Source organism: Vanellus vanellus (genome assembly GCF_965231255.1).
Source record: "Vanellus vanellus genome assembly, chromosome: 1".
Lineage (NCBI taxonomy): Eukaryota > Metazoa > Chordata > Aves > Charadriiformes > Charadriidae > Vanellus > Vanellus vanellus.
The window spans coordinates 205,324,670-205,468,848 of NC_138905.1; the positions used below are offsets into that span (position 1 = coordinate 205,324,670).

Sequence of the window (144,179 nt, forward strand, 5' to 3'; positions counted from 1 at the left end):
TGCTTTACTTTTTCCATAATTTTCTCCCTTGTGAGAGTGAAATTAATCTCAACTGATTGTAATTGTCCAAAATGTACGTGTCTAGTATAAGGCAGTGGTCCCAACTTGCCTTACGGTGGAAAGAGAGACCAGAGCTTCTCAATAGCAGTCTACCCTAAAGCATTGTTCAAGATAGGCGAGATGAATTAAATTTGTCCATAATGTATTTCTGTCCACCGACTACACAGGAAACTAGACAATTATCTTGAAAAGGGGTGCTTAAAGTTTAAACGATTGAAGTTTTAAATTGTTTAAATGGTTGAAATTAGGCAGGATTAATTCCACCCTAAAAGCTCATTTTTCTTTTTTATATTAGCTAGTGGTTTATGAAATCAACTTCTTTTTTTTTTCTCTCTTAAGTCCCTTTGTATTAGATCTCTCTCCTTCATATTGTTATATCATTGTTCTATTTATTACTATCCAAGTAGATGCTATTTACCCATAATTTTAGATTACTGTTGATAATAATAAAATAGCAGTAATCCTGATATTAACACATATATTAATCTATCCATGTTCATACTGGCTCTCCCCTTGTTCTCTGCTTTGACTAAATAACTTTTTTGTTTGTTAACAAATCTGAATTATTTGTGTGCAAGTAGATTTGAGTGGTTTAATACAGCTCAGCTGTACTCCAGGGCTGTAGCTATGGTCTCTGTCAGAATTACAGAAGAGGTCAGATCAATAGGAAAGTATTGTAAGTATTCAAAAATCACAATCAAGGCTCAGAAAATCAACCAGTTCCTATTTAAATTGAAGAGATTAATAAATACATGTTTTAAGATCTATTTGCCTCATGATTTTTAAGTCTTTGAGAATTACAATCCAATGACTTTTCTCTACAGCCTTAAGGAAAATGTGAAATATTCATAAATGCCAAAAAGAAAAAGAGAGAAAGAGAGATAAAGTCAGTGGAGATGCTACAGAATGGCATGACTACTAAAGCTAAAACTTTAAATCTCATTTTATGTTAAAACACTGAGTGATGGAAACAGTTTTTGAGAATATTGTTACTTCTTAGTTTTTCCAAGCATCTTTTGTGAATGATAATGTTGTCAAATAATCCTCTACATATTTCCCTGAGTTCTTAAAATCTCCACTAATCTCATTTTGATTGGTTTATGGCATACTACTTTTCAGAGCGCCTTAGTCCAGCAGCTTTCTCCACAAATAATCCTGTTTTGAGTCCTATTCTGAAGTAAATCTATTGTGTTGAGATGGAGGTCTACTTGTCTGCTGGGGAGTTTGACACTTTGACACCCGCTCTAAAAATCCCATTGAGGTTCAGGGCTTCATGCAATTTTCATACATGCCTCAATGTGTTAAGCCTTTTCAGAATGCTGGAAGCACGAACGTATCCAGGCTGGGTAATGAAGGAAGCCTTACTGAATTCCCTTTAAGTGTCCGTCTTAATCTAGGTGATTGCTAAGGAAAGAAATCCTCAAGAATAACAAAAAATTGTTCGAAAAATGAGATACAATCATGGATTCTCTACGAATGTAAGGAAAAAAATAACCTGACAGGTAGGTTAATAGGCATATATCTGTTCAGACACACACGGAGGGATGGATCAGCCTGGCAGCCTCCCTACACTCTTGAAGAGGTCTCTCATTAGAGACGTTAGTTATTATTATTATTATCTATTTGTGCTACATAGCATTAGAAGCCTCCTGCTGAGACTTCAGTACCATTGTGGTAGACATGAGCACCTAGCATGAGATTGACGCTGACTTCAACACATTTCCAGCCTCAGTGGTCAGAGGAGAGAAAATAATTGCATTTATCCTGGTGTGGGCAGGGAGCGGAGCCACCCAAAGATGAAACAACTCGCTCTGCAATTTGGCAAGGGTATCTGCGGTGGAGTCACTGCTTAAGAGTGAAATTAACTTCATGAAGTTAGGAGTGAAATTAAATTAGGAGTGAACTGCCACGAGGACAGTCCCTCTTTCAAACTGCATCATGAGCCCAAAGTTTAAAGTTCCTTTTTCTTTTCTTTGGGCTATTCAGTCCTCCACAGGGATATATGTGGGTTAGACCTCAGAGAGATGTCCCAGTGATGGTGGGGGATGGTGAATTGTGTGACAGCAAAGACGAGGGGTAGTGATAATTTGGTAGCTACAGTAGTGTCTGAGTATGATCAGGTGCGAATTAGGGCTTGTCCCACCAAGAAAGTGGCAGGACAATTAGCCCAGCTGATGTGCATCTATACTGATGCATGCAGCATGGGAAATAAACAGGAGGAGCTGGAGGCCATTGTACAGCAAGGAAACTGTGATACAGTTGCCATCACAGAAACGTGGTGGGAGGACACACACAAGTGGAGTGCTGTAATCGATGGCTACCAACTTTTCAGAAGGGATAGGCAAGGAAGGAGAGGTGGTGGGGTGGCCCTCTATGTTAGGGGCAGTTTTGAATGTCTGGAACTTAACAGTGTGGATGACAGTGTTGAATGTGTATGGATAAGAATTAAGGGGAAGGCCAATAAGGCAGACATCATGATGGGAGTTTGTTATAGACCTCCTAATCAGGATGTAGAAACCGATGAAGTATTCTATAAGCAGCTGGCAGAGGTCTCACGATCATCTGCCCTTATTCTTGTGGGGGACTTCAACTTCCCAGATGTCTGCTGGAAATACTATGCAGCAGAGAGGGAACAGTCATGGAGGTTCCTGGAGTGTGTGGAAGACAACTTCCTAACACAGCTGGTGAAGGAACCAACTAGGGGAAGTGCCCTACTGGACCTACTGTTTGTTAACAGAGAAGGTCTTGTGGGGGATGTAAAGGTTAGAGGTTGCCTTGGGCAGAGTGATCATGAATTGATAGAATTTTCAATTTTTGATCAAGTAAGGCGGTGAGCCAGCAGAACTGCCACCTTGGATTTCCGAAGGGCAGACTTTAGCCTGTTTAGGAGCATGGTTGAGAGTGTCCCTTGGGAGGCAGTGTTGAAGAGCAAAGGTGCCCAGGAAGGTTGGGCATACTTCAAGCAGGTGCTCTTAAAAGCGCAGGAGAAGGCCATCCCCTTGTCTCAAAAAACGAGCAGACGGGGAAGACGACCAGCCTGGCTAAATAGAGAGCTTTGGCTGGACCTCAGGAAAAAAAGGAAAGTTTACATTCTCTGGAAAAGGGGGTTGGCAACTTATGAGGACTATCAAGATATAACAAAGCTATGTAGGGGGAAAATGAGAAAGGCCAAAGCTCAATCAGAACTCAGCTTGGCCACTGCAGTTAAAGACAATAAGAAGAGATTCTTTGAGTATATCAATAGAAAAAGGAAGACTAGGGAAAATGTAGGCCCACTGGTGAATGAGACAGGTGCCCTAGTGGTGGAAGAAACAGAGAAGGCAGAGTTACTGAATGCCTTCTTTTCTTCGGTCTTCACTGCTAAAGCAAGACCTTCTCTGTTAACAAACAGTAGGTCCAGTAGGGCACTTCCCCTAGTTGGTTCCTTCACCAGCTGTGTTAGGAAGTTGTCTTCCACACACTCCAGGAACCTCCATGACTGTTCCCTCTCTGCTGCATAGTATTTCCAGCAGACATCTGGGAAGCTGAAGTCCCCCACAGGAATAAGGGCAGATGATCGTGAGACCTCTGCCAGCTGCTTATAGAATGCTTCATCGGCTTCTACATCCTGATTAGGAGGTCTATAACAAGCTCCCATCACGATGTCTGCCTCATGAATCGCATACTCTGAAAGCAAAGGGGAAGGTCTGGAGAGAGGAAGATTTTCCCTCTGTTGAGGAGGACCAGGTCAGAGACCACTTGGCCAAGCTGGACATTCATAAGTCCATGGGCCCTGATGGCATGCATCCGCGAGTGCTGAGAACTGGCGGATGTTATTGCTAGACCACTCTCCATCGTCTTTGAACGGTCATGGAGAACAGGAGAGGTGCCTGAGGACTGGAGGAAGGCTGACATCACTCCGATCTTCAAAAAAGGCAAGAAGGGGGACCCAGGGAACTACAGACCAGTTAGTCTCACCTCTGTCCCTGGGAAGGTAATGGAGTGACTCATTCTGGATGTCATCTCCAAACACGTTGAGGAACAGGAAGTTATTGGAAGTGGTCAACATGGATCTACCAAAGGTAAATCATGCTTGACCAATCTGATAGCTTTCTATGATGTTATAACTGGTTGGCTGGATGAGGGGAGAGTCGTGGATGTTATCTACCTTGACTTTAGCAAGGCTTTTGACACTGTCTCCCATGACATCCTCATTAGGAAGCTGAGGAAGTATGGGCTAGATGAGGTGACAGTGAGGTGGATTGAGAGTTGGCTGTGGGACAGAACTCAGAGGGTTGTGATCAGCGGCACAGAGTCTAGTTGGAGGCCTGTAACCAGTGGTGTCCCCCAGGGGTCAATACTCGGTTCAATTTTGTTTAATATATTCATTAATGACCTGGATGAGGGGACAGAGTGTATCCTCAGCAAGTTTGCTGATGATACCAAACTGGGTGGGGTGGCTGACACCCCAGAGGGCCGTGCTGCTATCCAGCGTGACCTGGACAGGCTGGAGAGCTGGGCAGAGAAGAACCTAATGAGGTTCAACAAAAGCAAGTGCAAGGTCCTGCACCTGGGGAGGAAGAATGCTAGGCACCAGTAGAGGTTAGGGGCAGACCTGCTGGGAAGTAGCTCAGAGGAGAAGGATCTGGGGGTCCTAGTAGACAGTAAATTATCCATGAGCAAGCAATGTGCCCTTGTTGCCAAAAAGGCCAATGGAATCCTGGGCTGCATAGGGAAGAGTGTGGCCAGTAGGTCGAGGGAGGTCATTCTCCCCCCCTACTCTGCACTGGTGAGGCCACAACTGGAATACTGTGTCCAGTTTTGGGCTCCCCAGTTCAAGAGGGACAGGGAACTGCTGGAGCGAGTCCAGCGAAGGGCAACTAAGATGATTAAGGGACTGGAGCATCTGCCTTATGAGGAAAGGCTGAGAGAGCTGGGACTCTTTAGCCTGGAGAAGAGAAGGCTGAGGGGAGACCTTATTCATGCTTACAAGTATCTAAAGGGTGGGTTGAAGGAGGATGGAGCCAGGCTCTTTTCAATGGTTCCAAGTAACAGGACGAGGGGTAACGGGCACAAGTTAGTACACAGGAAGTTCCGTTCAAATACATAGAAACACTTCTTTACGGTGAGGGTGACAGAGCACTGGCACAGGCTGCCCAGGGAGGGTGTGGAGTCCCCTTCTCTGGAGATTTTCAAGACCCGCCTGGATGCAGTCCTGAGTAATGTGCTGTAGGCAATCCTGCTTTGGCAGGGGAGTTGGACTAGATGATCTCTAGAGGTCCCTTCCAACTCTGAAAATTCTGTGATTCTGTGAGATAAATCTGGGTATCAAACAAAGGACAAATGCTGTAAGCAGGGTATGATGCTTCATGGAGGAGTCACGCTAAAGCAACTGTACAGCTTCTGAGAGCCAAACCATTTTGGGTATTCTTTCATAATGTTGTAGTTGTGCTGTGTTGTAGTTGTGTTGTAGTTGTGTTGTTGGATTCTCAAAGACTCTCCAATAACAGAGATAATTTCCATGGATTTTCTTTAAATTCTGAGCTGAATATCAGAGGTACGCGGTGTATGCAGCAACAGTGCCTGGAATAGATGTCTCAAAGTTTCAGCTCATGGAAAAACCTAATTGTCTCTCCTATTGGCATTTCACTTATATTTGTCTCTTCTTTTAGCCTGTTGTCAGAGACTTCTTGAGAAAAGGAATGCTTCCCAAAGAAAGACAAATGAGGTAAGTTACCAAATTAGTTCATTTCAGATGCTTTTGTTCAAGTGACAGCTCAAAAGGACAGCAGGCTAAATGACTCAGAAGCGTGAGAAGAATTTGAGTATGGTTTATTATCTTGACACCCATTATATAATCTTTGTTTTGTGCTGTACTTCAGAAACTGCCTCATTAAATAAATTTCCAAACATTTCATTATTTTTTTACTTAAATCTATTTTTAAGCAATTTCTTTTTCAACTTGTGAAGATTCATTTTTTGACAGACATCTGAGGACAGTTCACAAGATTTTTATACACATCTTCATCATATGCTGCGCACCCAGCCAAGGCACCAGTTTCAGTGTTGCTGTTTTTATAGTTTTTGTCAACTTTTGGCCCCTAACTTTTTTTTTAGATTCGAGCTCTGCTGGCAGGTTCGTATGCATTGGACTCTCTTGCATCTTTGTCTTTTGATTCGGGTTATCCCAGGTCTGGCAATGGGCATAATTTTTTGTTTCCCTTTTCTTTCCCTGCCAAGGTCAGCTTCTGGGAGCCGTGCTGGCGGAGCCGAGCAGCAGCATGCGATTTCCCTGTGCCTCTGCAGGCTGTAGGGGGTGCAGGCAGAAAATCCCATCAGAGCTGCCTGTGAGTGACAGACCCAGATCTGAGACTCTTGACTTCTTTCATCTGTGCTGCTTGAACTGAATCAGATTGGGCATCAACGTTATCCACAATTAAACAAGAAGCTGAGCTTAATTAAGAGCACAAATGGAGACCGCAGTGGTGGCCTAGTGTAAAAAGATGTAGAGCGTTCCACTACAAATCTTGACAATAGGCACAGAGACCAAAAAGTTAAATATCCTAATGGTCTATACCTTTAACTGGATAAAAGCCTATTCTATGCTTTGTATAAATGTTTCCTTTCCAGCCTAATTTATTTCATTATTTTTAAAAAGTTCATGGGAAAGAAAATTAGAGCATATGCAATGGTATGATTGGTGCTTCACGATTAATCAGGTAAGCATGTTTTTGCTTATCTTACATAAGAACGGCTACAGTGGGTCAAACCATCTGCTTTCCAGTAGTGGTCAAAAAGCCTGGGCCACTGTATGGGAGCAGGACAAACGTACAGGGTATTTTTCTGATGCAGCTCAGACACTTCCTGAGCTGGGAGTAGTTTCTATGAAATTGGCAAGTCTTGGTATATTTCTCTTCTGTGAACTTTTCCAGCCTCTCCTTGACTCATGGTGAAGAGGTCTCCCTCTCAGCTGCAACACCACCTGCAAGAAAATCTCTTGTTTGTTTTGAGTCTAATTTCTGGCAGCCTTGTTCCGTGTACTTACTGCCATAATAAGGTGTCTTAGGGAGCTACAGCGGGAAAAACTCTGGTAAGAGAATGCAGCACTTCACAGGAGGCTGCAAGTGTTTTGTAAAGTCCGGTCCCAAGTGACAGCAAGTGAGAGCTCCATCTCTTCATAAAAATGTATGAAGAACATGAAAGTGCAACTGTGCTAAGTGAGGGAAAGGAGGTTTACCTCCTGTGATCAGAACTAATATGGTTAAATATAACTCTAACAACCTCTTCCGCTCTTTCTGCCAGGTTCAGCATGTCTCTGGTCTCATAGTTTGGGAAACCAGATACTGCAAGGAATGTTACATTTAAATAAATATTTTAATACCTCCAATAATGCTGCAGCCATGCCATAACCAGAAAAGATTAATTTTAATAATTTAATAGTAAAGATCAGAGTGTTGCCTCTGCAAGGAGTATTACATGTGGACTCAACTAGGGAAAAGGACAGGGAAAGGGGCTGAGGACAGTGGGTCTGTAGCCATCTCTCTGCTGCTCCATGTTCCATAGGTAACCCCTCCCTCTGTAAGCCCCTCTGCAGCCTCCCTCCATCGAGGGACTCAGCCAGCTGGATCACCAGGCTGAACTGCCTGGTCATCAGTGTCATAAGGTTTTGGGTCAACAGGAGATGGCAAAGCAGTGCCACTGAGGACCGAGCCCAGGAGATGCAGGGGCCAATCCTTCCCCTCCTGCCCCACCAGCAAAGGATCTGGAGTGCTTTGTAGAGTGGTGAGTGTCACCTTAGATCCTAGCTATCTTTTGTGTTTGTTAGCCAATAAATGATTGCTTCATACTTTTAGGTGTGCATATCCTTTTTGCACAGACTCCTTACACAGAGCAAAAGATGTTCAACTTGACTCAGAAGAAGGGTAGTGATACCTGTTATGTGTCAGGTATTTTCATCTCAAGCTTTTCTTATTTTATCAAAACTTGAGTTATGCTCATTGCTTGGTAACTTGCAAATGTTATTAAAAGACCACTGCAGTCTGATCCAATGAGAGAAGTCAGAAAGTGAGATGAAGGCGTAGGTAACCCAGCTTTTCTCCTTGACCACCAAGTACCTGAATATTTAGTCTATTTGCATTCTGCTTGTCCTTACTTTTCTCACAATGTACCTTCCACAGGTAAATCTAAGCTTTCCCAGAAGTAAGGATGGATGTTGTTGCTGTTCTTAGATCCAAAAACACAGTGGTTTTCCTCCAACGCAAAAGATTTTTCTGCAGAGTTGAGTCAACTTCTGCTTTAACTCTCAAAATCCACAAGCCAGCCTCCAAGCCAGCCATTTTAGCTGCAGCTCAGAGGATCACCACAGAACTGACAAATAATCTATGGATTTATCCTGTTTTACATCTTTTTCTTTTAGTTTGACAATCTCAAATATTATTTAAAATGAATCTTTACCCTTATATTCTTCTGTATGCACAATTAAAAAAATGCAAAAAAGATTGAAGACCTAAAATAGGGAAAGCTTTTTCATACTCTTGTTTTTCATTAGAACAGTGTTTCTTTATAGAACTACAGACAACTACTTTTGCAAGAGAATTTAGCCCCTGGCACTCCGGGTAGTAGGGCATTCTCTTCTGGGTTATATCCCATCCTCTGCATTGAAGAACTGCAATGGTGTGAACATGCTGAGGCCCAGCATGTGCAGTCCGCAAAAGGTGAGGTTGTCTGCAAAAGGTTGAGTCAGAGGTTGAGTCTACAAATGTTCTGCCATGGTGAGGTTCAGCATGTGCAGTCTGCAAAAAGCTCCAGTCGTGACATCTTGCACTGCATATGAGATGGTTAGTCCAACAAGCAGAATGAAGGATTTAATGCTTAAATATCGCTTTGATGGACAAAAACCCCCAGAAGTGCTAGGTATCAGGCTTTGGCAAGATATTTATACCAGCAAAATGTAGTACCTAATCTCAAACTCAGTTCTCCAAACATCTACTTAAAAAAATATCTGCCCAAACTCTTGAGTCTCTTCTAGTTTATTAATTTTATGCAATGTCTTCTGACAAACTCAGTTTTTAGGAGTCATTTTAAAGTGTTGCAATGCATAAGGCACTGACGAAAACTCCAGTAGTCATGCTTACTTACTGTGTTGGAAAGAAATTGGTTTCTCTTTCTTTTTTTTTTTAAACTTCACATTTTCTGTTGCGGGGAGACGACCAACATGAATGAAAACCTAACGGTAGGCGAACAGATGTGAGGAATTCAGTTTTTAATGTACTGCATCAGAGACTGAGAGAAATACAGATCCCTTTGGGGATCCTTGGTAGGCAAATCATTAGTCTAGTCCTGCAGGCTTACATGATTAGCTAAGCATAATTGCAGATAACTAGATTTTTCTAAAGGCTAAGAACAATACTAGTGTGTTAACAACACATTGAAACAGCTCATTCCGTATTGGCCACTATTAAATTGCAGCAGTGTTTCACTTCCCTTATTACTGTAGTAACACATTTTCTGGAAGAGTTCTTTAAAGGTGGTGATTAAAGAGAAGGAAAGGCAAGTCAAAAGGGAAACTGAAAGTTTCTCTAGTAATTCAGTTTTTTTACCAGGTAGCGATATTGGAGGACACAGTGCTTCCTAGTAGCGAACAGTTATGAACTGCATGGCAATTAAAAATAAATGCTGAGAAATTCAAAGGTGACTAAGGATTTTGGACAGCTGATTTCCTAAAAAATTACTGGCATTTATATGGACGGAGATTCAAAAATCTGCACCACAGAGTTTATTGTCCAGGTGGCTCCTCAGATGGTTTGTGATCAGAAACGGAAAGAAATTGCAAAGAGATCTGAGGGAGGCATTACTAATAATGTTTTGCGGAGATGTTGGAAAACAGTAATTGGAGTACTAGTTACTAAAAGGACAGATTGTTTAGTGTGACACTCTGTAGAAGAGAGACCTGCTCTGAATTCACTACTGTGAAGCACAGCTTTCTGACAAACCATTGTGTTGGTGGTGAAGACTGCACCAGTAGCCTTGGGGAGCTGCCCGGGGAAAGGCCGCCCTGGGTCTGGAAAACTGCACCTTACTTATAGCTTTAATTTATCTAATTTCAGTTTCCAGTCACCAAATCTTGTCATGCTTCATTCACTAGATTCAAGACCTCTTGTCACAAGCCAAAGAAAAATGGAAATGACCTCCTCCTTCCAGAGCTTTCTGAAGCCACTCAGCACGTGCTGCTCCTCCAGCTCTGACCTCTCAGGGATGCATCTTGCTGTCCTTCTCCCCATCCCAGGCATTTATGGTTCCTTCTGCCCGTTACCGTGGTCCCCACAGTAGGTCTGGTGTAGGTGCTGGTCCTCTGCTGTCACAGAGCCAGCTAACCAGACACCTAAGGCGAAGGACCACAGTTTAGGACAAAAGTTTAAACATGAAGAGTATACATTTCTGTTCTGTTAATCCTCAGTTTTAGGGCTATTTCCCCTCCCCTAATACAGGCCAGTCCCTCGCTGCCATTATCAGGGCTTTGAGAGGAAATTTTCATCAGCCCATCCAAACTAGTCAAGGCAAACATGTTACTGCGGTTTCTTTTCTGACTAGCTCTTTGCATCACCTCTAAGTTAGCTTATTTAAGGCAGAAAACTTCTTTAACTGCTCCATGGCGACAGGATCCAATCTGTCCATGGAGATGTATGTAACCCCTATTTGGCCTATAGAACAGCTTCTGAGTTACATTTAATACTTATCTACTTGATATTATGGAATTGATTATTCCCTGGGTTTCTACCTTTTGGCATGCCATTACCAGAGCTTTTACCTGTGTCTTTCAATTCCCATTCTCTTTGTTTCCTTCTCCTTGGTATGAAATGAATCAGAAAAGGATGTACTCCACCTCGGAGAAGAGTATTTCATGCAGCTTAACAGGACAGTAAGAACTACCGCTGTCCCAAAAGGAAGGCATGGATGAATCAAAAGTGGGGATGAGCTGGAGGAAACAATAACTGGCAGGCATACTGAACAGGATGCTCTGGGAAAACATCAGATTCAAAATATGAGTTTGTACCTCTCTAGAAAAGTCCAAAAGCATTGCCATGTAAAGGCATTCAATGACACCCAGCTCTCAATGACAATCCTGCTTTATAGCACCAGCTAGCTCTCCAGGAACATGAGGAACTCACTGATTTACCCCTAATGTCTGAGTGACCCATGAAGTTAATGCACGTTTGCCTAAAAGCATCCAGAACTAAGGTGAACAAAATCCTCCCTTATATAAATTCCACGTGAGTCTCCAGGGAGGATAGAGAATTTAGACGCATTAACTTCATAGCACTGCACTGCTTTTAACTCAAATCAGTGGCGTACTAACTCCCTTTTTCATAATAACCTAGTGCTTAGTGCTCTGGCATCCTCTTCTACTGCAGCAGGGTGACAGCTCAGCACAGAGGAGGCAGACTGACTGCACCCATAGAGAGCTCACCCAGCTAGGAAGGAGCAAACCTGAACAATTTTGTTCTCAGGACTGTGACTTTCTCTTTGCTAGTAATGCACACACATTTCCTAGAAAACAAGATCTCACATCTTGGACCATCTCTATCTTGGGTGAGTACCTTCATTTGGAGATGGCATTTGCCATTGACTTTGGTTTGGAGGGCTTCTTTGGCTCTGTAGCAGCCTGAATTTCCCACACAGTCAGCAGAGACAGGGAGCTGTTTAGGTAATTGGTCTAAATTGCTTTTTAAACCTTTCAGAGATGTCTGCAGTAATTAGATGGGACACTTACCCTTTCTCCAGACTCTCACATTTAGATATTGCAATTCTTAATTCCGTGCTTCTGACTTAGTCTGGATCTGACACTTTTTGCAATGCAACTGAAAAACTTTTATTATCAAATGCAAAGCCAATTCTATTGGCTGAATCTTCTTGGTGGGAAAAAAAAAAAAAACAAAACCAAAAACAAACAAACAAACCAAAACCAAAACAAACCCAAAAGAGTTTCTTTACTGATCTAAGTGTCAGGACTAAACTCAGTTTGATGTCTTCTGGAGACAAGTTCCATTGTGGGGTCCCACCAAGTGAGATCGTGCTGCTTTCTGATAAATGGAATCTGTGTTTTCTTAGTTGTCCTCTCTCATCCTGGAGGACTGTGTGGAGAGAGCCTCAGAGATGACTCACATCCACTCTGCAGTCAGGAGCAGAGTACTAAGGGACAAGACAATGCATTTATGAAAGTTTCATAATGAAAGTTCAATATCTCTTGTTCTGTTGCCATTGGCTTTACTGGTCCAGGAGGAAAATTTCTACATGCTGTTCTCTTTGTCTAGGAGAGTTCTAATTCTGGACAGCATCCAGCCGTATTTGAGCACTCTACTGACCAGGTTTGAATGCAAAAGCATGACTAAGCTGAGTCCTATATTGGGACCTTCGTGGCATTAAGTTAAATTGAAAATCTGTGCAGTGGAGCTCTAAAATGTATTTTCATTTTGCACTTTTCTTCTTCAAAGTGCTTTCAAAATATTAATTAATTAATCCCACAGTGATTCTGACACTCAAACTTTTCCTACAATAATGATAAAAACTTTCTGCAAATGTTAATGTGCCACCGAACTTTGAAAATGTAGAGCCTGTACTGGAAAAGGGATGTATTCTGTCAAAAAAAGCTCTGTCTGAAGCATAAAGAGTAAAGAATGAAAGATCATGCATAATAATATGGTTCAAAGATACTTAAGGGTCAGATGTAAATTTTAAAACTTTCCTCTTCTGAGGAGAAAAGTGTTCCCCCTTTGAAATGTTTTTATCAAGCCTTTCTTAGGACTTTCTATGACCCAGCCCTTCCATTTTGTCTCATTGTGTTGAATATGATCCAACTCCAAAAATGAGTGTTCATTATACTGACTCAGTGTTAGTGAAATCCTTTTGTAGCAAGAAAATACAAACTAAACCAACATAAGCAGCTCTCCCTTTTCAGATCAAGTGTAATCAAAATGCTAATATCCTCAGTTAACTACTGGAAGTTGTCTTAATCTTTATTCTTCAAAGGGGGTACAGTCTGGCGGAGCACTGAGGACCCAGCTGGAGCCGGGACAGGTACTCGGCAGGACACTGTTCTGCTCTCACGAAACTGGTTTGTCAGTGACTCCAGAAGGAGCACAATACCAATGGGCATTTGCCAGCTGCTGGGTATTTAGGGTCAGAAAGGAATTTAACACATCCCAGGTGGTGATGAACAGATACCACCAGCTTTTGTTTTCACCCAGAAGTATTGGTGCTGGGCAGAACCTCACTCTGTACCACAGATGCCTTCTCCTTGATGGACAAAACCCAGACACGATGACCAAAAAAAATATTAATGCTTTAACAGAAGACTTGAAACTACCAAAGCGACCAACCAAAAATAAAAACAATGTATAATTAGAACAAGGACTGTTCTCCAAACAAGCTGAACACCCTGGGGAAGCAGGAGGGCTTTCAGAAGTTTGTTAAGGACTTTGTTTATGGAAGGTACTGCACACCCTGTACTGTGGGCCTATGTCAGTCCCTGCAAACAAAGATTTCAGACTACTAAGTAGTATTAAAAAAAATATATAATGCAAGGCAGAGCATTACAGTAAGTACTTAGTGATCTTGCTCTGACATCCTCTGGTGGAAATCAGGAGTAATCCCACTCAGCTCCTGATTTCATCCTGTAATATTCCCAGTGGAATTATAAATGGAGCAATACTATAAACAGTGTAAAACTAGAGCAAGACCCTGAACTGGACCTTGTCTCTGTACAATGAGTGCCAACATAAGTCCTTGGTCCTTGAGCTTTTCTTCCTCCTTACGTAGCCAAACTGAATGTACTCAGGTGAAAGCCAGCCAAAAAGCTTTGCCATGCACATCTGCAGAAACAGAAGCTGAGTACTGGACAGTCCTAATGATCCTACTCCTTCAAGGAAAACTCCTGAAACTCAATGAAAACTCCCAATGTGTACTTGGGTCTCCCCTCCACCTCTGCCCAGTGTCTTCCCAACAGCACTATGTCTCTGCACCTAATTTCTTGTGCAGGATTATATGTGGCCTGAGGCAGCAGCCCTCCCCTGCGGCAAGGATTAATTGAGCTCTCAGCTGAATGAGACTGGGAAACTAACGACTTGGGCTTGGTGTAAAGCAACCAGCATTGGTGAGCTGCTTTTTTTACTTGCCATAAATCTTTCATAGTAAAGACAAGAAATCTTTAAAAAAGTGGATGGCTGAGATCACTGAGTTTTACAGCTCTTCACAGAGAATTTTGTAGTGAGGACCCTGTCTGAGGAATACTTCCCAGCTACTTCCTTCCCTCCCTGGCAAGCATGGCCAGCTGGCTGCATAAGAGCTTGCAGATCTCTGCAGGGCTCAGTCCTGCCTGGAAGGCTTCCATTTAAATATTCACTTTTTGTTCAGCATGATTAACAACCATTGCAATTATTTACAACTTACATACTAAATTTCCAATGACCTTGTGCTGCCTTGAGATCATTAGCTTTAATGAAGGCAGAAACAGGTGATAAGGTCAAAGAGTCAGTCCTCTATTGACGCTTTTAAGTTCAGCAAAGAGATTTGGGGACTAAATTTGCCTTTCCCGTCCAGTATAGGGACATCTGCTCCAGGTTCAGGTACAGTTTTGCAGTCTTCAAAGACCAACTCCTGCTTTTGGGGCTATTCTGCAGTGGCTCAGAAGGAGTCTGAGCACAACCGAGAGATGTTAACTCTTACAACTGACTCAAGTTGTTCCAGAAACAAAACTGTCAAAACTGGATTCTCAGCTGACAAGTTCACCCTGTGGAAGGCTCTGAGTGGTTTTCAACTGACTTAAGAGAAGTGAATGAACAATCGGTGTATGGTCTCAATCCCTTAAGGGTGGCTACACTGCTTTCACAAAAAGAGAAACTAAGCAGCCTTCAGTATTAAGGTAATTTAAGAGAAAAGAATTACCTTCCCTGCCATAAAGTAAAAAGCATATCCATGGTACAGGGGTACATTTCTCACATAGGTAAGAAATAATCTCCTCCTGCTGTTGACCTTACTTACTGAAGAAAATTTTGCAGCTGGTGAACAACAGAAGATAATTTCTTAGGGATAAAAAAGGGTCTTCTCTTAATAGTCTTACTGAAATTCTGCTATGGCAAATTCCTGGAGACACGGAGACAAGGCAGCACAGCTCAGTCTAGAAGACAGACCAACACGTGAGTTAGAGCAAATGATGCAATGGTCTCCCTAACAGAGCTGTATGAATTATTTGTTGTCATTCCTTTTGCTTAATTTAGACAGTTTTTCTCTTTGCTGAATGGTTCTGAGCAGATGGTGTCTTCAACTTTTTTTCAGATTTATTTCTATTTATTGTACTTATTGAATGTACTGGATTCATGAGAACTGTGAAGAACTGCAGTGAATTTGAAATATGTGCCACATGATCAGTGATCCAGATCATGTGGACTTGTTATTTTGCCCTAAAAAACAGTAACTCAGTCAATGAAAACTCATGTTAAAAAAAAACAAACACCAAAATAACAACAAAAAACAATGCTATATTTTTAGTATCTTTGGAGAACTGGCAGGTAATGCCAATACAAAAAAAAAAAAGCTGCAGACTAGATGTAAGTCCAAGGGGCAATGAGTCATTCTACAGATGACCTTTACAGTAATCTTCTTGTTGGAAAGAGCCAAGGCTGCAACTATGCCATCCAGAGGTGAGGAAAAGGGTTTAGCTAAGGTGTACAGTCGAGGAGAAGGGCTGCTGAGCTTCATCCAGCCCTTGGACTTAACACCCCACTGCTCCTCCAAAGGGGCACCAGCAATAGGGCCAGGAAGAGTTGGAGTGTGTCTGAAGTGACTACATGGCTCTGGGGGCGATGGTCAAAACCATGGGTCCCAGGTGGTTTTCTCCTTGGTCCTGCCAGTGAGGGGCAAGGGCTTGGGGAGAAGGTGATAGATCCTGCAGGTCCACAGTGAATTCCACAGCTGGTATTGTTGATAGGGATTGTTTTGTTGACAGGGTTGTTAAAACCACAGGACCCTCTTTGAGGATGTAGGATAAGAAGGTAGACATGGGACCCACCTAACGATGGCCTTCTCTGTCATAAAATGGCTGAGTCTCTGTATGAAAGGAGAGCAGTGGCTCCCACAATATCCTTGTATCCATGTGAGGACATCATGGTCTGGCAGGGTGGACAAGCAGATGGGTAAAAACCTGTTTTCACAGTTGGAGAGCACTGGTTATTAGGTTGTACTCGATCTGGAGGTCAAGAACATGGGGAGTAACACAGAGATCTGTCCTGGTAACTGGCCTATTTAACATCCCTATCAATGACCTAAAGGAGGAGACAGAATGCCCCCCTCAGCAAGTTTGCAGGTAGCACCAAACTTGGGGCGCAGCTGGGATCCAGTACCATGCTGCAGGGGATGCTCTTCTGACTCAAACTCTGCTGATGAACTATTCCCCTGCCCATTCTGCTGGGTTGCATGTTTGCATCTGTGTAGTTATAGACGGAGGATGTTTCTAGAAGACTACTCTTGCTTCCTTTGTTTTCAATTTTCAGGAACAAAGGGACATCAAGACGATTTAAGTTTTAAAGCCTTTATTTGTGTTAGCTAACTTTCCTCCTCCTAGTAGCTTTGAGTATTGCGCATGGGGAAGGTGAAAATGACAACTTTTTCCACATCTGGAAACTGAAGAGAAAGATGACAAACTGTCATTTCCAAAAAGCTTTTGCTTTTGTTCTTGATGCCCTGAAGGAAAAAATGCCTCCTCCTGAAACCAGCGGAACTGCTTTCGCTAGAAGTTCTTCCATATAGCCCTTCAACTCCCTTGGACTCACTTGGGCTTCTTTTGCCCTAAGGTTCTTTTTGTTCTTTGGGGTTGAGGGCTGGGGAGGGGGGGAGTTGGTTTTGAGTTTTTTTTCTTACTTTCTCTCTCTTCTCTTTTTTGCCTTCTTAATTTTCTTTTTATTTCATGTTTTGATTTATGCATGTTGAGATGCAAGACGCTTCTGGGAATGCCTGTTGCTATTCAGATGCCTGGAGGAAAAACCTTTTGTAGGGAGTTGCTGAAGTTACTACAAAAATAATTTTAATATTATGTTCTTCTGCTTTACAACTTTAATCATCTCTGACCCACTTAGAGGCATTATCCTGATCAAGAAGGTTTGTCTATTGCTTGGGCTACAATTGAGTTGAATTCTATTTTTTTCTTTTCGGAGATTCAAGGACTCGAGAGATGTGGGAAGAGCAATTGCCAGTGAAAAATGAGACAAAAAAGTTGTTGAGAACCTCAGCCTTCTCCATGTCAATTGTTACCAGATCCCCTGTCTTATTTATCAGGAGGGGTACAATTTCTTTTCACAGAATCACAGAATTTTCAGAGTTGGAAGGGACCTCTAGAGATCATCTAGTCCAACTCCCCTGCTAAAGCAGGATTGCCTACAGCACATTACTCAGGACTGCATCCAGGCGGGTCTTGAAAATCTCCAGAGAAGGGGACTCCACAACCTCCCTGGGCAGCCCGTGCCACTGCTCTGTCACCCTCACCGTAAAGAAGTTTTTCTGTGTATTTGAACGGAACTTCCTGTGTTCTAACTTGTGCCCATTACCCCTCGTCCTGTCACTGGGAACCACAGAAAAGAGCCTGGCTCCATCCTCCTTCAACCCACCCTTTAGATACTTGTAAGCATGAATAAGGTCTCCCCTCAGCCTTCTCTTCTCCAAGCTAAAGAGACCCAGCTCTCTCAGCCTTTCCTCATAAGGCAGATGATTTTCCTTTTCTGAATTTGTACAGTCTTTGATGTCTTCCATTTCTGACTAATATACCTGAAGAAGCCCTTATAATTCTTCACTTCCCTTGCTAAATTTAGCTCCAGCTGTGCCTTAGCTTTCCTGATCATTCCTGTTTCTTTTTTGCAAAGAAAACCACCGTGACAGCCTTTGCATGTTTCTCAAAGCAAGGATCATTGCCCGCCTGTTTGCAAAGGGACTCCAGACTGTTCCAGAGAGACAGGGAGGAGGAAGACGAACCTCCTCTGTGCTAAGATGGTCAAGGTGCTGGGCTGTAAAACAGCTACTTCAGGAGGGAGTTTGCAGCGACCACACAGCCTGTGGGACCCACCAGGGGCTCCCGTTACATCCTTGGGTGGCTCAAATTCAGCAGAGCCATGAAAAAGTCCTTGGAGGTCTGCCACATGATGCTACCAGAAGAAAGGGCACAGAGCAGTCTTATTTTCTGCCACACACACATCATGTCATGATGCAGAGGGGAATGCAATGCAGAGCTGGAGATAGTGCCATGTTTGCTTTAGAAATTAGGATCTATGAGAAGTTATTCTCAAATTTCCCTCTGTCATTGCCAAAATGCTTACAGTGTTCAATACATGGAGGAAGGAGAATTCTTTGTGTTATTGCTTAGGGAAGATGCCCTTAAATTTCATTATAACCAGCCTCTGCAGTGCAGAATACCTTATTATTATGTGGCTCTCAAAGCAGATGTTCCTGGGAAAATGACAAATGTCAAATTAGAAGTACAAATGGCAGCCACTGTGGACAGTATGGTCGGATCCTCTCAAGCCAGCCCTTTGGGGTTGGCCTTGCAGGGGCCTGCAAGCCTCTGCAACAAGGTTCTAAGCAGTACACGGGAGAGCGTGCAGCTGGCAGAATAGCTTGCACCATGCTGCTTTATAGGCCCCAGGGGGAAACCAAGGGGACTATTTAAGCACAGCGCAGTGACCACCCCATGGCAAGCGTATGCATCGCAGCTCACCGTGGCAGGTCAGAGCAGCTTCTGAAGGTATGCCAGCAGATTAGAGCAGACAATATCCAAATTTACCTCAGGAGGCCACGTTTGCAACCTAGCACTCTGTACTGAGCTTTTTGCTATCAGAGAATCTGGCTTTGATGACTGCTTGGGCCTAGCTACTTACTAAAACTGCTGGTTTAGCATTCAGACTTCCAAAAAAGTAAGTCAGGGCTGTGGTTCCTTGTGTTCCTCTACCTTCCTTGCAATGTTTGATGTTTTTAAGATTGCATGGATGTGGGACCATGATTATGCCAGGTGCCTTTCTCTGGCTAGATCTCTAACCACTCTGAGGTGGTGCAAGTGCCATGGGGTTCCCTTTGTCCATCAGTGCTAAGGAACTGCATGTGTGTTTGTACTTCAGACTCCCACCGTCTGGCTTGGAGCAGAGTGAGTCAGAGGCCTTCCAGGTTTTCTCTGATTGTGTCAGCTACCCTTCTTAGGGTCACCAAAAATGGGGGAAGTATTCATTCCTGTGCAAAAAAAAAGGCAGTGCACTTTAACACACTCCAGAGGAGGGAAATGCGCACAAATAATAATTCATTTAATTATCTGATCAAACTTGTGAAACCACCCAGAGACTGACTTGATAGTAATGGTGGTTTTTTCCCCATCATTTGATTTTTGTGAGCATGGATTGTCTTTTTGGCATGCCCAGTGGAGTCAAAATGTAACAGTCCTAGTCATGAGATCTGACAATGTTATGTGACGTGCTGCTATTAAGTTACTGCCAGAGTGAGAAGTGATTTTTTTAATATAAAGATTGCCTCGTGGTGTTACAAGTCTTCACAGGCTCTCCCCAAAGCATGATTTGTAAGCAACTATCTGTTCTGTGTAAGAAAAATTCTTACAGCCTACAGGGTGTTTTGTTCTCCTAAAGGAAACATACTGCTTCTTCCTGCAAAACTTAGTCTTCTGATCTTGAGTTTATTCTAAATAAGAAATCATTCTCTACCTAGGAAAAGCCTGATTCTCTATCTTGGAAAAGCCTGATCAATTTTAATTCTAAGAGCTGAAAATCAACATTAGTTAAAACTGCAGTGTATAGGTCAAAGCAATGTATGTTTTAATAATAAACAAACTCAAATGGTTGAATTAAGCAGCTGTATCTATCTAATCTGCTTTGATCTTCAAATTGGTTCTCTTGCTGCTTTTCTAGTACAGTACACTAATACATTAGTGGACTCTTTGATCTGGCAGTTAAAAGCATAACAATGTAAAATGGCTTGAAATTGACGTAAATAAAATCCAAATTGGAATACAGTGAACATTTTTAATAGTGAATGTCGTACCTTTTGATCAGATTATCACTCATAAAATATATAAAATTATTGAATTACAGAGAGAAAACGATGCAATTTATTTTTTAAAATGTAAATTCCCTGCTAGCTTTTCCTGTCCAGAACAGATCACATTCCTGAAAAATGTCTTAAATGCGTTAAATCAGTGGCCACATGAGAAAACAGTAGATCCATCACTGCTAAGAAGCAATGAGCTTATTATTCATGTACTACTCAGCATGTCTGTGCAGACATGTCCCTGTTACCGAGTTGCCCCTAAAATGAAGCTGCCATTGCCAGAAGAGTTCACCAGACCTACCCTTTTCTGTTGTCTTTCCTGAGTGTGCCTCAGAGGCAGAAAGGGAGTCACCTGTGTAGAGTCAGACGGTCTTTCCATGCCGTGTCCCCACCTTGGCGAGCTGGAGACGGGGTCCGTCCAACCAGGGCCACAGCTGAAGTGGTACAAGGCAGATCAGGAAACGTCAATAAGCAACTGTACAGTCAAATGCAAATGGGGTGGAATGGGATGGAAGAGGAGAGGAGAGGAGAGGAGAGGAGTGGAGAGGAGAGGAGAGGAGAGGAGAGGAGAGGAGAGGAGAGGAGAGGAGAGGAGAGGAGAGGAGAGGAGAGGAGAGGAGAGGAGAGGAGAGGAGAGGAGAGGAGAGGAGAGGAGAGGAGAGGAGAGGAGAAGAATTTCAGTTGGAAGAGACCTACAGTGATCATCTAGTCCAACTGCCTGACCAATTCGGGGCTGATCAAAAGTCAAAGCATGTTGTTAAGGGCATTGGCCAAATGCCTCTTAAACATTGACTGGCTTGGGGATTTAACCACCTTTAAAGAGCCTGTTCCAATGTTTGACAACCCTCTTGATAAAGAGGTGCTTCCTAATGCCCAGTCTGAACCTCTTCTGGCTGCAGCTTTGAACCATTCCCACACTTCCTATCACTGGATACAAGGGAGAAGAGATCAGCACCTCCCTCTCCACTTCCCCTCCTCAGGAAGCCATAGAGAGCAATGTGGTCGTCCCTCCGTCTCCTTTTCTCCAAAATAGACAAACCAAAAGTCAGCTCAAGTGTGTGAACTCCAAAAAATGTTCAGACTTAGGAAGTTTGGAACTTTTCTGGCTTTTGTAATGACTAGAAGTGTGTACCAACAGGAAGTCCTTAGGGTTGGACATACTATTAAGTCCCGATCTCATTAGAATCCATCTTCAGAAGTTCTACAAGACTGAACAGTTACAGATAAAGAATTGCAAAATTCTGTCTTCTAGGGAGCCCAGGTATTGAGCAAACACGTTCCCCTTGTCAAGTCCATCAGCATCTCCCTGTGTGCTTATTCATTCTGAGGAACTGCCATCACTCCTAACAGTAGTTTGCTTTCTGTCTTCTTTATTCAGAGCTCTTTATCCATTTCTGCAAGACACAGTGGCTACACACGTGAAGGCTGGTTGCAAGCTGATTGCAAACTGTCCAGTTTATAAACTGTTCAGCTGGTCCTGCTGAAGGGTCTTCATGTGGGATTGTAGGACTGTTGAATCTTTTTCTTGTTCCTCATGAGGAATATATTTCTCACCAACCTGACTCCAGGCTATCTATGCTCAGTCTCTTACACCACAGGGATTATTTCAAAGACTGTGAAACTACAAATGTGTTGGACAGATTTGTATGCAATGGCAGATGAATGATAGCCTGGATCTTCCTTAGTGAGTTAATGCGTTACAGCCCTGTGATGAATACACATGCTTAACATCAGCAACTGTTAAGGCAGAAATATTTTCATGTGTTAAACAGAGTGAAACTTAACTGCACACCAATCAGCTCTCTGTGATAAATGACGTGAGATCAACAGAGTTCTGCAGCTGAGTTGCAGATTGGAGAAGTATGTGAGTATGTGCAACCCAGGTTAAACTAGCTAGTCAATACAAAAATGCATTACCAGCTTTAATTTTGGCATGTGTTCCTAAAAGACCAACATTTGAGCTAGCTTCACACCAAAGGGGACTAGATGCAGCTCACACTTTGGAATGATATTTAAATTCTTGCACTGATTGCGATTAGAAAGTTATTGAGAGTCATTTTGTTGGACTCATTAGATGATACTGTTTCCTGCAGTATTCAACCAACCTTTTCATGTCAGAATTTTAAGTAGAGACAAGTCAGAGATTGACTGTGCTGGCAGACTAAGGCATCTGTTGTCTGTATTGATGATCTATGAGTAAAAGAGCAGTGGCTAATCAAAGTGTAGGAAGTTAATGTGAACAGCAGCACAGACAGCACTAAGATGCTCTTGACTTACCTTCTTTTACCAGCTTTTTGTTGTGTATAGCCAAAATAACTTGTTATGAATAGACAGCTCTGCAGCACTGGTTTTATAAAATCCTGGACACTTTAAACAAAACACCAGTGAGACAAAGCAGATTTGTACATGCTGTAAGATTGAGATGTATATGTAGCCTTTGGTAAACAGTACAAGTAATCAACAGAATTTGTTTATAGTTGTTATTTCTTCACCGAAATCTAGCTAGACTGGTTATCAAAGTGATCTCCACCTCTCATATCTGCTGGAGGGTGACTTGCTCCAATATTCAAAGCCTCCCAACAGAGGGGATATGAGAAAATAATTTGACTCATTGCATATGCTTGATAGCATAGTGAGCACAGCCTGGCAAGGGTCCTTGAGAGTTTCCAAGCCACTGAAAGTTTGTAATCACTGTTAATCCAGGTCTTCCCCTGGGTTATCCAAAGGTAAGCAGTGTCAGAGTCCTGGCTGCACTGGGAGGTTCTGCAACTCCTTCCCCACTCCCATGGGTTTGGCTGCCTGTGTTCCAAGCCTGCTCTGATACAGTGCAGCTGTAACTTTGGATCAGACTTGCAGAAGAGCTGTAAGACTTTGGGTCCTCACCTCTTCACTTGGGACCTATATTAATTAACTCACTCCTTGACTGAGCTTTGTTACAGGGATGTCTGCACCCAGTGTTGTACCACACTTCTCCTCATCCACCTTGATGACATGACTTCCTGTCTTGGACATGGTCATACCTTGTCACTCCAGACTTGTCTGGCAATCACTGGGATGTGGCTGACCCTGGTTATGGACATGGGACCTGCTCTGCTCTTCCTATTTAGGTATCATGGGACACTGCACCTTGCCAGTGAGGTGACTGGCCTGCTGCCCTGGCTTTCACCCTCAGCTCCCGACTCAACATCTTCCATAGAGCAGCACACTTCTGCTGCTCTCTGACAAGCAGATGGTCCAAACATTTTCAAAGCCTGCAGTGGATTTTTGATTTCAAATATGTAAAGCATTCAGAAATTAAAATTTCTATAGTCTTTGCATTTTCCATTCAACAACTGAAAAATGAGCATTACTGCATATGCTGCAGGTTTATCAAACTCTTTATCAGTTTGATGCAAAGATTTGCATTGAATCAAGTATTGTCTGAATTGGGTCTGACAGGCAGATGCACGTTTTCCTCATGACTGTCCTATATACCAAAACTGCTGAATTTTGAAATCAATATTGCATTATTGTGACAATACGGCTAGTAGCTTGTTTCCTAGCTTTTTTACCTGTTGGCTGCACATGAAGTCCATTTTAAGCTAATACCTCTCTGTTGGAATTTAAACTTGTTATTTTGGGACCTGCCAATTTAAGACATACCCAAATTGTACTGTCCAAAGGTTTCTTGGCCCCCAAACGACACCATGACACCCAAGGCTGCCTGTGTGTGGGACTGTATTGCTCGGAGGAATGGCAATTCTGAGCAGTTTTGACAAACGGGAACTAATCATTGAAATCCAGCTGTTGAAGAGCACAACTCATCATCAGGAGGTCAAACTTATTTGGCATTTTCAAAACTTACTGTGTGCAGTGTTAAATATTTCAAGAGTTTTTTGCAGTACTCTTCTGAATTGGAGCTGGTGTGAATGTCTACTGACACTCTGTGGATGTGTTTAATCCATATTTGGGAAGTCTTGGATAGAACAGGATAATAGATCTTTAGATTTAAAAATTATAAACAAGCCCAGTCTTTTTCTGCTATTACTAGTTTTACCTGCACATTGTAAGAGGGAAACTCTAATGCAAATATCATTTACAAAGTTTTTTTGGATCAGAGGTAGGAAATAACTATTGCCCCAAATGTGTTATTTCTGAGTAATATGATTTCAGAAGTACAGTTTAAATATTTAATGAGTAAAAGTGAATAATAAACATCTATGTCAAAGCACAAAATGTATGTCTTCATATAAAGGTTTGAAAAAAAACTGAACTGCTAGAGCAAAAAGAATGTACATTGCTTTTCCAAGCCAAGAGCAAAATGAAATTTGAAAGCAGAAAAAAAATATTATATTTGACTGACAGAATATGGTAAACAACAAGGTCAACTAAACTGCCTGTGGTGTATAAGCATGCCTATTAGAGGCTCACAGGGATCACAACAAAACCCAACACTATTGAGTGTTTTTAATCCATAATCTCAAAGCAGGTATCAAATATCTACTGGAGACAACAGGCAGATGAAATCATACAGACCAATGAAAAGATGAGGTATGAACAATAATGGTGATTAAAAAAGCGCCTGGGAAGGGGGTGACTTTTCCATCATTTGATGCCCTTGGTTGAAAATATTCATTTATCTTCAAATGAAGACTTTGATGTCTTTGGGGGAAATATGCTATAGCCAAAAGGTCATACTTTACTCAAATATAATTTATCTTGCTCAAGGTGAAGGTAAGTGGATAAAACTAAAGGAAACACCCAGAGATTTACAGGAGGTTAAATCTCTTTTGCAATTTAACTTTATTGAAAACTGTCAGAATGAGTTGAAAACTCTGAATTTAATGTGCTAGTGATACTTCCAAAGTTCTTCATTTTTATCTGATACAAGTAGCTTGAAACATCAAGCCTGGCACCTTCTAACCCAGATTGTCAAGCAGCATTTGGTTACTTCAGCCCTTTGTACACTGACAGCAAAATCTAGACAGAGGGAAGAAGATGGTCTTCTGAGTTCCTGAATCTGGGTGTACACCATAGTTCCACCATGGGGGAGACCCTGATGTGTGATTCATAATCTCCTGTTTTTATCCCCAAGCCCTTGTTTCTACAGAAAAGAAACCTTTGGGTGCTGAGCAACGGGAGAGGCACTGTGTTTCACAGGTCCCCAGTCTAGGCAACCAGGGGAGCAGAGTGTTGTGTGTACCACAGCCCTCACTGGTATGTAAATCTGAAGAGTGACTACGATTGACAAAGTACTTACAATCTTCACTTCACTGTGTACCTAACTGAGTCTCATGCTTGTTCTTTTATTGAGTAATAACGAGACAGCAAGCTCTTCCACTGATATTGCTACTTTCTCTGACAGTTCATCTTCTCTTAAAACACAATTTTTTGTTTTATTCTAGACTGCAATGTAGTCTGTGTTGGAAATTGCCTTGCACTTTGCCACATCAAAGGACTTTCATTGATGAACTTGCAAGATCACAATTTGAGTTGTGCAATAGTAGAGATCAATGGATCAGTGCTGGAATGGGTGAACAACATTGCCTTCGTCTTTTCCTTGCACATACTATTTAAATGAAGAAATTATTTATCTTTTTAAAAATACATTTTTGAGCTCTTTCTCCTGGCTTCTTTTCCCTTGAATTGGAAAGTGCAGGGCTCGAGTAGGAATGGAGCAATTCTCAAATATGTGAAACGTATTTTCCATATGACTGAAGGGCTGAAGACAACAAAGCATGGTTTGGACACTTGGAGAGATGAACTCTCCAATTCACGTATTCTGATTTAACAGAACCATGAATACATTACAGTTTAAAGCCTGATAATTTGCATATAGTAATAATCAAAAGAATATTAGGAATATGTATTGTGTACATTGTCCAGATACTTCTGACTTCTAACTTCTGCTCAGTGATTCTTTTACCAATGGCTTTCCACTTTGGAAGCAAACAAGAATTTTCCTCTACCTATGTCAAGCTTTATTTCAGTTTGACTTTAAAACATCGCTTTTCCAGGCTTATCTCTTCCATACTCTTTCATACTGTAAAACTCACGGTGGTGCAAAACATGCTGCCGGGAAGATTTCCATTTGAGACAATGTTGAACCTGGTGAGAATCCCTGTGTACCCTGGAGCAGGGTAGGGACTGGGACACTCTTTCTTATCAGAGGAGAATTACAACTTTAACCCGATGTTCTCCAAGGATAATTGCTTCAGATTGCCATTTCTTATAATCTTTGTAATGCATTGACTTAATGTAAATGCTGAAAACATGTTTGTACTTGGTTATATGATGAAAATAAGAGCATTTTTGCTGTCATTTTGATACAAACCCAAGAAAAACAGACACTCAAATCACATTTTAATTGGAAAATGGATGGTTAAGTGTCAGACTCCTTTGAAAAAGCCCTTTCTTCATATGCCTTACTGGTGTTGTCATATTAGATTTTTTTCCTGTAAGGAAAACAGATTGCTTGCTTCTTTATGGGAAATTACTGTGCCGATGCACTCAGAGCATCACTTAATGCTGGTATAACCTAGTCAGCTGCACTGTATTATCTAAATTTTCATTTCTGTATAAATTCATTGAGTGACTGGACTGCTGTGGTTTTAGAGTATCTGCCTACCTCATGTCTATTTACTACATACAGAGGCTGCCCTTTAATTTTCAGATGTGTTTTTCTGGAGTTGGTAGTGTTCTGAAGCTTTTGTAGTTAATATTCTAACAGTGCAGTTTGTATTAGCTGAGCAGAATGGTCTTGCATTGCTCCCATGAGCAGCTGACATTTTCAACGAAAAATATACTTCTGCACATCCAAGCAGGTATTTCCCAGAGTACTCATCATTGACAGTACTGATGTGTAAAGGTGTTTTACTAAGAGAGGGTTCCTATTTCAAGCACTGGACTTAAAGCAGAAATGTACAGAAGAAAATCTGAAACTCATCATGCTGGAATTGGCCTCTAGATGATTACAATGGTTCCTCCTTAAAGTTAAGGGCATATTTGTGAAAATTCCTGTTAAATATTATTTTTCAGTGATCATTTATTGTGTTTTATATCTGATTTATTTATGCACACAACCCTGAGACAACAAATTGGAAGCCAGAAAACACTATTAAAAAATATTTTCAAAAGTGCTAAAACAAAGTGTCATTGCTGAAATGTTTTATTTGCAAATTTCAAAACAAAAAGTGCTTTTCCAAAGCAAAACCAAAATTTCTTTCAAAGCTGAATTACATCAAAATTGACTAAACCTTTCAGTCTCGCTGAAGTGGCACTTGCCAAGGAGAACTGTTTAACCATAAAACCCTTGACAGCCTCTGGCCTTGAGGTAGAGCTGGAGCGACCTGCAGAGCAATGGTCCATGCTGGCCCTGCCTGGGCAGGACATCAGGATGCTCGTGGCTGGGGTACATCAGGGAGGCAATCTGCCTTCACTCCTCGCTGCGGCATGTTTGCAGGGGCTCTGCTCAGCTTCGTATGAGCTGTGCCTTTAATGAAATACTCTCTCCTTTATTTTTGTGGTCTGCTTCTCCTAACTTGCTGCTCCCACAGTCCCTTAACATATAATTGTGTTCAGGGAACTGAGGTAACCAGATCTTTCTGAGGCTATTTTCCATGCTAAACGAAAAAACCAACGTGTAAAAACTGCTAATAAACAGCACCTCCCTCAGGAGGGAAAGTATTACCTCAGTATTATCCCATTTTCTGCTTATGCAAAGAGTGAGAACCTCAAGGTCAAACAAACCAAGGCCTCCCTCGAGGCAAAGCTAATGCCAGGCCGGCTGTGCACACCAAGCTGCTGGCCCAAAGGTTATGCATTACAGGCTTTGACTGTCAATATTTTAATATTGCTGGTTTTCCTTTCTATTTACCGTTCTCCTGCACTGCATCATTTTTATAACAGGATTTTAAAAAGTCCTTTCTCCTCCTGTTACCTGAAATTTTCAAAACAGTAGCTACTGTTTGTAGGTGAAGAAGGCGGCTATATCTAAGTACTTATATATGCACAAAAAAAAAGCTGGATTGAAGGAACTATCTCCTGAGGCTAAAGCACTCGAGTTGAGCACTCAAGAATGAGGAAGAACAGGACTATCTGTGCAGTTTTAACTTATCCTACTACCATTCTTATACAAAACCGAAGTGCTGAAGTAAGTGAAGTTATTGTATCTCATAAGACTTGTAATTTATTCTCCTTTTTCTCCTTTTAAACTGACTGAACCACATTTCTGATAATTTGTAGACAAATACTCCATGCTGCAGTGTTCCTTCACCAAGGAAGGGTGTGATGATAGGCTGCTACAGAAAATGGTAAGCAGGGAAAAAAAAGTTATTAAGAAAGTAAAACAACATGGTTTTTATGAGGGACTTGAAAAACAAAGCTTCGACTGAAACATAGTCTTAAAAGAAACCTGTCATCCAGGCTGCTATGCGATACTCTGACAAAAGCAAATTCAAGTTGGCAGTTCCATTCCAAACTTCACTTTTAATTTTTAATCTATTACACTCAAAAGGACCTGTGAATGTATTTGCATTAGGAAAGGCATATTCAGAGGATTTAAAACCATCTTTCTTCACAGGAAGGGAGAAAAGACTTGGGATTGAGGGGAAAGGGATTTTCTTTCTCCTCCATCCTCCTTTTATGTAAGAACAGCACCAGGTCTCTGAGGGCAGAGGAGGGAGGTGTGTCTGCATCTCCTGGCTGCCTGCTGTGCCCTAAAAGGGAGGTAGCTGGGAGAGGAACAGAAGTAGAAGGAGGATTCCTGTAAGCACCTCAAAACTGCTACCAGAATTCTGTTGTTATTTAAATGAGAAAGTGTAGAATTTTTGCAATTTTGCCATAGAGCTCCCTTGTGAGGCTGTGCCTCTGGAGACGGGCCTGAGGGTGAACACCTCTTCTAGGGTACCCACAATGAAGGTGAGAATTCAGACCAAACACACATGAATTTTTTCCCCTTCCTGCAGACTAGAACGGCCTCCATCCCAGTTCAAAATAAAAATTTGAGTTTCAGAGAAAATGTCGGTTAAAGAAGGGACTGTATGAATATCCTGCCTTTGTGAGAGAAAACTGAAATGCTTTGCATCATGCTGTAGAACTGAAACGCCACCATCAAACGCGTACCAGTTGTTTGAGAGGTTTTACTCCTGAGGCTGATACAAACGCTTCACATGCTGTACTACAGATAGAAGAGTAAGTTAGAAAATCCCTCACTGGGCTAGCATCTTTGAATAAATGTTCACTTTTCTGCAGAGTTCAACTCAGTTGCAATTATATTTTTTATTCTCCTTCCATGCGAGCAGCATATAATCTAGTCACAGGATCAGATCAAGTTATGAAGCATGGGTTTCAGTCAGTGCCCAGTTTACTCAAAGAATTTCACATCCAAAATTTGAACAGCTGATTTTGCTCTAATTCTCTGAGCAAATGTTTCATACTGCAAATGTCTGTGTTTATGTCAGAGGTGTTTACAATTCTGTACACGGAGAGGACCTACATCAACAGGTGCAGGTGCAGATAACTGCTTTGAAGGATCAGGACAATCTATTCCCTGCTCATCTTGAAAATCCACAGCAAAATCTGCCCGACTTCTTCTGTTCTGAAAACTGAAAAATAAACACTGTGGAAGATATGAGAAAAATGTTAAGATAAGCACAGAGCATTAATTATAGTCCATAATGATATCCTAAAGCAAATTCTGAGATGTTTAAATTAGATTCGCTGAAGCGGATTACTTAGAATTCAGGGGTTTATCCCTTCTGCAAATTTTGCATGAGAATCATCTGTTTCTAGAATCATATTTTGTAGTGATACTTCAAGTATTGTTTAACTGATCATAGATTCAAAGAATCATAGAACAGTTTGGGTTGGAAGGGACCTTTAAAGGTCATCTAGTTCCAAACCCCCTGCCATGGGCAGGGACACCTTCCACTAGACCAGGTTACTCAAAGCCCCATCTAACATGGCCTTAAACACCTCCAGGGATGGGGCACCCACAACTTCCCTGGGCAATTTGTTCCAGTCTCTCATCACCTTCATAGTGAAAAATTTCTTCCTAATATCTAAACTAAATCTACCTTCTTTCTATCACTACATTCCCTGATAAACAAACCCTCCCCATCTTTCTTGTAGGCCCCCTTTAAGTACTAGAAGGCCGCTATAATGTCTCCCTGAAGTCTTCTCTTCTCCAGGCTGAACAACCCCAGCTCTCTCAGCCTGTCCTCATAGGGCAGGTGCTCCAGTGCTCTGATCATCTTTGTGGCCCTCCTCTGGACCTGCTCCAATAAGTCCATGTCTTTCTTATGCTGACGGCCCCAGACCTGAGCACAGTACCTCAGTGCAGAACCTTGTTGGCCTTGTTGAACTTCATGAGGTTCTCAAGGGTCCAAGACTGTCAAGATCCCTCTGGATAGCATTCCTTCCGTCTAGAGCATTCACCACACCAATTAGCTTGTTGTCATCTGCAAACTTGCTGAAGGTGCACTCAGTCCCACTGTCCATGCGGCCAACAAAGATGCTAAATAATACTGATGCCAGTACGTACCACCCAGAGGGACCCCACTCATCACTGGTCTCCACCCAGACATTGACCACAACTCTTCAAGTGCAACCATCCAGCCAATTCCTTATCCGCTGAGTGGTCCACTCATCAAATCCATTTGTCTCCATTTTAGAGACAAGGATGATGTGTGGGACAGTATCAAATGCTTTGCACAAAGCAAAGCTTGTCTGACGTGCTGAGCTTCACCTCACATGTCCGTGGTGGAGCTTGTCCCCCAGACTCCCTCTGTTAGTCCATGGAGACAAGCAGGCACTTTAAGCTGGCAATTCATCTCCATATATTAAACACTTTTATTAATCTGATAAGAATCATGCCCTAGAAGAGCCCATGTTTCCCCAGATAAAAGAGGTGCAGAAAGCTCAATCTGTTGCAGATATCAGCACCTGCGGACATGCATCCCTTGTCACTTATCCCTTTGGCCAAGCGTGCAAATCAGTCAAAAAAGGCAACAGTTGTACCTACCTTCAAAAGAGGCCAAAAGGACAATATAGGGAACTACAGGTCGCTCAGCCTCGCTTTAAAACTTCTTCCCTGGGCACACTGTAGAGTGAAGCCTCCTGTAGCGCATTTCTGGGCACAAACAGAAGCTGACTGGGAACAGTTAGCACAGATTTACTCAGGATAAACCCTGCCTGATCGGCCTGATGGCCTTTTGTAATAAACTGATGGGATTATATAAGAGAAGAGCAGCAGGGAGTGGTAAAATAAAGTGCCTTGACTTTAGCAAGACTTTTAACACCATTTGCCACAGTATTCTTGTATTCAAGATCTGGCTTGGAAACAACTGTATGGGTAAAAGACTGGTAGACTGGTGCAAAGAGAGCACCACAGGGGTCTATGCTGGGACCTACCTGCTTAACATCTTTATCAGAGGCTGGAGAAGGTGACTGAGTGCACTCTCACATTTGAAGATACAGGAGAGCTGGGGAAGGACTTTTTACTAGGGCATGTGTAGTGATAGGACGAGGAGGAATGGCTTTAAACTGGAAGAGGGCAGGTTTAGATTAAACATTAGGAAGAAATTTTTCACTTTGAGGGTGGTAAGGCACTGGAACAGGTTGCCCAGAGAGGTTGTTGAGGCCCCATCCTTGGAGGTGATTAAGGCCAGGCTGGATGTGGCCTTGGGCAACCTGGTCTAGTGGGAGGTGTCCCTGCCTATGGCAGGGGGGTTGGAACTCGATGATCTTCAAGGTCCCTTCCAACCTAAACTATTCTATGATTCTAAGATGACGTAAAACTGGGGGGAGCCTTAAAGAAAAGGCTGCCACCCAGAGACACTGGGTCAGGCTGGAGGAATGGGCCATGAGATTCCACAAGGAGAAATGCTGAGTCCTGCCCCTAGGAAGGAAAGATCCCTGCAACAACCCAGGCTGGGACTGACTGCCCAGGGAGGACCTCTGTGGCAGAGGCCCTAGGGCTCCTGTTGGGTGCAGGACATGAGCCAGCAGCAACTCCCGGCTGTGAAGATGGCCATCAGCAGCCTGTGCTGTATGAAGGGGGGCACAGTTAAATGTAGTGAGGAGTGAGGGTGAGGGATGTGAGGAGAAACAAGAAGGCCTTCTCAAGCTGCATCATCAATAAAAGGAAGATGAGGGGAAATGTTTACCAGCTGCTGAGAATATAGGAAAGGCTGAGATATTCAGACTTCTTCACCTCCATCTTTAATGGTACAATATGCCATCGGGAACCCCAGACCCCTGAGAGCCATGGGAAAGTCTGGACCAAGGACCACTTACCCTTAGTAGGGGAGAATCTAGTTAGGGAACATTTAAACAAACTGGACATACACAAGTTCATGGGACCTGATGGGATGCACCCACAAGGGTTGAGGGACCTGGTCTGTGTCATTCAAGGCCACTCTTGATTATCTTGCAGGGCTTGTGGTGATTGGGAGAGGTTCCTGAGGACTGGAGGAAAGCAAATGTCACTCTTACCTTAAAGAAGGGCAAGAAGGAGGACTTGGGGAACTACAGACTTGTCAACCTCACCTTAATCTCTGGGAATGTGATGGAAAAAATCCTCCTGAAAACCACTTCCAGACACAATGAAGGACATGATGGTGACTGGGAGTAGGCAACATGGAGTTACAAAGGAGAAATCCTGCCTAATTAACCTGATAGCCTTCTGCAGTGAAAAGACAGGCTCAGTAGAGGAGGGAAGTGGATGTTGTTTATCTCAGTTTCAGCAAGGCTTTCAAAACTGTGTCCCATAACATCCTCATAGACAAACAGATGAAGTTGTACTCGATAAATGGACCATGAGGCAGATTGTGAAAACTGGCTGAAAGAGCTGTGGTCAACAGCACAAAGTCTAGCTGGGGGCCAGTTACCAGTTGTGTGCCACAGGGGTCAATACTGGGGCAAACACTATTAAACATCTTCATTAATGACCTGGCTGATGGCACACTGTACCCTTATCAAGTGTACAGATGATACAAAATCAGGAAGAGTGGCTGATGCACCAGATGAGTGTGCTGCCATTCAAAGGCACCTGGCCAGGCTGGAGAAATTGGCCAACAAAGACCTCATGAAGCTCAACAAAGGGAAATGGCAAGCAGAAAACTGAGTTGTCTCACTTAAATTGCATAGTACGTTTCTACTTCTGGCAGGACCTCATGTATACACATCTGTGGCTAGATTAGATGGTTGAACAGTATGGATCCAGGATTGCTTCTGCAGGTCGTCTGCATTTCACTGACATCTGACTTACACACAAAACCCCTCGTGTTTCACATTCATTTGTGACTGGGCAATAATGCTTATGAACTGGAGTGTTTTTTCAAACTTTGACAAAAAGGTATTTAACTGTTTTATTATCCTATAGGTGACTGATTACCTGATAGCAAAAAAATATGTGCAATTATTTTCCTCAGATAAACAGAATTTATCTCCTTAATATCAAAGATAATCTTGTTCTGTGTCATTAGTCATTGTGAGCTCCTCCTAAGTCAAATACCACATCAGCATACTGCTTCAGTGAATGAGGAGATGCTTTGGCTGCTGCTATGGGAATTAACTGAGATGTCAGTTTTCATTCACTTTCAGGGCAATAACCCTGAAACTGTTTCATGTTTAGCTTTAAATAGATTTTCTCAGATTTTACTGGAAACTGTAAATGTTTTACTAAACAGAATGTGATATAGTTATTGCATGAAACAATGAAAAACAGGACATTTGGCATTTCCGTAAAAAAAATAAAATATTAAAAGGCCACAAATGCTACTAAGAGAATGATGTTGTCTTCACTCATTTTAACAGCAGAGTCCTGCTGCCTTCCTTTTGAGGTGCATTTCCTTCTATTTTTCACAAATCCATTCATGTTTCACAAAATGAAGTATGCAATCAAGCACAATTTGCTGCTAAGCATCAAGCAGGAATTCACAGGACCGCTGCGAGATCAGCTCTTCGACTTCGACCTCTTCCCCAGGAACACAGGCACCTGACCTCCTGTGACACCAAATGGAATTTTCCTGTCATAATCTGAAAAACGTTGTGTGCATTCACATTTCATTAACAGTACAGGGGGTTGGGATAACCAAAGCCCAAGGGCAACAAAGCTGTGAGATTTGGCTGCCGGTGGCATTAGCAGCACCACAGAGGATGCTGAAGCACAACACCCAGCCTGCGCAGAGGGCACAGCTCACACTGTCCGCACCGTGAGCACCCTGATAGAGCAGGCAAAGGGGCAGCCAAGGAAATGAAAAGGAGGGAAAAGTCACTGTTAAAGACAGTGAACGTTAGAAGGAAACCCTCTCCCCATTCTCAGCTCTCTGTAACTGCACTGAGGTACTCTGGAGAGGGGAAGGGGGGAAATGAGATTTGTCTCAGGATTAGTTGACAGAGAAAATGAAAGCAAGCTTAATGCAGTGGAAAAAAAATATCGTAGTCTGGGTCTGTGAGCATGGTAATAATTTGCTTGTGGTGCTGGTTTAAACAACAGAGAAGCATGTCAGTGAGGCTTGACTGCAACACTATCCTGCCTAAGTAGGCAGCTCCACAGGGAAAATCCAAGCCCTTGTCCCTGTTTTCCCATACAATGATTCACAGCTTCTTTAACTTCCTATACTTACAGTTTCAGATCTGCGACTCCTTTCCCAGGCAGTGACCGGGGCTCCTCTCACCTCAGCAGGCAAGGGATGAGTTGCTCAGTACCACAGAGCAGGAGCCTGGGCACTAGCGCTGCACGTAGAGGCATCAACACACAAAGGGTTCATCTTTCTTTATTTGTCCCCTTGGAAACTTTATAGTGAGCCCATGCATTTGCTGTGCTGATATTGCTATCAGCCACTGCTAATGTATCAGAAAAAAACATCGTTCCCATTCCTCTGCTCTTTTCCACTTTCTGTCTTTGGCTTGATGCTTGGATTGTAAGTGTTTCTGCAAACAGGTGGTCTTTTTGGTCTATATGTGTATGGCATTTAATTACAGAACCACAGAATCACAGAATGGTCAGGGTTGGAAAGGACGTCTCGAGATCATCTAGTTCAACCCCCCTGCCAGAGCAGGGTCACCTACAGCAGGTTGCACAGGACGGTGGGTTTTGAATGTCTCCAGAGTGGGAGACTCCACAGCCTCTCTGGGCAGCCTGTGCCAGTGCTCTGCCACCCTCAAAGTAAAGAAGTTCCTCCTCATGTTAAGATGGAACTTCCTATGTTCAAGTTTGTGCCCGTTACCTCTTGTCCTATCACTGAGCACCACTGAAAAAAGACTGTTCCCATCCTCCTGTCAGTCTCCCTTTAAGTATTTATAAGCATTAATAAGATCCCCTCTCAGTTTTCTCTTCTCCAGACTAAAAAGACCCAAGTCCCTCAGCCTTTCCTCATAAGAAGGATTTTCCAGTCCCCTAATCATCTTTGTAGCCCTTTGCTGGATCCTCTCCAGCAGTTCCCTGTCCTTCTTGAACCGGGGAGCCCAGAACTGAATTATAAACAACTTGATATTAATTAGTATGAGCAACTTTTTCATGAAAAGTTGCAAAAGCTTTGTAACCTGGCTGCTGCGTGTGGGTCACTTGTTCATTTTCAGATTGTCACTGAACTCAAGCAACAGCAAGACTGCATCCGCTGACTTGTCTTTTAGGCACCGTCTCCCTGCTGACAACCGTTCTTCTCCAGATGGCAAAATTCACACCCAAGTGCACAGCTTTTCATACTGGGGATTTATTTTGGATATGTCATTGTATTTCTTTTCTACAATTTTGAAATGGCACACAGAGCTAACTAGCAGCCTGCCCGATTTCAGAACTGGCAGAAAGTGCTGCAGAATTGCCGTGTTGATTCAAGTGGCAAAGCCAGTCATTTGTCATACTGCAAGTTGGAGAAGTTGTTTATAACTCAGCAAATTCACTTGGTTTCCATCTTAGGTAATCTTTTCCGTAAGATTTCACACTTGATTTTTTTTTTTTTTTTTTTTACTTCCCTTATTGTAATATCTTTTTGGAGTGACCTTTGCTTGCTCAGTAGAGGGAAAGTAATTATTTCTGAGCAATGTACAAATCTCTGGATTGTCTTGATCCTTCTTTTTGGCTTCTATTGCTGGCACTCTCAAATGTTAATTGTTTTTTTAGCACTTGTTAGAAGTTGTCAATAATGTTCAAGAAATGGAAAATTCAGGCTGCATACAGTAATTGTTACATTTTTGATGGCACAGGTTATAGCTAACAGCTTCCAAATAACCATCAAGAAATAATTTTTTTACAAACTCTATCTTAACAGCCCTTATTAACTTCTGCAATTTCATCTAAAAATGCTGAATTGGAGTAGTCTACTAAAAAATTCCTCCAGTTTTGTCAGAAAGAAATAGTCACCCCTTATCTATTTTGTACATTCATAGATGTTTTTTATTTCAATAGGTTTAGCTCTATAAGGATTGAACTGACAAAAGCAATGAGCAGCTCGGGTCTGGGAAATTGAAGTAATTATATATGATGGTTTAAAAGTGAATGGAAAGCAGCTAAGTAAGATTTTTATGAAATAGTATCTCCATAGCAACACTTGGTCATTGGGTTTAATAGTGACTTACAACAGTTTTAGCTTTTTAGACAAGCAGTTTGCAGGCAATGTTAGTAATTACTAGTCTTCCTATTGCCCTTCTCCTGGCAAGTGCTAGGCTAAAGATAAATCAAGTTCCTGTTCTGCTTTCCTCCCACTTTTAGACAGACTTCTGAAATACTCCTAGGTTACAGAAATAAAGAAGAAAAATATTATAATTTCTCTGCAGAAGACGGAAGGCTTCTCAGTTGTGGACACTTCAGAAGAGAAGGAACTATTCCTGCCTCCTGCAGGGTGTCTCCACTGGGGACAGACTGCAAAATAAACACCTGCTCCCTATAGCAGCACCAGCGCTGCATTCATGCTTAGCTGGATGTAAGTTGGCATTTCCACTGAAGTCAGTACGCACTTTCCAAAGCAATTGTCATTGACATCAATGGAATTACTCACATTTGCAAAGTAATTCTCTGAGCTGTCACCAATGCAGCATTGCGCAAAGCAAAAGCGATAGATTGCCTCTTAAAATACCAGAGACAATATAGTAACCTTATGTCCATTGCTCAAATTATTTTTGAGGTTTTTTGATAATGTATAACATGACATGATAGAATTTTATGTACTGCAACACTTTTATTCAAAATTAATTTTGAAGTAACCATTTTCCTAATTTGTCGCTGATGTTAAGGCTTTTACATATTCAAAATGCTGTGCAAGCTCTTATTGATTAATTGCTCAGAAGAGAAGACACTACCATCTTTAGGTAAGTCACTATTAAATTTTTTTAACTGGGAGGTTGGATGAAGACTGCTGAAGCCGAAAACATCAGTGTTCAACTTTTGTTCTGAGTAAAACCAAAAAAGCAGCTAAATGTCTCCAAGAAATGAGAGGAGCCTTTGCCCAAAACACACTTTGCATGTTAATGTGGACAGAAACTGAGCTGCATGAAGATGGCAGGGTAACCTGGGAGGTGGTCTCACTCTGAGGCTGACTAACAGCTGAAAGCAAAGGAGAGTGTGTGGGATTTTGGGTGGTGTGGGGGCGTGGAGGGTGGGAAATACTCAGGGGAAACTCCCAGATGTCGCTTGACCCCTGTGGAAACAGGACTTGGTGCATCTCTTTGGAAAACTAATGGAGTTGTATGAAAGAAGGCCTTGCATATTCATTCAGCTCCAATTAACAATAACTCAGGCCGCACAACTTAACCTCTTCTACTGTATTTAGGAGGAAAGCAGACAGAAAGTTACAGCTACTGTTATCATGCTGCACACCAAAGATTATAGCATTTAAAGCCCAACCCAGCACTTAGGCTCACCAGTGCTGACCACCAATAGACTCCATCTAATGACGTGTCCTTCCCTAAAGAATTCCACATATTCAGCCCTGCTGAACATAAGGGCACGTCACTTACATTACAAACACATGGCTAAAACCTTCCTCCTGTCTGGGATTTGTACCACAAGGCCAAGAGAAACCAAATCCGCCGCCAGAAAAGTACGGTCTAGTTCTGGCATACAAGTAAGAACACTGAAAGGACAGGTTTAGTCCCCCAGCTTGAGTTGTAGTTGGCCGCGTCCCACAGGCTGCAGTGCCAACCAGAGGCACAGCTGTCGCCACCCACTCCTGGGCTCAGCGGGGTGCATGGCCTCTCTTCCCTGTGAGGTGCAGCTCCTGCTCCCCGGAGTTCTGGACCACTTTGTGTCGCCCACATGGGGAGCAGGGCACCAACCTCAGCCCACATAAACTGTGCGGCTTCAGCCTGAGCCGTGGTCTACACAGGTATTTCTTTCATAACACGCAAAAATGTAAGCGATGTGGTAAGAGGCAGGGGTATCTCACCACTGCTTTGTGCTGAAATAAATGCTGGCTTTAAAAACAGGCCTTTTTTTCCTGGGAGCCTACACAAGATAAATGAAGAAGCAGTTACGGCTGTGATTGAGCCTGTTCCCTGCAGGGGAGTTGAAGGTGCTCAGGAGGAATATCGTCAACTGAAGACAGATGCACGCTCCCAGGGAGCTGGAGAAGACGCTGCTGTGCTATAGAGAAGTGGGAGCCACATCTGAGATCAGGTTCCTCTGTGGAGTGAGATCATTTCAGCCTGCCTTTACCCCACATGCAGTTATAGAATCATTTTGGTTAGAAGAGACCTTTAAGCTCAAGTGCAACCATCAACCTAATACTGCCAAAACCACCACTAAACTATGTCCCTCAGCGTTACATCTACATGTCTTTTAAATACCTCCAGGGATGGCGACTCAACCACTTCCCTGTGCAGTCTGTTCCAATGTTTGATAACCCTTTCAGTGAAGAAATTTTTCCTAATATCCAATCTGAACCCTCCCTGGCGCAACTTGAGGCCATTTCCTCTTGTCCTATCATGTCACTTGGGAGAAAAGACTAGCTCCTGTCCTCTGCCACACAACCTCCACCCTACTCTGTACCAGTACTGGCATTGGGGCCATGATGGTCAGGCAAGTCCAGGGAACCGAACTAGATGAAATCTGGGTTCTCAGAAGTCCATAGACTTCTTCTCTAGAGGACGCCTGCTGAACGTACGCTTTCTGTTTAACTTCATCTTGTGTTGTCAAACAATATCTTTTAGGGGTAGCATCTCATTGTACTTCTGTTCTTTTGAATTATTTCAAACATAACCATTTGCTTGCTGAATTGTGTTACTGAAAAGAGGACAGTTGCGTAAGCATATGAATCATGAATATGCCGAAGAAGGTCTTTCTTATAAAGCAAAGAGAAACAAAATGGTTGAACATTTATTGATTCAGCTTTATTAATTATTTCACAACATATCAAAGTACTGGGCCTGTTCTAAACACCAAATACGGACAACATTTACTGAAAACTTCACCAGGTTTTTTAAACAAACATTTTTCATTAAAAAAAAACAAACTTATCTGTTTCTTGCATTGATTAAAGTTTTATTTTAGAAAATTGTAAGTATTTTATCAGAAAGTTTATCAAAGCTTTTTCCATGACCAACTATGTGAAACAAAATGACAAGCATTTATATAAACAGCAATGTTCTCATTTGCATTTAGATAAACATTATAATCACAGCTTAAGTAGTAGCAGTTCTCAGAATTCTTAAATGTCTTCTAGTAATAAAAGCAACGCTCCACTTAGCTTAAATAGTTATTTCATATGCATCATTAGATTTGCAATAGACATCCTGTACTTCTACACTCACATCAAGGCCCGCCTTGAAAATGTCAGGCTGGGTATGGATTTTGAATGGGATCGTTATTTCAGGAATATTGGGCCAAACTATAAGCTGCTTTTAGCCTGCAAAGTTCTTTTCACTTTAGGATTAATCTGATTTGGGCCTGCTAATGGTCTGGCCCCCGGCATTTATTTATTTGGAAAAGAAAAATAAAACCAGTGAGGTTTACAACAAGCCCCCCAGATCAGGTGAACAGCCCTAAAGCACAAAGCAGAATGTATGATTGCACCACAAAACTGTGAATATTAAATGATACCTGACGGCAAGGAGAGAATGAAAATATAAAGCATTTAAATTGATGCTTTGACAGTTTTTAGCTGCTATTATTTAACTAAAACTATGGAGATTTTTTTTAAGGAGTGAAATGAGTAGCGTCAGAAGTTTGTCAGCTTATAGCCACAGCGCAGAAATCTACAACCGTCATCTCAATGGTTCAGCAAGCTCAAGGTAACAGCTCAGCTCATGAGCGTTCCTCTCTGGGCTGACGGAAATAGGCTAGAAGATTTTTGAACAACTCAACTTGTACAAAAGCTCTGGCTTGAATGTAAATTCAACACAGAGTTAAATACAGCACACAACATACTATCCAGAGCTCCCAAGAGTGAAAGGGTATGGCCCCTGCTCTCCTTAGGCTTAGCTCCAGATCCTCTGGAAACCAGAACCCAGGGCAGATCCCAGTATTCCCACTGGCAGCCTCTGAGCCTGACCAACCTTAGCGGCAGAGAGAGGTCAGCCCATACAGCTGTCTGCTTATCCAGGGTAAATCAGTCCTCATTTACATCCATCAAAATTTGCAAGGTCTCTGGCAATAGTACTACAATTGTGTTCTCCTGCAATAAATTTAAATAATAACTACATTATAGAAATAATTTAAGAGTTAATATACATTGGCATTTAGCATCATTTTAAAGGCTGTCCAGCCCAGGCTGAGCTATATGAACAGTTCTTCCTATTCCTGTCATACCCTGTCAGTCATTTAAAATTCTACGATTCCATGAAATTCAAGAGTAAAATACGTGATATTGAAGTACCAAAAGTTAGAGAAGATAATTGGTCTGTTCAAACTTAAAGGACAATTTTTATAGTAAAAAAATCATGGATAAAAAAATAAATTAAAAAGTAATCAGAAGCCAAGTATATGGAATAAAGAAGAGAAATTGGGAAAAGCTTTTCTCCAGAAAGCATTCTCAAATGCTATTTGAACTCCTCTAACCTTTTGTATTATATCTGACAAGAAGGTAGAGGATAAGCCTATGTGACTCCAAAACAAAAATTGGAGCAGAAGCTTGGGTTCAGTTTTAAAATTGTTTCTCCTTTTTGCAGCTGAGACAAGTCACAGAGAGCATTAAAAAAAAAAAAGGCTTATGAGTGAACTCTGGTTTCTGATTCTTTGCTGGAGCTTTCCTGTGCCTGTAATCAAACAGGAGAAAGTCTCGTTTGCTCCCACATAACACTGCAGCTCACACACTTGGGTCTGACTCTTTCCTGGCCCATCTGTCAATCAGACACTGTTGTACGAAAGACTACAGGACAACTTTAGGCACCACTTACAAACACTCTCCTGTTTATTCCACATCATTCTGCCTGGTCTGTCTAATTCTCTCCTTTCCTGCAGTCAGGTAGAATCACAGAATCATAGAATTGTTTAGGTTGGAAGATCATTTTTTTAAATCATTGAGTCCAACCATCAACCTAACGCTGCCAAAACCACCACTAAACCATGTCCCTAAGTGCCACATCTACCTGTCTTTTAAATACCTCCAGGGATGATGATTAAACCACTTCCCTGGGCAGCCTGTTCTAATGCTTGACAACCCTTTCTGTGAAGAAATTTTTCCTAATATCCATCCTAAACCTCCCCTGGCACAACTTGAGGTCATTTCTTCTCGTCCTATCACTTGTTACTAGTGAGGTCGACCCCCGCCTCTCTACAACCTCCTTTCAGTTAGTTGTAGAGAGTAGTAAGGTCTCCCCTCAGCTTCCTTTTCCCCAGGCTAAACAATCCCAGTTCCCTCAGCCGCTCCTCATAAGACTTGTGCTCCAGAACCCTCACCAGTTTTGCTGCCCTTCTCTGGGCATGCTGCAGCACCTCAATGTCTTTCTTGTAGTGAGGGGTCCAAAACTGAACACAGTATTCGAGGTTTGGCCTCACCAGTGTCAAGTACAGGAGGACAATCACTTAGTGCTGCTGGCCTCACTATTCCTGATACAGGCCAGGATGCTGTTGGCCTTCTTGGCCATCGGAGCACACTGCTGGCTCACATTCAGGCAGCTGTTGACCAACACCCCCAGGTCCTTTTCTGCTGGACAGCTTTCCAGCCACTGTTCCCCAAGCCTGTGGTGCTGCATGGGGTTGTTGTGACACAAGTGCAGGACCCAGCACTTGGCCTTGTTGAACATAAGACCCAAGGCTAGTTTCTTAGTCCTACCTACTCCTAAGCCACAGGATAACCTGGATGCTGATCCTTTAAATGTAGGACAGTAAGGCATTTGCAGAAATGCCTTATATTTGCAACATCAATTGCCAACACAAGCTCTTGATCCCATGTGCATATCAAGTTTTCCAGACAGTCCCGTATGCCTCGCTGTAGCACTGCTTAGTGATCATCCAAAACCCATCTGCCTTTAGGTACAGGCAGGTGAGCCAGCTAACAGACAAGCAGGGGTAGACAAGGCTTTTGTGTGGTTCCATCTGAATCCAGTGAATCCCCAGACCCAGTGAGAGCTAGGATGGCCACGCTGCTGTATATCCTGCTCAGCCCTCACCCAGTCACTGCCCATGTCCCACCCTGAATCAGAGGGAGACCGTCTGAAGGTCGAGAAGTGTTTTTATATTAGACATATAGAAGAATAAAGGGAGAGAAACAGCAGGTAATCATATTTCCTTCATCTCACCTTCCCCACATGGCAATGATGTATTTTCTAGCAGAGCTAGTGCATTACAATTATTTTGGTTTCATCCTCTTTGCAGCAAAATTCAATTTTTCCTCCATCACTGGAGATGCCTGGAGCCATGGCAAGAAGTCTGAGGTCTGTTTCTCACTGGTTACCACCGCATAACATTGGTCTCTGCATAACACAGCAGCCAGCTTGCACCAGAGCCAGGTAAAGGCAGAGCTTATTATATCTTCCTTCTCCAGTCAAACAAAACATTAAGAATTACAAAAATTAACCATAACACAAAATTAACATAGTACAGAATTTTAAAAACATATCATCATCCCAATAACTAAAAGAATTAATGAGATTCAGTGGGTGCCCAGCATGCCCTGGGATGTTCTGTCTTGCCTCTCCTGCTCCGATCTGTCAAACAGGTGCAGGCACATAAGGTCTAGGGTCTCTGCCTGTTGGGCCTGTTTAAGACCCACAGAACTCAGTAGTAATGAAACACCTCAGAGGTATCCTAGATTGCTTCATGCCCATTCCCATGACTATAACCCTTTTCATTGCGTTTGGCTGCCATGCAGATCTTGCCCATCCAATGGAAGAGAAATAGAAAACTGGTGATATGCCAAGAGACTGGTTTTTGAAGTTAGAAATAATCTTTGATTACAGCTTTGTTCATCGTCCAATGCAAGTCAACTGCCAGAAGGCCATTATCCAGATATATGATCCCCTATCACAGATGACAAAATGAGTGATTTGGACCTAATAAATCTGTTAGATAAGGACAGAAGAGAAGCAACAGCTCAGTTTATATTTTTTGGAGAAAAATACTCTCATGGGAAAATAATACAAAACTTATTCTTTACCACAGAAAACAATAAAATCATAAGTGTTTTCCTTTTTTTGCATAATTAAGCTAGTCATAGTTTTCATTCCTGTGGTGTATAACATAAATTATTTGCAAGCAGTTACAATAAAAAACAATCTTTTGAAAGCATTAAATTAACATAAAACTATTCATTTGTCACATTAAATGAACATTTATCCAAGTGCTACAGCTTAGTAGTGTGGCCTCTAGCTATCTACTACATTTTGATACCTCTGAGAAATTATTCTATCCTGACAAATTTCAAAATACCTTAAGAATAAAAATTACACTTTATGCGCTTCTTACGTGAAATGATCTCATCAAAAGCACCAGTTGCAATCAGCTGTTCACACATACGTTGGAAAGTAGCTCTCTTTTTTTTTTGATTTACCACACTGTTGGGGTACCTATTTTTTGAAGTCTTTTGGCAGAGTACCTGTTTTTTGCAGTCTTTCGGCTAATATCAACCATCTCAATGAGGAGGCATAACTGCGTCGTGTGTAATTCCACCATTTCCATCAAAATTTCCATCAAGATCATGGAGCAGATCCTCCTGGAAACTCTGCTGAGGCACATAGAAAACAAGGAGGTGATTGGTGACAGCCTGCATGGCTTCACCAAGGGCAAGTCATGCCTGACAAATTTGGTGGCCTTCTACTAAGGGGTTACAGCAGCAATGGACAAGGATGTCAACTGATGTCATCTACATGGACTTGTGCAAAGCGTTTGACACTGTCCCACATGATATCCTGGTCTCTAAATTGAAGAGACATGGATTCGACAAATGGACCACTCAGTGAATAAAGAACTGGCTGGATGGTCGCACTCAAAGAGTTGTGGTCAACAGCTCGATGTCCAAGTGGAGACAAGTGACAAGTGGCGTTCCTCAGGGGTCGGTACCGGGACCTGTGGTATTCAACATCTTTGTCGGTGACATGGACAGTGGGGTCAAGTGGGTGTTTAAGGCCAGGCTGGACGTGGCCTTGGGCAACCTGGTCTAGTGGGAGGTGTCCCTGCCTATGGCAGAGGGGTTGAACTCGATGATCTTCAAGGTCCTGTCCGACCTAAACCATTCTATGATTCTATGAAAATGATGATTTGAACATTTCTGTTTTAATTGATTCAAAGCAAGAGCGGCTTAAATGTTATCCGGTGACAGAATTTACAGTTATAAAAGTTTATCAAACCCAGGAAGTGCCTTATTCGCTCACAGCTAATTGTAAGAACTGGACACAGAGAGGTGTGGAAGGTCTAGAAGAAGGCCTGGAAGGTCCAAAGAAGGGCAGAGTCGTAATGCACTGTGGAGGGCTCACAGTGGCTGTGTAGTTGACTCCTTGGCACTACCTGGGCTGTTAGAGGTTAAGAAAGCGGTAGGCAGGCATCAAAATCCATTCAGGCATAGTCTATGGATAAAAGCTATTCTGCTGGTAGGAAGTATGTGTGGATGCACTCAGGAACCTTCACAGTGGATTATGCTGATTTCTGCTGGAACATTTGGATTATGCTGCTTTCTGCTTGAACATTAAGCTACTAAAGCCTCCAAAATCCATTGATGTCTTTCCAAAACCTATAGACCCAACGGGACTAACAATTTTTCAGCATTTTTCATCTCTGTAATAGCTCGAATCCAAGGGCTTTGAGGAACTAAACAAGGCAAACCACTCGATAATAGAAATGTCTCACCCCATTTTACAAGAGAGAAAGCAAATGCAGTGGTGACTTACTGAAGGTCCCATGTAAAGGGGAAAACAATGCCAGTGAGACCCATGTGGCACAAAACCATTCTTGTCTCGTTATAGTGTCAGGTCCTGCCTCACAAGGATACGGTAAAGATCTTTAAAGAACCAAACTACCAATATAATCTTACTGTGATTCTGCTGTTCAAAAAGAGTGGGCACCATCTCTGCAAGAAGCTGGATGGGTGTACTCCTGCCTGAAAACTGTGTCAGAGGGTAGCTGGAGCCAGTCTAACTGCATGCGCCTTCCCCACCTCTGTAGCTAGCACACGGCAGGATGAGATCTAAGGGCTACACAGCAGAAAAGAGGAGGAGGGAGCACTCTGGGAAGTAAAATGTGGATTTATTGTATCAGGAAAAATAGAAGGGGCATTAGATCGGAGAAGAGGAAAGTGTATCAGGAGAAAAAGGGAACTGAGAAGGAGAGAAGGGAAACGATAAAAGGGGGGAAAAAATATATCCAGAGACTCACATCGCAGGTATAAATTACACTTGTGCAAAACGGGAGTGCATTGCACTGAGTGGCTTTGCAGACAAGGGAAGGACAATCTCCACTGCAAGAGGGACACAGATTCAGTCCCCCATAGAGGTAAATTAAACTGGAAGGGGTAAAAGAACATGGACAGGAGGAGGAGAGTGCTGGAAGTATGTGCTGTGATTATATGGTATTTGTGAACTGGCTTGGCATGTAATCAGCATTACAAAAGAGACCTTGGACTGCAGAAGATAAAATGTTCTGGCCAAGAAGTTGTAGGTTAAGCAGGAAAGCATGGTAAGCAGAAGCCATACAGCCTACGCACAAGTGAATTATCTTTTAGTTCATGCATACACTCACATTTAATGAAGTTATGATATTGTCAAGTCTTTGGCATGCTGCCTTCTGTATAAACATTACTGGCATAGATATTCTGTAATTCTATTACAGACTTAATAATTCAAATGGAGAAGCAGGCAGGCATGAAAGCAGCTAGACATTTCAACTGAAAACCACCTGTAGGTTAGACAGAGAAACGCAACATGCCAAAGTGGAAGAGCCTAACAGCAATGTCTCTGCTCACAGGAGCCACCCAAGGTCTATGCCCATCTCTTTAGCGTATCAGCAGTCAAACAGCCAAGTCTGTCTTGTATCAGCACAATGACTCGTGATCATCCCCCATGCACAAGAACAGCATCGTCTGAGCTCGAAGGAGCTGTTGTTGGATTATTAGGTTTGTCATCGGTAGGATTCAATTATTCCTGTATTACTGGTGTAAGAGTAATGCAAAGAGGCTCCGTCTGAGACCAGGCCTCCGTTTTATGAAGTACTAGGAGACGGTTTCTTTCTCAAAAGGGGCTTGCGGTTTCAGCTGACGATATGCAGACAGAGGGGAAACAGAGGCATCAAGAAGGGATTTTATTATGGTTGCATAGAAATGCAGCCAACAGGCAGAGACTAATTCTAAATGACACTTTTATATTAGTGGATATCCAGTTAAAACATAACCATATGATCTTTCTTGATTAAAATAGAAGCAAGGCCATTTTAAACCTAAAACATAAACAAAATGTCATATATAAGATTCTAAGAAAATGTATGTCAGAGGTACAGAAATGTTACACTTTGGAAGCTGGAGGAAGGGAGAAAAATATTGTACCACCAGGATGAGAAGACTCCTTAATTCTTACCTCCCAGCTGTGCTGTCGTCCTGTACCATTTCTAATAGAAAGTGCATGTTTTGGTTTCCATTCAGGAAAAAAAAAAAAAGACAGCCTAGAGTCTTATTTTAGAATCTATAAACCTTAGAACAGTGGTTTTCACCACAAAAATTACTCTATAAACCATTCTACTTAGAATCAGGTTTTAGCTGCCCCTGTACTTACCTCAATAAGTAAAGCTTCTTCTTCCAAAGCTTGTTTGATGCCAGCTCAGGCGCTAGACTGGTTTGCAAGTCCTTGGCTTTCCTCACTACTCTTACCAATTTTCCCTGGTTAAGCAGAGCTCTCAGGGACCCTCCTGAAGCCCAGGAGGGAAGCTCTGCATACTGTAATGGACAAATGTCTGACTCAGTGTCCTGCCGTTGAATTCAAATTCCTTAGAGCCAGGGAATCATCTTGAGCAGGTGTATAAAAGCTAACAGCCACACATCGTCAGCACCTCAGGATGGAAGACTTCACATGAGTTTAGATTCATATTTTTGTTAAAACTTACGCTCTTGATTCTTTTACCAATAATGTTCTTTTACAGACACCAAGAATAAGCTTGTGTAAGTCCTACAGGACCTGTACTGCTAAGTGGTGGAGAATATGTAGGCAGCATTTCTGATATTGTGCCCTATCACAGAATCACAGAATGGTAGGGGTTGGAAGGGACCTCTGGAGACCATCTAGTCCAACCCCCTGCTAAAGCAGGTTCTCCTAAACCAAGCTGGACAGGAACGCATTCAGGTGGGTTTTGAATAGCTCCAAAGAAGGAGACTCCACAATCACTGGATAGTCTGTTCCAGTGCTCTGGCACCCACAAAGTAAAGTTTTTCCTCATGTTCAGATGGAATCTCCTGTGTTCCAGTTTGTACCCATTGCCCCTTGCCCTGTTGCTGGGCACCACTGAAAAGAGTCTGGCCCCATCTCCTGACACCCACCCTTCAGATATTTATAGGCATTGATGAGATCCCCGCTCAGTTTTCTCTTCTCCAGGATAGACAGACCCGGGTCTCTCAGCCTTTCCTCATAAGAATCTCTCTGGAGCATCTCGCTCCAGTCCCCTGATCATCTTGGTAGCCCTCTGCTGGAGTTTCTCCAGTAGTTCCTTGTCTTTCTTGAACTGGGGAGCCCAGAACTGGACACAATACTCCAGTTGTGGCCTCACCAGGGCAGAGTAGAGGAGGAGGATGACCTCCCTCGACCTGCTGGCCACACTCTTTTTAATGCACCCCAGGATACCATTGGCCTTCTTGGCCACCAGGGCGCATTGCTGGCTTGTGGTCAACTTACTGTCCACCAGGACTCCCAGGTCCCTCTCTGCAGAGCTGCTTTCTATCAGGTCAATCCCTAACCTGTACCAGTGCATGGGGTTATTTCTCCCCAGGTGCAGGACCCTACACTTGCCCTTGTTGAATTTCATTAGGTTCCTCTCTGTCCAACTCTCTAGCCTGTCTAGCCTCTCCAGCCTTCTGGTGTGTCAGCCACTCCTCCCAGTTTTGTGTCATCCGAAAACTTGCTAAGGGTGTACTCTATCCCTTCATCCAGGTCATTGATAAGTATGTTGAAAAAGACTGGACCCAGTACTGACCCCTGGGGAATATTGCTAGCTACAGGCCTCCAGCTGGACTGTGTGCCGCTGATCACAACCCTCTGAGCTCTGCCACTCAGCCAGTTCTCAGTCCACCTCACGGTCCACTTATCTAACCCACACTTCCTAAGCTTACCTATGGGGATGTTATGGGAGACAGTGTCAAACGCCTTGCTGAAGTCAACATAGACAACATCCACTGTCATGGTCTTATGCTATGACCATGAAATCACCTCTTCAAAGCATGACACAGTAGTTATTCATCTGTGATATGCCCCCCATATTTTCTAATTAACAAGTGTTTTGCTACCTGACAAACCACAATGTCAAGAGCCATCTTCAGAAGCATTTGTTTTCTGAAATAGTTGCATCTGGACTCTTCTTTTGAAGACCTGTTAGAAACTCAAACATATTTCAAGCATGTACTGGAAGTTGAACTAGAAAAGCCATTAAGATCTATGGGCTAAAGCAAAATAATTCAATGCAGTCTTGTTTCTTGGGTTTCTGTTGTTAACTTCCCTCATATAAAGCACCAATCATTAAATGACACAGGAAAAAAAATAGATTTTTAACTATAATCACTCCTTTTCATATTTTTTTAATTAATGTATTTTTAATAACAGCTTCCAACAGATAAAAAAATTTATGTTTTAATCGGCTCCTTCTCCTATTTGTTCAAGGTACTGTTTTTAATGTCCTCACTGCTGGGCCTGAAATTGTCTCTTGCATCAGCCAAATGTATTTGTACCATTTGTATTACTCACTCTTGAAGCTCTGTTCTTAAACTTCCTGGTTACGGAGTTCATAGAATCATAGAATGGTTTAGGTTGGAAGCAGCCTTAAAGATCATCTTTTCCAACCCCCTTGCCATGGGCAGGGAGACCTCCCACTAGACCAGGTTGCTCAAAGCGCAATCCAGTCTGGCCTTGAACACTTCCAGGGATGGGGCCTCCACAACTTCCCTGGGCAACCTGTTTCAGTGCCTCATCACCCTCACAGTGAAAAATTTCTTCCTAATATATAGTCTAAATCTACCCTCTTCCAGTCTGAAGACATTCCTCTCATCCTATCACTACATGCCCTTGTAAAAAGTCCCTCCCCAGCCTTCTTGTAGGCCCCCTTCAGATACTGGAAGGCTGCTATAAGGTCTCCCTGGAGTCTTCTCTTCTCCAGGCTGAACAACCCCAACTCTCTCAGCCTGTCTTCATAGGAGAGGTGCTCCACCCCTCTAATCATCTTTGTGGCACTTCTCTGGACCCTCTCCAACAGGTCTGTGTCCTTCTTGTGATGAGGACTCCAGAGCTGGATGCAGTACTCTAGGCGGAGTCTTACAAGAGCAGAGTAGAGGGGCAGAATCACCTCCCTTGACCTGCTGGCCATGCTTCTTTCGATGAAGTCCAGGATATGGTTGGCCTTCTGAGCTGCAAGTGCACATTGCTGGCTCACATTGAGCATCTCATCCACCAACACCCCCAACTCCTTCTTCTCAGGGCTCCTCTCAATCCATTCTCCGCCCAGCCTGTATTTGTGCTTGGGATTGTCCTTACCCACTTGCAGTACCTTGCACTTGGCCTTGTTGAATTTCATGAGGTTTGCACAGGCCCACCACTCCAGCCTGTCCAGGTCCCTCTGAATGGCATCCCTTACTCAGCGTGTTGACCACTCCACACAGCTTGGTGTCATCATCAAACTTGCTGAGGGTGCACTCTATCCCAACATCCATCTTGCCAACAAATATGTTATATAATACTGGTCTCAGTACCAACCCCTGAGGAACACCACTCGTCACTGATTTCCACTTGGACATTGAGCCATTGACCGCAACTCTTTGAACGTGACCATCCACCCAGTTCCTTATTCACTGAGTGGTTACTAAAGAGTAACTAAAGATGGGGTTAGTTTCTAGTTATTTTAAAGCTGATTATGTGAATATCGTATATATATGTGTGTGTGTGTGTACATGCTACATATCCGTAGCAACTCTGATACATCTGTCAGTGATGAACTGACTGTAGTCTGAGAACAAATGAGTTAAAACCCATTGTGTGGCTGAAACAGATATATTTCCATTAACACATTTAAATTTTAATGCAACTGCATTTTTATTTCCCTTTTAAAAGCCTGTTTACACAAACTCAACAACTCAATCAATGCTGCACTCAAACTGCTGTCACGCCAAAAAACCCCCAAACAAAACCCAATAATCATTCTATCGCATTGTTTCAGAAGTCTCCAAATTGGCTTTTTATAAATAAACCAGATATGTTTTAAAATTCCTGGCACATACAAGGTTTCTCCACTATTTCAGCAACCCTTTACTCTGGGACAAGTTATTGCCTTCATTTGACATTACTTTTTTCCCCTCTTTTAACTGAAGAGTTGTCTCAGAAGATAAACTTACTTTCTGATTTCTTAAAGGCATTTACATGACCAATGTTACGTGGCTCTATGGCCAGCACGTCTGACTTTACCCAAGTCAACCGAAACCACCGTGTTTCCACTGCAATGAGCAGTTTGCTATTCTCTTTTTTTCCTGAAATGTGACTGAGAGATAACAATGATTTCTGCAAGCAGGAGCTGCCTGACTGCCCCAGTTTAAATGCAAATAAATATCCTACTGCACTTTAGGGAAAACATTCTAAATTAACAATCATCTAAAGATCCTAACAAACAATTAGGCAGAAACAATGATATCAGAAAGATCAATCTCTTTGTAATAGGTTGTTTTCCCTCACACGAGAATTTTAATTACAGTATAAGCAAGCACACAATTGAAGTACAACCTTTACCCACACACAATTTTACTATATGAAATTAATCAAATACATTTTCCTGATGTTGTACAGGTAGCTAATTAGCTGCCACAAGATTAACAAAATGCTTTTATGTAGGTAGTAAACACTGCTTGCTGAGAATATTACTCTATTCAGTAGACAGTGTTTGAACTTAATGCATGCAGGAAAATTCTATTTCTCTTACAAAGAAGCCAGTGACCTCACTGAATAGGCAGTTCACCGGACCTTTCACGAAAGCTCTCAGTGAGGATGAGGAGCACATTGTACCATCAGCTGATACACGGGCTGAAAATCCACTCACCTGATGGCAGCAGCAGTGATAAATTACAGAAAACTGCACCGCTGAAGCTGAGAAAATACAGGATATTCACTTTAAAGGAGAAAATATTTCCAAGGTAGTATTTTCAGATTTTTGCCTGTGTGCCATTTCAAATGCAGACTCAAAATAATTTTAATAGATAGTCATTTAAATATATCAAGCATCACTCTACGGTGAGAATTAGTGAATGCATTTCTTTACTACATATAGGTACTTACCCCTATAAAAACTGCAGAGGAAAACACAGGTGCATCCTTAACTGAAAGATAACATACTCTATACAGCATGTGTTTGCATATATATATATGTCTACATATATAAATATATATGCAATAAATGTATAAAATTCTTATATAATAATAATAATACATGACATTGTTAGTACATTACATATACAGCACACACTATGTATCATGCAATGATAAATAAAATCTGTAATCATATTTAAAAAGATCTTTCATATTTTCGTTAGTGTTTTTGCACTTCCTCAACGCTGCGGTCCCTTCTGCACTGGTTATCAGCATTGCCATCCGTGAGGCCTTAAAGCCAAAACCAGCAGTACATGGATATTACAGTGAGGACAACAGCCATGAGGAAATTCGTGGGGCAGAAGCATCATCTTCAACACTGGGGGAAAAAAAACCCAAAACTAATTATCAGTCATGCAACTGAGAGTGTAATATTCAGTGACATCAAGTAGGGACATCACGCAACTGACTCAGTTAATTCAAGAAATAATGAGGCAGCTTAGGAGCCACTACCACAGGAGCATGTTTGCTCCTCCCCTGGCCAAAGCAGGGTCATGTTGACCAACCAAATGACCACTGGCTGTGTAATGAGAGTGTAATATTCAGTGACATCAAGTAGGGACATCACGCAACTGACTCAGTTAATTCAAGAAATAATGAGGCAGCTTAGGAGCCACTACCACAGGAGCATGTTTGCTCCTCCCCTGGCCAAAGCAGGGTCATGTTGACCAACCAAATGACCACTGGCTGTGTGCCATTCAAGCAGCAGCAGGTTGGACGAAGCGCTGCACTCCGTCGGGCTCTTGATGTATTTTCATGAGAACATCTGAGATGTACTGTCCAACTCTGGCCTTTGCCATCCCTTAGGCACCGTTGTATCAACAGAATGGGCTACAAACACGCCCTGCCTGGGCAACCAACAGTTTCCGCAGGCGCAGGGGATCCCGGATGCACAGGGCATGGTCCAACAGGAGAACGGGTGAGTGACTAACCCCTACGTGACTTCAGGGGCAGCCCGAGCTCCTGCTTTCTGCCTCTGGTCAGAGATTCCCTTGGGTAAAATGGGCATGACTGGCTACCTGAGTGAACTTCAGCCTATTTCAAGATTAAAGGAAAGCAATTTTTTTAGAACACTGAACAAGGCTGGAAACATTACACTACTGTGACAAGAGAAACTCACTAGATAGTTGGAAAATCTTAACTTTGAAAGTGTGTAATACAGATACTATTATTTATCCTTGAGGGGAAAAAAAAGAAACCCAAGTAAAAGGATTGAAATTATCCTGAAATTACCTGAGCAAAGCAGAACTAAGAACTTCTCTTTGTGAGTTAGAAGGTAGCACTAACACACTTTGAACTTGCCTTTTACGTTTATTTCCCCTTATTATTCACAGCACAATATTAAGGTCTTAACATATCATTCCTTTACTCATCTTTTCCATTAATTTACTAGGGAAACACTGTACCAGTTGTTGGTAATGACACCAAAACATTTTCTTGTCAGCTCGGAGACAGTGACCTGCCAGCAGGACCTTTCAGCACGCTGGTACTAGCCCACTAAAAGCTGTTGCAGCAAAAGGCACCTCAGGCAGATGTGATAGAGGTCCTGTGGAACTGAGGGCACAGCACAAGGTGTGTGCTGAAACAGGGTGGAATTGATGCACCAGCTTATTCAGGTGCTTTACAAAAAAAAGGCAAATTTACCAACAGCAATCACACTGAGCTAAGTCCTCAAATCCTAACGCAATCCAAACCTCAGTGCCCTTGTGGAATATCGGATTACACTTAAATGCCTGAGTAACTTAACGGGGTAATAACCAAATCCAAAGTGAGACATTTATACTTCTACAACATAGCTATCAAAACCTAAAAATACAAATGTAAAAAAAAAAAAAAAAAAAACAAAACCAGAACACCCAACCCCTTTAGAGCTTTGCCGTTCATAAAAATGTTACCATTTACCAAAGCTCCATCAGTCCTTCCAAGTTCCAGACTTGCCCAGACTTAGTCATACAAGGATGCCACAGAGCAGACAGCTGGTCCAGACCTTTGTTTCACTATTCATTTAAAGGATGTCACTAGGAGCATACAGTTTTGTGTTCCCATAAACCGTTTTGAAAATAAAAAATGCGTGTTAGGTGAGTGTTTCAGTAACCCCACCTATGTCTGGATCTAAATAATACTGAGATAAAACAAGTAAATCAGAAAGGTAGAACAATAAATAGGCAACACAAAATCAGAACACAAACACAAAATAACCTGCTTTTTATTTCAATAAAGAAATTACACTCAATCTTACCAGAAATAGGAATCATAAATAGTACCTGGCCTTAAAAACCTCTATATACAGCACAAGAAAATAACATCTTACAAAAAGTGACTTTTGGAAAACCAAAAAACTTTTAAAATTTTGTCTCTCTTGAGAAGAATTCAGAACTTATTTTCATGCCTACATTTTCTATATAGTGTAGAGCAATCCAAAATATCTGTATCCTGGAGGAACATGAAGTACATACATTTTATTAACATCAGTGCGTTTGATCCTATAATATAGTACCAATAAACATCTTGCATAGGTTTATGGATATTGTGAAAAGCTGAGTGAATTCACACGATCCACTTTTCAGAGTTACAGATTTTCACATCAAACAGCACCAATCTCTTGTCACACAGCTGCAAATTGTCTTGAACAGTTTTATCCCCTGAAGTTCCTAATCCACTCTAACAATTTTTATGCCAGATACACAAAGATTTAAACATGATAAAATGTCCAAACTAAAACACATTTATTCACTTTTCCCAATCTGTTCGCTGAAGACCAAAACTTTTAAGAACACTTTTATTTTTAGGTCAGAGACTGTTAATAGCTACTTCTCAGGAACATTGGGTTGATCCACAGTCTGGGACAGCGGATCTGATCCAAGATCTACATCTGTCCTCTGAAAAACAGGAAGGCTGGTCAGTCCTGTCCCATAGGGAAAACGTCTACCTAGCCACAGGCCCTGCTGGGAAAGGCTCATGCAGAGCAGAGCTTGTGTTTTTGCAGGTTCTTACCCTTTAGGATCCATATATGTGGTATGGTCATGAGTAGGGCAGTATATAGAAAACAAAACAGATAAAAGCATGGAGCTCTGGAGAAGGAACCTGAAGGCCAGAGGGCTTCTAGACATAACTGGGAAGTTTCCTGCAGATAGAAGTGTGACAGCAGACGAGCAAAGGTCAGCTCATCTGCACTGGCCTGGGCCAACAACCTGAACTAGGGAGGGAAGCTGGAGCTGTGCTGGACCAGTATTTCTAAAAACGGCAGAGGCACTCCATGGACATTATCCTGAAGAAATGCAAGGAAGCCAGTGTTATGGCCATGAGTGGATAGACGGCTCAATTTTTTATATAGGGGAAGCGTGACGGTGAAATAAAAAAATAAATCTTAAAGCTGTGTGATTACATTAACTTATCTGTACACGGTAGCAGTATTTATTTCAATCACAGTATCACAGTATGCTACAGATGCCCAGAAAAACATCCTGATGACTTTAAGAAGGATCATTCACATGCATAAAGAGCCAGAGTGTCTTGCTGGCCTTTTAGAAGCATGCTTTTAGCTGATAATTGGATAAGTATACAGCTGCTCTTTCCCACAGTGGTAAAAGCAAGTGTAAAAATTCAGTCCATTCACACTGACACTAAACAACCTGACTCAAGTGGCTCTTCACAAAGCATTACCACCACCTAACCTTATTGCTACCTAAGGTTAAAAAAAAAAAAAAAAAAAAAAAAAAAAAAAAGATTAATGTTATTTTTCAAGTGGCTGAAGTGTAAATCAAAGACATGGAAAAGACCACAATGTGAGGAACTGCAATCTTCTAGATGATTCTGTCTGGACTGTTAGAAATGATGCTTTTATTTAATGGAAAGCTAACCAATACAAACTCCTCTGTTTTTCTAACCTTTCTAATTAGATATAGTCCTGAAAATTATCATATTCCTGGCAAGCAAACCAAGTGTAATTTTCTAATTTAACAAAATTGGTTTGTCCTCTACTTACATGCAAGCACAATACTATAAATAATTTCATTAGTACTTTTTAAACTCTTTTCAATAGGAGAAAAAAATCCATTTTGAGACACTGTCACCAGGCAAAAATAAAGCATCTCTAATATGAAATTAATTCATTTAACCCCAGAAATCTAGATCTGAGAATTCTCTGTTTACCTCACACCCTATTTGCAGTTCATTTCATTGCCCCAGTAAAAAGGCTGGCAATTTAAACTGGCTGGTACAGCAGCAGTTGATGGGGTCCTCAGTGACTGGTGAGGCTTGGCATGCACTGTAGCAGTTAACAGCCAGCCAGCCATGGACCTCAGTACTCTCCAGCCCTTCATACACTGCATATGCCTTCTTATTCCGCAGACTTCAAAAACCCGTGGCAGAAAAAAAAATCCTTTCTTTCACCTTGGCAATTCTTCTAGTTACCTCAGCTCTTAAGCACCTTCGTGTGCTCGCCTATCTGGGATTACGGTACACTTCAGGTAGAGCAGAGTAAGACAGAGTCAACTGAATCAGTTAAAAATATCCTATCCCAGTAAATGATACCGTTACATATGCACTGAACAGCCTTTTCTGGCCTCCATGGAGTGCCAATTATTTATTGCGAGTTGTATTTAATTTTAAAAAACAGTCTGGAATACTTGACTTACAATTTGTATATAAATTATTCTATATTTCTGTTAACTTCAGATTTGAAGTTACTGAACATCTAATTTTACCCCTGTGGAGTCTGAAGTGAAGAGTCACTGCTTCCCTGATTTGCAGTTTTGGAGGAAAAAAGCAAAACACCAAAAACTATGATTAGCATGCAAGATGAGAGAGTAATTTGAATGGAAAAAAAAAAAATATTAATCAGAACTGGTAGAAGCAGGAAAGATTAACAGCATATTTTAATTCAGACTTATCTACAGCAAAACTCCAAAAGCTTGTATAGGATTGTAAAACTCATATACTTCTCTCTCTAAACCTTTTCTTTATCTTTGTAATAAGGCATGGCTTCAATGCTTACATTACAAGTAGATTCTCCGTTAGTCAGAATACTAAAGGGTGCAGCCAAGTTGTACACCAACCTGAATTCACTGAAGATCTATGTTTAACTGTAGCACAGAAATGAACTCTTTTTAGTTGTGAAAAATCATTTGGTTCAGTATGACTCCTTCTGTTTAGTGTGTTTCCTCACATTTAGATGGACCACAATGTATCTATGACTTCTAGAAAGAAAAGTAAGAGGTAATGGCATAAAATAGGATTTGTTTTGAAAAAGAATACTCTAAAGGTGCATTCAAGATCTGCAGATCTTCTCCAGAAATTTTAATTCACTGTAAGACAATAAAATATGCTGTCTTCAGATGTTACGAGACTATCTGGAAAAAAGTAAATAGTTTTTTTTTTGTTGTTATTGTCCACTCCCCCCGACTTAGTGTCTGTGACAGTACAGACATAAAAGCAAGTCCAGGAAAACTGAACTGCTGTTTGGCTCATATCTATCACTGAGGGAAAAAACACAAAAAGAACTTTTAAAAATCAAAAAAGTTACACACGGGAAAATTAAAGACTGTATGTGAAAAGGATATGAAATACTTATGAGTTAATTCCCTGCTTCAAATTAGTTTTGCACAGATGTAGTTCCAAGACTACTAAGATTGAGACTTCTTCAGCCTGCTATTACACAAATATAAAGTGTGGTACACTCGCACCACGTAGTAACAGCAAAAGGATTTGTGCCAATTATTCTGGATTTATTCATCCATCTGAGTATAAAACTATTATTTTTGTATGAGAAAAGGCAGTATCATAATTTAACCTTCGGCACAAATGATGTATAGAAACACATTTTTATATATTAAACACTTGTTGACTAATCAACAACATTATTGTAACTCTGCTCTTTGTTCCGAGCATGGGTAATTATTGAAGTGTAAGACCCACAGGCATGGAAAAGAAAAATAGCACGTGGTCAGCTTAGACTTTTCACTCGGAACTCCTCCATTGAGGAAACATCCTTAAGACATTGATAAAGAATATCAATTTTAAACAGGTGAAAATCAGACCGTTAGTTTAAATACGGGAAAACATGTTTCATTTACACATTTACACTTATTCCCACACTCCAGCATAACAACTTCGACAATTTTCTTCTTCGTATAAGCATTCTTATCTTGAATGTAAATTCTGTTTCACTGGACTCTCCTGCTTAGAACAAAAATTATCCCAATATGCAGAATCTTCAGATGCGACTGGAATACCAGATGCAACCAAATCTTCAAAAGTCAATAATGTAAACTGTGGTGGGTCAGACTCCATGGAAGAGACCTAGGGAAAATACATATTAGTATTACTATAAATCTCAATTTTCCTCCTGCAATATTCCCTGTCTGGTTTAAATTATGCATTGGTTACTGAAGAAGAAAGAAAATATTCCACTTGAGACCAACGTCACTGTCCCTAATTTAGGCTATACAGTAACTAATAGAAGCATGTAACAGGCCACACAGGAAAATCAAGTTTTTCTTTGAAACGCAGTTCAGAAAACTGAAAGAACAAGGGATGGAGAATGCTGGAAATATCACAGAACGAGCATTTAAGTCCAGAAAAAAAGGAAGAAAAAACCCACCAACAAACCCAAACAAGCTGTACTTCATTCTCCAGCAGACATGATTATTTGAGATGACAGCATGATGATTTACTCCACTAGAGGTGTGCCTATTCATACTCTTTTTAATACCAGTAAACGCTGAAGTTGTGCATGCTTCTCTCAAATTCATGTTATTTAAGGACAAAAGTGGTCACAATCAACCCACAATTCCCCGTGTTAAATCCAGATTAAATGCAGAATGAGATATTAGAGACGAGTGTCATGGTCTGTGTTAGTTCCATTACTTCAAGAAAAATCACATTTCAAAGAAAAAAAGGTTTGTTTTTTTGAGCACGTTACTGTGCAGCCTGCTGTATGCTATCTGCAAGTGTAATTCTTTCCAGACAGCAGGGCAAATATTACAGCTGCATGAATCGAACATGAATATAGCTGATCCTTCTAAATTCGGCATTTATTAAAGCAACATATTCTTCATGATTGCTATCTGACAGAATTCAGCAGGGCTTTTCTGCTGTGGGGTTATTCTGTCCGTCACACAAACTGACACATTTTTGATGCAGGCTAAGGTCCTGTTAACTTCTTGGGGAGTGAATACTGATGTCCTGTAATCACAGAATGGCTGAGATTGGAAGGGAGCTCTGGAAGTCATCTGGTCCAACACCCCTGCTCAAGCAGAGCCACTTAGAGCCAGCTGCCAAGGACCATGTCCAGATGCCTTTTGAATATTGCCACAGATGGAGACTCCACAACCTCCCTGAGCAATCTCAATCACCCTCACAGTGAAAAAAAAAAACGTTTCCTGATGTTCAGAGGGAACCTCCTGTGTGTCAGCTCATGTCCATTACGTTTGGTCCTGGCACTGGGCACTGATGAAAAGAGCCTGGCTCTGTCTAATTTATACCCTCCCTTCGGGTATTTAGCTACATTACTAAGATCCCGCCAAGCCTTCTCTTCTCCAGGCTGAACTATGCACTTATAGAAGCCTTTCTTGTTGCCTTGGACATCCCTGGCCAGATTAAATTCCATTTGGGCTTCAGCTTTCCTAACTTCATCCCTGGATGTTCAGACAATGTTTCTGTGTTCCTCCCAGGTTACCCATCCTTTTTTCCACTCTCTGTATGCTTCCTTTTTGTGTTTGAGTTTGGCTAGGACCTCATTGTTTATCCACACAGGCCCCTTGTCCTTTTCGCCTGACTTCATATGCATTGGGATGGAACTCTTTTGAGCTTGGAGGAGGTGATCCTTGAATATTAAACAGCTTGCTTGGGACCCGCTTCCCTCTGAGGTCTTATCCCACAGGACTCTTCCAAGCAGATCTTTGAGAAGGTCAAGGTCTGCTCTCCTCAAGCCCAGGGCTGTAAGCCCTCCTCCCTGCCAGGCTCCCGAATTCCACCATCTCATGTTCACTGTAGCCAAAGCTGCCTTTGACCTTCACATCCCCAACAAGCCGCTCCTTGTTGGCGAGTAGGAGGTCCAGCAGAACGCCTCTCCTAGTTGGCTCCTCTATCACTTGGAGGAGGAAGTTGTTGTCAACGGACTCCAGGAGCTTCCTAGATTGCTTATGTCCTGCTGTGTCCCTCCAGCAGATATTGGGGCAGTTGAAGCCCCCCATGAGGACCAGGGCCTGCGAACAGGAGGCTGCTTCGATCTGTCTGTAGGTGGCCTGATCCACTTGTTCTTTCTGGTCAAGTGGCATATAGCAGACACCCACTATAATGGCACCTAGACCTGTCCTCTCCTTAATCCTAACCTATAAACTCTCATCCATCCCCAGGCAGAGCTCCAAGCACTCCAGCTGCTCTCTTACACAAAGGGCAACTCCCCCTCCTCATCTACCCTACCTGTCCTTCCTAAAGAGCCTGTACCCCCTGATCACAACACTCCAGACATGGGAGCCATCTGATCACATCTCCACAATCCCAACAAGATCACAGCCCTGCAACTGCACACCAATTTCTAACTCATCATGTTTATTCCCCATACTGCCATGCACTAGTGTACAGGTCCTTTAGAGAGGCACCCCAGCACATTGAGTTCCTGGAGAGGGTTTGGGGGATTTGTCCATAATGGTGCCTTGTACACGCTTGCTTACATGCAAGTGCTGGAGGTGACCACGTCTAAGGCCCATTTTGCTTACTTTGTTATCCCTTCCTGTCACATCAATGAAGGTAGGTCAGTAAATAGGTAAAAGAGCAAAAATGCCTATTCTCTGCTTCAGTCTTTGAGCAGTAAGCTACTGCTAGGAATAAATGGAGAGACAACAAAATGGTTTGCGTTTGTTGTAACAGCACAGCAAAATTCAAAGCTGTCCAATGCAGACGGAAAGCAAAAGTTAATTGAACTGCCTGTCACTTTATATCCTCACACAAGTGACATGGTGTTGAGACATTCCTGTTCATCTGGCATTTTGGAGATGAGGTAAAGCTGCAGGAACTGTGCTTAGAGCCATGGAAGTGACATCACAGATGCATACCAAATATGAACCAAACCTCGGCGCTCAGTAGATTGTTAACAGATTTAGTTTGAACTTCAGCACATGCTTGTCTGAAGACAAGTGTGTTCTGTCTGAATTCATCACAAGTCCTGTGAAATTTAGCAAGTAATAGTTGCAAAGACATTTTATAGCCCACATTGAATCAAAGAATTATAAACTCAGCCATCTTTCATTGAAACCTGCCTCAGATAGCAGTCTGGATCTAGGTAATAGTGCAGATAAACGTTCCGTCTCTTCAAGCATACACCAATCATTAGCAGATATTTTGTTAAGATTCTTGACACTAGAGAATTTAAAATATAGTACTTAAAAGTAACAATTGGTCTTTCCTGTGAATTGTAGGTACTTGCTGTCAGGTTGGGAAGAAAGCCCACTGAAAGTATATGTTCTGCAAACAGGACACAATGAATTACTCCTGTCATAGCAGAGACGGAACAGAGACAAGCACTGACATCCTGAAGCAATCTCTACACACTCAATTTTTTTAAACTATGAAGAACACCTTTTCCTTTCAGCATATCTGGCAATAAATAATCTTTTTTACAGTTCTGTTAGAGAGAAGGCCACTTTCATTTCTTCCACATTTCTGCTAGGAGTCCTGAAAAGGCACAATGCAATAGTACAGAAATTTTCACTTCATTTCCATATTGGGGAGTCACAGAATGCTCACTTGTCCTATTTAAAATGAACTTTTCTCAGTGAATTGAGCTAATGAAATTTAGGTCATCACAAATGTAGTCAGTGTACAAGTATGCCTTCAAGACTTTTCTTGATTCAAAGACTTTTCATCATAACTCTTGATACCATGCCTATCCTTTCTATGATAATTTTAAGGTGTGTGACAGTGATGGCAAAGGTCAATACTTAAAATCCCTGGACTTTTGTAGAATGCTTAGGTAATTGTCTTTAGAAATAATGGCTGCCACCTTTTCACCTCAGACTGATATTTATCAGTATTCCTGTAGGAAGGATGATATGCAGCCCCACGGGGAATTTAAATATGTCCTGTCAAACGAAAGCACATATTTTCTTAAAGAATATTTAAGCACTGATTTACCACAGTAAATCCTCAAAGGCAGTTTGCACCTCTTTTTTTAATCTAACCAATACTAGTTAAAAGGTCTGCCTCTCTGTGCTATCCATGAACACAGACTCAGACTTTAAGACCATGACAAATGTGTGCACAAACACTTTTGTCTTTTAGCCATTCATATACTAATTGTTGTTTTTCTAGTTCTCAGCAGAATCTTTGTACATACATAACAACTAACCCATTTTCTTGTGAGCAACTAAAACACCACAGACAGACCTTACAATTTGTCACACTTTCCCTTGCTGACTGTCTGCCTATTTTGGCTACAACTTGCCAGTCTCTCTCAAATTTGACTTTTATTGCTATTTTCATGACCAAGGTCTTTGTTAAATTGCACAGAAAATCCTGAAAAGCTTTTAAACAGCTTTGTTGCTTCTCTCAATAAAGAGACCACATGGAATGAAGACTAACACTGCTGTTCTTCCCATCTGTTGGTTGTTGTTGCTTGTCTCGAGGGTTAACTTGTCATAATGGTGTTTGAGAGATGGATCTGCTCTGGGATACATGCACTGACAGTCCCCCATTAAAATCAACTTGGTGAGGTGCCGTACCAGTTTAGCAGTCCAGATTGGTTCACTGTCTCCATTTCCCTCTGTGAAAACCATCTTCCCTACACAAGTACTAGCAGGCTGTGATACAAATCACTTAATCTCTTGAATGAATGCACTGAATGCCGTAACACATACATTCCAGATTTGACATTACTCATTGCTGTCCTCTGAAACCATTTTGCCCTTCCAGACCTTTCCTGAAACAGGCACAACAGAACAAGATGTAACGGTTCAGTAACAATCTGGTTAATACTGTGCTTAAGATAAGCTTTCTCCTTGGTCCTCCTACATCTGAGATAACACACTTCTGGCTACAGCATCAAACAAAGTTTATGTTCAAGTGATCTTATTGCGGCCTCCCAGTACCTAAAGGGAGCTTACAGGAGAGCTGGGGAAGGACTTTTTACTAGGGCATGTAGTAGTGATTGAATGAGGGCGAATGGCTTTAAACTGGAAGAGGGGAGGTTTAGATTAAGCATTAGGAAGAAGTTTTTCACTTTGAGGGTGGTAAGGCACCAGAACAGGTTGCCCAGAGAGGTTGTTGAGGCCTCATCCCTGGAGGTGATTAAGGCCAGGCTGGACATGGCCTTGGGCAACCTGGTCTAGTGGGAGGTGTCCCTGTCTATGGCAGGGGGGTTGGAACTCAATGGTCTTCAAGGTCCCTTCCAACCTAAACCATTCTATGATTCTATGATTAGTTACCAAGACCTGAAAATGTTTCATAATTTCTTACATCAGAATGCTTCTGTCCAAATCCCTCCTGTTTTCCGAGAGCCACTGCAACATGATGATGGTCATCTAACCGGGTTTCCTAGTAAAGATAGAAAATGGCAATGTAGATGTATTTTCTTTATTCTGTTTCCAGCAAAGACTATATAATTCTTTAGAATATGGTTCAGAACAACAGCAGAACATCATTTAAAATATTTTACAGTAATGACATTCAAAAAGCAGTAGTCCTTTTTAGCAGTTCTGTTGGAGAGCCCAAGGATGCAGACACATTGAAAAGTTATCAGGGCTGAACCAGTTCGCCATATGTTACCATCATCTCACCCATTTGTAGATATTTATATTCAAGTTTATGAGTGTAGCATTCCTTTACCAGTCCCTTCTAAGTCACAAGCCATATAACCCATCTTAACTATCTGTTTTCCAATGAGATGCACTGTGAACTTCTGGGAGGTATTCAAAACAACAATGTAAATGTAAACTTAAATCAATGACTCTCTCAGTCTTGGCTTCCCATAGCACGGAGGATCACAACTTTAAATTTTTGACACAGCAGTCTGAGCACTGCCCTGTGTAAAAGCAAATCAATTGTCCTCAAAAATGTTTTTAGATATATAGCTATATATTTAGTAATACAATTTATCTATTTAATAGTTTTCTTTAAAAGTGTTTTCTTCTAGAAAGGCTAAGAATTCATCATAAACAATTTGTTTCAGAAAAAAAAACAGTTTTATATACTGTTTCTGAATAATGTTTATTCTATAGTCTATTCATAATCCTGTTGTCTTTTTTTATATATATACATATATATATGCACACACACACACACATATATATAAAGGGGGGGATGTTTTCTTTGCTTCTTTATCCAAAAATTTTCACATAATTTCTGCACAAACTTGCTAAAATGGAAATCAAGAATAACAGGAATTTTACCTAGAAAAATTAACAATTTAGATATCACCATTAATCTGAAAATCAACTAGTAGTCTAGATATTCTCCTGGGATGTATGACTAGACCTCTAATTTCCACTTCCTTGGGAAATACTCTAACTGCACTATATTATAATATAAAGAAAGTATCATGATGTCCTATTTCCTCAGACAGGTTGTTGGTTGCAGTTTTTTTCCCCCCTTTTAATCTAAGCAAAACGTCTTTTAAAACAATACTGTCAGTCTGCATTAGGCTTCTCTACATTTTTTCTACTATACAGGATTTTCAAAGATTTCTACTGCAAGGATACCATTTCTGGGATTCCCAAACAGCCCTGTATATAAAAAAAATAAAATTGTGCCAAGATGCTCAGCTCAGATCTACTCAGCCCAGCTCAGCCAAGACAGCAGCTGCTATGGTCATGTGTAGCAGCAGTACAACTACGAGGCTGGGAGACTTTACTGGCAAAGATGTGGGTGTCTTGGCAGATACGTGCTGGTGTGGGAGTGGAACCGTGTTTTTTACTTTGATCTCTTCAGCACCAAAACTGTGCCTATTTGATAGATTTAGCAGTCAACTTTGTATCCCTCACCTACTTAAAACACAAAACATCAAGCTCATGTTGTTTTACCTTTCTGCAAAGCACTAGTAAGAAAAAGACTATTTCAATTCTGTCTAGATTAGGGGAAATACTTAATGCACATGAGAAACACTAACAAATTTGCGGTGTAAGCAGTACTTCACATGACTGCAAGAGCTACAGGTGTGCTCTTGAAGTATTTTACTAGGTTTTCCATTCCTTTACTAGGGTACAAGACTGAAAATAAGTCAAGCATAAAGAATGCTACCTCAAGTTTGATGAAATCTAACGATTTGTACGTATCACACGCATTTCCTTAACTTCCTCAAAAATAAAAAAGTACTATGAAAATTAGATGTTTGATAAAATGTTGTTAAACAATTTATATAGTTCTAGGGTGGCAGTGGTTTGTGTTTGTCTATATAGAAAAATGACTACCTCCAGTTTTCATTTAATCGCTTCATTTCCCCCCCTTCTTTCACTTTTTGCATGTCCACAAGGTTAAAGACTGATCAGATCAGAGGGCACAGCACAGCACATTTAGGCGGTGGCCTAAATCTGTAGTCAGAAGTCTGCAAACAACTGTGTTACAGCTTTAAGCTAAACGTACAGAATTTCTTTTTGCGAAGTGAACTTATGTATTACTTCTTGTTTGTGCAACTAAAACCATATTATAGATAAAGTCTTTTACATATTGTTAATGAACTAATTTTTTGTCAGCTCACAGCTGCATTTAACAGGCAGTGACTCTAGAAAACAGGGACAATTCTCCTGCAGAGACCTTGCCCAATGGACAACGAATTCAGAAGGTTTCACCTCATTTACTTCACGTATCCTCTGCGGTCACAAAAGAGTTTTCAGAATCTTACAATAAAATATAGCAAACTATGTACTTTATCTTATCTTTGCTGCTTCAGAGAAATGTAAATCCAAACCAAATGCAGAAAGGAAGGAGATCTTTCCTGGCCCCTACTATTGGCCAGCAAAAACCTTAAGGTATGGAGTTAATGAAACGTACTGAAATCATAAAAACCAGAGAATCAGCTTGCTTCCCTATTCATCTGGGAGATATTGCTATACTAGCTCACAAAATAAATCCAACTTCTTAAATGGAAATAGAGGATTAAAGAAAAAGAGAAAGAGGACAATTGTACAGACTTCCTCTGAGGTAATGAGTTTGTTTTGTTAAGATTTCTCTCTATAAACCACAAAATATAAAATGGATAGAAATTTGTTTTTCTCTGCACAGAACCAAAGTGTTACTAGAGCTGTTCAAGCTACAGGCAGACTGAGATTTATAATGACCTCATTTCAAAGGCTCGGCAGAATGACGTGTCTGGGATTCGAACCATTCTGGATTCGCTCAACAACAGACAGCTTATGAGGAAACTTTACCTTCCTAGCCAGCAGAACTGATTGCTGTATGAATCCAGTTGGATTAGCCAGTCTTAGAAGTAAAAGTTTTCATTCCTATTTATTCCTGACACTACAACAGGATTAGCTTCTCTTACTGAGGGTGAAAGACTCCATTACAGTCACATACCAACAACACTTACTAAATATGTTTCAAACCGACCCAGATAACCTCAGTTTGAAATTCATACTCTGGAAATAATGTATTTGCATATAGACAAACCAAGCAAATATTTGTTGTGAAAAAATGCAAGCAATTATTTGTGTAGTAGCAGTGATGCCAGGTGATTCCTAATCCCCAAGTGAGGTTTAGGATAAATTGGGTGTTTCCTTTATAAACTGGTTGTATCCAAAATTGAGGTAGGGACCAAAACAGAAGTGTCTTGTGTCTCATTTAAGATTCTTCTTTAATGTAGATACCAATAAGTGCTATCCAGTCATTCTTCCTGATTAACTGTATAAAACTGGGACCAATAAGGAAAGACTCATGAATACACTTAAGATTTGGCAAATCAGTAATTAGGATTTTTTTTTTCCACATATCAGATCTGTTACAGATATATGTATTATAAACTTACGTTTATCTCTAAATTATAAAACTTGTCATAATTGTTATTGATCAACTGCTTTCATTTTTATTAAAATTAACTAGTACTTCATTCTGTAAGTTTATTTTCTTCAAAGGAAGTAAATGGAGCATATTGAATTACCCATAATAATAATCATGATCATCATCAGCATAATGACTCCATCCTAAATTAACACCCTGACACAAATACCGTATCACTCTTCACTGGGAGAGCAAAGCTGTAATTATTACTAAACAAATTCACATCTTTAAAATGAGGAAAGTGTGGACTGCCTGTGTGAATAAAGCATATTTAGCACATAGCAGATGTACCTTAACATTAAATTTATGTTTTTAAATGAAGTTTTACTGTATTTTTTCTCCTACTCCTTCCAAAACAGTTGGAGGGAATCTGAGTAGCAATCTCTAGAATACTATATGAAAACAAGTGCCTAAAGCGAAACTAATCCATCAAAAACCAAGACACTGTTTCTGAGCTACTGCTTTCTACCCAAGCTCAAAAATATACGAAGAGTGGAGGAGGGGAACGACACTTCGAACAAAACTAAACCCTTGGTAAAGGGACCACAAACAGTCAACTAAACAAGGTAGTTCATTTAATATTTACAATGAAATAACAGAATATTTTTTCTAATGCTCACAGAAAATTCTATCTCCCATATGAACAGGCTTTGCTCTTGCGAACAGTTACAGGGTGTCTGAACAGTGTCAACTTTGATTTGCTCTGATTCACTAGTACTTCTCTTGACCTTTTAGTCATTACAAGTATAAGGTGGTGGGTCTTTTTCTACTCTTTATGCTTTTAAGTTGCTTTTTTCACATTACATGGTACTTTCTGAAGGCGATTTCAGAATATTTTGTGTAATTTAAATGGGTAAAATCCCCTTTATTTCTCTCTTCTGTTTTTGGTAAATTAGATTCTCTTTAAAACTTAAAAAATATGTGATAATTGGATTTTAAACAGCCTTGCTCTCTTCAGTCACCTCCTACCATAAAGATGTAGGCAGATCTGAAAAGTAAAAGTGAGTTCATTATATTTTTTTATTTGATAGAAAAAATTCACTCAAGCAAACTCAGCACAACAGGGAACACAAGGAAAATACTATACCAGTAAAATGCAGTCTTACAGCTGATTCTTAATGATTCTGATTCTAAATTTTGATTTACATATGTTCAATGTGGTTATATAGAATAAAGGCATGAAGCTGGAATTAAAAATAATCAGATGTGTAATGCAACCATAGGGTGTTGAGACTGTTTATCATTATTGAAAAAATAAATTTGAATACTTCTTACCTCAAATGTCCACTCATCTTCTTTATCTCCATCTAGAAGCATTTTTGTCTCCTTATACACCTTCCCTATTTCCAGTTGCAATGGGGACACGTTAAATTCAATTCTTTGCAAGTTAAAGCCAATTCCAACTCCGATAGCTTTTAAGAAGCTTTCCTTTAAGGCCTAAAACACAGAGTAAATGTATTTTATTCATACTGACTGTTTTCAAACTGTTCTATAAACCTTACTTCTGAGCAGACACTGTAGACCAAATAAATTTGACTTGTACTACTGTAAATGTGAGGGTAGACTGATGCAATTAACAAGAGAAAAAATTATCACCATTGTTAATACCTAGCCTAACTTGCTGCATTATATAATGAACATGCAACCCTTTACCTTGTTCTGGGTATGTGTTTAAAACTAGTCATAAATCCTTCCAGAAATGTCAACTGTAAATCACTAAAATATAAAACCTATTAAAATATTATCTCCACATGAACATGTAACTATAAAATGTATACAATTCTACCATAATGAAAATAATAACAAAATATGTCAAAAGAGAACATGCAGGTTATAGCACTGCAGTCTTTAAATAGGAAAAAAAGTATTACCCAGTGCCGATAAAACATATCCAGCTGCATCCATTCATTACTCATAGAGTTGATTATACCCCACTCTGTTGCAGTAAACTGTCGCTTCATGATGCGAAAAAAATTTGGAATTGAGCTACTACCTATAAATTAGAAAGAGATATTTACAGAAATTTTAATAGAGTAGTAATAATAAGCAAATGAATTACCTCATGTTATTGCTCTAGAAAAAAACTCATAAGAAAAAAAATTATGAACCAACTCTGCTCTACAATCTGAATTTATATAGCCTCGAAGCAGTGCTGCTGATGATTGTGCAGGACACGGTATAAGAAAAACCCATTCCTATAGCAGAATTACTGCACTAAAACTGTGAAATGAAAGTCATAAACATATTATGTATTTTCAGCATTTTCTAAAAAAGGAAAGTATTTAACCAGTACTGATTTTACATTAAAAAAAATATATTCAGCTACAAAAGTAGCATGTACAGTCTTTGACATGTGACAGCTTGATCTAGTAACATTTGATAAAACAGCATGCTGTTTGTCAGAATTCATCAAGCTATTCTGCCTCCTGCCCTTGGATGCTGGGATACAAAAGAAACACTTTTTAGAGCACATGTAGAAATACAATCTCCCAAATTTATCACGTGCATATTAAGTCTTTTGGATTTATTCTGCAAGAAAAATGGGGGTAGGGTGATGCCCATAATTACAGTAAGAAAAATACTATGGAAAAAACCAAAACCACCAAATCTTCAAATCCTTAGATTAAACTTAAGCCTCCTCTAAAAACAAGCACAGCGATGTAGCACTGCAGCAGTTCTTCAGGGGCTACACCACTTTCCTCCACTAGTCTAAATTTACTTTGCAGAAGACACTACAGACTGTGTGGTTATATTGATCAATGGCATTTCCATAATATATTGGAAGCTATGGACCTCATTACACGCTTGGCTAATCACCCATGGCCTATATCATTAATCAGCATACCATGCAATCTGTCCAATAGGGCTTACAGCTTGCTAAACAGACAATGGCAGAAAGCAATCTATTTTCTTTAGTAGGGATAATAAAAATCTGGACAGAGACAATTCCACATATTGAGACAAAATTTTTCATAGGTTATACAATTTTCTTATTAGAAAGAAGATATTAGTTGTATTTCATCCAAAACACGTCTCCCCTCCCAATACCACACTACTTTTAAAAACCCATCAATAAATTGCTTAACAAAGATGCAGATTCTAACCCAAGCTCTGCCACTGATTCTGTGAGTGGCTATGGGCAAGAACCTTCCTTCTCTACACTTATGTTCCCCATCTTAAACCAGGGATAAGGGTATTAAGCCTTCTCCATAAAGTTGTTGTCTTCTAAAGATATCTAAGCACTATATAAAACCAGGTATTGGCAGCAGTAATAATTGAGCTGAATAAACTAATGCCACACTAAAGCACACATTCAGGTTTTCTGACAATTTCCAGATCGTATTTCAAAGTGTAATCTGACATACACATCACACAAGACATGCCAGTGACATTTCAGAGATGCCCTCAACTTCATTTGTAGTCTAAAGTGAAGAAAACATCTTAAGACAGAAATTTTGTTGACAGTTGCAGTAGTCAGCTAATGGAATGATCCAGAACCATCTAAGGACAGAACTAACTTTTTTCTCTGGAGAAAACAATGATACTGAAAAAGAAGAGCAAGCACAATGTCGAGTGTTTTTTGATGGATTACCAATGCAAATGAAATATCCATCTAATTAGAAAATCCAACTTGCCCAAAACAATGAAAAATAACAAAGCAATTTATTCAATTTGGAGAAAAGTTATTGTCTTTCATCTCTCTGAGTTTATATGGCCCATTTTATGATCAAATAACCGTGTTAACGCCTGCTCCAAACAACCCACTTATTTTTTTTTTTTTCCTTTCTCTTCTTCTCTCAAGTATTTAAGACAACAGTGGTGAGGCACCAGCCTTGTCAGGTGACTCAATCTACAAAACATTCAAGAATGTCCTGGTGTACCCTTCCTCCTCCATTACTTTCAGAGAGTTCTCTTGCTTTCAATAACCCAGGGCTGTTCACACTACCAGAGAAGCCTATCCAAGGCTATCCACACTACATTGCCTTCAGCAAGAGGCATACAGTGCCTCCTGCATTGCCAGTCCTTCCACCATCCAAACCTTATCACGCAAGGTGAACACACTCGACACTTAAACTGTTTTGTATGCCAAGTGTTTATCAAACCCATATACTACTGTCTTTTCACTCCTTACCCCTTTTTTGTCGTAGGTTTCTTCAACCGATCCAACTGTCCGTTTCAACGTTTACATTCAAATTTAGACAATACTTTCCCCTCCAATCCAGCTGTCCATCACGTCCCTCCTCTGAAAAGCTCAGGCACCGCTCTCTCCTGAACTGCCCTCCCCTCCTGTTTCCTTCTTAATACAGTGCAGTTGCTTTGCTCTGAGGAATGGATCAGATTAGATGTGACAGGACTACTATTCTCCACAGATTACTAGCAGTACCACAGCCTGCCTACTCCATTTCCCTATATTTGCTTCACTATCAGAGGAAAGATAGATTCACAGTCATGGAAAAAATTAGGTTGGAAAGGACCTCTGGAGATCACCTGGTCCAATCTCCTGTTATAAACAGAGCCTTATGTGTTAGGTTACCCAGAGCTCTGTCAAGCAGAGTCTTTCACTCCTTCTCTGGGTAACTTATTCCAGCGTTTTACTGTTCTCATGGTGATGAATTGTTCTATCAAGACAGAATTCCCTCTGAAGCAACCTGAGCTTGTTGCCTTTTGCCCTGCTCCTGTGCACCCTCACGAAGACAGCTACCTACATCTTCTGTACAGTCACCTTTCAGGCAGATTGTGATTAGATAATCTTTCTCAGAACTCTCCCTTCTAAAGGTTCAACAGACCCAGCTCCATCTTCTGCATAGGTCAAGTTTCCCAACCCTCTATTTACCTTGGTGGCCTTCCCTAAACCCTCTTCCATGTCCCCATGTTTCTCACAACCTAGGGGATAAGAAGGGGACAAAACCAGAAGAAGCAGAAAGTTTTCTTTTAGATTATAGCTGTTTTGCTTTTATTTTAAGAAAAAAAAAATAATCCTCAAACATACTTGCCACAATTTACAAAAACTTCCTTTCAAAGAATAGGAACAAGTCCCATATAGCAATTATTCAATTGGGTTTAAATTTGCAGTTGTAAATTACCTCCCATTTGACAACTTGTTTCAGAAATAAACTCACCTATCAACAATTATACAAACACTTGGACTTATTTCTGTGACCATTTCAATTCATTAATAATCCAAGTTTTAGTTTAAAAAATAATTAAATTTCATTAAAAATACATCAAATTATTCCATTATGCATACTTTAGAGCTAACAGCTATTTTGGATACAATTTTGGATTGCACATGGTATGGTCTACAGACGATCATTTGAGGCACAGGACAAGACAGGCTACCAGGGCCCCTCACTGAACAAGTGAGCTTCCTATTCTGATAATAACTTCCTAAGACCTTCTTAAGTATTTTTCCTCCTGTGTTTATTGCCTTTATTTTTCTCTCATAGAGGTCTGTGAAAAGTGCTAAACACTTTTGGTAATCTCAAAGCTTACTCTGTAAAATTTAAGCAAAGAAAGAAAAAATGAGCCTTGGTATTTTAGTGATCTTTGTGAAGTCACAATATTTTCTACAAGGAAAATACAAATATCATGTAACAGAATACAAAAGAAACTGAAATGCAAGTTGGAACTCTGACAGGAAATAAAGGCAAGACAGAGAAGTATTTATAAGGGTTATCAACCAGACATATTATTCTTAGAAGTTTCAAAAGATCTTTCCCAAGACTTGCAAAGGATTCCCCACAAAAAATGACATAACGTGATAAATATTCTCATAAACATAGTCAGCTTTGGCTTTACCTTCAGACTTTTGTAAACTAACTAAAAATGTGAACTTAGTATCTGCACTTCACTCTGCAGTGGTTTCTTCTTCTCTACAAGATGATACCAATTTTCTAAGAGAAATTTGGGTGTACATGTGTGTATGCAGGTGGAATTCTGGTACATAAATGCTCTAAGATCCTTAATGCATGCAAACTTTAGTATTTTTCTAAGAGCAAATTCTAAGAAAATTCTCCAAAAAAGATCTACGAACTGGAGAAGCATGATAAAAATGAACTGACAATAAAAACTTGAAAAACAGATTCTCTGAAGGAACAAAAGCTTTTATTGTAATGCACACGTATAATACAAATACTTCCAGAAATACTTTCTGTCTTTATATTTTTAATGATCAACGATAAGGCCAGACACTCATTGAAACTTATGTAATCATACTTGTGTTTCTTATTTAACTCGCAGCAGTAAAGAAAAAGGATTTTTTTACGATATGCTGTAGAAAACTGCACATCTGATCTGTCTGTGGTTCTAAACACCCATACGCTAAGAAGCTTCAGAGCAGACGCCACACAGCTGGGTTCACATAGCACTAAGCCCTTGCTTATACAATCCAGCACTTCTTTCCCAGTGTTCAGGGTTATTAAAAAAACCACTTAAATGTTGAGCCAAAAAAAATTAGCCGGGGATACAACTATGTGGAAAAATTTAATTGAAACACTCAAAACTGCATTTCAAATATCCCTTCTTGTAAGTCATACTTACAGCTTCTGAAGAACTGGAATTTAGATTCTGATTCCAATAAATCCAACATACTTAAAGTAATCTTGCCCATCTCAGTGGCAAAGTGAGATTCCCGTAACATACAATGTGTGCACTTCAGAAAAAAATACGTATGCAAATTACTTATTTAAATTGATGAGCATCAGGAAATTGCACAATATTTATCTGATTGGTCAAGCATCTGACTACGTGGGGATTCGTCACTGAAATGGAATAAATTCAGTTTTGTGATTTTAGGAATACGTAAGAGATATAAGACATGTTTTCATATGAGATTTCAAAAATAAGTGGAGTTGGAAGCAGAGAAAAGCAGGAAGCTTGTTCCACAAATGGCTTATGATTAATGGGAAAAGATACATATCTCCATCAACTATTAAAACTCTTTGAAAGAACAGTCACTCACCTTATGCTGGTTTTCTTTAAGAGAAGAAAAGTTGTGATAGGAGCAGATCTATGAAAATACTGGATAAAAGGTTTAAAAGAAATAAGAAAAATGCTGATTTAGATTCTATATGGAATGGAAAGAGTGCATTTCAGCAGACAGAAACATTGAGCCAACAGCACGAAAGTTATTAACGTGACAATGGGGTGGGAGGGTAGGGATGAAATTTTTGAATTAAACATGAAACCAAACTTGCCTGAGTCAAGAGGATTAATGAAAATAAGCTCCACTGTGACAGAGTTTTCTTGCTTTGAAATTTATCATATTGATTACTGTAAGTATTCTTTCAAAACTCCAACAATATCTCTTTTCACAACTAGCCTGTATTAATACCTTAAAAATATGATTTTTATTTAGTATAGAAGCTTAATCATAAAAAATTTATTAATAAAGACAGTTTTTATTTTCAGAAATGCATATATCTTTTCAGTCATCAAACAAATAACTTCACTATAAACCATGTGAAAAAAACTAAGTTAACAGCTACAAATTTTGAATGTGGTAATTCCTGGCAATGTAAACTTTAAAACTACTTCCAACGATTTGTATAGATCCTTCTTCCTCACCTATGCCCCCTAATTTCCTAACTTACAGTTAATACAGTGTCCAAAATTTACATAGCTTCTTTTCAAAAGAACCTGGGAAATTTACTTCTTTTTAATACAGACCAGAATTATATCATCCTTTCTTTCTTATTGGAAAAAACATTTTAATTTGTATATGTTTTTATAGTTCACTCTTTTCATCACCATTATACAAACTGTTGTGTATTCTTTCTGCATTTGTTCATAATAGCTAATATTCTGAAAGCATTTCTTTAGTCTACTGTAAACTCCACACTTGAAAAATTTTTGTTTCAGAGCATGACATCCTTTAAACACTGGAAGCAGTTTTTGTTTATACATTGGATCATCTTGCTGAAAAGCAAGAGTCAACCAGAAAACTCTAATAAATTTAATCAAAACATACTACAGCTTCTTTTCATAATATCCAATTAACTGACAACAATTTGTCCCAGTATGTTATTGCTTAAGAAATACAAACCTTTATGTTCATTTGCATTAGAACAGACTGGATGGTTTGGCTATTCAATGGTCTAAATTTAAAAGTTCTTTTTCCATAGAATAAGTAGAGCTCTGCCTCCTTCCCACAATGCTCACCAACTTGTTTCTTAGGGAACAGTAGCCAACGGAGGAAAGGCATCCAGCAAATCTCTGAGCATTTCCTCCAGTTGGTGTCTAAATTAGTTCAATATTCACATGCGAAGCTAGAGGTTTTATCCTTGAGACCAAGATACATTTTCGTTGATTTTTCTTTAATCTAGACACTTAAGCCTCACACCCCTATCACATCGTAATACAGATTTGAAAACAGAGTAGTTTACAGAAAAAATAAATGTAAAATTAACACAGCTGTGAAGGCAATAGATTTCTTACCTATATACAGCTATTACTTTATGCTAATAAACTTTAAAGCACATTAGATCCTTAAAAATACAGTCCAAGTAATCCTTCAAAAATTGTCTTCCATGCATTTAAAAAATGAAAAAAAAAAAAGAGGCTAACCCAAAAGTTAAGTTTCTTTATTAAATTAAAAATACACAATGCCCTGGAAATTTCAGGAAGAGTGAGGAGAAGAAATAGTGAGTGATACTGGAAAAGAGTCCAGTATTAAACCTGGAAAGTAAACATGCTATACACAGATAAGCGTGCACGTACATGTGTGTGCATATGTGTGCGCATTTTGGATTTTTTGCTCAAACTATTTACATTGAAATATATAATGCCATCTTTTTCACTGCAATGACAACTAGGTACTTGATTGATTTTTCGTAAACACTAGGCAAAAAATCTGCTTTGCATTTTCCCTGTAAAACAGCAAAACTCCAGACCAGACAGAAAAGACTGACTTTAAAAAGATGTAGGAGTGAAGAATAAGAAAACATACTATATTCCCTTGTCCTACTTGAGAAAATGCTTTAGAAATAGTAGATAAATACAGAGTAATTTTTCCCCATTTTTCTACCTGATAAAAAAAGCCAAACAAGTTGCATTTGTAGGAAGATTAAAGGCAATCAGAATCACAATCCATGTAAATCATGACTCTATTAATAGTGAAGATTACCATCCACAGGGCGAATACAGAAATCTTTATACTGGTGTTTTGTTTACACTGTTACAAATATCAGGTCAATCATAAGTCAGCTTTGGTAATACAATGTACACTTAACAAAGGTAGTAACTATCCTGTTGCACTTGAAGTTATAAAAACTATGACATGCCTTCTCAAAAATAGTGAGAAGAGCAGATGACTGACTTTCCTCACTTCAGTTTTTATCAGTTTTACAGTCTTCAAATTGTTTTGATCAGATACAAACTAACTAGCTTATATTGTGGTCTGTAGCCAAAACTATGGAAATTGAAAGCTAAAAGCTACTACTGACAATTCATTGATCAACTAATCCCCTGAAAACAACCAAAACAACCAAACAAGAAAACCAAACCCCAGAACACTAACAGACTCCTGATTGCCTTGAGCTGCATGAAAGAAACAGGTCAGTGATCAAGAACTGATACCTAATCAATACATACCAATTTACTTTCAGATGGCAAACGGGGAAAGTGACAATGCGAAACGTACTACCTAGCAAGAAGAGCAACTGAAGTATGAACAGATTAATCTACTTAATAATGTGAAACACAGGCTAGCTATAAATCCTGCAAACTAACGAACAGGATGAAGTTGTTTTAAGTCATGCACTGTTGGGCTGACAATCCTTTTGGTGTAGGACACAAACGATATTTGATCATGTTTTACTATCTCTAAAGGAAAACAAAGTAAACTGAGACAGAGAAAACATTTCATGGAATCACAGAGTTTCAGAGTTGGAAGGCACCTCTAGAGATCATCTAGTCCAACTCCCCTGCCAAAGCAGGATTGCCTACAGCACATTGCTCAGGACTGCATCCAGGCGGGTCTTGAAAATCTCCAGAGAAGGGGACTCCACACCCTCCCTGGGCAGCCTGTGCCAGTGCTCTGTCACCCTCACCGTATAGAGGTTTTTCCATGTATTTGAACAGAACTTCCAGAATTTCTTCTGCAACAGATGCCCAAGTCCTAATTGTTTATTAATGCCAACTAATCCTTGTACAGATGTTTAGAAACTGACAACATAAGACAAATAATTAGCTAGATATATGACTAACTCAGAAAAAAACAGAAAATTAACAAAGCATGTTTTTTAAATCTATTAGCTCACACAGCTTTAATGTGAATGGGAAATTGTATTTGCATTCTGTGACCTCTCCACTTCCTGCCAGTATCCGGCAACTCTCCCAGTGATATGTATGTTAAACATCCATTCTCATCATTTAACTACTAATGATACATTTTATCTTGGCATACCTCAGAGAAGCAGCATTAACTTTAACATGCCAGAAAATTTGAAGTTGCCTCCTTTGAATTACTCAACATTTCCCAGATTGTGAAAATGGAAAAGTCATACAAAGACTGACATAATTTGATAATGTTTCATATTTTCTCTGTAGTTAGTATCGTTAAGTCTTTGCGATATTACAGAAACTGCTAAGGTTTCAATCACAATACTGTGATCAGGTCTAACAGCAGTGATGAATATTTAAGCAAGCTGCCCTGATAGTCAACGATAAACAAAAGAAAGTCAAGAATCATTATGGATTAGATAGCTCTACCTACAAAACTGGACTGGAGAAATAGCAATTTTGACACAGGTATGGCTCGGAGAAAAAAAAAAAAAAGAAGAAAAGTCACAAGCTATTAACTGAATACCTCACACCTGATCAATTTACAGACAGCTACTGTATGGTCTGCAACAGATATATGATTTTTTCGTTTGTTCTGAAAATACAAAAAATGCCAGATTGTCTCAAATTTTGTTCAAACTCATGGCTTTAGCTTGCTTCTGAGTAGAGAAAATAAAAGTATTGAAAATACACAGGGTCTTAATCACTAAGACGGTTCAGGAACCACAAATCCTTTTAAGGAAATTTACTTACTTATAACTAAACAGTAATAGCAAAAATGATAATGAGTAGTAAGAAAATAATAAACCCTCACTTGCCTGTGTCAATGGTTATAACTTTTACTTGCTTAAGCTCTTTGCTAGCTGTGGTCATACAACCTCTTGAAGAGTTTTACGTAGCCACAGTATTTCAGCAAAAAGGTAAATTACCACATGAAAATGGCATTTTAATCAGTTTTCCATTATAGAACATAGCAAACAGTTAAAGCAATCATACCATTTTGTCAGAACAGCAGGAATTAGACAGCCTGGAGAGTTGGGCAGAGAGAAACCTTATGAAATTCAGCAAGGGCAAGTGTAGGGTACTGCACCTGGGGAGGAATAACCCCATGCACCGGTACAGGTTGGGGGCTGACTTCCTGCAGAGCACCTCTCTGGAAAGGGACCTGGGAGTCCTGGTGGACAACAGGATGACCATGAGCCAGCAATGTGCCCTGGTGGCCAAGAAGGCCAATGCTCTCCTGGGGTACATCAAGAAGAGTGTGGCCAGCAGGTCGAGGGAGGTCATCCTCCCCCTCTACTCTGCCCTGGTGAGGCTGCATCTGGAGTACTGTGTCCAGTTCTGGGCTCCCTGGTTCAACGACAGGGAACAGCTAGAAAGTGTCCAGCAAAGAGCTACAAAGATGATTAGGGGATTGGAACATCTCTCTTATGAGGAAAGACTGAGGGACTTGGGTCTTTTTAGTCTAGAGAAAAGTAGAATGAAGGGGGGTCTTATTAATGCTTATAAATACTTAAAGGGGGATGGGAACAGTCTTTTTTCAGTGGTGCCCAGTGATAGGACAAGAGGTAATGGGCACAAACTTGAACATAGGAAGTTCCATCTTAACATGAGGAGGAACTTCTTTACTTTGAGGGTGGCAGAGCACTGGAACAGACTGCCCAGAGAGGTTGTGGAGTCTCCTACTCTGGAGACATTCAAAACCCGCCTGGATGCTGTCCTGTGCAACCTGCTGTAGGTGACCCTGCTCTGGCAGGGGGGTTGGACTAGATGATCTCCAGAGGTCCCTTCCAACCCTGACCATTCTTTGATTCTGTGAACTCTACTTCCTTTCAACATTCATGAGGTTATGATGCATCACGCTAAAAATAAACACAAAACCCCAAAATCTAAATAAACATAAAAATAGACTTTATAAAGTCATCACGATTGCGAGTTGTGAGGATGCAACTACAGATTTAAAAAAAAGTTAAAATAAGTCAGACATGCTCAGATCTCTTCAAGGGTAACAGATGTAGGAACATAACATTATAATGGAGGTAGACCTTCTGTTACGCTTTAAAAATACAACAAAAACCTCAAGATGTTGACAGTGCAACAGCACCCACATAGAAGACATGTGCCTGACCATCTGTAGCCTTACACTACAGTGTTACTACCAAGCCACCAGATCTCTGAAACATTTTATTACATTCAAGAAATAATGTACTAGAGGGCCTTTCTACACATGCAGAAAGATTACATTGACTGACACCTTTGACAATTAATCCTTTGCTTAAAAACAAATATTTTAAAGAAAATCTATCACTTAATACCATCTACTATTTCCAGAAACCAGACAAGCAAAAACCCAGTTATGAGGATGACCGCCCAGTATCAAAAATGGGTCACTTTGTACCTCCAGTGAAATCAGATTAACACTCAAACTATACAATATACAACATGTGTGTGTGTACATATATATCTACACTCACATATTCATATACATGTATGTATATATACACACATGTACATATATATGTTTTCTTCTGGAGAAGAGTAGGCTCTGGGGAGACCATATTGTGGTCTTTCAGTACTTAAAGGGGGTCCACAGGAAAGATGGGGACAGATTTTTTAGCAGGGCCTGTTGTAGTAGGACAAGGGGTAACGGTTTTAAACTAAAAGAGCGTATATTTAGACTAGATATAACAAAGACAATTTTTACAATGGGGGTGGTGAAACATTGGAACACATTGCCCAGAAAGATGGTAGATGATCCATCCCTGGAAACATTCCAGGTCAGGTTGGACAGGGCTCTGAGTAACCTGATCTAGTTGAAGATGTCCCTGCTTATTGCAGGGGGTTGGACTAGATTACTTTTAACAGTTCCTTCCAACCCAAACTATTCTATGATTCTATGTATATAAAAAAAACATATATATGTATGTATATACAAATATATACTGGTATGCATGTGTGTATATATGTGCATGCATATGTATGTATGTATAAATGGTGGTGTTGTGAGATGCATAGACAGAAATTCCACAACAAGAGGGATGACACCCAGTTCTATACTCACACTGAATCAGATATACTGCAAAACAACATTATCCACATGGTATCGTTAATGGTTGCTACCGAACCATAAAAGTATTAAGATAATAGTAACCCAAAAGGGTAGGTATTTTAGTGAAAATGTAAGTATAGGGGGAGTACTTCCATCTCTAAGAAACTAGAACCACTGCAGAACCTGGGGGTGCATTGGGATCTGTTTGGCACTTGGTATACAAATGTTACGTTGACAAGAATGGCAAAAAAAGCCCATTCTCTGTACCCAAGTCATCTTCATCTTCCATGTGAATTTGACTACACGATTCACACTTCCTAACACCTCCTTGATTTGACTAATGCAATTTTTTGCCCTCGTAGGAAGCTCTGTGACCTTAGAAAGCACAAGCTCGTTCAGACTGAGATGGTTTCTCTGAAGGAGTCCAATGAGAGATCTCTGTTCTATATTTGGTGTTTGGTGTGGAACTGGTCCTCAGTATTGAGACACACACACTCTAGGACTAGGTACTTCCACATCATGATATCCAACTGAACAATATGAGTCCAGTATGAACTGAATGAACAATGAAGCCACTGGATAACAGAGTTCCTTGTGATGGCAGAAGTCAGGACACTGCACGGAAGCCTGTCCCGGAACAAAAATCTCACAGCCAGATGCAGTAAAAATGTCTCTTATAATTTTCACACTTAAAACATCCCCACTTCTGTGTATACACCATCCTTCCCTCTTTCCTCCTTCAAAATGAAGTGAAAAAACCCCACAAGATGACAGAAGTATTAAGTGTTGTAAATTTGGGAATCAATCTCTCCTATGTAACACTGAAAGTAACCATGTAAGAACATGCTTTAAAAAAAACCCAACCTTGTAAAGCCATTTGTTTGGCTGCCAGCAGCTGAAAGACTGTTTGGCGCATTTGACAGCTAAAACCCAGCATGTTTTATTTGGTCTTCCCACAGAGAAGAGACAGCAGTCAGCTACTCATTCAGCATGTTGTCCCCCTGAATCCTTCCCTCCTATCAACACACAAATTAACTTTTGCATGGTTCCAGATCAGCCACTGCAGGAGCTACCTTTTATCCAGCCAACAGGCTATACAAGAAAAGATGCAAGAGGAAGATAAATGTATTGCAATGTGGCAAAAGCAGAGCATGGCCCACAACTGAAAAACTGATGAACTTCAATGGTCCATTTACCTGTATCAGTCATATCTACTCTTGTAGATACTATCTCCAAGTGTTTGCTATGTTTTTATTAAATTAGGTTTTGCTAGGAAAAAGATATGCATATTAATACAAAACCCAACAATTCTGATGAACTATCCAGGGCAAATAATTTTTTAATTGGATTTTCCATCAAAATACAACTCAGCATGTTAGCACAGGCATGACTGCATAGAACTTAGAGCATCAACTTGATATAAGGCAAGAAAATAGTAGACAAATATTACAGAAGTAGCAAAAGTATCCTGGTCCTAGACTTTCCCAAAAATCTGACATGACAGTGGCAACCTGTAACTTTCAGTAAGAAAATATAAAAATATTTTCCTTGTTAGAAATCAAAATTTCTCTTAGAAAGGAAATGTGTCAGGGGAATCCAGCTTGAAACTATTTTTTTTACAATTTCTGAGGGGAGATGTTAAATATTTAAGATATGTTTCTACCATTTCTTCAGTCTAAAAATCTGCAAATCTGTCTCTAAAACACTGCCTCCCAACCTTGAAACTAGTAAGAGGTCCAAACTGTAATTCTTGCACAGACTACATCCAAATAAGCTTTTGACAACACAGAATAAGGACAGCTTCTTTCTTCCAGCTCTTGGAAGAATGTAGAGTATGTATCTGTAGAGAATGTAGAGAATGTATCTGTAGAGCTGGAAGCTATTGGAAATGGGCAGTGAGGAATTTTTTGCTAACAAAAAGCGAATTCTTAATTCCTACATAATAATTACTTAACCTTGGCCCTCCTGTCACATCTTTCTGCTAGAATTCCTTAATTTGGAAAGCCAAAGCTAACTGTCATTAGTGTAAGCTGAGATGTAATTTTAGTTTCTAAACAACAAAAAAAAATTCAATTCTCTTTAGCCCCTTATTTTGAATGTATAATTTAATTTCCCAGAAAACTAATCAAGGAAGGGGATCAACAAAACCAAACAAGCATTCTTATAGTTTCTCTTTGGCCCACCTCTCATTTTTGCTAAAAGCTCCTTCTTTTAAGTTTTTTGCTTTCTTAATTGTAAATTTATCCCTCATTTTAAACATATGCCTTCTCCACAAGTTCATTTTTACTGTTCTGCATTTTGTAGTTTCTATTTTAATCCAAATGGGTTTATGTTTTCCTATTATAAAACAATAATAAACGATTAAGATAGGCTTTTTAGAAAGAAACAATTTCCCCTCAAATCACAATATCAAATTTTCCTTTTATCAAGCATTGGTGCTTAATCAATTACCAGAACATGCACATGTTTTTACAAATGTGATGTGATTCCAGGTTAAAACAGTGTTAAAAATGTGATTAAATAAAGCACAATAATGAAATTGCTATAAAATATGTATTCTTTAAGAGTATGTTTAAGATGTTTTTTTCTTCTCATTTTCAAATAGAACAAATTCCTCCCTGTTTAGTCAGTGTAAGGGCATATGACCACTGTGATTTGTTAGTTCAACAAGGATATTAGCTCTTTTTAGCTTCATTTCAACATCTAAAAATTATGTGTTTTCATATTTATAAATATTTACTACCTTAGTCAATTAGAAGTAACATTTAACCTGAAACCTTCGTTAATTTCTTCATCCCAAATAGTGCCTCCACATATCTATAGCTGTACCATTAGCTAATAATTTGGGAGTTATCTCTTGCAGTAAAAGATTAATTAGATGCTGATTGCTGCTATGAGATTTACTGAAATACAACAATAAAACTAAAACCAATTAAAATTTGCTTAAGGTAAAGTTAACGAACCATAAAGACAAAAGCACTCCAAAGAACAATCTGGTTTTGCATTTCTCTCTGGGTCAAGAAACCCTGAAAAGCAGCAATTAAAAAAGCATTACAAGTTCGAAAACTTCAACATGGCTGCTAGATAAAAGACATGCCAAATATGTTACCTATGGTGTAGGTGTGCCTAACTCTTAATTTAGTTTATGACTACCAAAAGAAACAGCACGAGGTTTACAGCTGGCCAGAGAGTGAGCTTTCCTCCACTAGCTAGACTAAAGTATGGTACTTCACTTCTTTGTGTGGGACTTAGATACTCTGACTCATGTGTGACATATCTCCGATTTGAAGATCTCTGTCATCTCTTGTATTATATTTAATTCTGGAATTACATTGAGATTGGAGATGTCCAGATCAAAGTATCTGTAATGCAATAGGCAAGAAAGATTGAAGGCTGATTACGAAAGATCAGGAAAGAACTGTTAATTTATTTACCTTTGTAACTCCATCTAAGCTAAAAAATTGCATTACTGAAAAGAAATTCATTTGCACAGCAGGAAAGCTCTTGAACCTAAGATCTAAACTTTTTTTTCAAAAGCTCAAAGCAATCTCTATTAAGCCATAATTATTTCCTAAGTCTCTGAAAATGTTCTCCTTTACAGAGTTTAAGTGACTGGTAAGTCAACATTCCACACACCACTTAAAACAAGTTGACACTTGTTGCAAAATTTCTTGTCCATAAGCTAAAAATCAAATACATTATCACAAGCTGGGTTTTCCCACAGGAGTTAGTAGTACTGTGAGAATCCTTCTCATTTCTTTTGTGAAAGGGTTAAAATAATTCCATATGCATTACCTCTTTTGCCAAATAATGTCCACAATCACTTCCATTAACAATTTACAGTACAGCGTGCATTTTCCCAAATGATTCGAGAGTTCATCTTAACCTGATCTAAAGAGAACCTGATCTCAGTAATTCTTCAAAAATAAGTAAGTTAAAAGCCTGATTTAAATCTACAACAATAACCTCCTGGATAACCAAAAGGCAAAACCACACAATACCTAAAGAGCACATTTTCCTTTTGTACCATCACTACTTTATTTAGTTCAATATCTGAATAGAGGAAAAAAAGGTGATAAACTACTGCATACCTGTAGAACTTTTGTAGAACTGTCTCTATTTGCACTGCTAAAAATTGCTTCTTGTGTGGCCTGCTTTCACCTTTGAAGAAGGCTATGTCTTGCAGTTGTTTCATTTTTCAGATTGTAATAATGCAGCAAAAGTAATATGGAAAGAGGTGCCTTCTTATTGCTCATAAGTAAAACAAAAATATATAGCACAGATTTATAAGCAACATAAAATGTTTATGTGCACCACGTCTCCTTGTTACATGCTAGCACACAATTTCATAGCATATTTCTAAAAATTTTCAGCTGCATTATACTCATACATTTGCACTGCATATTTTGTTCACTGACCTCAAACAAGATTCTGTTGGATAACATCACAAGATGAAGTATTTTGTATTTAAACAAGCATTTGAAAAAAAAAAAAAAACAACAACAAAACAAAATAAAAACCAACCAAAACTCAAACCTACTGTAATGTAATTTGTACATAGGGAACTCTTTGTTCTTGTAGCTATTCCAGAGAAAGATTTATAGCGGATTCACTCTCAGAAATATAACGTACTTAGCAACTGCAGAGCAAGAGCACCACTTAGTGGAACTATCAGATAAAACAATACTGGCAAAGTCAAAGTTCGTAGCACAGCAGTAAAAACAGTTTCAAGTAATTCCCCTAAAACAAAAATCTTTCTCACAAAAAAATTAGGTAAAAAACCTGCCAGTTTTAGTTCATATTACAGAGGCTATAATTTAAAATTCCATCCTTAGCATTGCTTATTTGCTGGCTCATTTTCCCATGTACAATTACTAAGTTTTCACTACTATCATATTTCTTTTCCAAAAATACAAATTATAACTGCAAAAAGAAAAATGTGGGGCCATAAAAAAAAACTCTTTAAAATTTGGAACCTAGTATTTTTTTTATTTAATTCACAAATATTTACATAAAGTTACATAATGTGGAAAACAATTGCACAACCACGTACTGACACACAGCAGTTATTTCTTATGCATAATGCATTGTAGTTCCTTTCTCTCCTGATCAAAACATAGAAAAGATGTACACAAGTTGTTGACAGCTAAATGACTTTAGGAGAGACTATGCTAACTGCGGAACTTCAGATATTGGAAAGGAAAGCCAGAAATTTTGTAATGATTTTGTACTCCTCCGTATACACTGTGAATCCTGCCACCATGAATTCAGACTGTGGACACAGTAAGGCCCTACTAGCCCCCTTTTCTGTCAATATATACCTAGATCTCTGACGAAAGAGGGAGAGGTGGATAAAGTAGCCATGGATAAAGAACCCATGTTCAAGAATTCTAGCAGGCTGCATCTGTCACTAGCTTGATTCAGACTGGTCATCTGGATATACAGTTTTTCAGTATCAGTGTACTACAAAAACACCAATTTCATTCCATCATTTAGTCTTTGGAATCACGAGCATCTCCAGAATAACCACCATTTTTCCCTCTATGGGTAAAACCACTGAAGCCTGTCATACCAGATCTCCCAGCGTTACTCAGTCTCACCAGCTCATACTCACAAATTAAATCCACACAGCTGCTGAGCGCAGCTACCCAGGGGGATGTGGCAACATTTGCTTTATGGTAAGAGGTCATGACTGCTGGCATCAGCAATCCGAGGACATGTTTGCAGGAGCCTCTCTTGCTACAGAACTTGTTAAGAACTGAATGTTGTATCTAAACCCTGTTTGCACTTAACTAAAAATTCAGTTTGGTTTCACTGCTTTTCCTACATTTCTGCAGAGATTAAACTCTTTCCCTGTTACCAAATCCTGCTTTAAATTACAGCTTCACGTTGTTATTTGGAAACCCTAGCACAAGCAATCACAACGCTATGCAACAGAAGCAGAATAGGAACCAAAACATCATTGATAGGATGAACTCAAGATAATTTTTTCCTAAATTTAGCCTGCTAAATTTGATATAACTAAGAGTAAGCAACAATATATACTGACAGCCTAACTTTGATTCCACACCTCTTTATGACAACAGTGACTAGGGACACTGAATAAAGAATATACTCAGACACAGGTCAAAGAACCCAGATTTGTTCTGACACCGCCTGCAAAATGAGAAACTGATCAACGGACATTGAGTTATCCACTATATCTGCAATTTAACACGAGGGAAATAAGAAAGGAATAGTGAATAAATAAGTAAAAAATACAAGAGAAAGGAAGCAATAGAGATTAATTGTTTTGGTTTGTTTTTCAGGGGGTTTTGTTTGGTTGTTTTTTTTTTTTTTTTTTTAAATAAAGCCAGGTAAGATTGAAGTTCGAAGATATTCTTTCTATTAACTGGAAAAGAACTAAGAATATATTCCCGTACAAAGCTGAATGCATTATATTCCAAAATGGAGAAGTAATATAAATACAGGTTTCTAAACCTAAATATAGAGTTAAACCTCCATTCTTCACAATTATTTCATAATTTCAGAAGGAAAGCTTAACACATTTCAAAAGATTTGTCAGCTGGATATCACCAATGTGTCTTTAAAATGCCAGCTGTTTTCAACTGCATAAAATCCCAGCTGAGGATACCCCTGCCTCCATATATGGCATGTATAAATGACTTTCAATTTTTCATTTCCCAAGAAAAGCTTAAAATACAAAGAAGGATGTTTGAATGTTTTGGTTTTCACTATTTACCTGCTGAAACGGGAAAGCTTTTTAAAATGAGTAATTAGGGAGTCTGGTGGTAAGGCCTGTGGCAAGCCCAGCCAAAGCATTTCCAAGGGTACTGGGTCTGAGTGTTAATTTTTTTCATAGCAGCCTGTACAGCACTGTGTTTTAGATGTATGCCTAAACCAGTGTTGATGTCACACCAGTATTTTATCTACTGCTGCAGTGTTTGCACAGCATTGAGACCTTCATGGTCACTCTGCTTCCCCAGCAAATAGGCTGGGGGTGTGCAAGACATTGGGAGGGGACACAGATGGGACATCACTTTGTGTTGTTTTACCTGGGAGAGCTATGATAAAAGCACCAGCCTCGAACTTGATCGGGTATTTGATTGCTGCATTACTTCAATCCCTTCAGGGGTGTACCTGTTCCAGTGCAGCTTTATCCACAGGCCACAGTTCCTGTCACAAAACACCGAACTGCGCTGGTGTGGGGTCCTCCAAAGGATATATCACAGAATCACAGAATCATCAGAGTTGGAAGGGACCTCTAGAGATCATCTAGTCCAACTCCCCTGCTAAAGCAGGATTGCCTAATATAGTGTGGACATCTGCTCTAGCACAGTTACAGAGCCTTTCTACTACAGTGAAAGCACCACATGCTGACCATCATCTTTAGAGTAAGGGTCTACAGTTGACAGAAGTGAGTCACACAGAAGAACTTCACTTTGGATCGCAGTAAAGTTTCTGTGCCTCTAAGATAAATATGCCAACCCAAAAATGCACACTTGTAATAATCATTAAAAAGGTGCAAAGCAATTAGAGAGAAAGTTATCCAGTCAGGGTATATTTGAAGCTTTACCTTACTACACCAAGTATTTCAGAGCATAAAATGCTGGGCAAATTGGAGATTCTGAAGAGATTTTCTAGGAACACAGCTATTACTGTCATACCCAGTTAAACATTTGAGAAGGATTCTCAAAAACTAAAATTCCAGTAAATCACAAATGCCAGTATGTTTCTCCTTTAACTCAGTCATGCATCAATGAACATTTGTGAACTGAATGATCTTTGTAAAACTATATTTAAAAATATACTTTTCTACAATTCTAATTTATAATTTGGGTCCTGAAGTTCATCAACAGTCAGGTTAGCACAACATTTAATAAAAATAAATAGGCCAACAACTAAAGTTTGTGAAGTCTGTTTTTTTTACCAGGGGCAACTCAAATATTCCCCTATGACCCCTTCTCACTGAGTATTTCTGCACACTCATAGCAAATCTTTGATGCCAGTTTGCTACACTATTAGGCCTGGTGCTGACACACACAACATCCATCCTTATGGGACAAGGGAGTAACACTCACAGTCACAGGCTATAAAGTTCTCCTGGGGACAGATCCCACTGTCCCTACTTGGAAAGCTGTCCCTGCTTCTACCTAACAGACAGCAAACCCATAATCAAAATATCTGCAGATGCTGGTCCTGCCAATACCTTAACAGGATTCAAAACCTTATGTTTCCAGGGTTCTGCTTTTCTAAATTGGAAATGCATCCATATCTGGCCTACTAGAAAACCCTAAAAATACAATGAGGAGCACGTTTAACAATAAAAAAAAAAAAAAAGCAAATGCACAATAAATTCATACACTCTCTTCTAATTACACTAAATTTCCAGGAAACAGATTGGTTCTTCAGAAAACATTGAAATGTTCAGCACTTAAAACACTACAGCATCTCCTTTGGTCACCATAATGTATTACCTGGTAAATTAGTCTTCATGATATCAATGCCAACTTGAAGCTCAGGCTCAGCTGCAAGAACTGCATAATCTCCTTGATGAGAGACATTGAAGTTGTAATTTGAACAGATATTGAATACATTATTTGCCAGGAAAGGTTTTCCTTTTGATGTCCTTTGCAAGTTTATTTCATTCCAAGGTATGCACAACTTTTCTGCAATTAATTTCCGTATCAGCAGGCGACCAGCCTATGAAATAAAATGGAAGTGATTCATACAGAACTATTACGCTATGTGCAAAGTATCTGTGGTTGCTAGAAAACTACCTGCCTAAAAAAAAAAAATGTGGTTTACTATTGCCAATAGAAAGTGTGTATTTTAGCCAAATCATTTAGATTGCTCCCTTTTATAAAAGCCTTTGTCAAGTAAATTTAAGCAAGAGTGTCCACCAGACCCAAGTATATAATACATTTATGATCGCTGTTAGCACAAAGAAAACACAAGACCTAACAAAAAACAGTCCCAGCCTAGAAGAATCACATAAAATAGTTCCTTATCTACCTTATTTACTTACTTAGGATACTTTGTTTCATAGATTAATACTTTTTATACCACAGCGAACAGTAAAACTGATTAAACAGCTTTCCTTCCAGTACATTCATTCAGTTACTTAGGCACTAAATGAAATAATGAACAGCTAAAAATGATGAGCAACTTCCTACAGACTAATTAGCAGAAGTCTCCATTACTACCACATCATTGTGTGAGATGTAAAAGCTAAATTACGTAAAACAGCTTTATTCTCTTACAGATTACACTACAGTCTTCACATATAGCCTTCTCGAGTGTGTCGATTCTGTCTCCTGACTTGACATTGCGGACGTTAAACTTGTGAAGTCTCTCAGAGCAACTAATAGAAGGCTGCAAGCGTCCCTTTTTCCTCCTACGTGAAGGTGTAAGCAGAGCTGGCAACTAACACTTCGCAATGCCATTTCTTCCCTGAAACGCCCTTGCAGGGCGTTATTTTCCAACGAGAAGTCAGAAATTTGGGCAATACTGAATCTGCAGAGAGACAATCGCGTCCCGGCGGGAAAGGGCCGGTCCTCAGCGTAGAAGGCTCTGAGGGCCCCGCCGGCGACACGGCACTCTCCCGCAGCAGCCGGGAGGGACGAGACGAGACGGAGAGCTCCGGCTCAGGCGGCCCTGAGGGAGGGGAAGCCGCCCCTCTGCCGCGCCCCCTTCCACCCCCCCGCCCTCCTCCCCCGCCAGCATGTACCAAGGCGGCTTTGGCATCGCGGGCAAAAACAAACTGGCCGATGCGGTCCTTCTCCTCGGGCTGCACCAACCGCGCCGCCAGCAGCCACTCCTGACGGCAGGGGCGCCAGGCAGCGCAGGGGAAGGCCCAACGTACGCTCCCCATGGCCCCCGCCACGACAAGCGACCGGCGGTGGGGCCCTCTGCCTCAACGCCTCCCTGGCCGGCCGGTAGGAAAGAGGGACCCACTGTCGAGGCACGGTGGCCAATCCTGTATCAGAGCGCCCTGTGAGTGACAGGGGAATGCGCCAGGTACCGACCTATCAGGAGAAAGGCGGCGCCTGCGGCTGAGCTACACCCGCGGTGTCGTCAGCGAGCCCAGACAGGAACCCGCTCGGGAAGGATGGGCGGGCTTTCATGTGGATTGACGGCCGGGGGAGCCATTGCGAGCGCAAGAAGCGGGAGAATGACACCGGAAGCAGCCAATCTGCTGGCGCTGCTGCTGCGGAGGGTGGGCCAGACTGGTCGGCGAGCTGCTGGTGTTGGCTGCAGGTGGGTGCGCGCTGCTCGGAGGGAGCGCGAAGGGGGGGAATAGCTCTTCGCCGGTTGTCGAGAGGCGGCAGCGCTGGAGACCGCCACATCCGGTGGCTGGGCCCCGCGGTCGCGCTGCGAGAGGAGAGAGAACCCTTTGCACCATCCCGCCTGTCCTGCCGGAATTAGTCCTCCCTTAGAATGAAGGCAGCCGCCGGAAGGCGCATGCGCGGGAGATCTGGGCATGCGCAGTAGCGGTGCAGGCGCCGCTTCCCTCCCTCCGGCGGGCGGGGCGAGGGGCGGAGGCGATGGCGGCAGCCGCCGTGCCTGAGGCCGGCGCTGGAGGGGCGGGCCGGGACCGGCACCGGCACCGGCGAGGACCGGGGCGACAGTGCCCTGACGAGGTCGGGGATGGGTGATAACCCCGGCCCTGGCAAAAAGAACGTAATTTCCTTGTAACTTCCGGCTGCCTCCGGCTTCGTGCGAGACAGAGCCGCGTTTATCCCGTTGGGCGTGGTGGCCGTTGGGAGCTCCTGGTGGCACCGCTTATCCGTTAACGGCAGATGGTTTCCCCCGGTGGCTCTGGCCCCGTCGTTGCGGTCGGTACAGGCGTGCCCCCGAAGGACCGTCCCGGCCCCTGGCAGAGCCGAGAGAGGCCGGGAGCTGCAGCAGGCGGGGTGGCCTCGGTGCCCTCCCCGGGCTCGCTGCTCTGTGGGGACTGGAAAGGAGGAGTCAGTTGTTCACACACCAGGTGCAAAGTACAGCATCGCCCCAGTTTGATTGTGGCTGCTAAAGAACGCGTCCAAACAAAAGCCTTCTATAGCCTGTGCCCTTTGTTCTGCTAAGAACTGTAGTGGTGGTCAGAACTGGATTCCCGCGTGCCCTCAGTTGCAGGCCATCTGTAAAAATGTCAGAAGGTAATAATTTTGTTTACCCTTTAGTTTTGAAGTTGGCCCATGGTTAAAACTTTAGGGTCTGTTTGCAAAATTACAACCCTCCTTTCTGTTGCTTGCCTTTAGAAATATTTATGCTTTAACCATTCGATATTGGCCGTGTACAAATGATGAAAAATACTGAAAATTACATTGTTGCAGGTATTTAAGGTCCCTTCCAACCTCACTGATTCTATGATTCTATGATTCTATGATTTCTTAGATTCTTTCTTTTTTCAATGTTTAGCATTCCCAGCTCCCTGTTAATGTGAAAAGGTGCTGTTTCTACTCCGGCCAGAACAACTGCTGTCTTTCTGCCCCAAATACGTCTCAGTTTTAACTGAGTATAGATTGGTCTTTGCAAAATATTTTAAACACAGAAGTAACGTTTGGGAAAAAAATGTTTCAGCAAGGAGTCAGTAGTGTAATTCACTTATTTGTAAATACAATTCCCATTTTTCTTCATGACTTAGACAAGCAAGGGATGTCATACATACTCCCTTATGTATTAACCAAAGACAGAGACAAAGTTAACTGACAGCAGAGGAGGATTTAGCACAGTTCAAAAAAAACCCAACAGGAAAATGCTATTCACCAATACCAAATTGTAGCTGAGGTTTACGTTTCAAGCACTGTATTCTGCACACTTTGAAAAGGAAATTGTGGCCATATCTACATTTAGTTACCAATATGTGATAATACTAATGGAATGTGGTCTTACCTAGTTCCAAAAAAACCCTCGGGTTTGATTAATAGGTTTGATTTGTCCATGCTTTCCACTTAGAGAGATGTAAACATGTAGCAGTTTTTTTCATTACCAGATTTATTGATTTTTTTAAAAAAAATAAGCATCATGTGTAAGTGCAAACTGAGGTTCAAGATGCACTGAATAATATGCTGAATTAGTCTGTATGTATGCTCAATATTGCATGTATATTTAAAAAAAACCAAACGTATTTTCCTCACATACAGAAATTACAGACTACAGAACCCAGTAAAAGCAGTAATTTCCTCTTCCAGAATGTGCAGTTGTTATTTTTTCCAGAACTAGAAGAACAGCATGGCATTTTCTTTCAATTTTTTTCTGAAAACGAAAATTACAGTTCTTGAACTTTTTTAACTAAGAAAATAATTTCCAAAGGAACTTGATGAATTTGAGAAGTTTAGCTTTAGGATAAAATTCAATCAGTTTGAGTTCTTCTAAGTGATTATTTTCTTTATCTTAATGGATTCATGTGTTTGTGAGAGGAAAAGATCACTGCTTGCAGAGAGGGAATCTTCCGCTTTTGGAATGCCTCCAGGAATCAGTGCTATTTCACTGCTTCCTACTGGTACCATGCTGGTTTTTTTTTCTGTGCCTTTTTTTTCAATCACTTCTAAAGAACCCAAAGCTTTAAAGTCTCTGTGTCACCTTTCCTTCTTAGAATACTGTTTCAACATGTATTATTGATAAATGCCACTTCTGTGGATTAAATGTCTCAGAATGTCACATGCATCTTTTTTGATTGTCTAAAAATGATTGAATATTAATTTTCTTTGAAGTTCTGTTATTTATGAAAAAGCTGTGAGACTCAGTTGCATTGACATTTCCAGACAGGAACCTGGAATTCTGTTACTGTCTGTTTTCAATCTTAGATAGTCAATGACAGTAAAAACAACAATACAGTATAAAAGTATAGAACTTTGTACTTCATATTTATAATTTAATTACATTTCAATCTACTCTTGTCTTCTTAGTCAGCAATTAGAAGTGTCACCAAATCCTTTAGGTACCTGTTCCACTCATATTCATCTCGCTGAATATTAAATTAGGTGCTGTTAAATTAGATCTGTAGTGGTATCTTTAAAAATTGTTAACAAATTACCGATTTTCCCCCTTTGAATAGATAAGAAGTGAAAATAGCAAATCATCTTGATGGGTATATGGTAGACTTAATAATACTTATTTTTAATATTAGATTTTAAAATGCTGACCTTGACTTTTCAAAACTTACATTAACTGTACAGTTAAATTTTGCATGAAAAAAATTCTAAAACTTCTCTAGAGATATGTATACGAATTCTTTATCTTCATTGGTCTTAATTCTTTCTTTCTTGGTATATAAAGTATGCTTTAAAATACCAGGATTTAAGATTTCGCTTTTTTAAAATCCTGCTATCTAGTAAGACATACTATCCAAGGTGGGAGAAAGCTAAGTGACAAAAGTAATGTTCTCTTGAAGAAAAATTTATTTCTCATAAGCTATCTGCTAAGAACTATTAAGAATTAATATTTATATTTTTTTATTGGTGAGAGAGTGCTGTACAGCAAGTGCTGTAGCACAGCTATATTGTGCTTTGAGGTAAAGCAGATAGATTGTTTTACAGTTGTTTGTAAAGTACCAAATAAAGGTTGCATTCAGGCTATTTTTGCCAGCTGCGTTGGTAGAGGAGAGAACATCTACACACAGAATGTTATTTGTCCTGTATACATGCATGAATGTGTACATGCTTCACATAAGATTGGTGTCCGTTGTGCTGGGAACAGTCACGGGCTTCAGTCCCATTGCAAAGGTTTGGTCATGGTTATTGTCAGGCAGACATAGCCCTAATGTGCTTTTTCTGACAAAGTGCTGTCTTACCTATACACGATACTTATGTATGCTCAATACTTTCACAAAACAAGAACCCCATGGCTATTACAAAGTTGCATATATTTGTATATATTTTTTTTATCTTACTATTATAAAGGCATCGAAACAGTTTGGTGTAAGTCCTCTCCAGTGTCAATTTGTATCTTGTGTCCTCATCTGGGTGTTCATGCTCCATTCTTATTACATAGGCCCTTGCTCTCCCTTGTTTAATAATTTTTCCTCTGTTATTTACTTAGAATTAATCAGACATCTTATACCATTCTCAACTTCATGAGCATATTTAAACTTCTCTAAGCATTTTATGTCAGTTGCAGCATCTAAGGCTTTTTTGACTTCCAGCAAAGGTGTTTCTGGATATGTGTACTTTATATGAGTATGTTCTGATTGATGCTGTGATGAGCACTACAGTAGACCCTGCACAAACAAAAATTCATCTGTGCCATTTCTAGAAGGCATATTGCAGTAGCTAAGATTTTAGTGTATATCTGTTGAGATATTCTGAAAATGGATGTCCTGGTGGTTTTTGGACTCCTGTCTAAGTTTAACAGTATGCTGTGTTTACAGCCTGTGTAATATCTAGGATTCAGCAAATATCTAGGGTATGAAATTGATACTCAAAAGGACAGCTGGACTTTGCCAAGCATAAGAACAAACAAATAAATTACACATTTCATCTTCTTCCACATACAGAATTATAAGTACATCTAAAAAGGATTGTTGATGGTGCCAACTAAGAGAAAATGTTTATAACTATGTTATGTCTTGTAACTATCTTTGGAAAGGGAATGTGGGCATTGGTGAAGTCAAAGGATACCTCTAGAAATTCAGTGAGTGTTTTCGGCAGCTGTTTGCTTGGTATACAAGTGTTAGGGTCAGTTAAACATTTTCTTGTAGCTTTTTGCCAATAGATCAGATACTACTACTAGGAACGTGTGTATCTCATGTTTTGACTATGGGCTTATCAGACCTCTCGGTGTGATTACAGGGCATCTGGGTCAACGAGCTCATTATATTCTAGGCTGCTCCATCCCTTATTGTCTTGGGAAAAGGACAGTGTTAAAATAGAGGGGTCTTGTGACCAGTGGAATTTTGAGGTCTGGGTTTTTATTGGTGGGCATTGTGACAGACCATAAGAATGCTTTTACCCTCAGAGCTCCCAGATGGTCCCTCAGTTCATCCACTGTACTGACCAAAATTACGTTACCGTCCCCAACCTGCTTCTGTTCGACTGCTAGCTGCTCTGTGGCCATACATTGGCTGGCTGTTTCTTGCCACTTAACTATCAGGTGTGCAAATGCCTTGTCCTTCAACTGGAGATCTGCACAGATAGCTTTGAGAGGTACATTTACTTCCCCAGGCACGTGTTATGTGGGGTTGACCTTAATAACTTTGAAGTCTGTATCAAAGTTCACTGTAATGGCCAATGGGCCACTTGTTTTATGTGACTTTCCAGCAGAAAAACAGGGCAAATGTATTAACTTTAAGGGAGTCTGGGTTTGGAGGTTTTTGTTTGTGTTTGTTTGTTTTTTAGATAACCAGGCTAATAGCTAAGTAGGCATTTGTCAGTATAAGATGTGTAAACATTCAGTATGCCAGAAGTTTTGTCAAGTGGTAGGGTAGCTTGAATTTGGTCACATTAGAGAACAGATTTGATCTCACTGCAGGCGATACCCAGTCACATACGCCAGTACTCAAGGTCTGATGTGTCATGTTACAGGAGATGGTGGAAGGCTGGTTGTGTGACAAGTGCCCGGTGGGTCAGGTGATGGAAGAGGGCTCGAGTATATAGCCTTTGCTTGCCATGATAAGAACCTGTATGGCACACAACCATATGTTGAGAAACAAAAGTAGGAGATCCCAACTCTAATGAGCCATCTATTGGAGTTTGGTTCTCGGTAATTGACGTGAAGACAGACTTTGTAATTAGAATCCCGTGGGAGTAAACGGAGCAAATATAAGGAGGCTCATTTCCCAGCTTTCCTGAACTCCAGACCTATGCAACATATGTCTGCACCCCCTGTTTTCTACCCTTTTGTCAGCAACTTGATCAAATATTTATAAAGATAACTATTGATTAATTCAATATTCTTTCTCTTTGTAGAAGAATGCATGAAATAATTATAAATACTAGTTGGCCTTGTTTAACATACCAAGTTTTAGCTGAATTGTTAAGATATTTTGGAGGGCTCTAAAATCATCAACAGATTCAGTAAAGTGGTAAATTAGTACCAAAATTATCAAATAAAGCAGGAATTGGCTACAAGGGAGGTGAGAATTGAATTTTTTAATATTTTTTTTTTAATGGAGCAGAGGGAATGGTGAATTAGGCTAATACATAACACAGTATTCATTAGTATCTTAATGATGGACAAAAACATTAGTGGTATACTGGTGAAATTTGCTTTTAATAAAAAAATAATGAGACAATGCTATTACAGATTAGGATAGAATGCACTGCATAACCTGCAAATTGGAGAAGCGAGACACTGATGAGATCTTAACCATAATGCTGTACAACAGATCTGATATCACTGAAAGAAATATGAGTGGATGAAGAGAAAACTGCAAGAAATAATAACGAAAACAAAAATTCTGTCTTAAAATGGACCGTGGAAAGTTTGACAATTGTTTGTTCTAGTAGAAGCTGAGAGAGGATATCAACACTCTTGATAATTGTGAGTGAATAAATATACAAAGGAAAATTAAGTCAAATGACAATTTTGACAGAAGGACAAATATATGTAAGCATTAATAAATTGTGTAATTAAAAGAAGGTTTGCAGTCTTGACACCAATGTACTGTGATAGTCTTTCTGTAGAAATAGTGGTGGTAAAAGAAAACTTTCTGAAATATAGATTGCTTTTATGAAAGTGATTATATGTCTTTGCCTTAGCAGAGATGGACTTGATGACCTTAGATGTTTCTGTGTTCATTATACAAAGATGAATATTACTCAGTTGGTAATTTTACCTACAGAAAGCAAGTAGTAGGTTGGAGCTTGCTATAGAAATTGCGTGTAAAAGGAGAAACACATCTATTATCTATTATCAATTCCAAAATTTTGTGAAAAGTTTTACATTTCCTTTAGAAGAAGTGTTACTTTACGTGATGCCAAACAAACCTTGAAATTCACTCACTTTTTTTTTAAAGTTTCATTCAAATGTGGGAAACTAATTTTAACTGAAACAACTCCGCTTTTGAGATTCAATGTTTTGAGGAACAGGCTTTTAAGTTCATAAGAAAAGAGTATTCTAGAGAATTCTGACATACAAAAAAGCTTTATGATTTATGGAAATTTGGGTTTATGAGGCAATACATTATCAGAATAAATGGTGGTATTGTTCTTCTGTATTTTCCTAGTTCCTCAGGCTTAGAATGGAAAGAGTGAATACGTGAGATTGGCCATGGGAAGGAGAAGATGCCTGCTCCAAGGGGGCCAGTGCTGGCAGCAAGATCAATGGATGTCTTCTATTCCAGCAGACATGGAGGTCTATTTGTGGCTGGAGCTACCTGACTAGATAAAGTATAGATCAGTCTGCTATGGAAGTACCTCCCATGAAGAAGACTGCAAACTGGCTTAGTTTGCTCTGAATGTATCATTTTATCAGATAAGCCTTTTCATGAAATTAGAAACCAAACCGAATATTTTTCTGGTTTCCGGGTTTGGCTTGGAATTTTTTATCCCCATCTTTGTCAATTCAGGTGGGCCATTATCTGTTGCTAATTTTAATTGGAATTGTGGAAGCAGAGTCCTGAAATAGAAAAACCTTGGAATGTTTCCTTAAGATTTAAAATAGGCAAGCTTGTCTCAAATTTGACGTAAGGGCAGTTTATGCAGCTGTAGCAGTATAAATAGCTTTTATAATAGGTATAAATAAAATATACTTACATTTAAAGTTTCTTTAAGTTGTCAAAGTGGAGTAAAGTATTTTTAATGTAAAAAATAGAGAAGGCAAATTTACCATACAAACAATGCACAGTGTAGGGATTTTCACCAGAAAAACTTGGCTGCTGAAAGGGAGATTGCACTGTCTTAAATTTAAGCCCATTCTGAAGTGAGTTAATGTATGCCACTGTAAAGGAAGCTCACAGTGTGCAGCATAAGCTGTGAGCAAACATACAGCTTCATAGCAAGACTAGAGATACAAGATAAAATTAGTATCAATTGACTACACACTCAAAGTTGAACTGTCACCAGCCCACCTCTAAATGACCCCATTTGGTGAGCCCCAGCAATCCTGTGATTAGGGTTGGCTCTTGGTGTTTGTTTGTATTCTGTTGTTTTCGTCCAGAGTGCATAACGGGAATTCACTTAGCAAGCAGTCTAGTAGCCTGTATCTCCCTTCCACTGTAAGCTGTAGAAAGACCATTGGTCCGCTTTGAGTTTGGGGGTTTGTAGCATACAGATGAGCCTTTTGGAATCTAAAACTATGTAACAAAGCTTTCCTTTTCCATCTTCATTTTCCATCAAATTGTAAGAATTTGGGTTTTTTTGAGGGTAAACCTAGGACTAGTCTTTCTCTTAAATGACCATTAACATTTTAACACACTCTTTGGTGTGCTTCCTTTGGACTTTATTGAAAAAATTCCTACAGGTGGGTACTATTTATAGAGTTGTTCTTTGATACATGTCAGATATCTTACTTTTCAAAGTATGCTATGTGTATATATTTTGCAAAGTAGAAGTAGTAGTATCAAATTAAATTCATTGTAAAGGTAATTTATAACACAAATTTATAACTGCACATAGGACTTCCAAACCAAATTCAATGCTGGGAATTTTTTTGTTGATTTTATTTTTTTTTTAATAGTAAGACTACAGAATCAAGTAATTATTTTTTCATTTCTGTTTCAGGAATACATTGAAGAAACCATGGCCAATCAACGGGATTACATTAGCAGACCTATTTGCAATGGAATTTCTGTTCCTGAAAATAAAATCAATTCCTTAGTGGCTGAAGGTCACGGACAACAAATTCTAAAAGTACTACAGAAGTTCAGAGAACAAAATATATTTTTTGACTTTAAAATTCTTGTGAAAGATGAAGTAATTCCTTGTCATCGTTGTGTACTGGCAGCGTGCAGTGATTTTTTCAGGTAAACCTAATTTTGGCATGAGTTTGCAGGAAATGGACTGAAAGTTCTCTGGGAGGGAGGGAAGGAATATAATTACAAAAATTAAAAAATGAATCATCACAACTTACTTGTCTGCAGAGTTTTGAGCAAAGCATTCAAACATCACATTAGGATATCAAAAAAAAAGAACCAAAACAAAAACATCTGTTTGTATTTTCAAAGTGATATGAGGACTCTATAAATTTGAGATTCAGACAGCAGTCTCTACTCTGAAATACAAGTGTCAAACCGTAAGTGCATGGTTCTGCTGTTAGGTAGAATTGACACAAGTTCTGTAAATTTTAAGACTCATCTGTTGCCTGTATCTGTACTTGAACGTCTGCAAGGGTATATTGGTTGACTTTGTATGGGACAGTCTACGTACTTTGGCACATTAATATTGTGAAACATAACAAATACATCTTGCACTGAGCAATTGTGGATAAAGTGTACATGGTTTTGGAATGGGGCTGGATTTTGTTTGCCTAAGATGAGTGGTCAGCATAGTAGAGTTTGTCTTCAGAGGTATTTAAACAGATATCTTATATTTTTTTCTAAAGTACAGATTTCAGCCTTCCAGCGTGAAATGATCTGTGAACTTCCTTCTGGTGCTTAAAGCTATGCTTTCTTAAGGGAGAAACAGATCATTCACATACAGGATATTAATTTATGAAGAACCTTGCTAACCTTTTTATTAGTAACGCTCATACTTGCAATTCCACACTGAAAGTCTGTTTCCAAATACACTCTTTACTAAAACAATGCTCTAACAATGAAAAATAGCCTCCTGGAAATGAGTTAATGAGCTTGATTCAGTTGCCACACATAGGTGGCAAGTGTTATTTTCAAATAGCCTGGAGCAGCCTATGGTCTGTGTGAGTCTGCCATATATGACACAGGAGATAGGCTAGACATGTTCTTAGGACTACTGAAAAAAAGAAGAAATGCAAGTGAAATAAGCAATTTCTCCACTTTAGCGGCAGATTGTTTTTTCTCTGACACACAGAACTACTTGCATTTCAAGTGTTTACTGCTTGGCAGCACAGAGATGCTCTGGTAGAAAGGAATATTAGGATGAAATAGCTTCCAGTGGTAATTTTTAGAACTGAAGTTAAGCACATGGTAACATATATATGTGGCCTTTTCACTACCTACAGGCTCTTCAGGATAAAATTTGCCAGGAGAGACCTCTCCCTGCATGTAACAGTTGATAACAGCAGTCATCAAATTCATAAATTGTCCTGGAATGCAAGGCCCATTTATTACCTTCAGGGAATAAAATGTACCTAGGTCCACTAGATACATTTTAAAATTAAATGCCTTTTGTCTTCCTTGGCCTTTGGACCGTTTGTAGCTTTGGTTTCATTGTGTAAACCCAAGATTCAGCAACATTTTGCTCCCTACTTGCTAGCTTTCAGAATCAAAGCCTTTGCCTACATTGCTCTCCTTCTAGTATTGTTCAGTTGCTATTTTATTCTGTAATTTAGAGATTGGTATCATAGCTCTTGGCTTACTGAGAAAGGATTCTGAGGATCGTCATTTAGTATGTAAAAAAGGTCTTTGGGACATAACTGTCCTACTGTAATTTCATGTTCTTGTTCAGGAGGTCAGACAAGTTCCTGCTTTACCTGATGTTCGCTTCCCAAAGAGTATGCTGTACACAGGGATTATTTTTTTTCTCTTTGGCTTCATAAAAGTATGGCATTTTAAAAATCACATACTATACAGATATTAATTGTATAACTGAACTGTGATATAATACTTTTTTAAATAGGAACTATCTATGATATATTAATAATCCAGATTATATCCTTAGTATTTGATGATTTATCTAAATTTTTCTCCAGTATCATCTTTTGTCAAATTCAGAAGCCGTTGCTATCACAGCCTGATGCTTAGGCTCTGGGAGGGTTGGGCAAGTGACGTTGCAGCACTATTCTGTTGCCAGCACTTACCAGCTTGGAAAACCTTAATTATTTTATCTCGCTATGTTTGATTGTGTGAAACAGTTAAATCTTATTACATATTTATTAATAAAGTAGTCAAAGTTGTAATAAAATTTGCACAAATCTACTGATCAATAATGTTTGTTCCACGATTTGTCTTTGTATTCAGTCACAATCTACTTTCTGCATGAGTTTCATTGTGTCATGCAATCCTCTGTCAAAACCTCATTTTTTTCTGGGATCTGCCTGTACCCATACATCTATCTGTCAACTCTAAAGCAAGAATTAAATTTCTGCATGTTTTTCTCCTCTTTCGCCGCTCAACCACTTTTATTATTGAGGAATGCACCTATCGTCCATCCTACCATTTGCTCAGCCTGCAATTTGGAAGCCTTTTTTCACTTAATTTTCTGTATTCATCCACAGTGCGTGACCTAAATCATGGAGCTTTTTTATTATATATTTTTTAAATCAGCCTTTCTTTCTCAAGCAGTTAAAACTGATGCTGCCCCTAAAACATTCATGTTTTCTCTCACATTGAGAGCTGTAGACTTCATCGCTTTCTATGAAAATCCATACAAAACCCAGGTGCTGCTATCATTTTTATGAGCCATCAGTTTGAATATGTACTATCACCACTCCTTTTTTCTTTGACCATATGAAGCAAATGCATTGTTCTTTCTTATGAGAACCTCTGCATTTTAGATCTATACAGCCTGCCCACCTTCTTATACACCCCTGATTGTCTCCTTCCTCTCACATTGGTGTTCTCTGCTGTTTGCTAGATGTTTAATTTGTGTGTATATCTTCTATATTTTATTCACAGAGCCATGTTTGAAGTTAATATGAAAGAACGAGATGATGGCAATGTTACTATTAGTAATCTATCACCCAAGGCAGTGAAAGCTTTTCTTGATTACGCTTACACAGGAAAAACAGAGATAACAAATGATAATGTGGAAATGCTCTTCCAACTGTCATCATTTCTTCAAGTTTCACTCCTTTCCAAAGCTTGCAGTGACTTTCTAATAAAAAGTATCGATCTTGTGAATTGCTTACAGTTGCTTTCTCTATCAGAAAGTTATGGTTCTGTCCGCTTATTTGATCATGCGCTAGATTTTGTACAGCACCACTTTTCCTTGCTTCTCCGATCAAGTGATTTTTTGGAGATGAATTTTGAGATATTACAAAAATGTCTTGAGGCTGATGAACTAAATGTCCCTGAGGAAGAATCAGTGTTGAAAGCTGTCCTTCAGTGGACCAAACATAACTTAGAAATGCGACAGAAATATCTGCCTAATTTGATTAAAAAAGTAAGACTACACCAGTTACCTGAAAAGACTTTGCAAGACTTTCTACATTCTGAAGAACACTTACTTAAGAGTTCTAATTGCTCAGTAATAATCAATGATGCAGTTAAAAGTGTGCAAAACTATAGTGGACTGTTTCCAGATGCACGTCCTTCAACAACGGAAAAATATATATTTGTTCATAAAACTGATGAAGATGGAGAAAACAGACATACATTCTGCTACAACATCAAAACAGATAAATGGAAAGAACTACCACATACACACATGATTGATCTTCCAGGGTCAAGTTTATCTAGCTATGGAGAAAAAATATTTATAACTGGAGGATGCAAAGGGAATTGTTACAGGACTGTCAGGCTTCATATTGCTGAACCATTTCATGACGCCACTGACCAAACCTGGTGCTACTGTCCAGTCAGCAATGAATTCTCCATAGTGTCAGCTATGAAAAAACCGAGGACAATGCACACATCTGTTGTAACCTTAAATCAGCTGTTTGTAATAGGTGGAAAGACCAGAGGAGCTCAAGAAACCCGAAGTCTTTTGGATGTGGAATCCTATAATCCTCTTTCCAAAGACTGGAAATCTGTAAGCCAATTACCAAGAGGTATCTACTATCCAGAAGCAAGTGCATGTCAGAATATAATTTACGTCCTTGGCTCAGAAGTAGAGATTACTGATGCCTTTAATCCATCTCTGGACTGTTTCTTTAAGTATAATGCTATGACGGATCAGTGGTCTGAGCTTGTAGCAGAATTCGGGCAGTTTTTCCATGCAACTCTAATCAAAGCTGTTCCAGTGAACTGTACTTTGTACATATGTGATCTCTCCACCTACAAGGTCTACAGTTTTTGCCCAGAAACCTGTGTTTGGAAAGGGGAAGGATCTTTTGAATGTGCTGGATTTAATGCAGGGGCAGTTGGGACAGAAGACAAAATTTATATATTAGGTGGGGATTATGCTCCAGAAGAAATCACAGATGAAGTTCAAGTCTACCACAGTAGCAGGTCTGAGTGGGAGGAAGTTTCACCAATGCCAAGAGCCTTAACTGAGTTTTACTGTCAGGTCATTCAGTTTAATAAATATAGGGACCCCTGGTCATCTGTACTGACAATTTGCTCTGGAGAATTTTGAAAAACCCGAGTCAAAAGAATTATTTAAATGCACAAGTTTTAGAACAGATTTTTAGGTATTAATTTACAGACAGAAAAAAAACGTTCCGTTTTGTTTAAATCTTCAGTTTAAATTGTATGCTATAGAATTGCTTTGGAAGAGTCCATTAAATTGTCATTCATGACAGTCATTATAAAGAAAATATTACTGAATTTTATATGCAAGTCTTCTCTGTAATTATCTGAATACTTTGCAAGATGATATTACATTTCAAAAAAGCATTGTCATGAGGAATTCATTGTGTAATATGTGCCATTATTTCTGTAATATTCGCAGTTGTCCCAGTAGACAAATTGCTGAGTGAGAAAACTGACTGTGATACTGTTTTCCCTATGTAACTGAAGTTTAAAAGAAAGCTACATTAGCGTTGTTTTATTTAGGTCTTTTTATATTCATAAACCTGTAAGAGGAATTCATTGTCAGCTTTATCTTCTCAGAATGACCTTAGCAAAGGCAAGAGCCAAAGTGACCTTCACAGCACTAAAACCAGGTATCTAACTTGAAGAGACTGATAATTCCTGTCATCTTACTTCAGCTCTTCAGTTTTACCAGTTTTGCTCCATCCTTGTGCCTTAGTAGTAGCTGTACTTTCTGTTTTCATCCCATGAACTGTGGCAAGATAAACTGTGATAACATAGTGCAGACTGGGGAAGGTTTCTACAGGGTGGATGATTCATGTGGTATCTTTGCTTCAGTCATGCTGTTAACTAAAGAAAAAACACTTCAGGATGTTTTCTAAAAGAAGTCTCTGAAGTCTCCAGTGCTATCTCCTAAGCAGCCACGAGGCTGCTTACAGCAGCAAGCTGTAAAATAAACTTTAGTTGTTGCTTCGGTTAACTACGGGAAAAGTTTGTATCTTGTCATACATCGAATACAAAGTTACAAAAATAAATCCCTATATTTAAAGTCAAAGTAAATAATGTTTCTGAAGTGAAAGAATTCATTTTTTTTTAACTTCTGTAGTGATTTAAATGAATTAAAACACCTTCATCTCGTACTTCATGGTAATTTTAAGTGTTAAAATATTAGATGGTAAACACTACACAATATATTGCTTGATAAACTTTTCAGTAGTCATCTATTGTAATGTTAAAATTGTAATGGACTTTTAGTATTAATATTAGTCTAGAAAAACATTGTGAAATAAATGTGATCTCATGCATACAAAGCATCTGACATAAGGACACTGAAATTAACTAGGTTTCATTAATTCATTTGTAATCTTCCACAGCCTGAGAATTTTCTTTCTTTCCAGCTATTTGGATAAGACATCAGGAGTTATGTTCCATATAGGTATCATTTAAGCAGTAAGGTTGTCTTATGCCAGACAGAATGGTTCTAAACATCTAAGCACATCTTTTCAGAGGAGTTCAAAAATGAACAAAATTTAGTGAGGAGTCTAAAACATCTTTCACATGGCTTGCGATGACCATGGTAAGTTCATTATCACATCACTACTGCATGTACTTTTTGCAAAAGTCAAGCTCAATATTAATGCTTAAAGCTTAATATTGCCTAGCAACATGCTTCTGTTTTAAACAGTAAACAATGGAAAGCTCCAGTTCTGTGATTGACTCTATAATTTGTTATCAGATACTTTTATAAATTTAAATAACATTCATCATAAATATTTTCATAAGGATGTAAATGAAAATTATGCACATTTGGAGAACATATTAATAGACTGGAACCCTCCCACCCAATAATTTATTTGTATTAAGATGCGTGTGAGTTCTATAGAAGTAAATAGCTTCTTATTATAGTATTTCAGGCAACTTCCACATTTATTTTGTTCTTTTCAGAGTGATTCTCCAAATCATATTATAACTACACTTAGCCAGGTAACCTTTACAATCACCATACTGAAATGCAAGCATTTTTATATTGGAACACAACTACTTTTTGTTAGTGCAAAGCAAATATATTGAATAGTTTAGGAGAGGTGGAGAATACTATTCCTGCTTAATGAAACAGTAGGAGAAAAAGAAATAGATATATAGAAGAACAGTGGTTTTAGCATTAATAAGGCTACTCGTAGTAGCACAGAGACTTCATTAATCATCAGTTATTGCAACTTGTCACTTCATCAGAAATACAAGGTCCAGTTCTCTGCTTTGTTTTTGTGTTGCTTTTTTTACCCGACTAATATGAGTATGCAATTTATGCAATGAGAAAAGTAACATATTATGCCCATAGCACATGGGTATAAATAATAGCTATGCAAATTGGAAGAGACTAGAGAATTGCGAGGGTTTTTTAATTGCCACTGTCATGACCAAATTGCTGGGTCACATAAACAGCAAGTGAGTCAGTCAGTAATTCAAGTGATGCTCTTGCCTCTAAGTTTTTCCTTACAGCAAATTTTTTTTGGCAGTCTTCCATCCAGCTACTTGCTATATGTGTAAGCCTCTGGCATATGACATCAGACAGAACAATGACGTATATGATAAATTACTCATTATTAGTATATATAGTGAAAACTGAACAAAGCTTAATTTGGAAAATAGACATGCTTCTTTAATATTCTATGCTACATTTGCACAGGAACTAATGTCAGTTCCCAGTTTGACAAATCATTCACAGATTTCAAATGGGGTTAGTTAAGCTCTCTTACTCAGTGATCAGGAAATAATGTAGTAGTGTCAGTTACTTTATACCTTTGCTTACAGAAAAGTTACTGCAAAATAGTACGAATTTTCTTCAGTTATGTAGGTAAGCCTGTATTACGACTCTCACAGAGGAAAAAAAGGTCATTTGCCACAATTCCACGTACAGAGAGTTAAATCTGATAGCAGAATTGAGTGCAGAAGAAGCTGTGTTAGAAACTTGTGCTTAAAAACAAGGCTTTATGATAGAATTAAGGGCCTATGTTCCAAATCCTGTAATTAATCGCTAATGATGTAAGAAATCTCAGTGAAGTCAACTCCACTACTCAGAAGAATATGGATTACTTGCATGAGTAACTGCTGTAGGTCTGCATCAAATAGATTTTTCACTCTACTTTATGTGGCTGTTACACAATTTAAAAAAAAATCACAAAATTAGTGCAAAGCGAGTTTTTCTACATCTTTTCTCACTTTTCAAAGCTCACAGGACTTTATGAAAAAGTACCTTCCTCTAAAAATAGTCGATGACTAGATTAATGATTACCTATGTTCTCACTGAAATATAGTAAGATGTTTAAAACGTACAAATTGCATGTAAAGCTATAATCTACTATTTGCACTTAAATGATGTAACCAAAACATTTCTAATAGTATTCTATGTCACAGAACACATTATAAGCATGACCAGTATAATATACATGAAGATAATATATATTGTATGTGGGATTTTAATATCCAGTAATGATTATATTGGATAATCTTAATTTTTAAAGAATGCTATCAAAACATTATGGCACTTTGGTAATGTTATCATACTGGTTTAGTTGTTATAATAAATAATTATTCAGGTGTTTATATTGATTATGTTTGCACAGACCTGATGATTATTATTTATGTACTAATGGATTTATTTTCTATATCCTAAATACCTTTGTAGTAAATCAGTTTACTGCTGTTAAAAATTCATTATATTCACAAAATGCAATAGATTTACCGGGTCAGATTTATTTCTGGTATTACTCCATGAAGAAAGCTGTATACCTCCTCAGATTAATAGTAGGTAGTAGATAAGGTATAGGCTATAGAATGTGCCATCTGCAGTTCGTAACGTGGTCTCATTTTAGATGTTTCTGTTTGTAGGTGACCAACAGGAGGCAGCATAAGATCTATTTTAATTAAAACAGACTGAAACCAGGGATATATTTGACAATATTTAAAGCTGAACTTTATGCTCAATTTACTTTTTTCCCCTTCCAACATCCAATAAAGCATAGAGATCAGTAATATTTTGCTGCTGCCTGGGCTCTGCTGGTATGTGGAAAGTATGATGCTACATGTTTGCCGAGATGTTCATTCTTTTGTGAAATAAAAGCACCAAGCAACTGAATCCTTCTCTGGTCTGATTTTGTTCAGTGAGTTTCAAAATACAGTGAATCTACAATGTTTCTAATGAGGTTAACAACTTCTTTTTTCTTTCTTTCAACTGGAGAACATTTTAAATGTTAGATTATAACCAAGAATGCAGTTAGCATGCACAAAAACTGCAGTGAGAGGGGTTTTTTTAGTTATCCTTAGGCCTTGTATTTGTATATCCTTTGCATGTCAACTTGCTTCTCCCACAATAAATTTGATTTAGCCTGCTGAAAAGTTGTAAGTTCACCATTGTAAAGTAGATTTAAATTGGTATCTTTTTTTATGGGATCCATCTATGTCAGATTGATATAGGGGGTTTTGTTAACAGTTTAACTATTGCAAATGATTAGAGATTTATTTTGACTGAAATGGACTTCCACACTACTTACAAGTGGCTTTAAATAAAAGGACATATAAGCTAGTCTAAAATCTGTGTGCAGAGTGCAAAAATGGCATTAATACAAAGTGAAGGAGCCCTGTGTAGTGTTGTATTCTTCCAGAACTTGATATTCTGTGACCTTCAAACCTCTGTATAGAGTTACAGCAATAAAAATTAACGTTCCAGCAATCCAAGGCCACTGCCCCACAGCTAGCAAAAGCCATTTGGAGTTGTACGAAACATTCAAATGGTGTTCACAGTGTTAAAAGCTTGTATTGAACGATGAAGGGATTCACAGACCAAATTTGAAAGCTGTAGTTGTGCAACCTTGTGCACAATCAGAAGAAAATTGCATATGTATGTTCTACAGATCAAGGGAATTCACCATGGACTTGCACAGTTTTAATCGGAAGTCAACTGTATGGTGGGGCTTTTCTCGTCATCAAAAGCAAGGAAGCAGAGTCTGGATTTAATGAATAAAATACACATAAATTACACATACATTCAAGACGGTTCACATAAACAAAGAAGGTCCAAGGATTTTTGTTGGAGGAAGCTGGTATATACTAAATTATAATATACTAAGTGTGATAAATAGTCTCCGTAATACTGGAATAACAATAGGGAGAGAAAGTAGAGCTATTTAGAATTATGTGCACAGGTACCGTAAGAAATCATACGCTTCCTAGTTCAAATTATTCTAATGGACACTAGTCATATTTTGTGGTTTTGTGCTTCACAATATAAGAAAGATAATCAGGTATAATTAGCACTAATTATTTTTGCAGAGTGGCAGAGGTTCAGACTGCTAATGACTTTCCCTCACTATCATTTTTCCACCTGCTTGCACCTGCATCTAATTTGAACTAGCTTGCAAGACCTTTAGGGCACACTCACATCTTATTTCTGAGCACTGTCAAAATACTGGTAATAATGTAAGTTGAAGCTTAGTTCATACATAGGCTTTAATAAGAAATATCTCTGTCTAATATATTGCCAGCAATGTGGCATAGTCTTGCTACCCTTCTCCTTACTGTTTTCCTTTTTAAATTTTTATGATATTCAGTACACAATGGCAAGTATGGCAGCAAAACTATCATTACCTGTAAATAAGCTGATAAATTCATAGCCTTTCCACATTTAGTTTCTATAAATATTTTCAGGAAGTTCACTGCCAGAAATGTTGACCGAAACTGAAAAATACCATTTTAAAGGAGATTTGTAGTTTCATCATCACAAGTATCATCACTAGAAGCTACATTAATCAAATAACCTCTCCATCCAGTGAAAATGCTCAAGTCCAAATACTGAATACAGCCCAGAGCTTGGATTTGAAAGGAGTCAGCAAGTAATTGTTAATAAATATGCAAAATAACATATACATGCATCAGGTTAGGCAGAATAGAGGTTGCAAACTTCAGAAAAAAAAAATAAATCTAGTTATCTACCTGCAAGTAGCGCCTTAAGCCTGCACAAAGGTTATGTTACCAAGGTAACAGGATGCAATACAAAGAGCAAGCGCCAGACGCTTCATGCATGGCTGAGGAGGTAACAAGGAAGAGCCCAAGAACACAAAGCTCCACAAAAGCATTTCACATGTATATTCACCTACATTAACGACACGGTGCCTTACATAAGCAGCACTTTTCAGAAGACAATTATTTATTACAGTAATGTTATTATTTATCTGCCATCCTAAGCCCACTGGCCACACTGGCTCCGGCTGCTGCTTTCACATTGCTCCTGCACGGCCGCGCAAAGGCCCACGGCCCAAACCCCCTCCCTAAGGCCGAGCCTGCGCTCACACAGCGCGCCAGGAGGAGGAGGACCAGGAGGCCGAGCTTCCCTCTCGCTTATAGACCGCCGCAGAGAGGCACCCGCCCTCTCCCACCGTCCCCAGGCCTCTGTCACGCCGCACCGCCCACCCAGACAAAGCAGACGGGACGGCGGCAGCGCTGAGACCGCCCTGTCTGGCTCCTCCGTGAGCCAGCAAAGTCTCCGCCGCCGGAAGCTCATTGAGGGAAGAGGCGGGCCTTGACAGTTATTCGCCAATCACCGGCAGGCATTGGGAAGACAAGCAGCGACTGCAGCCAATGCTGTCTGGGGACCGCGCACGGTGGTGGCCCCGCTGGGAGAGGAGTTGCCGCGCTCCAAAGCGTATGTGGGGAACACCGGTCCGCCTGGCGCGTCAGGGTAGCGAGGAGGCGGGGCAGTGAGAAGCGGCGGACACGGACCGCCAATAGGCGTGCAGGAAGGACTGACAGGCACGCAGCTCACCCAACGGGAGGGCGGTGGCTGTGAAACAGCCGGCGACCCGGCGGGGAGAGTTGGGCGCAGGTGGGTAGTTCGCGCGGTCCCCGGGGACCCGAGCGGGGCGGGGAGCGGGCCCAGCCCGGCCCGCGGTGGGGCTGGTGCCCGCTCGGGGTGCAGGCGGCCCCCGGCCCCTTGGCGGCAAGGGGGGGCGGGGGGAGAGCGGAGGGGCTTCGTCGCTATCGGCCTCCTCGGTGGTGCCGCGCGGAGACCCTCCTCCCGGGAGAGTCGCAGGGGCCCTCCCGCGGGTCAGCTGCCGGGCAGGGGAAGGCCCTGGGCGGCGGTGCGGGTGGGGGCCGCGGGCCCGGCTTCTCCCCGGGGCTCAGCGCGGCGGGGGCCGCCCTGGCGGAGCGGGCCCGGCGGGGCGCGGGGAGGAGGGGGGCGGCCGGGCCCTCGCCGGCCTTTGTTGCCTTCCTGGGCCTCCCCGCGGGGCTTCCCGCGCCTTGTGGCGGCAGCGGGTGGGCCCCGCAGGTCGGCTGGGCCGCCTCCCGCCCGCGGGCTGGGCTGGGCCGGGCCGGGCCGGCCTTCGGCCCTGCTCCGGGGGGAGGTTTTGTGCCGTCCGTGGCCATTGCTGGTTTAGGGGAAGGGGAACTTCCGACTGACGGATCTGTGGGTTCAACATCCCGAGTCCGCAGCTGCTTTCCGCTCTCGGTACTTCCTCTCTGCTCCGTTGAATTGTCCTTTGAGGTGGTGTTGGTTCCCTTTAGCGCTTCGCCTTTTCAGGTGCTCACACCGTAAGCTCCTGGCATGGAGGACTGTCTGCTGGTGGGCTGTGTTCCGCAGAAGCCACATCCTCCTGTGTACTACAGCCTCTCTTACTACAAAAGCATGAGTTGTTCCAAGCCAGCGTAGCCAACCGCTATGAATCACATTCGAAGTTTTCCGGAAAGCCCTAGGTTTTAGTATCGTGCAAAAATCCTCAGACTCTCAAATGTTATTTAAACAAAATTTAGGTAGCAGCCTCTCCTGATTTAGAGGTGGTGTGTTTTTTTTTTTTCAATAATGAGCTCTGAAAGTCTAATAAAAAAAAAAAAAAGGCAAAGCATCGAGGCATCATAATTAAAATATGCCTTCTGTTACCTTCATAGTGGTGTAAGTGGCTTGATCTGACCAAAAGATATTTTCTTCTATACTTTTTTCTGAGTGAACAGCCCATCTTCCCAATTGGTGCACTCAGCAAATATTGTTTGCTGTGGATTCCTCCACTAAAGACACTAAAATGCAGAGCAGTTATAGTTCTGATTTCAGAAAAAGCATAATGCCTGTCTACTGTTGGTGTTTTTTTTTTTTTCAAATGTATGCATTTCATGTTTTAGACTTCATATCAAAGGAAAACTTAAACATGCTGTATGCTATGTTTTTGTAAATTATGCTTTTTTTCTGTAACTATCTAGAATGTGTACAAATCCTAGCTTATTACCATTCCTGTCCCTTATATACTTTGATCATGTAACAGTTCATTTTTCTGCATTAAAGAGTAATACCCTGGAGACCATCTAGCAATGTCAGAAAACAGAATATCCCAAACCTCAGCTTTAGTTAGATAGTAATGTTTTTTTAGTTAATATATCAGAAAGGTAAACAGTCCCTCAGTGGAGTTGATCTAACTCTGGGAGTCTATATACTGTTAAGACAATTCATTAACAACCATTTAGATTAATAAGAAAGGAATTGCCTTTAATGAGGCAATATGCTTTTAAAAAGGTAATAGTTAGAAAAGGTAAGACGTCCCTGCCAATTGAAAGTTAGTAGTCATGAATTTTAAAATAGGTAGGCGTTGCTGCTGTTTTACTGGGAAATTTAGGAGCTTGTATCAGACGTATTCTATTTTGACACATAGGTCAAGAAATTATTTGCCATATTAATAGAAGAGCCCTAATGCTGTAATTTGCATTTGAAAAGCACAGCAAGTACCAAATAATTGATTTACTGCTAGATAAGTAAATATGATACCACTTCCTTGAAAACCCAATGTATCTTTATGTGGCAAACTTAAAATAATGAAGGTTATGGGAGATGCTTAAAGGTCAGATAAAGGTCTCAGAAAAAAATCATGTAATTCTAGCAAATACAGTGCTGTGTTGTGATATAAATCTGACTTTTTAAACCGCAACTTTTTTTTTCAGTACTGCTCATGTGGAGTTAGATGTCTACGTTAAAAGAGTAGGTTATATTATTTTTTTAAATAGTTCCCTTTTCTCAAAACCAATTAGTATTTTATTTTCAGAAGGGCAGGGAGTTTCATGCATCTTAAACAGCAACATGCAGCTTCCAACTTGAGTCTGAGGAGTCAAAGGTGATGGATAACTGCATGGGAGCACTGCAGAGTGGTCCATGCTGATACATGCTCATGCTTTATGCAATTGATTTCTTCTTGGGACTCGGTTGTGCATATTTGCTAGCTAGTAACCATTGGAAGTAAATGGATTCACAGTGAGGGCAATATTTTAACAAGGAAAAGTAGTAAACCAGTTTCCGAAGTGCAGCGTTTTAGAAAATATTTGATGCCAGCATGCTTACATGTTGGGTACAAAAGAATGTTGCTTGATACGGAAAACTTTGAAAGTGAACCGCTTATTTACAGTCAATAGCACATAGTTTAGACATCGTTCTTCATCTCCTATCATGTGCATTATCCCCCAAATAGAGGGGGTTTGTGTAATATGTTTATGTGTATGTTTTAACCAAGTTTAGCAGAATCACTTAGACATTTAAAAGTCCTTTGTAGCTGGGAGAGGGAAGTTATTTAAGGATTAAGTCCATTAGTCGGTAGCAATCGAATGTATAATCTGCAAGCCATTTGCATCAGGTGGACAAAAAGTCAATACTAGATTAATAGTAAACAAACGTCACAGCTTGAAACTGTAAGTACTGTATAGTGAATCATTCGCCTACTTGGTTCAAAGTCTTTTAAACCTACCCGAGGTGGTAGGTAACATGGTACAAAAGAAAGTTCAAAATAAATCCTAAATTCAACCATTACCAAGCAGTCTGTGACCAAGAAGTACTTTTTATTCTCGGTCTGCGCTTTCAGTTGTTCTGGGTTTTTGTTTAGGTAATATGGTCTATGATATATTCATCACTGCATTGGTAGTCCCCTGTTTCTCCCACTCAGACTTTCCACTTTATGTACAGAGTTGCACACAATCTGTCAGGTGTGTTATGAGGTTCAGCTTTCTTCTCAGCATCAGGCACAGGACCATCTATCACTGAGGCTAGAGGGCTGGACACCTGCCATCACATCTGACATGATGCGTTGTGCAGTGTGAGAACGGTAGAAGAAGGCTTTACCATGGGCATGTAGTGACTTATTCCTAAATCTGTTTCCTGTTATAACATCTCTAATGCATGACATTTGTTTAAACTGGTAGTTACTTCCTGACATTCAGCAGAATTGCTCCAGTTCTATTTCTGTGATTAAGATAAGAGCCTCTAAAACATCAACTTTTCAAATTAATCTACTGGGTGTGTGGAAATGGTGTCTCATTTAAAATGTGTCTCAGAAATTTTGGTCCCCTAAACATTTCATGTTTTTCAAGTAATGATACAACAATTTTAGTTTCTTTGGGATTTTTTTGAGTTTAACATTCAAACTTAAATGTGTCTGTCAAATTTCAGCCTGAAGCAAATCCCAACTGGCAAAACTCTTAAGAGTTGAAGGAAAATAGCTATATTTTTGTAATGGAAATATCAACTCAACCTTAACGGTTCATGACATGGATATATTAACGGATTTATAATGCAATGAGATTAGAGAAGGTATCTATAGTTACTTTATATTCAGAGTTTAACAAAATGGTTTTCTTCTGTCGAATGAAAGATCAGTTCAAAATATGCATTCCTTAAATGATGACTTAGGAGTCAAATTCGTTAAATGAAAATATACAGTGTATACCTTGGAGATTTATGTTGTTTGCTCTTTTTCTCTTAGGAAGCCTGACAAATAGGAATATGCTACAAAGTGAAGAGAAAATTCACTTCACGAGAAGTCTGCTTTCATTCACTTTTAAATTTTATTTGTATTAATAACTGATTAGTCTCAGATCATCTCTGTAGTTTCCTGTGGTGAAATTACTAGGTTAAAGCTGGAAAAAATGAAACAATTAAAAAGAAAAAGAAAAAGCAATTTTAGCGTTCAGGAAACTCAAACTCTCCTTAAGGAAATCAGAAAAAGGAGAGAAGTACTCTTTTCAAAGCAACTTAATTCAACAATTAATGAGATGAAACGGAAAGCTTGGGAGGAAATAGCAGAATGTGTAAATGCTGTGGGTGAAGGAGAACAAAGAACAGGGACAGAAGTGAAAAGGCGATACCTTGACTGGAGAGCACTCACGAAGAGAAAACGTCTGAATGCGAATATCAAGGTAGTAGGTGCTGGCTTTCACCTTCCTTCATCCAATTTAGATGACTCCCTCAAAGAAGACATGGATGAGAAAATGGGATTTGCAATTGAATCAAGTTTTGAATGGCAGAATATCACTGACTTCAGAGAAACAAGTAGATCTTTAACAGAAATCAAAGTAGAAGAGGAGGATCCGCAGAATTTTGAAGTGAGTGACAGATACTAGCTATATGCAATACGGCCATCATTTCACTTCAGCATGAGGCTTTTTGCTGTGTTTCTTTATAGCATCTGTTTCTGGTTTGGTTTTGGTTTTGTTTTTTTTTTTTTTTTCTGAATGTGTGAATTAAAGAAACTGTAGAAATAAATATGTTTCAGAGAGGTGGTTTTCAAATCTAGCAACTTGCAATTGTGTGTAAGGTCTCGGATGTTGATTATTAAATTTATATCCCTCAACTTTGAATGTGTATTTGCACATATATTTTCCATTTGCATGTGCCATACATAAGAACTAGTTCAGTCAGTAGAATGAAAATACACTGTTGAAGGAAAATGGTTATTTTAATACTTAGGTAGGATGGATGGATGAATGGAGAAGAGAAAGGCACCTCTTTAAAAAATGGAAGTATATGTTACCTCCAGGTACAGAAAGAAAGAGAACAGAGAAAGAGAGTACTGTTTGCATTTCTTAAAATGAACCCACAAGAGATGAAAATATTACCTGATTAAGTCAGTCAGCCATTCCTGTCAGAATTCTTGTGTGAATTCGACAAGTAGCTGTGGATCCTGTAGACAGGTTGTTACTCCCAAGTAGTATTGCGACTGCCCAGGGGTAGGCAGCCAGCTGGAGTGAAGTCAAATGTTTGGATAATTTTGTTGTGCCTGTGCAAATGTATACTTCTCATTTCAAAAAGGGGTACTCAAACAGGTTTGGGTTGGGTTGGGTTGGGTTGGGGTTTTTTGGAGGGGGAGGAGGGGAATCAACTCTTGTCTTAGCTCAGTTGAGATGTGTGCTGGGAAAAAGATCAGCATAAGCTGTTAAATGGTACGAGACTGTTTGACAACTGCTGAAGAACAGTGTCTGTCTGCTCTAGTGCTATAGGACTGGCAGTGGCTCTCATTGTGTTAAGATTTTTCTGAACCCATATCTTCCTCAGTTTGCCTTTTGTTTGCAGCATACTTAGTGGGAGACAGTTATCCCTTGTGTACTATGAATTTGTAGCACATAAGGGCTCTAATTCTGCATGAGTTGTTACAGTCCGCCAAGAGCAATGGTCGTAACCACATAGTCATCTGCATCATAAATAACTTTACAGCAAATGTGATAATACAAAATTGGTTAAATAAATCCTGTTTATTAATCCACTTAAAATAGTGTGAAGGGTTAGGAACATGCGCAAAATGTCAGTGTTAAATGTGTTTTTTTCAAAATGGAATCCTCAAGTTAGTGAAGGCTGGGTTACCTTACATACTGCGTAGCCTGTGGGTCCAGCTACTCTGATAAGTAATTAGTCACAACAAATTCCTAGTGGCTTACGTAAATGTCACCCAGCTATATGAAAAGTAAGAACAGCATATGTTTTTTAGATCCAGTTTTCTATTAGTGATTCTGAATGCTCTGTAGTATCTGTTGTGCGTTATATTCTGTGTGTTCTTGCATGTCCACTGACAAGCTGATTCTCCATTTTTCATTACCAGATATTAACTTGCAGATAAAGCGTGTTTCGCTACCTGTGTAATGGTAGAAACAGTCTTTTGATCTAAAATGATTATTTCACAGCATGCGAGTTAAAACAGTTCTGAGTAGCTTTTAAGATTAAAAAACCCAATGTGTTCTTTTCAGTCAAGTTGTGTCTAACAAATTTATTGTAGCATAAAGACTGGAAGGTAATTCTTGTCTATTGCATTCCTCTCTGCAGTTTCCTATTGAGGAAGAAGAAATTTTGTCATCAGTTTTGCCAGATTCGAGAAACGAAAATGACCTCCCGGACTTTCCTCACATTGAAGAGTTTGGAAGTCTAAGCTCTGTTCAAGCTCGGCTAGCCTATGAAGATTCTCACTTGCTTATAAATCTGGAGAAGCAGAAGGTGGAGCTGGAGAAGCAGCGACTAGACATTGAAGCCGAAAGGTTGCAAGTGGAAAAGGAGCGCCTGCAAATTGAAAAAGAACGGTTGCGGCATGTTGACTTGGAGCGTGAGAGACTTCAGATTGAGAAGGAGCGACTTCAGATTGAATGGGAGAAACTCAGGCTAGAGACTCTGCGTGCTGAAAAGCCTGCCCTGGAAAGTGACCTCACCCAGACAGAAAAACCCATCGTGCAGCCTCTGGATCTAGAAACTGAAAAGCTAAAACTTGAAAAAGAACGTTTGCAGTTGGAGAAAGAGAGGCTGCAGTTCCTGAAGTTTGAGTCAGAGAAGCTGCAGATTGAGAAGGAACGCTTGCAAGTGGAGAAGGAGCGCCTTCGAATTCAGAGGGAGGGTCACTTGCAGTGAACTTTTCAGCTGAAGTGTTAATGTTAGTGTTTTGATGTTTGTAACATAGAGGTAGTTCTTTTCTTAATACTGAAACTGTCCTAGAGGCTTAACATTCTTCTGTTCAGAGTTGAACGTTGATGTTAAACTGAAAAAGAAAAAAAGAAAAAAAAAAAAAAAAAGAAAATAGAATGGTGCTCAACGTCAGTGTGCCTACATAAATGAGCTTGTGTGTGAAATTGCTTTTCAGTGTATCGGAACTAAGTGTTATGTTCTCTTGTCTTCAGTATTGTGTTGTATTAGTTTCCTGTCCTCCTCCCATAGACACACTGAGAAGAATCAAGGCTGAACCTTGTACTTTTTTCACTGTACTAACAGTAAGGAAGGGTCAGAATAAATCAACATATGTTGTGAGGACATAGTGGTGACGATAACACACACAGTAAATAAGTATAAGTTAGACAGAACACAGTAACACAGAGTCATGATTCAATTGATTCATTAAACATAATTTCCCCTTTTTGTTTGTTTTCCACGCACACAATTGGAAAGAGAGTTCAAGAATTATCTAAAAGTGAAAGTACAAGCTAAATTCACTGCAGTTGTATTTGCTGTTATTCCATGGCTTGAACTGAATGGGAGTGAAGAAAATAGTATTATTCCTTTTGCGTGAAGTATTTGTACTAGGTAAAGTTACACATCAACCATGCCTACTGTAAGCTGGACTGTTGGTTGCACCAGGTCATTAGTAACATTATATGGAATATAGCACCTGTGTTAGCGTAGTGTAGGGACTTACTGATTGCTCAGGCGTGCTATCTGATGGGTCTGGGATGACACCCTGAAGTTAATTGCTCAATGTGGTTTGTTCCTTGAAAGACAGTAGCTGGTGATGGGAGTCTCAGGAGTGGAGCCACGGAGGCTGAGCACAGGCTAAGGAGTGCTGAGCTTGAACACTTAATGCTTGAACATGGTTGTTCTACCTGGCCAGCACTGAGGTCGTATCCACGAGGCAGCCAGAAGAGGCTTCCATGGCTGATGCCATATAGTATGTTTTAATTGGACAAACAGAAATGGTCAGTGCTGAAGGCTGTCAGTATTTTTCATAAGCAATGTGTTCATTTAAAATAAAAAAAAAAACACACCAAGGAAGCTTTCTATTATTTCATATGTTTAAATCCCAATGGAACCAGACTTCACATTTCTCATCTTTCTGCAAGCAACTATCTTGTTGACTCAGTTTGAAACTTAGGACTGTGAGAATACTAAATCTGAGTATATGTTGAGTGACTTACATGGATTCTTGTGCAAGTAAATATATTTATACCACTACAGGATTACTTTTATGCTGCAAAGAAAACGTTATTTTTCTACTACTGAATCAAGTGTGCTTCTACAGTGGAAATAAATTTGACTGCTACAGTCCAAAATTGATCTGGAGTCTGTGTTTCTTCACAGAGAAACGGCTATATATGAAGAGAAGTCTGGATACTTAGCACTACAGCACCCCAAAGTTGCTGGTGCCTGGTATTCCCTGTGTAGTAAATCGGAGAGATGAGGCACCTCAGAGTAAGACTTAAACCAAGCGGCGCTTACCTGAGAATGGAAAAGGAAGGAGACACAAACCAGCTGGATAGAAATGCCCCGAGGGGAAGTGTATCTGAGGTTGTTCTTCCTGACCGTGGTGGGTTGACCCTGGCTGGATGCCAGGTGCCCACCAAAGCTGCTCTGTCACCCCTCATCAGCTGGACAGGGGAGAGAAAGCAATGAAAGGTGTCAGGTCGAGATAAAGACAGGGAGAGATCACTCGCCAAGTACCATTGCAGGCAAAAAACCCCTCATCTTGGGAACATTAATTTAATCTATTACCAATCAGAGTGGGATAATGAGAAATAAACCCAAATTTTAAAAACACCTTCCTCCCACCCCTCCCTTTTTCCCAGGCTCAACTTGAGTCCCAATTTTCTCTACCTCCTCCTCCTGAGCGGTGCAGGGGGACAGGGAATGGGAGTTGTGTGCAGTTCATCACATATTGTTTCTGCTGCTCCTTCCTCCTCAGGGGGAGGACTCCTCACACTTCCCCTGCTCCAGTGTGGGGTCCCTCCCACAGGAGACAGTTCTCTGTGAACTTCTCCAATATCTTTCCCACAGGCTTCAGTTCTTCATGAACTGCTCCACCGTGGGTCCCTTCCACAGGGTACAGTTCTTCAGGAACAGACTGCTCCAGTGTGGGGCCTCCACGGGGTCACAAGTCCTACCAGCAAACCTGCTCCAGTGTGGGCTCCTCTCCCCACAGGTCTCGCAAGGAGCCTGTTCCAGCACGGGCTTCCTGTGGGATCACAGCCTCCTACGCATCCACCTGCTCCAGCATGGGGTCTTCACGGCCTGCAGGTAGATATCTGCTCCACCATGGACCTCCATGGGCTGCAGGGGGACAACCCGCCTCAACATGGTCTTCACCAAGGCCTGCAGGGGAATCTCTGCTCCGGCACCTGGAGAACCTCCTCCCCCTCCTTCACTGACTTTGGGGTCTGCAGAGTTGTCTCACATACTCCCACTCCTCTCTCTGGCTGCAGTTGCTGTTGTGCAGCAACTTTTTCCCCTTCTTAACTATGTTATCCCAGAGGCGCTGCCACTGTTGCTGATGGGCTCGGCCTTGGCCAGCGGTGGGTCCGTCTTGTAGCCGGCTGGCATTGGCTCTGTCAGACATGGGGGAAGCTTCTAGCAGCTTCTCACAGGAGCCACCCCTGCAGCTCCCCTGCTACCAAAACTTTGCCACACAAACCCAATACACTGAAATACAGTGACAAATTTTTAGCTCCCTGGTGCGGATCAAAAAAAATTATATTAAAAAATAGCTTTCTGTGATTTGGAGAAATTACTTATCTTTCCCTTTTAAACCGTGGGAGAGGCAGAATTCAGGAAGCTTGTCAGGACTGCCTGGTGCGCAGAGCCTTTACCCAGGCAGGGGGATAACTCAGATTTCATGTTCACTGCATCCTGAGCTGACCAACTTCCCGGATAACTATTCTGACTGCCACACAGGCTGAGTAGGAACAAGGGGCAATGTCGCCAACCATGTGAGAGGTAGCGACCAGAAGGACCAAGCCAGGACCGAGAACCTACCTATGGTCTTGTCCGTAAGAAGTGCTTGGCCGGGAAGGAGCAGGTGTGGGGTCTGGCTCCTGTTTTGACAGGTAGTTAACACTGCTGCTTGATACCAGCACCTGCATCTTCATATTTTACTCCAGGTGATTGACTTAACCATTAGGGAAATGGTTTGTGTTTTACATTGGACATCTTGGGAATGATGCCCCAAGAGCATTAAAGGTTTTGGGGCAAAATCAATATATCAATCTGAACCATTTCTGAATTCTGAATTGCTTCAGAAATTTGAACACTTTTCCAAACGTGAATAGAGCAGTATGTAAGCAATTATTTCCTTCAACAAGTATTCAGCCTCCTAGGGAAATGATGCATCCTTTGGTTATACAAAGCCTTTTGGAAAATACTGAATGATGAAATTAAGTATCGTCATAAATCATTGAAAATACAGTTTCGACATAAAATTTAGAGAAAATTACAGAGTTTAATACATCAATTTTATAGCTTGCTCTTTTTTTCATACCAAAATTGCAGTCATTTTGTGGTAATTTGAATTTAAATGTCATATCTTTAAATACTGATCTGCAATCTCTTAAATTTTAATTGCTTGATTTACCAACCTGGGATCCTGACAGCAAAGGCTAAGGGCAAGGTTTTGACGATGTAAATGTCACCGAAGTCAGGACACATGCATGAACTCAGTTCCTCTGTTTAGAGAGGGAGAGATTTTGGACTCCTGCTTGAAAGAAGGGCCTGTGATTGTAAGTAATGAGCGACATTTCCAGACTGGGAAGAGTTTTAGGACAAGGGGGAAACCCCACACATCACTACTGTTAGTAGTGATGGGTTCCACCGATTTGTGCCTGGCTGAGACATTAATGAAGAGAAGCAGAGCGCATCCAGGTGCTTTCCCAATGCAGTTTGGAGACAGACTGGCTAATGCTTGGCAGTGTCCTAACAACAGGCAGAGAAGGTCATAGGGTAAGGTTGTAAATGTGGTCCCCAAGGACAGCCCAGGATGAACAGCAGCCAACGCTCCCAACAGGACACATCTGAGAAAGCACAGTAGGATTCAAAGGCAACTTCATTTCCTTGAGTGAGGGATCCTGTGTTATTTCTGGGTCACTCTGGGCAACTTTTACTGTGCATAAAGAGATGCTGCAACCAAAGTATACACAGGGTATAACATATTTATTTATTAAGACAAACAAGAGATGGTTAGGATTTAATAAGCATTAGTATCCTCACTGTCTCGAGGTGTCTTTACTAGACCGGGTGATGGTGTCCTGGATGTTGCTTCTGTTGCTGTCTCCAGGATAATAGCAAGACTGGGCAAAAAAAAAAAAAAAGACGAAAGCCAGGATGACTTTCCTTGAGCTGTTTTGGGTGTTGGAAAAAGCTTCTTGGTCACTGGCAGCTCTGTGAAATAGCACGACAGGCCCAAAAAGGGAGAGAAAAGTAAGTCTTGTGTTCCTGTGAACTTTCCCAAGTTGAGCACAGGGCACTTGGTTACGTCAGGCTATTTGCAGCTGCCTGGTGGTAAAAGTTGCCTGAAACTCTGCTGCTGTGCCAGGTTTTTGGGTAACCCGGGACTGGATATTGCATGCATGCATCATCTTGAAATGGACAATAATCTGTCAGGTGCCCTTTCACAATGTAGCTGAGTAATGTTCATACTTGGTTTCCCCTCCCCAAAAAAAGAAGTTTCTAAATCTGTCAGATAAAATTCCTCTTGCAAGTGGCAACCAGAGGCTGGTAGCTCACATTTCTTTGCCTTTTCATAGAACTTTTGAGGCAGTTGCCACAAAAGAGCATCAGTGGCGTCACCTGCCTCTCCAGCTCCCACACCCCCGGAAAGGCACAGAATGTTCCAAGGAGACCGAGTCAGTTCCAGGGCTGATATTTTACAAACACAAAAATACCCTCAAAAATCCTACTCCATGTCAATCAGGAGCCTTGACATAAGTGATAGGTGGGAGAAGAGGGAGGAGGAAAGACTGATTTTTCTCTGTTATTGCTGAAATCGACTAGTGAATTTAACCCAGAGGGTGTCAGAAAATGCCACCAAATGCCTTGTTGTTCACTATGATTTTCCTTCCCCTTCCCCTTCTCCTCCTTCTCTTTCCCCCCCTCTTCTTTCCTCCTTTTCCCTTTGCCTTTGCCTTTGCCTTTGCCTTTGCCTTTCCCTTTCCCTCCCTTGTTGACTTAGGACACTGGCCCCATGTCTTCTTACAAGAATTAGTAACCCCAAGCATGCACCCTCTTCCCCCCATGCCCAAAGCACTTTGAAACATGACCCAGCTGAGCTCAAGCTCCGAGTGTCCCATTCAGGAGTGGAATTTGGCCCTTTACCTCATTGCTCAGAGGTCAGGGAAAGATTGTTTTTCCCTGCTCCACTCTCCTCCAGGCTGTCACCCTGCCTCCTTGCATGTCCTCCAGGCTGTCACCTTGCCTCCTTGCACGTTCCCGGTCTGTGCTTCACCTTGTGTCTCGCACTTCTCTGCCTTCATCTAGCTCAGAAATTTCAGGGGTGCTTGTCACTTTGATGTCCATATACCCACGTGATGGTGATTTGCTCTCTGTTCAATTTTGATATCTATCCATTCATATGACACTGACTTGGCGTGCTACTAAAATGGAGCATGAGAAGGTAACAGTCCTTGGGCACTGTCTGACTCCCACTGACTTTCCAGAGAGACCTGATGGTGATATATTCTCCTTTTTTACTTCTGTGGAGAAGTAAAGATAAAGCCCTCTCTTTTCCCACCCGATTTGAGCAAGAAGACTGACAGGTATTAAAGCTACAAGGAATGGCTGCAAAAACTGGGGTTACCTAGCCAGGAAAAAAGGGACTGAGGGGAGACATAACAGCCTTCAAATACGTGAAAACCTGCAGGAAATAATCTGCTCTTTGTGCCTGCTGCCAATGAGGCGTGGAAGAATAAACCTAAATTGCAGCTATGGCTGCATGGACTAGCCATGAGGAAAAAGGCTGGTCAGGACATGAAGGACTGGTCTAGACGCCCAGGGAAGTTGTATGGTCTCCATTGTTCAGCAGTTTTAAGAATATGTTTGGCAAACATGAAAAGTGATACAGATATTGTCCTCCACCGATATTTTTGACAATGCCATGAACAGGAGCAACAAGAATATTCGCTTTTTTCCTGCTTATCTTTCCTATTTCTCTGTGCCATCAGGTTGCAGGCTGGCTTCCTTGAAGTTCTGTCTTGTGAAAAAACGTGTCAGCTATGCAGTGCAGATGTGAGATGCTGCCTTTGCGTTTCCAACCTGCATTTATTTCCTAGGCTCAGCCAGCTCCAGCGTGTTAGTTGAGACCATCCCTGTGGATGGGCAGGGCTATTCCCTGGAGGCCATGGAGGAGACAGCATGGCCATTCAGCTCAAGGCTCAGGCATTTTGCACTGGGAGCCCTGCTGCTGCGCGGCATCATGTGTGTGGCACAGGGCATCCTCGCAGGGTGGAAGTTCAGCTGCATCCCAAGCAGCTTCTCGCCACTGAAAACCTCCAGTTGCTCTTTCACAGCTCAGCATTTCTCTACCAGATTTGTATCATCTCCTGTGTTTGTGCACCACATGAGCTTCCAGACTGGAAAACCTGCATCTCCAAGGTCATGAGTAGTAACACAGCCCAGAACAGGCAAAAAGACCATCAGTCCTGGAGTCATAGAAGCATAGAATGATTAGAGTTGGAAGGGACCTTAAAGATCAACTATTTCCAACCCACCTGCCATGGGCAGGGATACATTCCACTAGACCAGGTTGCTCAAAGCCCCATCCAGCCTGGCCTTGAACACCTCCAGGGGTGGGAGATCCACAACTTCCCTGGGCAACCTGTTCCAGTGTCTCACCACCCTGACAGTAAAGAATTTCTTCCTATTATCTAATCTAAATCTACCTTCTTCCAGTTTAAAACCATTACCCCTCATCCTATCACTACACTCCCTGATAAAGAGTCCCTCCCCATCTTTCCTGTAGGCCCCCTTTAAGTACTGGAAGGCTGCTGTAAGGTCTCCCTGGAGTCTTCTCCAGGCTGAATAACCCCAACTCTCTCAGCCTCTACTCATAGGAGAGGTGCTCCAGCCCTTGGATCATCTTCGTGGCCCTCCTCTGGACTCACTCCAACAGATCCATGTCCTTCTTATGTTGGGGGCTCCAGAGCTGGATGCAGTACTCCAGGTAGGGTCTCATAAGAATGGAACAGAATGGCAGAATCACCTCCCTCGACCTGCTGGCCATGCTTCTTTTGATGCATCCCAGGATATCGTTGGCCTTCTGTGCTGCAAGCGCACACTGCTGGCTCATGTTGAGCTTCTCATCCACCAACACCCCCAGGTCCTTCTCCTCAGGGCTGCTCTGAATTAATTTTCTGTCCATCCTGTATTTGTACTTGGGATTGCCCTGAACCACATGAGGTTTGCATAGGCCCACCTCTCAAGCCTGTCCAGGTCCCTCTTGATGGCCTCCCTTCCCTCCAGCGTATCAACTGCTCCACACAGCTTAGAGTCATCAGCAAACTTGTTGAGGGTCCACTCAATTCCACTGTTCATGTCACCAACAAAGATGTTAAACAGCACTGGTCCTGATACCGACCCCTGAGGAACGCCACTCATCACTGATTTCCACTTAGACATCGAGCTGTTAACGACAACTCTTTGAGTGTGACCATCCAGCCAGTTCCTTATACACTGAGTGATCCATCCATCAAATCCATGTGTCTCCAATTTAGAGGAAAGGATGTGTCCTGGTTTGAGGTAAAACAGAACCAATTTTGTTCAGTAACTTCGCTTCTTAGCTGGGCCTCTTCTAACTACTGAAATTAACTGCATATTGTGCAGAGAGTGTTCACTCTCTCAGAGTGATAAGGCCAATGTTTATAGCTGATGCCCAGGCATGGTGTGCAGAGAGGCTCCTGCTTACACTTATTGTCATAACAGCCAAGGCCAACCAACTTTGTTATTTGCCACGTTGGAGGGTCGGAAGCGGAAAAGCATAGTGGGGTCCCACCTGCAGGGAGGAGCGGACAGGACAGGTGACCCAAAACTGACCAACAGGGTATTCCATCCCATCTGCCTCATGCTCAGTATAAAAGCTGAGGGATCAAAGGGTCACGGGCTTCTTCCTTCAATGGCCGACGTCTGAGGAGGACTCTGTCTGCCTGTGATCCCAATCCTGACTCCAGATCCGGAATCCAGTTCCCATCCGTCACTGAGTCCAGCCTGGGACTGCCCCAGTGCCAGCCGGTGACGTGATTGTCATCTCGGGAGCTTGATACGGTTTTGTATATATTTTTCATTATTTCCTTTTATTTTATTATTAATATTTCATTAAAGTAGTTTAGTTTCTTCTAAACTCTTAAGTCTCTTTTTTCCTCCTCTGCCTCTCTCTTTGTAGAGGGGTAGAGGGGAGCATCTGTCGGTCCCGTCTGGGGTCCCTCGGGTCCCCAGTGGTGGATTTGGCCTAAACCACGACAGGATGTCATGCGCGACTGTGTCAAATGCTTTGCACAAGTCCAGGTATATGACGTCCGTTGCTCTCCCCTTATCCATCAATGCTGTAACCTCATCATAGAAGACCATCAAATTTGTCAGGCACGATTTGCCTTTACTGAAGCCATGTTGGCTGTCACCAATCACCTCCTTATTTTCCACGTGCCTTAGCAGAGTTTCCAGGAGGATCTGTTCCATGATCTTCCTGGGCACAGAGGTGAGACAGACCAGCCTGCAGGTCCCCAGGTCTTCCCGTTTTCTCTTTTTCAAAATGGGGGTTATGTTTGCCCTTTTCCACTCTGTGGAAACTTCACTAGACTGCCACGACTTCTCAACTATTACGGATAGTGGCTCAGCAACGTCATCCACCAGTTGCCTCAGTACCTGCAGATGAATCTCATCAGGTGCCATGGACTTGTACACCTTCACGTTCCTCAGCTATTCTCGAACCTGGTCTTCTCCTACAGTGGGTGTTACCTCATTCTCCCAGTCCCTTTCTTAGTCTTCTGTGACTTGGGCCGCATGGCTAGAGCACTTGCCAGTGAAAACTGAGGCAAAAAAGTCATTGGTTCTCAATAACACAGCATGTTGTAATTTTTTGCCTATGGTGTTCATGCTACAAGCTGTGGTCTGGCACTCTACTTTTCAGTCATCTTTTCCATCACTTGTGTTAGTACATGGTCTAAATGTTGGGCTTTTTATGGCAATATTCCTTCCCGGAGGCTAAAAATGATGGACAAACAGACACTCCAGTGGCATGACTATACTGGAGGGGTGTTCTAGTGCCGTGTCAACCTCACCTATTGAACAAGTAGCTGCACAAGCTCCTGCCCCAGCTGTGACCACTCACCTGCAGAGCTCTTGCTGGCAGCAGCTGGCAGAAGGGGCTTGGTGGGCACCATGTTCTGACACAAGAAAGTCTGGAGCTGCTTGCTTTACATGCGTATTTGTCTCCATGAATTTCTTATTTGGCATTAGACTGTTGGTTTGTGAAGACCTATATCATCCAGCAACTATGTAATCCAGAAACCAGAGCAAGAACCAGTGGCCTTCAAGTAGTCCAAAGTGCTAAGGAGCACTAAAGTGCTAAGTAGCGATATATGAGGCAAATAAACCTGATTTAAAAAGCTAGCAATTTTGACTTGAAGTCTAAATCCTTGCATCACTCAGGCATTGCTGAAGTTTGCAACTAACATTAAGATAAAATATCAGTGGGCCAGATTCCTCCCTATGCTAGCAGGTTTGTTTTGCATCAGTGACTCAGAATGTTTGTAGCTGGTATCAGGACTACAGAGAGAGATTTTAATCCAGGCTTAAAAAAAAAAAAAGAAAAAAAAAATGCATTTGAAAATAAAGGCCCAGATAATCAACTTATTTGAAGACATGTGCCCCAGGCAAGTAAGAGGAGAAGGTCAGGGAAGCCCACCTTCAGTACCGACTTTGGGCAATATATAGTACTTCATAATTTCCTCTCTCTCTTTTTTTTTTTTTTTTGCTAATTTATATGAAATAGATGATGTTTTCACACAACCAGTTATGCCACCAGTGCTTTTGGCTCGGTGTCACCCGATGATCTTGCAGTCATGCTATGATCTAGCCATTTGTCACTCATGCAACATGAAATGGGAGTGGGGGAGGGAGCGCTGGGCGGTGTGACTGCCGCAGCTCTCGCCCCCGACTCATCATTTTTCCCTCCTGGTCTCTTAAAGTGAAACCTCCTGATGCTAAGTCGCAGTTACTATGCCAATGAATGCAACAGTTCTCCGCCATCAGAAAATGTATTAGAAAAAAACAAGTCCACTGACACAAGACCAGAAAAAGCCCTTTTCATGCACTGCACATAATCCTTTTAAACTTGACCTACTTTAGAGGACACTTCCATCCTCTCCTTTTACAGTTTATTAAGAATACCATTGTTATTTTCTGTTACAGTTTTACTGTTTTTAATTTCCCTACTTCACACTATCAGTAGTTTTATTCTACACATTAGCAGACCGTGGAATACCTTGCCTGGTTACTTCCATATTTTCTAATTGCAACACTCCATCATTAGTCAACTGGTTCATAATGTGGAAGGCAAAGTTGCTATTTCATTTCATGCTATATAATACAATGCTTTTGGTTCAGTAATTACATTGTGCCAGACTTGTGATCAATCCCGAGATAGCTCACTCTTGATGGATAGCCCCATCACAGAGTGTATAAGAGTTAAAGGAAGAAGCAAATTTTTAATTTTGCTCCTCTGTCAATTTAGCTACTTGAATACTGCTTTTCAGACCAATATTTATCTCACTGCGATAGGAAGAGATTACAGAAATGAGAACTTAAAAGAGAAACGTGGTTTGAAAAGCATTTTCTAAAGTTTTGGTTTGCAAAACAGGAAAGATATAAATTAGACATTCTTCCACAGAAAGTTATTGTGTATAATTCTTTTAATGGAGTGCAAATCTTTTAGTCACCTGTTTAATGTACTGGAGAAAACCATTACCTGCTTCTCATAACTATTCCAAGGATTATGAGAAATGAGCTGATGATCGTACTTACTACTACTGCTCAAAGCTAAGCCTGTGAAAAAAATAATTTCCAAAGGTTTTTCCGCTCAGTCATAGGGGTGTTCATGAGTCAAGCCATTTTCTGAAGTGGCAGAAGACTTTCAAATAGTTGTAGGTTATGGAAAGTGCCTTTTCCTAATAGGGGAAGAATTGCAAGTATAGAGTCCAAGAGTGCAACATGGGTTGCAAGGACAGCCAGGCAGCCACGCCAAGTGAGTAAGAGCGAAGAGAGCTTTGCCTTTATGGACAAATGACATCCTAGTGCCCTGAGGTTACAGTGCAGGAAAGTTTTGTCCTAGTGGGGTGTGTTTACACATTTCTCAGAAGCACCTGCTGGGAGCCAATTTCCGGCCAAATGGACTATTGCTTTGGTTCAATAGAGATTTATGTTCATAGAATCATAGAATGGTTTAGGTTGGAAAGGACCTTGAAGATCATCGAGTTCCAACCACCCTGCCATAGGCAGGGACACCTCTCACTAGACCAGGTTGCCCAAGGCCACGTCCAGCTTGGCCTTGAACACCTCCAGGGATGGGGCCTCAACAACCTCTCTGGGCAACCTGTTCCAGTGCCTTACCACCCTCAAAGTGAAAAACTTCTTCCTAATGTTCAATCTGAACCTGCCCTCTTCAAATTTAATGCCATTCCCCCTCGTCCTATCACTACATGCCCTAGTAAAAAGTCCTTCCCCAGCTCTCCTGTAGGCCCCCTTTAGGTACTGGAAGGCCGCAATAAGATCTCCCCAGAACCTTCTCTTCTCCAGGCGGAACAGCCCCAACTCTTTCAGCTTCTCCTCATAGAGGAGGTGCTCTAGCCCTCAGATCATCTTCGTGGCTTTCCTCTGGACACATTCCAGCAGGTTCATGTCTTTCTTATGTTGGGGACTCCAGAGCTGGATGCAGTACTACGTTCTTGCATATCTTTGTAGAATTACATGATATGAGGGAGAAACCTATAGGTGAAATATTCCTAACAAAATTCTCTTGTTTTCATTGCTCTTTGACTTTGGCACAGGGCTACATCTCAGACTTTTCCATCTTACTTCCTATCTTCCATTCTTTCTGTATCTCATCCTTCCTCTAAGGACTAGCAGTAAGATCCCACCAGCCAGAAATAACAGAGTTAAAATGCTACAGAAACTCTGAGTACCTGGAAGGGGCTTTGTTCATCTCACCATACATAATGGCAGAGAAAGGTGAGGTGGCCATGTCCTCAAAATGAATTAGTAGTGTCAATGTCATTTTGTATCCAAAACATTGGAAAAGGTCTGAGGTTCAGTGTTCAGTCAGAGGGCTGGGTAGAAGTTCAAGGGAGAGAGAACAACAGGAGGACTAGACTAGTAATGCAGCTGCTGCATATTCTGCTCTGAAAATGGATATGAAAAAAGCTGAAAGCAGTTATCTAAGATACTTAAACAAGGAGGGAGAGACAGAAATGGGGAAACTGGTCGGCAAGTGAGAAGATCCTGGGTGGACAAAGGCTGGCTGCCTGCCTCCACCACCTCCTCATGGGGAGGAGCGGACAGGACAGGTGACCCGAAACCGACCAACAGGGTATTCCATCCCATCTGCATCATGCTCAGTATAAAAGCTGAGGGGTCAAAGGGTCAGGCTTTTCCTTCAATGGCCGGCGTCCAAGGAGGGCTCTGTCTGTTCGTTTTACTTTGATCCCAGTCCATGCATTCCTGTATCCAGATCTGGAATCCAGTTCCTGTCCATCACTGAGTCCAGTCTGGGACTTCCCCAGTGCCAGCCAGTGACATGATTGTCATACTGTGAGCTTGATATGGTTTTGTATATTTTTCATTATTTTCTTATTACTATTATTATCTTTTCTTTTTATTATTAACATTTCATTAAAGTAGATTAGTTTCTTTTCAGGCCAGAAGTTTCTCTGCCTTCTTCTCTCTCCCTCCTTTTTTCAGAGAGAGGTTAAAAGACAGCATCTGTCGTTCACTTGGTGGCCAGCTCAGCCTAAACTGCAACAAAGTCCAACAACAGCAAAGCAACAGATCAGGAATCGGAGAATAGAAGTGGAGTCGGTAATGAATACCAGGGACGCTGATGAAGAGTGAGAAGGACAGTGACTACAGAATTTACAGCATTTGTAGCATCTTAACTATCTTCTTGGGTCTTCAGAACCAATATGCTTTTCTATCTATTCAGGTATTCAATTGACTTTTAAATGGATGAGTCACTACTATTTGATCCATATTTTATTAGCACAGAAGTCTTTTATTTGAAAGACTCCAGGTTGTTTACAAACACAGCAAACTGTTCCACCGAAGAGAATTCAAGAGAAGTGCAGTAAAGATAGATCAACTGACCATAGAATCATAGAATATTTTGGGTTGGAAGGGACCCTTAAAGGCCATCTAGTCCAACCTGCCTGCAATGAGCAGGAACATCTTCAACTAGATCAGGTTGCTCAGGGCCCTGTCCAACCTGACCTGGAATGTTCCCAGGGATGGGACATCTACCACCTCTCTGGGCAACCTGTTCCTGTGTTTCACCACCCTCATTGTAAAAAATTTGTTCCTTCTATCTGATCTGAATCTTCTCTCTTTTAGTTTAAAACCATTACCCCTTGTCTTATCACAACAGGCCCTGCTACAAAGTTTGTCCCCATCTTTCCTGTAAGCCCCCTTTGATCAATCACTCCGTTTCTGGTATGTATCTTTCTTTTTGCACTACTGCAGCAAAATAGCAATTAAGAAAGTAAGAACATAGCAGAAAAAGTGGGAAAACCGAGTATACAAAGGTGAAGAGATGAATTGTTCATTTTCCCGGGCCTGGGTTTAGATATGCTTAACAAGATCAACATTTTAGCCCACTGCCACCTTGAGCGCTCGCAGAACTGAGGGTCATTTGGTGATCCCTCCCTGGGGAATATGCTGCAGGATTTCTGGAGACAGTTTGAGCTCTCAGAGCAGGCCAGTGGTGGTACAGAGACCTGGGGAGGATAAAGTTCCTTTTCCCCTGGGATCTCAGGAGCCAGTCCATGTCCCAGTCTGAGCAGTCAGATCAGCCTCCCCCTGAGCCGCAACTGTCACTTCTAAGTGCCCAAATCTTTAAAGAATTGCACAAAAGAGAGAAGGGAAAAAAACCATAGACAAAAGGTATTATTTTTTCCTATTGGTTTTAGCAGAGAAAAAAAATCTCAGAGCTAAAGGCAGGAGACAAAAATGGACCAATCTAATGAGAGCATTGAAAAAAATCTGATTTTGTTGTTTGATTGTATGTGTGTTTCTGCTGCTTTTAAAGACCTGCTCAGGGAGTGAGCAGGAGCACAGCTGCTTTTAAATGTGAGCAGACCTCCCTGCAGGTATCTCCTGGAGAGCTGGCACACCATGTGCTCTAGGGCTGGTGGCTGGTGCACTCGTGGCTTTCTAAATCACTCACACCAAACTATACCTCAAAGAACTAGCACTGTTTATTTTACGAATTGGGGCTGGAGAGATCTTTTGGCTTGGAAATATAGAGGAGAAACTGTGAGCTAACCTGGAATGGTATCCATAACTCTTAGTGGACAATCTAAGGGTTATCACCCACTTCTGAGCTGTCTCAGACTGAAAAAAACAGCATTTCTGTTGAGTCAAATATGTATGGTCAAATATTCCTCTAAGAACTGATTTATATTTGACCTTATATATAAGATCTAGATAATCTAGTTTTTTGGCCATAGATCTTGATAACAAGAGATTTTCTAGAAGCAGTTCTTTCAGAGGCAGAAGTAAACACAGATACTTGCTCTATTTCATTTTTATTACAAACGGACCCGTCTTGTGAATTGAAGCGCACATGCCGGCTCCTCCTCCTTCCTGGAGCCTGCCAGCTTCCCTTCCTTCAAATTGTGTTCCCATCTGCAGTATTTATAATAATTGCAATGTTTCTTCAAGAAGGAGACAAGGCTGTTTATTTAGGAGGCTGTACTCAGAAGCCTGTCAGTTTAGCTGGACTGTTCTCTAGAAAAAAAACCCCACAGTCTATTAGAAGATGCCAGCTTTTATTCAGGATGAGCAAACCCATTCAGGAAATAAGTCCCTCATGCCCTCTTCACGCTGTCCCTTTTGATATATGAGCATTGTTAAGCCTGAGTAGTTCATATGTTTATTCTTTTTGTAGAAAAGTTATTTCCTGTAGAACAAAGCCCGTGTGGGAAAGACAGAAATTGAGCTCTGTGAACTTCAGTTCACAGCTTTTCATCCAAGAGTTCAGGAAGAGGTTGAGGAAATGCAAAAACAATGAAAGTGGAGCAGACTTTGAAAAGTCTCCTCCCAACCCCCCTCTGCCATTGCCAAAGGGAAGGGAGCAACCTCCAGACAGACTTGATTTGCCACCATCCCTTCAGGTCAGCAGGACCCTCTACATGGCACACATGGTGGCGGGGACACTGGTCCTTCTCCTGACCAGCAGTGTGCTAACGTCTTCACTGTTGCCTGCACCAGGGGAAGCTCAGAGTACTTGTGTCTCTGCTGCTTTTCAGTTGGTGGAGATCTGAACAGGAAAGTGTACGTAAGTGTGCGGATGTGTACTCATAACCTGAAAGAGGTTTAGGAGACTATAGGTTCTGGTGGAGATGGACCCTGTGGTCCCCAGGATAAGCGCTACCTCAAGCCCACAGGTGATGCTGATGAACACTCCTCCAGTGTGTTGATGTGCTCTTCTCCAGGTGCATCCTACAAATCTGACACACGTGATATTTTTGGTTGGGTGATATTCACCAGTTGGAAGGAAGAAGGTGGTGGTTTTGCTTAATTAGCCTTGTCCTGCGTGGCACAAGCGATTTGGGTCCTGTGGCAGGGGTTGTCCCATCTGCTGCACAGCCTCCCCACCATCGCTGTGCTTCTGTAACATCATGAACTGGAGCTAGAGAAGAGGAAAGGGTGGAGAGCAAAGTCAGCTAGAGAATTCAGAGGTACTCTCAAGAAGTGATGAAATTAACAATACTAACAGCTCCTAAGTAAATTGAAAGTGCTTACCTCTACCTAGTAAGCAAGAGGACGTAATGGGCAGTCATTCAAAGTATCCTAAGCAAAAAAAAAAAAAAAAAAAAAAAAAAAAGAAGTATCTTTGAGACTGAAAAAAAGAAAAACAGAAATGAAGAAATGAGGTCCTTTGCTAAGAATGTTTGTACTGCTTATTCAAACTGATTGGATAAGACTGAACTAAATAGATTTTAGGTTGAAATCATTCCTCCAAAAATAATGATGAACTTGCCTGGTGAGATTCACAGAAAATTTGGGGGTGCACCCAAGGAAAAGGAAATTGTACGACTGGAAGGGCGGGATGGAGCTGCTCAGCTAGTTGCATAACACATTTCCCTGCTGGAATATTTCTTGTAAAAGGCCTGGGATATCGGAATGTCCTGGGATGGGCATCTGAGAGAGGCGAGCAGGTCCAGAATTGTAGCACATAGAGTTTATGTGGCACAACTAATGTTATTGTTTAGAGTTAATTTTAATATGATAGCTAAAAATGGATACCAGAAAGCAAATTTCAGTACAACAGATACAAATGGGGAGCTTTGAGACTATATTTTCAGGTGAACTAATGCCTTCCCATTAAACTTTTCTGACAGTGCCTTTGTTTTATCATAATGTAAATTCTGTGCTGGTCTTTATAATCCTGCATTTTCATTGGAAATATTTGTTCTAGCCTTATCTCTGCTCCTTTGTCATTGTTATAAAGAATTCAATCAACCTCAAGTTCAAACAGAAGTTTTAAATTCTTTTTTAAATCAGTGTAGTGAGACAGGGAGTAAAACCGCGGTGCCCTGTTCAGATTTCCCAAACCTCAGGTACCATGGCTGCCTGGATAATTTCTGCCCAATATACAGATTTTTTTTATAGTGGGGAAGGAAAGGAAATAGTAGGGACTTAGCAAAAGGAGGAGAAATGGTAGGAACGCATTTTAAACAAATATTAAAAGAAAGAACAACACGGTATTTGAGAGAACTAAACCCAAATGCCTCCAAAGTCTGGATATTTAAATTTAGCATTTTTGTCTTGTTCCTTACTGAAATCTGACAACCAATGGCACTACTGTAAACCTCTGCAACCCTGGGAGATACTGTTCCATAGGTGGTGGGAATCTTCAGGGACAATTAGGTTTGCAAGAGCTGAGCACATTTATGTCAGCAGCAGAAAGAATGGCTCAAATCAATTCTCAGCGCACTTCCCTTCTGTGGCTTCCTAGACATCTGCATCCAAGTTTGACAACATCTCCAAGCTGACTCAACAGGGTTACAAATGGACAGACCACCTCATCACAAAAATAGCAGACAGTTCATCACCAGAAGCACAACAGAGGATGCAAAGACTGAAGCAGAATGATAACAGATATGGTTTTCTCTGTAAATAAAGGCTGTTGCCAAGACTTACTGATCTGGGGGTAGCCAGCACTGCTATTGCCTGTGCAATATTTTTCCCAGGGTCACACAAGAAATTTCAGTTTCAAATGGAGTCTTTTTGATAAGTTTTAGCAGCTCCAACATATACTGCAAAAAAAACCCACCAACCTCTATTCACCAGGCTAGTGTTATATACAAAGTACGGTAGCCAAAAAACTTTTTGTCTTTTTTTTTTTTTTTTTTTGCGAATGTGTGGGTATATAGGAAATCATCCAAAAGAAATCAAATTAAGAAATGCATCACCAATTATCAAATATACATAAATTAATTTTTTCTGCCTGAAATACCAATTCAGAGGACATATTCACCTACTCATCACATTTCCCACTGATATTAACAGAATAAGGTTGTAGGCTCGTGAGGAGTAGGCAGGGAAAAAGCCACCACATGTTCACTACAGCATGTGATAATAACTCACTGCTGAGCGTGGTTCGGCTCTCATCCCACCTTGTCCTCCCTCCAACAGCCTGTGGCTGCCCTGGATTTGGGCAACCGTGTTGCTCCAGGATCAGCTCTGGGGAGAAAACCTGTCTCAGGGGTCCCCAGTGGGAACTTGGCTTCATCTTTCTCTTCCCTGAGTGTCCATCCAAGGCTGGCGGCTGTGGCAGAGCTTAGGAGGTGCCCTCTCTGACTGCTTGCTGAGGGAAAGGTAGCGGCTGATGGGAGCATCCCTTCATTTGGATTACAGCTGGGATTGCAAACCTGCCACATCCCCGAAGAGAGCAACAGGTGGATCTAGAGCTGAATAAAGGCAAGGCAGAGGAGTTTTCTGTCTTCACCTGCACCCATCTGAATGGATCTCGCAGGGCTCTGGTGAGGTTACCCTCCTTTGTGCCAAAGTCTTGTGCCTGACGAAGCTTTCATGATTATGAAATACGACTGACTAAAGCATTGTGCTGACACAGCCCAAGGATACATGGATCAAAAGTGACTCCAGATTGGAAAAGATGCTGTACAATGAGATGTTTAAATAATAAATCAATTTAATTTATCTAAGAGAACAGGTCATGACGACATAGGTTGATTAAGGTCTAGAGATATCTACATAGGATGTTTCGGAGGGTAGAGTGTTATAGGAGATAAAGGCAAAACAACACAATCAAATTCCTGGATGGAGGAAATAGCTGCCCTTAACCTTGAAAAAAGACACTTTTGGCCCCTGGGGGCTTGCAACAAAACACCTAGGGATCTAGATTTTCTTTCACTCAACATCTTGAAGTCACTTCTGAGTGGTGTTTGACAGCCCAGCACTAGCATGGGAAGAGCTGCAGGCTGTGGCGTCTGTGCCCTCCGATGAGATGCTTGAATTTTCCCTTCTGGACTGTAGACCTGTGAGTCTCTGAAAAGAGCAAGGAATCGCCCAAACTGTCTGTGCTAAGAAATAATCACAGAGTTCCTCAGAAAGATAAACACCACAGGTGGTAGGTGGGTATCGTGAGATGGGAATCAGCATGCACCACGTTAGCTTGTGAAACCAAATGACCAGCCCACACTCAAGTGTGGGTGTACCCATTAACATCAGTATTTTCTCTATCATCTTTACATGATATAAGTGATACCGTATGCTTGTACCATATCCTTGCCTCCTTGTAATCCTGCCATTTTTTTTTGTCTTTTTCCAAAATAAACACCAGAAAACAGCAACCCCTTGGGCTTTATGGTTTAGTGGTGGTCTTGGTAGTGTTATGTTTACAGTTGGATTCGATGATCTTCTTTTCCAACCTAAATGATTCTATGATTCATTTGCAACAGTTTGCATTTATTATGCTACAAATGTTCACTCCCACCAGCAAGGAAGCCACCCCAGCACTGCCTCTATCCACATCTTGTTTTCTCTGCTGGGACTTTGCTTTAGCTGCTCTACCCTTTCTTTTGGCTCTATCTTTTTCCTAAAATCTTTCCTAGAGATGAAAATATCGCTCTTTCCTGTGCCTACAGACAGTAGAAGTTCAGGCAACCACATGTGGATCCTGCAAAATGTCGAGTCTCCTAGTGGAGGGGATTTGGGAAATATGTGGTATCAGGTTATGAAACAAGCAGATGGGTCCAAGGAGGCTATGGGGAAGCAGGGCATTATAAAGAGCAAGGGTTTAATATCTGGTCTCATCTTTTTAATACTATTCATTTACCAGACATCAATAATCCTTGGTGAGGATGCCAGTTCCCCATTGGGTTGGGTGAATCAGGATCTATGGGTGAGCAGATGACTGTTAAATTTTGTGAATGATCAACACCTTACATGGCACCCTTCACATCATCTCCCAGCACACACTGCTGCACCACTTGCTTAGTGTGAACATCCTGCTCAGCAACCTGTTCCTTCTGTTCCAGGAAACTTGTTTCTTCCCTCATCCCTTTGATCCATTGCTGCCACAATGGCCACAAAGCGTTTGAAAGTCAGAAAATTGCACTCATGGAAGGTACTTTTAGAGTGGCCCCAAAGTCTCATATCAGACAGTCATGCTTCCTTTTACTCTTTAGTTCTCTACGTAGGAGCTGTTTGGCCACCAGACAACTGTTTCTGTCTCTCTCTAGGTTGTCCAATCTAGCAACAATACTGTTTTGTGTTGCAGAGCCGGTGTCAGGAAGGAAACATTCCTCTACTGAATAACATTTTCAGAATAGTGTTTAACTTGTGAGAAACTCAAAACCATTGCAAGTTTCTGTACCAACCCCCACTCAAAGCTGGGACATCCCACTTCAGTGTTAGATCAGGTTGCTGAGGACCATGTTCAGCAACTTTTAAATGTCTCCAAGAATGGAGGCTCCACAGCCCCTCTGAGCAGCCTGTCTCCACGCTTGACCAACCTCACTCTGAAAATATTATTTACAAAAGTCTAACTTCAATTTCTGCTGTTGCAACTTCTGCCCGCTGTGCCTTGCCCTTTCACTGCCTGTGTGTCCCCTTCAGGCCTTTGTATGCAACTCTTGACTTGGTATTTTCCGGAGATGCTTGGACATTTCCTTGGAACGGTCTTCCATTGGATTCATTCTAACAAGATGTTTGGAATTCTGCTTGATCACTGGTAACAGCGCGGTACAAAAGATTTGGCCTTTCTGCATCTCATTCAAAGGACTTTCTCCAAGTACTGTCCAGTACTGTGAATACTGCTGGAGTTCTTTCTTTGTTCCTGTTTCATTTGCGCATCTTTCTGTTCGACATTAATAGTAGCTGGAACTGTGGGGTTTGGCATTTTTTCACTATTTTTATTGTGGGCTGACACCAGTCTTCACATTGACTGAAATGTTGCTCAGTGGCATTTATTCATGTGCTGATGACCTGTATAAATTTTCAATACCACAGTTGGAAAATGTACAAATATTTTCCTTTCCTCTTCTTTCTTCTGACAAAGAGCATAAGAAAGGATGTTCTAGAATGGGACATCTTTTGTCTTAGCATCATTTTACTGAACGATATTTTTTTAAGTTAATTCTAGCATTTATCCAAGAAGGCTGATTCAAAAACAGAAGAGAAAGTTTTCTGATTGATGATTTCATATCTAACCAGAAAATAAAAACATGTTCTTCTGCCTAGAAATCATTTCTTCTGCTTTCCACCTACTGGGAAACCCTTCAGATATATTACTTTTATTGAACTGTGGTGTTTATCCCATATTATAAACTTAATGTATGGGTATAAATCTTATTTTCCTAATGGATATTACAGTGAATGGTCCTGAGGAAGTACTGTTGAAATATTTCTCTTCTTTCAGCTGTAGATTTAGTCAGAGGGAAGTTAGGGTATTCGGAATTTTATACACGGAGAAGTTTTAGATTTACAAATCTTTACCTGCCTTTTTTCTTCAAAGCCAAGCTCATAAATGAAACAACTGTTCCCAAACTGTCACTGTAATGTCACTCGCTTCCATGAAGTCATCACATCACTTCTGTCACTATAACAACCTAACATTGTCTGTTGCCATTGTCACAAAAAACTTGGAATTGCCATCGTTTTGAAAATAACTTTGAAGTGATGACTTTAAATTCAGCCTTTCTGCAATACGTTTTGCAGGAAATCACCTGCATTTTAACATTTTAACAAGAAAACTTTTGAAAATGAATTGGCTGTGTTAAATATTAATTGCATTGCAGTTGGTAGTTCATCATAAGGAAATAATATTTCTCAGTATTAAAACATGTCTTGTCCTTCCTTTTTCCCTTAGTCTTTTCCATATAGCATGAACTGTTGAAAAAAAATTATATGGAGCTAACACATTGGAAAAATAGTATAGAAAAAATTGAATGCAAATTAAGATGAACAAATGTAAAACTCTGTCCTTAGGTAGGAGTCATCTACTGCAGATATGATGAAAGAAGGATGAGTGGCTCTGCAGTTTTACTCCAAAGAGTCGGGAGGGAAACGCACCAACATCCTCATACTCCTGCAGATAAAATAAATACCAAATTTAAGGATACTGTACTTTACTTTAATTGTACCTACTCATCAGGCCTGAGCTGGAGGCAGTTTATTATAAGAAACTTCACGATGGATGTGGTTCAGTCCTAGGGACACCTGTGTAACCAGTCTGAGGTTTATAAGTTGGTCTAAGGTTAGCTCTCATGGAGGACTGGAGTTACTGTATTGCCTCAGAAGAGCGGGCTGGGTGGTGACAACCTTCAATGGAGATGACTCAAGGCACCTTGCCAGAGACCAGAGCTGTTGTGGGGCTTGAAATAAGGAAAGAGAGCTGAGAGGGTGTGTGGGACAGCAGGAGACCTGTGAGTAGGAAAGGCAGCCAGACAGTGACCAGTAGAGCAGGTCCACAATATGCCCATTCAAATTTCCATTTTCATCAGTCCCTTTCCTCCTCACTAGCTATAGCCCATTGATGCCTGACAGGGTGGGACACTGCTCTGGAGTCTCACAGATAAGGAAAAGGGCCAGGGAGCAGGGAAGAGAAAGGATGGGGCCAGAAGCAGGAGCCCAAGCAAAGCATCAGAGAAAAGGGCTTTCTGCTCCTCTGGTTTGCTGATGCACAAATGACCAGATGAACACCACACCAAGTGACTTGTTTGTGGATTGTGTGACCATTACTGAGCGCTGTAAGATGAGATAATATGACTTTGCTTTGGGTGGACCTCACTTTCACTGGGCTGACTGGCCTCTGTTTCTTTGTGGGATTGTTAAATCTCCAGAGACCTTTTTTCACTAATTGCCAATGCTGCACTACCACACAATCCCAAAGATCTTCTGTCATCTTTAGAAAACGACAGTGACAACAATGCTGAGTGAAAGTGTCAGCCCATTTCCTCTTTGGACCAGGAGTCCCATTATTTATTTGTGGATACAGGCAACAGAAATTGCCAAAAGTAGAAGAAAAAGGTTAATGCTTGTCGTTTTTTTTCTCTAGGTTAATTTAATGTCAAAGTGGCTCCTGGTTTTCAAGTCCTAACAGGGAATGTGATAATCTGATGGTCAGGTCTGAATAGAGGGTGAAGTTGGTAAGCATGATTGACCAACTCCTATCAGCTCTACATGCTAATGGCTCAAGTGTCTTACAGCCTTCTTTCAGACTTTGCATGTCCCCTGTGACCAAATAAAATGGGAGGAGAAGGAAACAGTAGCATTTCCACACCAGCTCCTCTCTTCTGAGTGCTGAAAGCAGTGACCTTAACTGCACCCTCTCTCCTGAGCCTGATGCTGTTTGATGCGGAGTAAGAGGAGATGGGCTAGAAGCTGTGCCTGCATGTTTAAGAAAGAAACCTCCCCTTCTGCTGAGGAACTCCATGAGAATTTCAGACTCAATTGCATCATGCTTGCCACTTCAAAGCCTTCAGCGACTGATTGCACACTTGGAAAATATCAAACCTAACTTAATCTGACATGGTTATCAGTGTAACTCAACCTGTCTGACAGTCTCCTTCCTGAGGGTTGCTACAGCTCCCTTGTACTCAGAAAAGTCTCCAGAGAAACACTAGGCATTCATTCTTAACACTATTCAGAGTGATAATTGCTTGTTTTACAATTAAGCTTTTTCCATACATTTTCTTTGGAAATGATGCAATTCGATGTTTCATACAGTGGCTTTTTTGTTGCTTTGTATTAGAGTCAGTTTTAAATATTCCTTATATTAAGAAATGAAGTGAACTCGTATATCTAGTCTCTATATAAATGATCTAATTGTCAAGTATTTTCAATTTATTTTTACCAACTTGACTCTGATCCATTAAATAGTTCCAGTGATGAGGATTGAAACTGGCCTGCCACTGGCTGTGGTTCCTTCTATAGACATTCCAGTTGGTGTGAAGAATCAAGTATTAATAGAGTAAAACGAACATGGAAATTTCTTTATTGCCAATAGTTAGTTAACACACTTGAGCTGTAGGAGATACAGATTCAAGTTCCTGCTGTAATGAAAATGTACCTGGTTAAACACACAGAGACAGTTGCCTTGTACCTCCAGATGTCCTCAAGATCATAGAATCACAGAATGGTTAGAGTTAGAATGGACTTTAAAGATCATCTAGTTCCAACCCCCTTGACATGGGCAGGGACATCTCCCACTAGACCAGGTTGCTCAAAGCCCCATCCAGCCTGGCCTTGAACACCTCCAGGATGGTGCTTCCACAACTTCCCTGGGCAACCTCCAGTGCCTCACCACCCTCACAGTAAATTTCTTCCTATTATCTAATCTAAATCTACTCTCTTCCAGTTTAAAACTGTTCCCCTTCATCCTATCACTACATGCCCTTGTAAAAAGTCCCTCTCCAGTTTTGCTGTAGGCCCCCTTTAGGCACTGGAAAGCTGCTATAGGGTCTCCCTGGAGCCCTCTCTTCTCCAGGCTGAACAACCCCATCTCTCTCAGCTCATCTTCACAGGAGAGGTACTCCAGCCCTCTGATCATTTTCATAGCCCTCCACTGGACTTGGTCCAACAGGTTCATGCCCTTCTTATGTTGGGGCACCAGAGCTGGCTACAGTACTGCAGGTGGGCTCTCACCAGTCCATGCGGTGTCTCACCAGAGAGATGGCTGTACTGACCTGACTTCAGCCCTCTTGATCCAAAGTGCCATGCCTGAGGTGTGCTGGAGATACATTTATCATCAGGACCCAGTAGGGAGGTGTGTTCCCACCTTCTCTCACCTCTACTTTGAAGTCAGATTTCAGGGCATCCAGCCGCTGCTTCAATAAGTGGTCCCACCAGCTCACTAGTCTCTTATATTAATTAAATAGTAATTTTAATTAAATGTGTACCAGCCAACATAATCTTTTGAAGTTGAAGGAAAGCAGTCATCTCTAGAGGCTGGTGGTATCTAAACAGCAACTATGAGAACAGCAGGGAGTCCAAGTAGTGTGTTTGCACATACAGTGGCAAATAAGCGACCTCCGGCATTAGCTACAGTGAAGCTGAAGGTCGTAAACATTCAGTTTGGAGTTGATGGTAGCAACTCTGTCCTTGCCTCCCTGTCTCATTGACATTGTGATCAGAGCTAGTCTCAGTCTACTTCACAATGTGGTAGCTGGACTTAGGTCACCACGAGTGGCAGTCATCTGGCCAAGATTTACGCATCTGTAGTGTAAATGTCAACATTTGAATTAATCACCCTTGGTTGTTTTCACCAACAAAACTCAGAATTCTAAGATTGGTAGGGCATGACTATCTCACCCACAAATAGTCATTTAAAATCAGTCAGATGTACTGCATCCTACAAGTTCCCAGATAGTTATCTTGGAGATGTTTAAAGTCAGTGAGTGTCACCCCAAATATCATCAGATGTTCTCAGAATGACATTGAATTTTCTATAGGCTTTCCAGCAGTTATTTCTTAAACTTTCTGATGGAGCTTTTAACAGATACATTTTTTAAAGAATATTGATTCTGTCCTTTAGCCAAAAAAGCATTTTTTTTTTCTTCGAGTTGTTTTAAAATCAAGTGTTAGGGAAATTCTAATAATTGACAGTATTGCCGGTAATCAGAAGAGGGTTTCTTTTACAATACAGGCAAAAAATTAATTTTTGCAATCTTGCAGTCTTGCAGTCCGCTCACCAAAGCATGGAAAGTCTCTCACATACCTTGGCCTGGTGGAAGAAGGGAAGACACCACCTGTTACATTGTTACAGACTTGATGACTACTGTAATGTGAAAAAAGACTCTTTTAATGGAGTTACTGGACCTAAACTGCTATAGTCTTGTGCCTTCCAAATTCTCTGAAGCTTCTACACAATTAGACCAAAATAGGTTTAAAAATCTCACCAGATCAGATCTTCCCATCCACTCTAGTGGTTGCATTTTTACATCAATGTTGCATCTATTTAAACAATTAGTGTCAGGCATAAGGTTGGGTAGAATCAGAGTCTTAGCACTGGAATCCTTACAGGAATAACTAGAATATACAATAACTTGAAAAGTCATATAACTTTTTTCAAAGTCTTAGTAAAATAGCACTTTAAAGTCCACTTCAACAGTTTAGTCTTGTTGAAAGTCTTTAGACCCATTAAAGATATATAACTTTAAAAAGGCGTTCAGCATATGGCCTTTATAACTTTAATGATGTTTGGTGCTAATGGAGGATGATGGATTGGTGAGCTAGGAGAGTGAATCCTATTTTTAGCCAGAAGGAAAGGCTGAGAGCAGTGCACACTCTGCTGAAGTGTGATGGTAGTGTGGCTTAACCTAATCTAACTGATCCATCCAGATTCTTGGCTATGCAAATAATAATACGTATTTATGTTTAAGTAAGAAGCTTGGAATATGTGTTGCTACATTTGAATCCACTCTCAGTGCAGAGAAAAAAAAAATTAGGAACATTTTGAACTTGGGAAAATATTGAGGGTGGTCAGAACTTGGAAGAGTTTGCCCAGAGAGGTTATGCAATCTCAACACTGGAGATACTAAAATTTTGATAGGACTACCCCTGAAAAGCCTCTTAAACTTTGAAGTTGGATCTAACTTCAAAGCTGAACCTTCTTTAAATGGAGGTTTGAAGCAGATGACCTCCAGAGGTCCCTTCCAATGTAAGTTATTCTGTGATTGTTATTTACTGGTTTCAGCTTGCCTGACCTTACATTCAATGCAATTGTTATGAAATCAATAAGTTATTTGGAATCTGTGACACTCGTCTCATTTAGAAAAGGAAGTGACTCGAAATTTCTATTTATGATTCTGCTGATGACTTCTTGCCCTTAGACATTCCAGCTGAAGTTTAACTGGCTGTCTCATACCAATTACACATTTTGTTGTAACAGTGTTAATTAATCCATGTCTACAAGTCTCTGCAGCTCCTTGCAGGCTGCCCTTCTTCTCCTGCTTTTGACATTAGCATAGTAGGTACATTCTGCCAGCTGAGAGCTGTAGGACCTGTCTTCTGCTGTAATTGCCTAGTCATGGATGAAGGTCTGTTCACACTTTGAG

At 40.7% G+C, this 144,179-nt stretch overlaps 3 protein-coding genes across 3 annotated transcripts; 2 read left to right on the plus strand and 1 right to left on the minus strand.

The window, feature by feature from the left end:
* Positions 1 to 58,206: 58,206 nt before the first annotated feature.
* On the minus strand, positions 58,207 to 90,257 carry AASDHPPT (aminoadipate-semialdehyde dehydrogenase-phosphopantetheinyl transferase; the record flags this gene model as incomplete). Its single annotated transcript, XM_082484609.1, has 6 exons — positions 58,207 to 58,365; positions 63,520 to 63,597; positions 68,329 to 68,490; positions 68,925 to 69,046; positions 88,861 to 89,086; positions 90,114 to 90,257. The coding sequence occupies 6 exons, from the start codon at positions 90,255 to 90,257 to the stop codon at positions 58,207 to 58,209; spliced, it is 891 nt and encodes a 296-aa protein (XP_082340735.1).
* An 11,817-nt stretch (positions 90,258 to 102,074) lies between these two features.
* Positions 102,075 to 103,695, plus strand: KBTBD3 (kelch repeat and BTB domain containing 3; the record flags this gene model as incomplete). Its single annotated transcript, XM_082487731.1, has 1 exon — positions 102,075 to 103,695. Exon 1 carries the CDS (start codon positions 102,079 to 102,081, stop codon positions 103,693 to 103,695), a length of 1,617 nt encoding a protein of 538 aa, XP_082343857.1. The 5' UTR covers positions 102,075 to 102,078.
* Positions 103,696 to 110,296: 6,601 nt separating this feature from the next.
* MSANTD4 (Myb/SANT DNA binding domain containing 4 with coiled-coils) lies at positions 110,297 to 118,679 on the plus strand. Its single transcript, XM_082484065.1, has 3 exons — positions 110,297 to 110,469; positions 114,374 to 114,992; positions 116,704 to 118,679. The coding sequence occupies exons 2-3, from the start codon at positions 114,537 to 114,539 to the stop codon at positions 117,274 to 117,276; spliced, it is 1,029 nt and encodes a 342-aa protein (XP_082340191.1). The 5' UTR covers positions 110,297 to 110,469; positions 114,374 to 114,536; the 3' UTR covers positions 117,277 to 118,679.
* Positions 118,680 to 144,179: the final 25,500 nt, after the last annotated feature.

Excerpts from the sequence above, each read along its gene's own strand:
- MSANTD4 (XM_082484065.1), top strand. The coding sequence starts at position 114,537 with ATGAAACAATTAAAAAGAAAAAGAAAAAGCAATTTTAGCGTTCAGGAA. Across the intron at positions 114,993-116,703 it reads AGGATCCGCAGAATTTTGAA|TTTCCTATTGAGGAAGAAGA; the intron begins GTGAGTGACAGA and ends TCCTCTCTGCAG.